This window comes from Phaethon aethereus, assembly GCF_964289735.1.
Source record: "Phaethon aethereus genome assembly, chromosome: 10".
NCBI lineage: Eukaryota > Metazoa > Chordata > Aves > Phaethontiformes > Phaethontidae > Phaethon > Phaethon aethereus.
In genome coordinates, this window is record NC_138586.1 from 1,156,266 (window position 1) to 1,286,761 (window position 130,496).

Genomic DNA, 130,496 nt, shown 5'->3' on the forward strand with positions numbered 1-130,496 from the left:
GAAGATTTCCATGTTAATCCTGCCTTTGCCACACTTGATGGGAAACGCACCATCCAGCCAGGGAAAGAATTTGCGTCGTGCAATGTATATTTAACAAGAACAGAGTAACAGCAACAGCAAAATATCTGGCAGACCTGCCTCCATGGGATGCGAATGCTTATCCGCTTTGAGGGATCTGGACTGCAGAGTCCATCTGTCCTGTTTATATCACCCACAATATCAGGGCAGTTGGGTTGGTTTTAGCCTGGTTTCCCAAAGAAACAAGGCTTATACAACCAGGACTGTGAGGACATGGGTCTGACAGCCCTTCCTTTCAGGATCTGTTTGCCCAGTTCTGCCATATTTCACAAGTTGCTGTTGTAGGAAGGTCCTATGTATCATAAAAAAGGGGTATGTGGGACCAGATGGAGGCTGTAGGAATGACCTCACTGAGGAAAGCTGGCAGATAAACCAGTCACAGGCTCAATGCCCAGCTCTGCGTCCTGGCCGGGCAACAACTGGGGTTGCACTGAGCTTTGTGCAGAGTTCACGGCTTAGACCAAAGACCTCATCTACAGGACACCTCCTGTAAACACAAGCCACTGGCTTGGAGACACACTTGGAGCTGCAACTAGCACAGCTTGCAGCCAACAGAGAGTCAAGATACTTCGTCCAGGACAACATCTTGCATTGGTGTTGCCTTCCTTGTAACAGGAAAACTGGGTCAAATCTCCAGGGCTGGGACTCCCTGCTCTGGCCACATCTACACTGGCATTTGCTGACTGATGTTCAGCATTTCCCTAGGCCACCTGAGCAACCCCTCTCCCTTCTGAACCTCTCCCTTCCAGCCACCTCCTGCAGGAGAAATTGTTGCTTATTTGGGAAGCCCAAACTGACTATGAGCAACCTGGTCTTACGAGTAGCCCAGTTCCGCCATGGTGTGTTCTCGGCAACACATGAGATGGGTGGACTCCCTGGGTTTGCAGACCAAAGGAAAGGGTAGGGTTGGTCAGTTGCCTTCACCCAAAAACACGATTTCCAGGAGAGCTTCTAGATTGATTTATCTTGCTGCTGAGGCCAAACTAAAGAACTTGCACAAGGGGCTGGTTCTGAGTAGGGGTAACCTTAGGATGGGCTCCAGATGTCACGGGAATATAAGGGTTTGAACCCAGGCTCACTCTCATCCTCATGAGTGAGTGGCCTGGATTTCTCCTGCCTTCAGGGCACCTTGTCCGCACCAATACCCTCTGCTTGCCCCAGCTGAGCTTGGGGCCACAGTATATGTGTTCTATAAGGAATGTAAGTGTGGTAGAGGGTCAGAGTATGGTAAAGGCTTAAGACTACAGGGCTTTCAAAGCCACCTGAAAGAAGCTGTCCTTGCTGGATTTTGGCTGTTTCAGAGAATGACACCCATTTTCCCTCTGAAAGTGACCCGAAGCCCATTGCGGTGTTTAGGATTCAGATCCGTTCAAAACCACCCAGGGTCTGGAGTCAGGACCTGGTGTCTGGACCATCCTTCCGTCTGTGTTTCAACTCGTCTCACAACGAGCCCTTGGGCAAACGAATGCTTCCCAGCACAACACAAAATACCGGGGAGCGCACACTGCGTGATCCCGGCGGAGGTAACCTCAGAGTGCTTTCAGCTGCTCTTTGTGGGCTTCTCACACCTTGTGGGTAACCACCTGCTATTAGGGGAAGCCAGACGCTCTTTCACAAAGCAGCCTGTTAACCCTGCGGTTCTTCCCCAGCTTTTGGCAAAGGACTGGCCCTTTGGTGTGCAGGTATGCAAGCTGGTCCCCTTCATCCAGAAGGCTTCGGTGGGTATCACGGTCCTCAGCCTTTGTGCTCTCAGCATCGACAGGTAAGGAAAAACTTCTACAGCTGCGCTGCCCAGCCTGAGCCATATTTGACCATAGCATGTCCCTTCATTGTCACCAAAAGGCAGACTGCAGGGTGGCTTTCAAATTCAGAGATGGGGACAGCACGCTGTCATGTAGAGTTGAAATCCAGCAGGAACTGACTCTGGTGACAGTGTAAATCCTGCTGGAAACAGCTGAGGGGAGGATCATGATGTGCTGGAACAACCGCTGGCGTGGTGGCGAAGGGTGGCACCTCCCCAGTGGCAGGTAGACATTAGCCAAGGATAGCTACCATCACGTTCATCCGTTGAGCCCCTGTTTCTGACCTTTCCCATTCCACTGAAGGGGAAGGTTCAGGGGTGGAGGAGGAAAGCCTACTGGAAAGGGCCTTTGGGGACAACTCCAATCTGCACCTTCTCAGCCCCTTCCTGACAGTTGCTCTTCTCACTCCAATCTGCTCCTGTTGCCTTCCTACGCGTTGGGCAGGTACCGAGCAGTGGCGTCCTGGAGCCGGATCCAGGGGATAGGAATCCCCATGTGGAAGGCCGTGGAGGTGATGCTGATCTGGGCAGTGGCCATCGTGCTTGCAGTCCCTGAAGCTATAGCCTTCGACATGGTGGAGCTCAGCTACTGGGAACGACACCTGTGGGTGTGCATGCTTGCCTCCGAACAGAAATCCAGCTTCATGATGGTATGTACTCTGCCCCACCCCAGCTGCAGTGCAAGGGAGACACAGGCAACCAGAGCGTCCTCCCTCCTTGATTAGAGGATTAGGTGCTTCTGTAGATGGCTGCTTCTAGCCATCGGGGTGAGCCCAGGGGAGAGCAGTATCAGACAAAGCACAGAATACCCAGCACTGTAGTGCCGTGGGGCAGAATTGCTTTGAATGTGGGGCCAGAAAACAGGCAGCTGGTCCTTAAGCCGTTGTCATGTCTTCACCGTCCACATCAGAAGGTTATGGCACATCTCGGGGAGCTTCAGAACCTGCTATGCTGTCCCAGCAGGCCAAAGAGCTTCTCCACAACCGGTCTGCGTGGGTAACCTTTATCACAGGGCCCGCTAAGGGTGAGCGAGGGAACGAAGACGCCTACGGAGCATCAGAACTTATCCCACTGTGTCTACCAAATAAGCTCCCTGCAACTGTTTCTTGCACAAAAGTGCTAGATTGGACGGACAGCCAGATGTAAACCAGGCTTTACTTCTTCAGGTTAAACATGTGCACCAGCCTCAGGTGGGGAGATAATCCCATGTGCATTAGCACAGGAGCTGTTACACCCTCACACATCAAAAGTGTCTGATAACAGGCCACCATCCGTGTCAGGGGCCGGGTCAGTTCATGCCCCAGTTACCCCCACCCCTCTCCCCATTTTCCAGTTGCTGTTTCTTTTGCATGCAGTTCTACCGTGATGTGAAGGACTGGTGGCTTTTTGGCTTCTATTTCTGCCTCCCCTTGGTATGCACTGGCATCTTCTACACCCTCATGTCGTGCGAGATGCTGAGCAAGAGAAATGGCATGAGAATTGCTCTGAACGACCACATGAAACGGGTAAGAAAACCAGGAGGGCAGAAACTCTGCTATTTCCCAAAACAGAAGGGAGTGCTGTTGAAGGGGAGAACAGGCACCTGTCCCGGTAAAGGACACGTATGAGCTGGCAAGTGGGCAACAGGTATTGGCACGTTGATGCAGATGCGTGGATTAAACCAGGGAGAGCGGCTTTCAGCTCTACGATCTCCAGTCTCAGGGACAACCCAAACCTCCAGCCTTATGGCCATGGACCAGCTTGATTTTCAGTTTCTTACAGCCGTTTATCTCTGGCTGTGCTGTGCCAGCCCAGATCACACCGAACTGGACCGAATGTTGAACGTACCATACCCCAGACGAGGCACGCAGGGAAAAGAATAGTTTACTGTCCCCTCCCACACTTTGCAGAACGATGCCTTGAGGCAGAGCGGCTGGTTGTCACCATAATACAGTGTGAAGGGTGGCTGGATGAGGCCCCCATGTCCCTGGACCTATCACCCCAGCAAATTCACCAGGAGCAACGGTGGGAAGGGGCGTGAAGGAGCCTCATCCGTATTGTGTTGCTGGTACCCTGCCCCTTTCTGCAGCCTGGATCTGAGAGTCCTCCTCATGATGCAGGAGTTGGGACCTGCAAGGTTGTGCTTTGGACTCCAAAGGGGTGCCCAGCCGCCATCAGATTACAGAAATTACTTGAAGGGCCCTTGCTCAGCATGGGGAGATGGTGCTTTGCTCTCCAACACTCAGCCAGATCATGCCTTCTCTCCTGCCCACCTTCTCTTCGCAGCGCCGGGAGGTGGCCAAGACTGTGTTCTGCTTGGTGGTGATCTTTGCACTCTGCTGGCTGCCGCTCCACCTCAGCCGCATCCTCAAAAAGACCATCTATGACCAGACAGACCCCAACAGATGTGAACTACTCAGGTAGGGGCATCAGCAGGAGGGCACCGTGCTGGGACCCCCGGTGGGCACTGGCAGAGGGTCTGCTGGGCTCCTTGCAGGCTGGTGGAGTTGCCTTCCAAACACCTGGTTTCAATAGCTCCTTTCTAGGTGGCATTGCTCTCCTGATAGGCACAGAGAAAGAGTGTGGGGGACCATAAGAAGAGAATAACTTAAATTTTGAAATGTCTCTATGAAGTTATGGGTTAGAGAGGTCTCCTGGGCAGAGAAACATTCTCTGCAGGGCTAAAGAGGCTGCATCATGTCTGAGGGGTGTGCACACTCTCTGCCACTTGGTAGGATCCTGTCTTCCCCTCTCCTCATTACCCATCATGCCAAAATCCAGCCAAAAATTAGACACTGTTACTGTGCTTGAGTTTGAGAACACCAGGGTGACCAGGGGAAATCAGATCTCATGCTCTTGGTTTCCTCAGGAAATGCTCCTCGCAAGAAAAAGCCTTGTGCAAATACCCAACTGCAGGAGGGACTGCTTTGTGCTCACCTCTGTGGTATCAGTCACTGGCCCTCCATAGAAGCAGGTTCCCAGGCCAGGCAGTTGACAGGCATTTTGGAAACCCTCCCTCAGTTCTCCGTGAGCTTCCAACACATCCACCCTCTTCTCTCCCCTCCCGCCTCAGTTTCCTCCTAGTGATGGATTACTTTGGGATCAACATGGCTTCCCTCAACTCCTGCATCAACCCTGTGGCTCTCTACTTTGTCAGCCGGAAATTCAAGAACTGCTTCCAGGTAGGCTTGACCCCTCCAGAGATCTTGGCTACGGTGACTGTTCCCAGACACCAGGCACGAGCTCCCAGGGACCAGGCACGGTGCAGCCAGAGGCACCCCACCGCAGTGGACTTCTGTGGACAAGATGAGGGCAAGGTGGAGAGTGGCTTGGCAAACCAACCCAGCAAGCAGCGGCAGGGCCCTTGCAGCTCCTGGCTCCCAGACAAATGCCCCATCAGGGACATGCTGGGGCTGCCAGCAGCCCACAGGATTCTCCTATTTGCTCGTATTCTGATCATATTTCTCCTCCCAAATTTTCCCCCCGCTAGGTGCCTCTCTTCCCAGCTTCAAGTACCCTAGAGCTCGCTGCCCTGCTATGGGGAGGCTTTTGCCAGTGCAGGACCTAGGACAAGCCAAAAAGTCCCTGTCATTCTGGATCAGAAGCATCCCCACAAACCATTAGACCAGGGACTGGGGCTGCTTTAAACTTCAAGCACAAGTTATTTGGAGATAATTTTCAGGAGCAGTGGAGCCCTGAGAAAAGAAGGGAAGGGGGTGGGATGGGATGGGAGTCACCTCCCACGGCTGTGGCAAAAAGAAGAGTTGAGCCTGGCTAAGCATTACCTGTATTTTCTGTCCCCCAAGGACAAGAAAATACAACTGCCAAAAGGTACCCAAGACTTTGGTTTCTTCATTTCTAATCCACGCCAGCCCTGTCTTGGAAAACCTGCTCCCAGCAGATCTGCAGGACAGCAAGGCTCAGAAGTGTGATTCCCAGCCTGGCACTGCGCAGGTTGACTTGCCAACATCAGTAAGGGACTATTTCCTCCTCTTTTACCCTGCAGCCCACGCCTGTAACCTCTCTCTCTCCACGCTCTTGTCTCCTCGCAGTCCTGCCTGTGCTGCTGGTGCCAGAGACCGGCTCTGAGCATCACGCCGACAGACGAGAAGGGCTCTGTTGGGAAGTGGAAAGCCAACGGGCAGGAGCTTGGGCTGGACCGGAGCAGCTCCCGCTTGAGTAACAAGTACAGCTCTTCCTAAGGCCGTGCCACCCATGGGGCCGAGAGGAGAAGGCACCGTGCCAAGACGGCGGGACCCCTCCACTTCTCTCGCACGAATGTTTCCTGGCTGGGCCTGAATCGATTTTGCCTTTGTGTCGTAACCCACCTGGAAGGAGCTGCAGCATTTCACGGACCCCTGGGAGTAGCTCTGAACACAGCCTCTGAACCACGCCGATCCGTCCTCTGGTCCGAGTCGCCTCTGGAGGAGGGGGAAGGGGATTCCCATCCTTATAGGATTTTTCATTTCCTCGCAGGAAAACAAAGTGACTTATGGCCATTTGTCTCGGGTGGAAACGTGGGGTGGGGAGACGTGTGTGAAAAGGGAAGGGAGGTTGAGATGCGGTCACTTTGAGATGGACGAGGGATGAGGAAGAGAGGGAGAAGACCATGAGTGATAACTTCCAGCTGAAAACGCCAAAGAAAAGCTTTGGTAGCATCCCTTATCATCTCCCTCTGTTGCTGGGACGTTTGTCCCTGGGCAGAGAGCCTGGATAAGATCCAGGCACCATGTATGTCTGGTAGGCCATCAATGGTGAGAAATCTCCTCCTGTTCACGGTAGGGAGAGATAGGCAGTAATTTGGTTCTCCGGGTGCTGGGGTTTTTTTAGCTTAGCTTTCACTGAAATGCAGATGTTTTACAAACAAATCACATTTCTGAAAGACAAATGGATTTCAACGAAAACAGAAAGACTGAGGAATATCTAGACCAGCACATTTTCTATAAACTTACCGACCCACTGGAGCAGATTTCTCTGTACCAACTCCGCAGCGCTGCTGCTGCGCTCTGCCCTAGAGCTGGCTGCACTTTGCTGGTGGACAAATGAAGTCAACGGAGAAAACTGATAAAGACTGAAATGTTCCAGTGCAGACATCTTAGTAGAAAGATATTTTTTAATGATCGTGGTTATAAAAAAATCTGAATTCTATGTATTTCTGTATTTGTCCATATTCACAGGTAAATGGATTCTGTGACTTCAACACCTCATCCCACTCCAAGGACATGGCAGTGGGTAAGCCTAAGGCAGTGTCTCACTCACATTCTGCCCTACCCCAAATTGTGGCAAATTCAGCTCCAGATGGCCCAGCTCCTTGGCCACCTCCTGCCAGGAGGCACTGATTTTGGTCAGTGCCCTTATAGCCTGGACAAGCTGGAGAGGGCTGAGAACTCTAGCGAGCAGAGGATGCTGTGGGTCAGACGTGGAGATCTGTCAGGTAAAGCCGGTAAGTCTGGGTCACAGTAGGTAATTCAAGGCCAACAGATGCACTGAGCAGGGCCAGCTTCAGCCGCAAATCGGCACTGGAGACAAGCTGAGGATGAGCACGCACACATGCAAGGAACGTGACTTCCTCTGTCCTGTCCACCTCTGCTCTCCTGGCACATATATTGTGCCTCTGCTAGCCCAGGTGCCAGTTTTCAGGTGGTTTCTTCCAACCTGACCCTGAAACAGCAGTCCCAGGGCTGCCCTTAATTAAAAAGAAATAGTGCCAAATGAACTGGAGTTGTTAGAAGACAGGATCCCTCAGGCAGAAAGTCAGGAGAAGCAGCTTGCTTTAGCCAAGATCGTTCCAGACCCAAGAGGGATGTGGTCACCAGCCCATTGTACCAGGACATGGCGAAGGGAAACTGAAATACTCTGGGCATGCAGGAGCCAGCTAAAGCGCACTCAGTGCCTCAGAGAAGCAGGACAGAGCATCAAGCTCTGCATGTCCGCCTGGTGCGAAGCCACACGTGCCAAAAAGGTGAAATAGCAAAGAAAGCAGCTTAAGAGTTTGAAGCTCTAGACCTGTCCCTGGCTGTTGCTGTCCCCCTTGTTGCAAGATAAAGTCAGTCCCAACTGGTAAAAGTCAGCCTTATCACGTAAAAGCAAGGGCAAAGCACGCAGTCATGCAGCTTAGTGCCTGCCAGCAGCTGAGCAAGGTGGTTCTGTCTTTTACTTGCACAGTGCATGGGAACTACCATATTTCAACGCACAGCTCCCACTCATTTCAGTGAAGATTGAAGCATCTGGGCAATTTCCCAGTACTGACCTTTGGTAATGCCGTACGGAGCAGCTTCCCAAACGCAGAAGAGCCATAGTCCTCTCCTAAGGACAGGCAGAACAGCCAGGACCTGCTAGTATTCACAAGACAGACACCAATTACAGGCACACAGGGGAATCCTTTTACCTCACTTAACCTCCTGGGCCCCAAGTGGCTAACGTCTCTTTTTATGCTCCAAGAGCAGATTTAATCACTCCTGCATTAGCAGCTACGCTCAGATCAACATTTTAGCCTTAAATAGTTCAAAACCAGTCTCAGATCTGCACATTATTAATATTGCAACAAACAGACTGACATGAATTCATCCCAGCTCTGGACATTGCTATCACTTGTTGCATGTGTGTCGAACAGTGACTTCATCCTCCTTTGGTATAGCTTTCCCCTTGTGCTTTCCTCCCAGACATCTTCTGTTAAAACCAACATCATGAAGTTTGACCAAGTGTGAGAGAGGAGGGAGAGGAGAAGAGAGCTGAGATATCAGCAGGAAAGAGCACACTTTTAAAGCTCTTCTATTGCACTGGCATCCAAATGGCACTTTCCCATCCCTAGAAGGTCTCCCCTAGGCTACAACCAAGACCAGGACCAGCATGTTTCAGCTCAAAGGGAAAATAATGCCTATCAGAAAAGGAGTATACATGCCGCCTGGTTTTAGGTGCTCATGGAGATGCAAAAGCAGACAGCTCCCTGCTGCCAGCTCCTATTGCCCTTCACAGGGGAGAGCTGTACAGTTATGGGCAGGCATATCCTTCCCTTGCTTCCCCAGGCAGAGGAGGTCCAGAAACAGTGGGCCCTGCAGCTCAGCTTGGCTCAGCTCACATGCAGCTGGCCCATAGCATCCCCTGGGTGGTGGAGGAAGTGAGCAGCAGGTCAGCGACCAGCTGGATTTCAAGACCTTTTTAAAAAACTGTTCTCCATGACACCTGGGCTGAGATTGAACCCAGGTGCACGAGTCAGCTCCTGGTTTATTTACCCCTTTACCCTCTCCCCCCCTGCCCTGGGGAAACTGCTTTCCTGCTTTTTTATGTCTCCCTCTTGCTTGGGCTGGGGAATTCACCAAAGTCCCCAGGCCTGTGCTTGCTCCTATGCAGTGGGGTGAAACACTCAGCAGCACTCTCCAGGCGCAGCCCCTCTTCCCCGTGCACCCCTGCTGCATCCCAAGTCCTGCGTGAAAGCGTGCTTTAAGCACCCTTAGGTTTCAGCATGAAGAAACCAGGCCAGGCAGGATTAGCCAAAAGCAAAGCCACAGCAGCCACCCACTATAGATGTGGGACCACGTTGGCACAGGCAGGATTAACCCACTGCAGCAAACCGAGAGGCAAAGGAGCCACATTGTGAAACGTAGGGTTCAGCTGCCTTCTTGGCCTAACGCCTGCAAACACAAACCTGCCGCCAGCCCGTCAGAGAGCCCAAGTCTGTCAATTCATATTTGAAAGACTGATTTTATAGAGAAAACCTGACATTTTACATCCCCCCTCTTATTCCTCTGTATGTTAATAAAACATGTTGGTGTTTGAAAGGAAAATCTCTGGGTGTTTCTTATTAAGCAGCAGGGGGTCTGCAAAGTCTGCTAAATACTTAATTGAGTGTCAGCAGGTTCCTTTGGTAACTGCAGACCTCCACTGAAGAGACAAGCGGTGTCCCCCCTGCGCAGAGCAAACCGGAAAGGTTCACAATCCACGGAGCAGAAAAACCCTGCAATTTCATGCCATGTTATACTCAATAAAAGGCTTTCACGTGGCTAGCTGCCAGCAGCTCTGAACAAGGCCAGGGTTTCAGCGCTGTACCCTTTAAACCTGCTCATGAGGAGTGGTCTGGGCTTGCCTTTGTCTGCATTCTTCAGGAGGTTAAAAAAGGCAAATGGTTTTTTTTTTTGCTCATCTCTCCCCCCCCAATGAACAGAGTATCATTCTACAGCGATCTGGTTAGAAAGGCTGGCCGTATCTGTTGAAGTCAATTGCACTGGTTCCCGTAACAGAAAGATTTAAACTGGGAGAGGGTGCTACCTCTCTAAAAGCTTGATTCTACACAGCACTGAGCCCCTTTGCTCCCTGTGGACTCTGGGGCAGACTAATTCTGTGCACCAGACTACCTGCAAACTCTGTGATCTGAAAATCCTGTGCAGAAAACAGCAACAACAGTTGGAGAGGGAAAGAAATAAGATAGAAGGCAGCTCTTTTGCTCTGCCAACTGCCATTTTCCATACCCGTGTTCAGCTGAATGCAGTGTGACCTTTGCATCATCAAACTTCATAAAATTTATTATTACAGAAAATACAGGTTTGCATCAAAGTGGTCACAAAAAAAACGCAACCTAACAAAAAACTCTTGACACGGGGAATTCAACACACAGACGTTACACACATCCATGGGGACTGCCATCCCCAAATGCTACTGCATCTCTTCCTCCCTCTGGGCCCTGTATTCCTTCATGCTCCTCTGCAAACAAGAGCAAAGGACAAATGTTAACAGCATACATCTGAGTGACTCGTATACCACAGTGCCACCACCCTGGTCTGTGCTGGGACTTCTCTGTCCACTGCCTGGAAATGTTGAGGGACCTGAGAAGTTCTGAGAGAACTCCAGATACTTTCAGAAGGGACTGAGCTTTACAGTCATTCCAAGGGACAGGAAGGCAGGCCATGCCACAGGTCAGGCACAGAACATCTGAAAAAACTATCAGGTTTTTCATGTCAAAAGTGCCTTCAACACAGGTCTCAGCCCATTCTTCTCCCTTCTGAGACCAAGAGACAGAAAAGGCCCCTGAGCTCTTCAGGAATAGTCTCACCTCAAAGGTGTTGAGCACGTGTTGGCAAACACCCATCAGATCATTCAGCCCTTTCCGGAATGGCTCGACAGCAGGAAGGGCCCCTTCAGGAAAGGAGATGCATTAGTGAAATGGGAGGTGGTTTCCAAAGGGGTTGGTAGCCCTCTCCCTCACCGCTCTGAGGCAGCGTGGCTATTACCACTGCAACCAAGGGCGATCCCCAGGATAGGGAGAGGCTCTTACACCAGGTACATGCCCACACGCTTCCCTCCTAGCAGCAGCCTGTGAGCTGAGCTCAGTGTGATGGTCCAGGCTACAGCACAGGAACAGCAGACACTTACCCTGCAATTAGTTCCATAGGGTAGGGGTTCCCTTGGCGAGGCAAACAGCCTGAGCACTAATTATTTTTAGGCAATTAAATGAGTCAGCAAGCACAACCTAAATACTCAATTCCAGGAAGTGGAAGGCTAGCAGAGAAGGAGAAAAGTGCTTTTCTTTATTTAAATGACTCATGGTGGAAACCTGACATGAGCAGGGGGAAATCCACTAAAGAAGGGCCCCAGACATGGAAGAAATATGCACACTCATACCTCTGGTCTGGATCCGGAAGTTGATCTTGCTTTCAGAGGGGTGTGTGATGCAGTAGCCACAGAACTCCACATCAGGACTGCAAGAGGGGAGAGAGAAGAGAGCAGTGAAACCCAGGCCAATCCACAGCAAGTCTGAGGAAACTCAGACCTGCTGGGACTCAGATGTTTCTAAAATGACCGAAGGTCTTATGGGAGGGATATACTGAAGGGAAACCACCTGTGTAGCCTTATTCACACGCTCCCATCTATCTCTGAGCTGCAGCTGGAGCTTTGTAGGGGAAGAACATGGCTGGCACAATTGTAGGCACCACCCTGGCACCAGCAGCGGTCCACTGGCAGGCCTGCAGAGTTCAAACAGGGGATCCTGGATGCTTGGAAAGCTCACTGTACACCAACTTGTCGCAGTTCTGCTGAGCAAAAGAGGCTGATGGGTCTAGGGCACTACAAGGATTTACCGAGATGGTTTGCAGGCTGCATGGCCTCTGCCTTCATAAGCTGAGGTAGTCGGTAGAATGTTTGTCCACCCAGTAAAAATAACAGTCCCTTGCAAGAAGCCTTCTGTTTTTCTTTTCATGGTGATTTATCAGAGGAATTCACATGACATTTGCAATGCCACTGTCATTTGAGATGAAGCATTGAGCTTCCTGCTGTAATTCTTCTGAGGCTTACCAGTAGGTCTTCGCAAACCCTCAGTTCTGCTCAGTTTGATAAAACTGGGCAACCAGGGTGAACCTATTTGTATATTTTGATGAGGGCAGCAGGATAATTAATTCCCAGCCTCAATTCCTGCATCTCCATGCAAGCATGAAAGATGGTAAATTTGCTTAATATTGGCTGTTCCTATGCTGTTTTCTGACAGCGCATATCCCAGAAGAAGACATAGATACCGCCTGACCATGTGTACTTACATGGAGTTGCACATCATTTTACGCAGGGCCAAATAAGACATTCAGAAGTCTTTCACATGTCAGACATTAAATTTCCTTCATAACTAAGCATCAAGGAGCAGCAAGCACTGGCTGTTCCCTACAGGATGGGGACCTGGGAGCCATGAATAGTAAGACAGCTGATAGGGCAGAGCCCTCACTAGCTAGTCCTGTCCCACAGCACCCAAGCAAGGGAGTAGGGTGGGTGCAAAGGTGGTAGCCAGAGTCAGCCAAGGGTCAAGATCATCAGGCAGGTTTGTGGGGATGAAGCAGGCCCGAGGTCAGGCCAAGAAGTGAATCTGCAGGTCAGTCTCAGGTCAGGTGAGGGTAATGAGGGTCAGACACTACCCAGTGATCACCAAGCAGGTGTGCAATGATGAGGAAGGGCTGACGTCAGGTCAGGAAGTCATTCTGTGAGTCAGCATCCTGGTGAATGGAGTCCACAGCCCCACACCAGCTGAGCTGGAGACCCATACTCCTATAAAATAGCTCAGGAGGGACTGAAAGATCTGAGCTGAGCTTAAATGGGGCTCCGGGGCCCATGGGCAGGGTGTGGGTGGGGGCTGCAGTTGTGGCTGGTCAGGTCCATTAAGGCCTATCAGTGCTCTCAGGGTTCTGACACTAACAGCACAAGGAAAACGTTAATCCTGTGGAGAGAGGTAGTAGTTAAGGAGTCTTTGGCACCATAGCTCATATAAAGACTTTAACAGGTGTGCACAGAGGTAGTTTCTGATCATTTGCCTTGTTCCAGCAACAACTGAGATGCAGATCAGTAAGGAGAGGGCCAGAATAGGAGACAGAGGTGCCCTCAGCAATACCAGGCCCCCCAGAGGCTTTGCTTACTTCTTCATGACCATGTATCTGAGGGAGTTGCCAAGTGTGTGGTCCTCATCATGCAACACAAACGTGATGCAGTTTCCATCTGTCCCATCTGCCTGGACCTGCCACAAATGGAGAAAGAAGAGATGCTGTAAGGCTCTGAGGTAATGAATGCTAGCCCTAGGGTGAAGGGTATACTATTGTGCTCAGCTTTCCCTGAATAACTGGGCGGGCTTGTAGTTCTGGCTGCGCCATCTCTGTGGCTTGTGTCTCGAGTACTGCAGTGTGACCAAGAGCACCTTCACAATGGAGGGGAAGTTGCAAAATTACAGACCTCAGAGAAACCTCTCTCTCGTTATCACAGTGCCTGTGCAAACTTCCTCTTCACAGGAGAGAAGAGGAGCCCAAAGAAATCTGAGGCTTCAGGACCCATGGGGGAAAGAAGCTGGGAGCGACTGTTCAGGTTGCTGTGATCCCTGGTCCCACCACCAGCCCCTGGCTAGACAGGAATGAGAGGGACAGTCAAAAAATCCCCAGGGAGGAATGCTGCCTGTCAGCAGGGAAATCTTACCCCAGTTAGAAAACAAAAAGAGCTGTAAGCCCAAATTCACATGCTTAGGATGAGCCAGGGGAGCCCACTGGCAAGCCCTGCTGAGCCCTACATGTAATGAACCCTGTGATGCCAGCAACCAGCCCCTAATCCTCCTGCTGCTTTTGGCTCAGGCGCCCAAAAAGAGCTTTACCAGCTAACGCTTCCTGAGAAGACTGGTTTGGGATCCCCTCCAAAATCAACAAGCCACCTAATTAATCACTTAGCTGTCAGAGGGCTGCTGAGCCTCTGACCTTTCCCCAGGCTCGGCATAGCCACCGTGGAGCCTGACATGCCCAGGCATCCCCCGACCGCTTCCTCTCTCGGCAGCAAAAAGAGGTTTCAAGGTTAAGTGTAGAGCTGAGCTAAGACAAGTGCTGATTTCTTTCCATCCTGCCAGCGGCCAAATCCTCAACCGCTCCAGGGGTTTTATGACCCCTCACGTTTCTCCTTGGGTAGTAATAACCGCCTAGAAGTCCCGTTCATCCTTCTGCAGGTACGGCTGCCACAGGGAATTGATTCAGCAGTTCAGAAAGGAAACGCAGACTGATTTCCGCAGAGGAAGAGATCACTCAGAGCTGCAGCACGATCCAGGGGCAGGCTCCCTGTGCACCAGCTATCACAGAAGGGTAGGTGCGATGCAGCAACATCACATCAAAAACGGGGATGTTGGACTGACAGGGTCTCGCTCGCCTCCCAGCATCTTGCAATCCACAACCAAAGCGGTGAGTCTTGCTGGTGATTAAAATAAGGCAGTGAGTGGCAAACACACCTTCCTTTGGTGTGGAATGAAAAACATGTAAGTTATTTGACACAGGTCACTTGGGCAGCTAGTGGCACAGATCAGACCCTACCTGCTCTCCTGCTTGCTAAACTCAACACCCTCCTCCAACTTCCCAGAAGCAGCTACTGGTTTCAGTCCCTCCTACTGTGAGGCCTTGCAAGGAAGTATTTATTAAAATTATTAGCAGCAGTCATACTCAAGAGCTTGTTTTTTCCAAAGACTACAGGCTCAAACAAGAGCCGACTAACTCAGGAGGTACCCACATGCCAGGACAGGTCACCTGGCCCCCAGTTTGCTCCCTGCATCCAGTCACAGGGTTAGAAGTGTGCCCAGGTGCCAAAATCTCAAAGGTCCCCAAGACAGGTACAGCTCTGTTCATTGGGACAGTGACACTCCTGCAATTTGGTCACACAACAGGAGTTACACCCGAGCTCAGGTGTAGCTCTGCACACACGGGGGCAAAGAGAAGCTTTTCCAGACAGAAAGCAAATATTTACAGCAGAGTTACAAATGTTGCATAAAAATGATTTGAAAAATAGGATAAGTGGGAGTTTAACACACAGTGCTGGGGGTTGCACTGACTTCAGGCCTCCTCACAGAGCTGAAGGAACATGTGGCTGTAGGAAGGAGGGGACAGGATGCACCTCTGGCATGGTGGCTGGGCCAGCTTGTGGGGCTGCAGCAGGTGCCTCAGAGCAGCAATGAATTTAAGCTGTACCCGCTCCTCAGCACAGCGTAAGTACCCAGTGCGTTGATGTGGCAGATGAAAGCCAGAGGATGGCTCTTTCACGCAGCTGCAAGGAACACATTGTACTGAACCTGTCTGCTTCACAGAGACTCAATTTCTCTCTCCTCTTTCCTGTGGAGAGTCCACAGATACAATTCTGGATCTCAGCAGGACCCTAAGCTTTGCTGCTTCTCATCAAGCCATTGGCCCGCCTAGTCAGGTATCTCGCCTCTGGCACAGACGCTGTCTGATGCTTCCGAGGAAAACTGACACATTCCCCTGAAGGACAGATACTTCCCTGGTCCCTGCAGCAATCGGATATGTGCCCTGAGGCAAAAGGCTGAGATTTCTCAGAGTGTTTCTGAGTCTCGTCTAAGAGGTGCTCAGGTATCAAACTATTCATCATGAGAAAACTTGTTCTCTTGTGAGCCAACTTGTAAAAAAAGCCCCAATGCCCTGGAGTAGGGAATTCTGCTTGTCTGCAGCGTTTCTCTGGTTACACACCAACTTGCTAGTCTCTTTACTAAATTGTCCTTGTTCTTGTATTATGGTAGAAGCAGAAGGAAAAGCTGATGAGATCTTGATGCAGCTTTAGGATTGATCAAATTCACCTGAGTCCCTCAGAGACAACAGAGTTGGAAAAGCCTGCACCTCCTCCAAGATGATCTGGGGTACACCCTCCCAGCAAGGTCAGGATACAGCCCCTGCAACCTGGCCGCGCAAGCGTCGGACACCACCTCCTCTACCAGCTACGCAAGCCTAAAGGCTGTAATCTTGCATCTTCCAGAAGCTCTCCTGCTTAGAGGGGCTGTGATTTATGGTGATGAATTATTTAATGTTGTATTTGGTGCCTAGGTTGTGCTGTGGCGGATACATTAGCACAGCGCCGAGATAGATGGGATCAACTAGACATGAAGTGGGTGGGGAATAATAACTCACTTGCTCCTACACTTGCTGCAGTTTATCCATAACTTGTCTTTTATGTCAGAATATATAGTCCTCTGCTGGTCTTCATGAGCCCGTATTGCCTTCTGCACATCCTCCTGTTTTCAGTATGGTACTGCATTCCTCATGGAGGAATCTGCTGTTTTGCTGCCAAGGGCCTCTCTAGTACCTGCAGCTCTTCAAAGGTCGATTTCATTCATCACATCAGACTTAGGATTGGGTTTCCTGCAGCAATTGTGACTTTCAGCCTGTGGCCTGCACAACTGGGGAGAAGGATATGGCTCTACAGAGCCTGAAAAAGGTAACTAGCAGAAGTCAGCCTATCCCTAAGAGACTCTAGGGTCTGCTGTACCATTAGGAAAAGTTTAGGGGCTGCAGACTTACAGATTATGGAAAACCATTGGGTTAAGCCTGCCCCAAAGGGAGCTTTTAAAACCAGGTAATTTACAGAGCCCAGTTGTTTCTCTTGGATGGCTGTCCTGGTGCTCAGGTCTTGCTCTTCAATACAAGAACAAGGACATTTCCCACTGGCAGACCGGCGCACGGAGCACCCAGTGGTCGTTGTGTCGGCTCTCCCTGTCATTGTGACTTGGTGCCACTGCCAGCAGGGAGCCTGCAACCCTGTTAGCGTGAAGTGCAGTGCCATCTAGTGCCTTCTGCTGCCTGCAACGGGTGCTGGAGATGGAAAGAGGGTCCAAAAACTCCTGCCACAGGGCTCAGCAACCTGGAACTGGTGAAAGAGAGGAGACGAGGCACACTGCTGGGGCCCACGGCTAACAGGCAAAGCCACCCAAGGCCTGATGTTACACAGTGCTGAGCAATTCATCTTCAAAAAGCAAGGCTTGCTTTAGAAAATGTTAGTCCCAACTAGTTTTAAAGTAGGTTAGTCCTGACCTCTATCTGATTCTGCTCCTCAGAGGACATCAAACACCTAAGCGTCAAGGAATTCACCTAAAAGGTGTGTTCCTCTCTGGCTCGCCTACTGCAGGAAACGCTGCTCGCTTTCCTCAGCTTCTCCCTCGCTCTGCTGTTGGCAGACGCTGTACAGCGCGGCCGCTCCGCGCCGGGGAAAGCCCGGCGGCCTGAGGGGCCGCGAGCAGCCGGGCAGGGATGCGCGGGTCCCCCGAGGCGGGGTTCGGCTTGGCTGCGGGAGGAGCAGCCGTAACGCAGGTGGACCGCGGGGCGGCTTTGCCAAAGGACCTTTGCTGTTTCCCAAAGCACCAGCCGGGGATGCGGCCGAGGGCGACCTGCAGAGGCGGCCTGCCCTTGGATCTTGCCTCACTGTCCCGATTTATCCCGACGCCAACGATGTAACACTCCTCGGCGGGCCCGGGCTAGGGGTGGCCCCGCCGCTGAGCCTGGCCCAGGAAGTACCAGGGAGGCCCCGGCTACCGCTGCCTGAGGGGAGCAGACCCCCTGCCCCGTACCCCTCAGCCGGGAGGCCGCACTCACCGTCTCCAGCGCGGCCTTCCTCTCGCCCGCCTCCTCCGCCATGGCCGCCGGACTACAGCTCCCGGAAAGTGCCGCGCGGCGGGGACTACAGCTCCCAGCGGCCCGCGCGGCACGCCCCCGCCGGAAGCGCGTCGCGGCGGCCCGGTACCGGGGCGGGGGGGGGGTTGTTAACGAGCGCGGCGGGCGGCGGCGCCCTGCGAGCGCTCCCTCCTTCCGCGGCGGCCGGTGAGCGGCGGCGGGGCCGCAATCTGCGGGGAGGCCAGGCCCCTCGGGGGAGCCGGCCGCTGCACTCAAGCGAGCCGCTCGGTCTCCGGTGTCTCCCCCGGCGGGCGGCAGGCCGCAGCGGGGCTGGCGGGCGGTGGGGCTGGGCCCGCAAGGTCGAGGGCCGTTCCGGTGGGGGCAGGCGGGCACCGGTAGTGCTTCCCTGCAGGCGGAGGAGGCTGGCTGGGCGTCCCCGCTGCCCCACCCGGGGGTGGGCCGCGTCTCGGGACGGGACGGTGCTGCGGCCGTCGGAGGCCTTGTCCGGTATCAGCGGGGGGGGGGGCTCGGTGTGGTGGCGTGGGATAGGGCTTGGGGAGTGGGTTGCCGGAGTACACGGAGGGCGGGGGGGGAAGGCTGCGCTGCCGTTAACCCCGGAGCGTCGTGTGGCTGGTGTAACTTGGAGCATTGCGTGGCTATTGCTTAATTATTTTAAAGTGATAAATAATTACGGCTGTGCTGGCAGTGAGGGTACTAGGGGGGTGCTGTAAGTAAGCATGCTTTAGGGTGTACATGTTACCTCTCTAGAGAGCGGCGTATTCAAGAGCTGTCGTGTTCTGGTTCTTTACCCTGCTTCTAAAACATGTTACGCTGCCTTCCAGAAAAGGTAATGGGCCTGGAAGAGAAAATGGATTAATTTTCCTCTAGTGATTTGTTTCTGTAACGATGAAACGGAGGAACCTGAAGTATGCTATGCAGGCAGAGAGGAAGCTGAACTTCCGTGAAGTTGGTGCATGAATGTCATGCTTCTCGGGCTTAAAATGAACAGATAAACTATGGGGCTTAATGTTGGAATGTCCGTTAAAGAACTAATAACTTGTGGGTGCCAAGGAAGGGTTAAAGGGAAGTCTAGGCTACTTTCTACTGAAGTCACTATGTTTAAATGATCTTATTGCAGTCAGGCAGTTTGCAACTTGCAGGGTTGCAACACCTACACTTGTTTTGTGTTTAAAGCTAGTAGTAATGAGATGCCTCTTGCTTTCTGTAAAGATTATTTCTGGAAATACAAGCAGGACCCTCCTCCATCACTTGTTGGCACTGAGGCTGTGAGTCTCCTGCTCAAGAAGAACTGATCACTCCCCCTTGGCTGGCAAGGGCAGCACTGCTGATAGAGGTTGGGTACAAGTTTTCTGGGTTCATTTCTTTCCCCAGCTGCCTTAACTGCCATCCGATAGTTTATTCTACATCTTCAGTGAAGTCAGAGCAATGAACAAGTTGTTTTCTGTCTCACTTGAAAGTAATATGTCATCCCTACTGAAGTTTTAAACACAGTGAAGACTAAACCTGCGTCTCTGTCATTCTTTAAGGTGCTGCAGGTTTTTCTGTGTCTTTCAAATACCATGGGGGACTTTGTAGACAGCAGCGCGCTGCATCTTCCGGTGTGACTTGCAATGACTAAACAGCCATCGCGATACAAATGCAATACTCGACTCACCTTTGTGCTTCATCTCCGTTAGCTGCCAAATGCTTCTGGCACTGCTTAAGGAGCTCTTTCGATCCGTGGTGTTTTCTGGGTGGATGAGGAATGCAGCCTTTTCCCCCTTTCCCTTCTAATTTTGGAGCCTTTCTACGCAAGGCCTACCTGATATTTCTAAGTGACGTTTTCTTTTAGGAAGGTTTGGTCCTGGCTACTTCCAGCCATTCAGTATTGCAAATTTAGATAGAAAACAGTTGTGATCTCTAGGTTATACAAAGCGGTTGATTTTAATAGATTTAATTCCTGCCTCTCTTGTAAATTCTGAGGAGACATGTTCTCTAGCAGTTTTATAGGTTTGTATTACTAACAAAAGTAATGCATGAGTTTTACAGGGCTGCATGAGGTGCTGCTTTTAGAGCGAAACATGCTTCTTGTTAATCTGTTTTACTTCACTTAATCCATTCTGCTCAAAGCTGGGGGCCAGTGTCATTGCAAAATACATGGCTGTTGTCTTTTAAGTAAGGCTGAGGACTGTGAATTCAGTGATTTTTGCTGTCGCAGGACTGTGGGATCCTGCAGAGCCACTGCCTTGCAGGCTGCTGATCTTTTGCAGTGTCTGTGGCGGCGGGAGGGTTTGTGGATGTTTTTTTCTTTTACAGCTGCTGCTTTGTATTGGTCCTGTTCGCTGAGTGACTGCAATGTGAAGAGATTGGTTTCTTGATACTTGACAGTCACCTGATTGCTCAAGAGGCTTAGTTGTGTTTGTTTATTCCTGCTCTTGTACCACGCACTGACACAGTTCTGGTTCAGTTGCTGGGCTGGCCAAAACATTGCAGCCGACTATATCTTGGTGGCTCTGAAGGGACATGATTGTATAATAAATTCCTCTTGGTTTAGTTAGTATTGTTGCAGATCAGTGTGCTGTTGTAACTGTTTGCAAATTCTTTGACTTGTGCTGCTCAGCAGTTGCTCGCTGTTAGGAAAACTAGTGTTGGTAGTAGCTGAAGAGATCAGGTGTTGAGTGAGTAGAAAACAGAATAAAATGCCCTTTGTGTAGTTTGCATCTTCTGGGTAGATTAGTCAAAGCTAAGGTGTAGGATAGGGGATGGGTCACAGATTGTAGAGAATCACTTGTGAAGGACTGGGCAGTTACATTTTTTTGGAGGGTTTTTTTTTGCCATAGGTATTTTTTGCTGGTAAATATATGTGCTCTCTCTGTACCCTTGTCAGGCAGGAGTGAGCTGCTGTCTGTAATCAGGAGAAATGAGGAACTGTTGCATGGCAGTTAATAATTTCTTTTTACAACATCAGAATCAGCTGTGTGGCTGCCCTTGTCTCTGGTGTGATAAGCATTTAACTTGAGTTATCCAAGGTTTAGTTTTGTTTCACCTTTCTCTATAAACATGTTGGGTCTGTGTTTTTGCTTGGCTTTTCTTCTGCTTTAGCTTCTTCAGGTGGAGGTAGTGGCTCCTGCAGGAAGGTTCTAAAGTTACTCATTCCTTTATGTTTTAGCTCTGAGTAATCCCCACTTCTGCTCAATGCTGTGTCCAAATACTCCTATTTTAAATGATGTTAATCATTTAAATGAGCCTCAGGCTAAAGCTTTTGGTCTCTTCAGGTCTGTGGAGGAGGGGACTTGTGACTACTAATTTACTCAGGTTGTGTTTAATTAGAAGTAGGAGAGTCTTGACTTAAAGCACTAGAGTCCCACTTTGTGACCCTCAGACTTGCATGTTGGTAGCGCTGTGCTCTGAAGAGCTGAGAGCAGCTTTTTAAGGCCAGAGACAGCAATATATCACTGGAATCTGTGACTGCTTTTTCTGCTCGAATGCAATCAATGTGGTGTTGATGTAGCAATTTAAGGCTGGCTTTAAAAAAAAAAGGGCAAGCTCTGCTAGGTTGGTCACATCTGTGGCAGGATGTCAGAGAGCTTAGTGCGGGCAGCACCCCCAAATGGTTTGTGTGTGTGCAGGTTGACGAGTCTGTGGGCTCTTCTGGATACAGCCTTCTGGAAGGAAGTTTGCATTTTCTGTGCTGGGGCAGCTGTAAAACACTCTTGGCAAGATGCGATCTGGCAGGCTGGTTCAGTGATGCTGGAAGGAAAAGGTTGTGGTCGGGCTTCTAAGAGACTTTGCAAATTACTTGGCTCTCTACTTGTCATGTGATGTTCTTGGTAGTTCAGGTGTTGCAAGAGGTGATAGGATGCGTGTGTTTTAAACTCCTTTAAGGCATTTTCTGTAACCTGAGAGTGCTGAGACTTTGCAGGCCTTTGTATAACTCTTAATTGTTCCTGTACGAGAAGAGCAGTGTGGTGAGCAAGAGCAGCCCTAAAGCTCAAGCACTGTGAGAGTTATAACCTCGACTGGGGCTGGACCATGGATCTGACTTGGTGGGCCACCTGCTTTGCTGCCTGAAGATGTTACTTGCTCTTCATAGTATTTCTCCCTGGAAACAAAAAAAAAAATCCTGAACTTCTGTGGAGTCAGTGATTCTCAGGGTTGTGAATGGCTGTATTGAGGCAGACTGAAGGTGGTCTGGCTCCGTGGTGACTGGTGGGACACCTGGGGAAGAGTGGAAGAATAGAAGAAACTCAGAATAAACTCTTTGGTGCCAGGGAGCAGCTGCTTGGGTGATACTTGTTTAATAGTGATTTTTTTTTTCCTCTGTAAATTTGTCAGTTACTTTCTGAACTCTTGTGAACAATTTTCCTCCATGATAACATGTGGGAACGAGCTTCAGGGTGCGCCTTGTGTGAAGAACTACTTTCCCCTGCTGGAACCTGTTCCTGAACTTTCTTTTCATTTTCTATTACAGATAGTGAGTAATCACAACTTTCTTCTCTGCTTTGTGTTCTTACTCCTTGGGTTGCATTGAGGCATTTCCTTCGAAAATGTGTAAGGGGAAGAACTGTTACCCATGCTTTCCTTTCTTCTGTAACTTCCATAATCTTCAGGTGGACATAGACACTACTTAATTGAGTGTAATAAGCATCACCTGTCCTTATGTTTAAAGATTGCCTCTTCTTAGATGTAAAAGAATTTGGGCTTTTTCTGCAGTGCTGACAGACTTGATGTTACAGGGCAGTTCTGAGCCTGTAAGCCAGCATACCTGTGACTGTGGGAGGAAACAAAAACAAACCTAGCTGTTTGTCACCTCTTTGTACTGACGTTAAATGAGCTGGAGCTTGTTTGCTTCAGTCTGGAAGGGAGAGGGGCAAGGCAGGGGAACAGCTGTTTGCAAACCCCAATCCCTTCACCAGTAGTGAAAGGTGGTCTGCTGGTCTGGGCACTCTTCACCTCCCTTCTTCCTACTAGGCTTTGTGCAAGTGTTGTCAGCTGGATGTAAATAATCCCTGAGCCATGTCCAGATGCGGTGGGCGCCTCGGTGGGAGCGGTGGATGGGAAACAAGTGGCGTGTGAGTACTTGGGTGCATAAGTGGGGAGAAGGGAAGCTGTCACATCGAAGAACAGCAGGTAAATGCAACAGGTTGCCTGTGTTCTGAAAACAGGTCTTGCTCTGAGACAGGGTGAACAAGAAGCAAGCCGTGCAAAGCAGCACAAGGGGCTTCCCTCCTGTCCCTGGTAGAAATGAAGGGGCACATATATGGGTCGGAGGAGTGCCAGCTTTAGGCCAGGAGGACGTGAAAGCAGCAAATCTGTTTGGGGGAGCTGCTGCTGAGTGCTCTCGTGCTTCCTCTCCCCTTCAGCTGTCGATGCCCTTTTGTTGTGTTATTGGTCAAGGAAGAGTGAAGGAGAACAGTTTATCTGGGAACTCATGTCTGCATGGCGTGAGGCTTTGTCTGGTGTGTTCTCCCCCTTTACTGGCACTATGAATTCTCTTGGGTTTTCTACAGTGCACTTGGCTGGGTGCTCTGCTCCGAAGCAGTGTGTTTTGAGAGCTCTTAGTGTTCTGCATCCTGCTCTGCTTGCTGCGGCCCCTTGTCAAACTCATTCTTTACCTTCTGTTCCCTTCTGCAGTGCAGGCTCTGGCTACCTTGGTGCTCCCGGGGGGTTGTGGCTTAGCTGTGGAGTGTATCCTCCGAATAAATCTATGAGTTTATTCCCTGCACACACCCCGCCGCCCCCCCCCCCCCCCCCCCAACCTGAATCTGTCAAGCTCAGACAGCCAAAGTGAGCCCTGATGTGCTGCGGCAGTGATTGTATCTCAACTTCACAGCCTTGTTAACTGCCCTGCATTCCTCTGCCACCTCTTCCGCTGCTGCCGTGATCATTTTGCATCGGTTCATGGGAAAAGCGTAAGGGCAGGTCTGTCTGCACGGTGCTCAGTAGGACCAGCTCCTGGTACAGAAGAGATCGATAGGTCACTTCAGTCAGTGCCAGAGGGGTGAAAAGTCTGGCTGAGCGTAGCCTATGTTCACTCTTTCTGCCCGTGGTCTTTGGATCCTGGAACTAAACCACTGCTTCTCTGCTGTTGTACCTGTTTCTAGAGAGGTCTTTAAGCTACTCTGTTGCTCTGAAGTAGGTGTGTGATCTTTCTGGACAGAATGCCATATTTCTAGACACAAAACGAGGCAGGCAATATTAGGGCAATCAAGTGCAAAGTGAAAAATAAGATTTTTGGGTTTTGCAGGGTCAAAAGTCCTCCTAAGTCTTTCCTAAGCAGAAAAGAGGCTTATGAATGTACTGGGTCAGCCGAGCAGATGTCACAGCTGTGGTCTGACATGTGGTTTCGCATGTTAAATCTTGGGTCTGTCAGTAGATTAATGTGATGATACTTGAGCTGATTAAGTGTGTCCATTTATATGACAGCAGGTGTGTTTTTCCAACTCTGGAGACTTCACAGAAGTGTGGCCCTGAAACACTTGCACGCTGTAACCTGTCCAGTTTGCTATGTATGCAGGAGTGTTGGCTTGTAGAAATGGTGTGTTGCTGAAGATAATCAGTTTGCAAATGTGCTGCCTCACTTCTCAAAGTGCAGAATATATGCTTTTACAGAAGTCTTGGGACAACGTACACTCAGTGTCTCTGGGACATTAAAAGGGGACATGTATGGTGTGACTCTAAGTGAGCGGCAGTTTTTCTACTTCAGTTTGATAGCAAAAAAGCCAAGGCCTCACCCCAAAACAAGTCATGTGTTAGGATTGGTGGGCTTGGTCTGTATAATGAGCTGCTGTTAACATAGCTGCAAGACCGTTACTTCCTTTTTGAGCTGGAGCTTGCTGATCACAGGCATTTTTTTTTAACAACAAGCAGGAAAAACTTTAAGGGTCAGTTGAAGAACAAAAAACATGTGCTAATAGAAATCTAGGTGGAAACAAGGTAGGCAAAATTCACTATGGGATCACTGACTGTATGACACCGTGCAGTTGCAATAAGAAAAACCTTCTTCTAGAGGTTATTGTAGTCCTGGTGTCGTTCTGAACAGAACCTAAAAGGGGAAATGAGAGAAGCTTTCTTACAACGGTATCCTGTTAAGTATTGAACAAGCTTATGCCTTCCTCCCATTATGTTGAGGGCTGAGAGAGTACTGTTAAGATTATGATGCTTTCCCTGACAAAGAACAGGAGTCTAATTCTTGCAGTTTTTATTTTCAGGTAGCGTGAAGTCATGGCTATCCTGTTCGCTGTTGTGGCAAGGGGCACAACCATCCTTGCCAAACATGCCTGGTGCGGCGGTAACTTCTTGGAGGTGACAGAGCAGATCCTGGCGAAAATACCATCTGAAAACAACAAACTGACCTATTCACATGGGAAGTGAGTAATGCTTCTCTTCTGGGTATGGGAGGAGAAACAAGTGAACATGCATGAGGATAGGAATAAATGGAGTGTAGCCAAATTCATACTTGGATGTGTTTGCTGATTGAATGTGCAGTCAGCTCAATAGCTGCTTTTTCCCCCCCTCAGAATTGTGCAGCATGACCAGGATTTGAATTTAGCTTAAGCACTAAGTACTGAGGCAGTTGATACGACATAAAGTTTTCTATTTTTGTACAACTCAAAGTGAGTTGGAGGGTGCTTGGCTGTGGATGTCAAACTGTTGGAGTCTTTGGTATTTGACTCATGGAGTCTTTTGCTGGCTTTTCTGAGTCTCGAGGTAAAAATGTCAACCTTCTCAAATCATTTGTGGATCGTGGTTGCTTTAAGATAAGTTGTGCTGGCAGATGTTGCAGAGTCATCCTGAGCTACCACAAATCCAGTCTGTGGGACAGAAGTATTTTTCCCAGGCTTGTACAGATCTCTGAACAGCCCTCGGTCATTGTTGATGGAGTGGAGGGATTAGATGTTACATTGCCTGAGACTATGCTGACTTACTGCACATGTAAATTAGGTAAGTCAATGTGCTTGTGTGCAAACTAAATAGAACTGTGGAGAAAGCAAATTTAGAAGTGTTGGACCCCACTTCAGCTTTGTCTGTGGAATTGGCAGTGTGGCTGGATTCTCAGTATTGCCCAAGCTGTTGTGTTAAAGGTGTTTTGGCTGCCTGAGGATCCAAGAGAAGAATTAGGGTAGTCTTCTCGCATGCTTCCCTGGCTTGGGAGCACTAAGAGTCCCTGGGGAAGAGCTTTCTGAGGAGGCTGCCTGCCCTGTGGTCTAAAGTACTTTGGATGCTGAATCTTTTTTTTTCTACTGTAATTTTAAGGGTACAGTTATTTTCTTTTGTTTTAACTTTTCCTTGAGTGCTCTTCAACCAACTACAAAGTTGAGTTTTAGGAGTGCCACAGTGCATTCTTGTAGGTGAAAACTTGAATTGTGGTAGAGATTGGTTTGCTCTTTGAGGAGCACTGGGAGGTAGGTAACTAACGCATCTACGCTTGCAAAGCATGCTGCGAAGTGTACAATCTTTTGCTCATTACTGACTGTTTCCTTAGTGACAATTTAACAAGTGTGATAGAAGATCACCACAGTTTGTGGTTGTTCTGCTTTGCATTGTGCTATTAAAACATACAGGTGCCATTCTGCAACTCTGGGCACTGAGCTTAGCATCAGTGTCTCCTCTGCTAAAGCTAGTCTCTTCTGACAAGTCTAATATTGGCTTTTTTCCTATGATTTGGACAACCTCTTTGTTCAGAACCTGCCAACCTTGCCCTCCCTCTAGGAGAGGAGAAGAAACTGCTCCTAGCCATCTGTTTAGGGGCATTGAATATTGTCATACACACATGCTTGGTGCTGGCAACCTCTGCTGTCAAAAAGCAAGGTTTTTGGTTTGTAGAAATACAGAATAGCCTCTTTTTTTTTTCTTTTTTCCTTGACCCCAATAACTGGGCAGAACATGAAAGCTGTGAAGCTGAGTGAGCCCAAGGAGCTGTGGTTCTTCCTGCTTGTAGGGTTTCTGGGATCCTTCTGCCTTGCTGGGGTCCCAGCCTGCAGGCTAGAAAATTGCACTGTGTTCTGTCTGACTAGGATTGTTCCTCCTCTGCTGAAACAGGAAAAATTTGAGTTTCTTTTAACTTTGTTTGAACTTCTTAAACTCATTATATGAGTTCTTTTTGTTTTTAAGAAGAACTTTTGTATCTTTTTATATAAATGCCAAGGCAAACCAGCCCTCTACCATCATGAGTTTTTGGGGTTATTCTGTCTCTGCTGTTAAGATTCTTCCAAAAGTCACTGGGGAGCCTACAATGTAGTACCAGACAAACTTTACTTCTCTCCTTCCAGGAAGGAGGGTGAATAGTTGTGGCTATGCAGGGATTTTAATTTTTTTTTATGTGAACAGATCTTCAGGGCAGTAAACTGCACTTCTAGCCCACCCTTAAAGCTTATTTCATATTATTTATATAATACAAAACCTGAGTTTGACAGCTACTGATCTGTACCCTTAGAGCTGTAGCTGTACAATGCAACTGCAGTGCAGCACATGCATTAACTTTTATTCTGGAGTCTGTAAGAGGGTCCCTGTGGTTACTGGGGAAATTTTTTGGAATACACTAATGTCAAAGTGAAAGGATACATAGTTTTTAATTACGGGGAAAAAAGAGTATTCACGTGGCCTTTTTGCAACTCTATTCCTATTTTGTCCTACTCATCAGAAGAATACATCACTTACTGGAGCATCAACTAGTGGTGAGGAGGCAATGTAATAAAAAAAGCAACAGCTAAAGCCAGCGAGTTGAACTAGAATGCTCTGATCAGTTCTGGTTTGGGTTTAGTTGTGTATGAACTAAGGGGTTTTTTTTTGCTGGTGGGCCTAAAATAACAGCTTTGTTTAATTTTGGTAGGAAAGTACTGCTTTGAACTGGTTTGCACTGTTTTTTGGGATACTGAGGGTTGTGTTTAACTAGCATTTGTGTTCGCTCAGCACCACCGAAGGCATCTTTACATGAGTAGTTAATCTAGCCGCATGATTCAAGCCTGTTTAGCTTGATTATTGTTCCAAGTCATTTTCTGCTGTGGTTGCTTTTGCCTGCTAGCCTTTGTGAGGAAAACTAAAGGCAGCGCAACCCAGTGGTCATACAAACAAAGCTAAAGAAGCAAGTCACTGTACCAGCGAGGTTCACTGCAGTGTTCTCTTTCTGGTCACTCCAATCAGCTGCAGCTCTTGTCACATGTCAACTAGTGCCTGGATGCTCGTATGCATGTCGCTTAGGGTTAAACATAGATATTACCCCTGGGTTACCCTCTCAAGGTTTTGTTTTTACAGGTAAGTAGCTGTAAGAACCTAGAATTGAAGTTGTTTGGCAAATAAATGTCCCACAGAGTTATTGCTAAGCATGGAGTGCTTTGAAGTATGTGTGGCCACTGATTCTTAGGTGGTCTCTAATTGAGTGTAGCTTATAGGAATGGAGACACTTACCTGAACAAAGATGGCTGGGATATATTGACATCTGTGTGATTTCCTGTAGAGTAACTGGAATTTGCTCTTCTACTTCTCCAGCCCTTGAAGGCCCCGTAGGCAGTAGTGTCTTCTAGAAGATTAGTCCTGGGGCAGCTCCAAATGACCTTTTTTTGTTTTTTTTTTTTCCTTCTCCGCAGTTATCTGTTCCATTACATATGCCAAGACAGGATTATATACCTCTGCATCACAGATGATGTAAGTATTTTGGTTACAGCTATTGCACAGACAGGCTCTTTGCAGGTTTTGGCTTTCTTAGTATCTGTATGTCAAAGAAAATCAATAGGGGATGCTAATCTGAGGTGCCTTTTTTTCCCACTGGAGCTACTGCTTGTGTTATCACTCACATCAGTTACGACTTTGGAATCTGAGCCTGGAACTCAAATGCATGTGAATAGTTTTGAGGTGAGGTTTTTGGTTTTGCCTAGCTTCTCTCTTGGCAGCCCCGGTGCAGTAGAATCTAGATGTAGAGGCTAGCCTTTAATTGTCAGGGAGATATGCGTAATACTCCTAATTCTGGAAGTGTTGAAGCAAAACCTTCTTCCTCACTGCAGAAAGGTACCAGGCATAGAATTAGAACGATGGATAGCCCAGTAAAGTCTGTTGCCATCCAATGTCCAGGAAGCTGAGTCTGAAATCTGGCTGCTATTCAAACCCCAGGATAACAAGTCAAATCCCATAGTGTTATGCGCAGCATGCCTGTTAAGAACTGATAATTACAGTTTCTCTACAATTGGCTTTGTGCCCTGTACACTTCATTATCCCTGACTTGCCACAGCTCTGAACATGGTCTGCTCTCTTCCTTCCAGGACTTTGAAAGATCCAGAGCCTTCAACTTCCTGAATGAAATCAAGAAGAGGTTTCAGACCACATACGGCTCAAGAGCACAGACGGCCCTTCCCTATGCAATGAACAGCGAGTTTTCAAGTGTCTTAGCTGCACAGCTGGTGAGATCTGTTGCTAAATGGGTTTTCCCGAACCAGCCAAACTTCTCCCCAGAAATTCTCCTTGTATTTGCTCACTCAGAACTGAAGCACCATGCTGAGTCTGGGTATAAAGCCAGGGGAGTCATCCATTCTCCCCACGCTTACCCTGCAGCTGGGTTGCTTCACTATTTTGGTGGTAAAGATGGGTTAGGATTAATAGTGATGTGACATTAACTGTTTGAACCAGGTAGCTGCGCTGGAGATTAGATCTTAATGGTAATGTTTGAAATGTCAAACCTAGTTCCAGTTGGCCATCCAGTGCAAGCTAATATCACTGTCACTAAGAGCAAGACAAACATGTGTTACTCCATTTCTGTTAAACTGTGCTTCAGAACTTGAGTATCTAGTAATCCCTAACGGCCTCTCGCTTCTCTCCTCCTTACTTCATGGTAATTTCAGTGGCACGCTGTGCAGTGTGACAGGGTATTTGCTTGTGGTACCGTGTCCTTTTCAGGAGGAAAGAAAGCTGGGCTTGGAGTACAGTCAAGTGCTGTATATAGAACCATGGTAGACTCTTCAGCTAGCTTACACAGAGGCTCCAGGGATTTCCATTCACAAGATAGGCAGGAGACTAAAGAGCAGGATAAATGACTTGTGAAAGATCCCACATTCTCTGAGCTGAGATTTGCCTTGGACTCTTCCAACCCTGAAATTAAAAGTGTGAGGGGAATATCTGTTTCACCCCCAACTTGCACTTTTCAGCTGAGGCTGTAGTGGTGCTTAGAATGATGCTGGATTCTGAGTCTAGGGACTGTAGGCACTGTAGTCTTTGCAAGGTGAGTTGCTCCACCAGGATGATTCCAATCTGGGAGGAAGATGAAGCCTGTGTCAGTGGGGTCTATGCAGGCACTGAACAACAGCATGTGACGGGCTGTGAGACCAAGAGCCGTGGTACAGTGCAGTGCTGCAAGCTCAGCTGCTGTGGAGAAAGCTGCTGTCAGGGAGCTGCCTGCAGCCTAAGGTATCTTCTTGCCCACTGCTCTTGTGGTTACCTGGTCCTGGCACAGCTTGGTGTCTGGCAAGACTGCAGCAGCAGCCCTCCTGCAGTGTGAGAAGCAAGCAGTCTGTCCTAGCTTTCCCACTGGCAACACAGCGTGGTGCTTTCAGTTGCTGGAACCGGATGGCACTGCTGTTCTGATGCATTTCGACTTGTGCTGTCTGATTTTATTGGCCCTGTTGACAGCTCAACTAAAGCTGAGTTCTGAATACTCTTGTTGGGGCACATACAAAACGGTGTCGATCTCCTTTTTAAGAGATTTCCAGGTTTCAGAAGACGCAATTCTAGCTACTCTGGGTCTGTTCTTGGACTCCTGAAGGGAGAGGTTGGGCTGTAATCTGCCTCCCTCTTGAAGTACAGAGGAGTTATGTGCTTATTTTGCTTACCACAGGAATCTGATACAACCTTCATGCTACAGCCCATTTTCACAAAGTGCTTTGCTTGCTGTGTATTGTATTTAAGGTGTGGCAAAGCCCACAGCTGCCAGACAGGAGAGATTTTAAATTGTTGTATTGCTTTATCCATTTTATTCACAGCAGTATATGGGTATAGCTTCTGAAGTATTTAAGTGCACAGCATAGTGTTTGCATTTCCATTTGGCCCTCCATAGAGACATGCATTTCATAGAGCGCTTTCTTAATGTGGTGTTGTAACCTGGCTCTGCAAACGCCACCCTGGCCTGCTTCAGTGGGGTCTTTTTTGTGGGAGAGAGGAGGAGAAAAAGCAGGGAGCAGTTGCTCTAGGTGTGGGATTGGGCTGCTCTTAAAATACGAGGTGTTAATGTAGTGGGGAATGTTGCAGCTTGCACTTTTCCTTGGTGTTTGGTCTGCAGTGGTATATCTCCAGCACCTGCAGAGAAAACAGGCCTGGGGAAAGCACAGGCCTGTTGCTAGATATAATGTCAAATTAAGTGAAGGAAGTCAGATGGAAAATAGAGAAGGAATAAATAACCACGCTGTGACTCATACGATCAATAGCCTTATTAGTGCATAAAACCTCAGGCTATATGGTCTACAAGAAAGGGTTTTGAATCTTCCATTGAAGACTCTTGAAGAGTAGTTAATTGACTACAAATAACTTCATAAGCTGAGCAATGTTGGTTTGGGGCTGTTTTTTTGGAGACCTCCTTTGAATTAAAGATAAGATGTCCTTGGAATATTGGCTTTCAGAGCTTGTACAGCACAGGTTGTAGTTGCCCCAGATACAGATTGTATACATGTGGTGTAGGATGTTCTTGGTTTGCTCTGCTGTGGCTGGCAAGGATGGTAGTGCTGCTGCTGTTCGCCGTGAAGGGTTTGGCTTTTTTCCTGCTGGTCTACTGAAAGTGCCAGGTTTGGTGATATTACAGATGCAGGAGAAGAGGACCCTTACTGAAGACCCTTGAGCATAGCTCTTTCCTGTAAGTGTAGAAACTGGGCAAGCTTTGTAACCCTCTCCAACAGTAATAGTTGCATGTTGAGGTGCAGGGTGAAGCCAGGACTCTGAGGTGGGCGAAGGTGAAGTGAGGATTTGCACTTGCACTGTTGCTGCCTGAAGTTTGCGTTGGAGTTTGTGAAAGGAGCCGTTGGTGTTGGTGCCCTCAGCAGCTAGCAGAGGTGACTTGGAGATGCAGAGTTGCACATAGTTCACTGCAGAAACTGTTCTTTGGCTTATGCAGCAGATAGAAAGCAATGAATAATAATGCCATTGTGGCTCCAGAAGGGCCCAATGCATTGTGCATAATAAATTAGATTAACTTCCTATGTGTGATAGGACTGAGTTTTTCTTCTCCACCAGGCTTTGATATGTGGAAACTGAAAGTATATGAAGTGCTGACTCATCAGATTGTAAGCTGTTCATGGCTGGAATAAGCTCAGTGAATTGCCTTATCAGAAGAGCCAGGCAGTCTTCAGAGCCATGGTGTTGATTTTCCTCTTAAAAATCCCAGTCGTTTTTCTCTAAAGCACGAGAGGAGCTGCCTGCCTGAGCTTTTGCACACTGATAGAAATCCAGGCATCAACTAATAGAAGTTCAGTGATGACAGAAAGCCCTTCCCTCAAATGGCTCTAAAACTTGCTGAGATGAGAGCCTTACTGAAACATTACGTGTAGTGCAAGAGCAGGACTGTTATATAGGGTAACAAGGAGTTTAACTAGTGTGAGGCTGAGGGTGGAGGAAGAGATCATATGGCAGTTAGGAGATTGTGCTACAACTCAAGTGTGGCACACAGATAATGCTGAAAAGAGAGGCGACGCTTCCAGTAAAACCAGTGACCGGCTTTGATAGCATGCCAGTTCTGCACCTTCTCCTAAAAAACTAACCTCTGAGGAGAGAAGGTTCAGAGGAGCTGTTGCATTCAGTGCTGTAACCATTAATTATGACCCCAGTATGTGAATGCTGTTAGTGGTACAGACTCTTGCTTCCTGCGTTGTCAGAGATGGATGCAAATTGAACGCTTACTCAGAAGAAAACTGGGGTTTAAGTAGCCACGTGGGTGGTCATGAAGTAGAGCAATCGTGATCTGGCCTCTGCTGTCAGTCTCCTTAGATGCTTTCTTATTAAAGTAGAGATGCTTCGTGGAGGTCTTCAGATGTGAGTGCAACGGCTAGAAGTTTAGAGGAAAACAACAATTTATCTATGAGTCTTGTGGCAGAGACCCATTTCCCTGAAGGTGACTTCAAGGGAGTGGGATGATAGGAGCTGTGGCTAGCAATGCTTGACTGCAAAGGACTTGTGATGAGAGCAGTGACTTAAAATCAATCCAGGAATAGCAGAACTTAGTTATCCAACGCTGACTTCACCTCAGTTTCCCTGCTTTGATCCTGCAACCACTGTGAGACTCCTTTTAACCTGGGGATGTTGGCTAGTGCTTCTCTCACCTACCAGCCTGAACCATGCGGTCACCAAAGGCTCACTTGTGATCCCACACCGAGGAAGAACAGCCTTTGAGTGAAATCCCTGTCACTTCTGAAGGGAAGGGAATTAAGGGGGAGGGATGACAGGAATGGTGCACAGGTTAGCAACGTGTTTTTGTCTTTCTTCTGTGAGGCCACAGAATGGAGTGTGCTTCTGTAGGTACCTGACAAGCTATCAGGCGAGCTTGCTCCATGCAGACACTGAGCACGCCCCTGGGGTATCCCGTGCACGCTTTTCCCACTTGCTGTAATACACCAGAGGGATTCAATATTGGCAAAGCTGTCGGCAAGTGCCAGACTGTAGCTGGGAGGTGGCATGTGAAATCCTTCTAGGTGGATCTAGTACACAGCAGACTGGCTCCTGGCTGCTTCTGTCCTCTCTACGTGAGGAGCAGCTGGGCAACTCAAACGGGCCATCTTCAACATCTCCTGGTGTGGTGTTTCCAGGTCGCAGGCCCTCCTCATCTTTGCTGGAACTCCCTCTGATGCTCACCTACAGAGATGGCTGCATGCTGCCTTGCTTGTGAAATGGCAGGGCTCTCTGGACATGTTCTAGAGAGAAATAGGGAAGGTCATGAAAGCGTGTTGCCTTCATAAATAGTTCAGAAATGATGTGTGGGAGTGGGACCACTGATGATAGCTCAGGTATTTAGTGAGCCATATCTCACAGATTCTTAACTTTCCTTCCTTGCTGCTTAGACTGTCAAAGGGGGCTGTTATTTCTGGGCACTCTGGAAGCTGCAGGTACCTGGCTGCCTTGCAGCTCCTTCAGTGCAGGAGCAGATGGGCATGTGTGATCTGTAAGTGGCTGAGAGAGTCACCCACTTACAAATGTTTCAGGTCATTTGAAAACTCGGATTTGTGTCTGTTCTGTAGTGACCAGGAGTTTCCTTTTTTGTCTTAAGGAACTGACGTGCAACGCTGAGAGTCCCCGCTTTCACTGACTATTCATTTGTTACAGAAATACCACTCGGAGAACAAGGGCACTGACCAGGTGGCAGAGACGCAAGCTCAAATCGAGGAACTTAAAGGAATCATGGTTCGAAACATAGGTATCTGGCTTCCCTCAGTGCCATGCCTGCAGAGTTCCTCTGGGCCGGAGCGGCAGTCCCGCAGGGGTAGTTAGCGAGAGTGAAGCAGATGGTGGGGTGGCCTCTCCTGACAGAATGATGAAGGGGCTGGGGGAGCTCTAAGTTCGCAAGCCGTTACTTGCATTGGAGTTGGTCGAGGGTGGCACGTGGGCGCAGGGAGCGCTGCTTGAGATGAACTGGCACAGCTTGTGGTGGGGTAAAGTGTGCTCTGGATTCGGTCTGTTTGTCGCTGTGGCTTTCCTGCAGCTGCTGTCAGGAAAATGCTCCTCGGGAGCTTATTTTGTGTGTGTGTGTCAGACTGGTTTGGGTTTTGACAAGTCTGACCACTTAAAATAGAGGGTTAGATCTGGAATTGACCAAGATTGAGGCAGGTCAGTCCCAAAACGTAGCCTGTGTGATGTGAGACTGTTCCTTAAGTGCTGTTGCCTGGCAGTCTATGAAAGGCTAAGAGCTACTTGATGTCTGATAAGCCACTGCCAAGAGCTCCAGGCTTGCAGTTCAGCTTGGGTATTGGAAGCAGCTTTTTGCACTGGGATTCTACCTACAGATTTGGATTTTTGTCTCTTTCTCCAGACCTTGTGGCACAAAGAGGTGAGAAGCTGGAGCTGCTGATCGATAAAACAGAGAATCTTGTGGATTCGGTAAGTCTGGGGAAGAACTCAGAAGTGGGGAAATAGTGTCACTGCATTAATTGTGCTCATCAGGGAGCAATGAGGGCAAAGACCAGCATCTAGAGCCACTTTTAAAGAGACACTGAAGCATCTAGATCTATAGGTAATCCTTCCCTGTATCAGACACAAGTCCTGTCTTATAGCTCCGCCCCCCTGCCCTGAGCTGTTTTGCAAGCTGCATCCCAGCCTTGCAGCTCCTTTTAGGAGAATGAAGGTATCCCATGCACCTCTGCTCTGTACCCTGCCAGCTCTGGTGGGATTTGTGGGTCACTCTTAAATGCTAGGCTGTGCTGCTGGCCAAATGCTCTGCTCCCAAGGACCGGCTGCCTGCTGCCCCATCCTGTGAAAGAACCACCCTCAGCTTGCTCCTGTTTGCCACAACCAATGGACAGGCTACCTTGCTGTCCCCACAAACAGGGATGTTTCTTGTCCTCCTCTCTTGTGCCCAAGGAGGGGGAAAAACCCACTCTTTATCTGGAGCGATAGGAAATCCAAATATCTCTAAGCTGGCAAAAAGTATTCATGCTTTAGAGAAGCAGTAGATATGCCTGGAGCTTACCCAGCAGGGAATACTGTCCTCCAGCTATGACTTGTTTGAACCTTACCACTTCCTCGGGTGGTGGCCAGAAGTAGTCCAACCTCAGGTAGTGCTTTAGACAAATAGACTGGAATTCCTTCAGCAGTTAGGCTGAATTTGTGTACGAGCACTCCCAGGGAGTGCTGGTTCTTGGAAACCATGCAGAAAATGAAGGAATGGGATAAGCCTGTAGTGTTACTGTCTTATGGTGCAGTGAGGAGTGTCCTAGGAGATCCAGGGCTGAAGTGCTCAAACTTCAGAGTAATGGGCTGTGCTTTATCCCTCCTGTATGAGCCTTGACACCCAGAATACTGTGCATAAACCAAACGTGCTAGAACCCTCCTAGCAACAGTGGCGGGAGCCCCCTTTTGGGAGAGAGGGCTGAGGAGGCTGGTGGTCAGAGTAGCCCCGTCCTCTGGAGAACTAGATTGGGCGGAGATGAGGTGTGTCGGCATCTAGCGGTCTGCTCCCACAGAAGCCGCACAGCTGAGCGAGAGGAGTGCTCCCAAAGTTCAGATGGTGGGAACCGGCTTTAAGTCAAAATTACGGTTCATAGGGATGCAGTTCTGCCTTGGTGTAGCCTTGTCTGAAAAAGTTGTGGGGTGGTTTGTGGAGAAAACCTGAAAATAACCAGCAGAGTGTGCCGCTGAGCTGGCTTGCTCTCGGTGCTGCCGCCTTTCTCTGGGCAGGCATAGCCTTGCATGAGCTGTGCGGGAAAGTGCGTGAAAACAGTTGCACTAATGGAGCCCAGTGGGGGCTTGGGGTTATTTGGTGACCAAAGCCTGTTTTGAATGGGTAGAATTACAGGGTAGAGAGAGGAGACTTGGAGCGGGGCAACCACAAGCTTTCCATAAAGCTTGACTTGATGATCTTAGTGGTCTTTTCCAAGCTTAATGATTCCATGATTCTATAAAATGCAGCAAGCCCAGATGCCGGAGGAAAGTTCTAGCATTAAAAGACTTGTCGAGCCCCAGTGGAACCGCTGTCAAGAGCAGCAGTATGGGTTGTCTCATTTTGGCGGGTGTATTTACAGTAATCAAGTTGCATGTAATATGTTGGTGATTAGATCAGGAGTTCCATAAATATTTTTGGAGCATTTCAATCCCCAAAAGGCTGAAAGTCAAACAAGAACCCAACCAGAAGTACTCTAAGGTAAACTAATCCTTGTGGGCAGCCTTAGGACCTAGTGATGTTCTGTGTTTAATTCTCCCAAGCTGAGCCTGGGAAGGCACAACCCCAACCAGGTTCTGGACTTACTCTTACACTTTATCTTGCCCCAAAGTAGTGTGGGAGAGTTTTCTCTGGGTGCCTTTTCAGTTTTGTATGAGTGTAACTGCAGGAGTTGAATGACTCTGGAGGAGATAACTGCAGTGGTTTGGGTTCTTAAGGAGGTAGTAGGTGGGAAAAGTGTGTGCCTCTTCATCTGGCTTCTTGGGATGCAGGTTTGGGAATTAATTAGTTGTTTTACTTTCTCTTGTAGTCAGTCACTTTCAAAACTACCAGCAGGAACCTTGCTAGAGCCATGTGTATGAAGAACCTCAAGCTTACCATCGTCATCATCATTGTATCAATTGTAAGTATGGAGCATAATAAACTTTCGCTCTTAAGTCAGGCTTAACAACTGGAAAATGCCAATAGCATATTACTGTCTTTAGACCTGCGTGTACTCAGCTCTGTGCCTGGAAAGGTCTTAGCTGTAACGCAAGTGTTTTGATGGTCTTGTGTGAGGTGAGGAGAGAGGAGCATCATGGCAGGCAGCTTTTCTTGTCAAGGCAATAGGAAGAGCTTTCCGGGGAATTCTGTCCAGGTTTTAAGTGCCTGTCGTAGACAGCTGCCTTGCTAGCTCCTTCAGAAACTGAGGTATCGAGTTTGTTTACTCCGTAATGGCTTTTTAGGCCTTAGTCCTGCTGGTATCTTGTTACCTAACTTTGAAGTAGCTTTTTTTCATCATGGCGGTGTAACTCCAGCCTGTAACAAATGCAGACAGCGCTAAGGTGAGGACGCTGAGGTGTAACGGCAGGTTAGAGGCCTGAAGTACTTTGTCACCACTGAACCCTCGTTCGTGTTTTGCTGGAGGACAGTTCTCATCCCCGTGTTGCCACAAGGATGTGGAGGAAGCGGCACTGGCCCAAAGTCCTGCAGAGCGTTTGCCGAGTTGCTTGGGATTTTGATAACCTGGGGTTTCCAAGCCTGTGTTCTGATTGCGTGGCCAAGTCAGCAGTGGACTGAGTGAGGGGAGTGTAATTCTCTGCTGAAGTGGCTGTTTCCTTTCTCCAGGTTATCCTCTATATCATTCTGTCGGCTGCCTGTGGTGGGCTTGCATGGCCGAGCTGTGTGCAGAAGTAACTGGAGGCAGCTGGTGCTGGTCACTTGGAGATGAGAATCACAGGAGTGTGAAGAAACAACCTACGGAGTAACTCTTAACCTTTCACTACTGACACCTTCTCATTCGTCCATCCCTCCAGGACTTCAGACTTTTTTGCCTTATCACCCCAAACAGGCCCAGCTGGTCACTGCTTCTGTGCAGCTGTAACCTCAAGAATGGGCTGTTTTAAATTACTTGAAGGGAGTTTTTTTGTTTGTTTCTTTTTCTGTCCCAGCTACAACCTTCTCAGCTGGGTGGGCGGTAGGTCCAGCTCGGGAGGGTTATGTGCATGCTCGCTCGTGTGTCCGTGTAGCTTTGCACTTTTCATGCGAGCGTGCAAGTGGAGAGCAGTGCTGCAACTGTCCTACCCGTGAGGGTGGTGGCGGAGGGTAGTTTGGGGTGGGCGTAGCCAAACTAACAGTAGATGGACAAGATGGGTGTACATGAATTCCCACTTTTCTACAAATATTGGAGATGCAGGTGCCTCTCGCTGCACATCTGGCCTCATGTGGTTCTGTAGCGCTTCAACACGTAGAGGTTGCAAGTGTCATATTGGTGGTAACAAAAAGAATGGCTTTCGGGCTAGGGCTTTACGTGCTGTAAGATGTAGGTGCTGCTTCTGTATGAAATCTCCCTTTTCCTGGAGGCCTTTCTGCAGGTCGTAGGAGAGGGTGTTGGGTCACCTCAGCATCTGGAGATGGCTGCCTCTTCATCCTCGCTTCTCCCTTGTCTCTGTCCCCCCCCGCCCTTAATTTGTGACTAAATCAATACAGTAAAGGAGATGGTTGCAAATAGTGAAGGTTGCAGTAATGTATCTGCTTTCTCACCTGTTATTTCTCCTGTTCTTCTTTTGAGGGTGGACTAAAATGAATACTAATGTTATCACTTGCTAAGGTGAAACCAGGGGCCAATCTATCGATCTGGCTTGGTAAGGTGCTTGTGCTCCTACTCTGAAGGTGTGCGCTAAAAACTGAGGACAGAGAAGGGGCAGAAGGTTGGAGTTGATGGACGGTTACTTTCTCTATGGTCTGAAGAAGAAAGGCTCTTTCAGAGGATGTGGTAACATGTTACTCCTCTGAAAAGAAAAAAAAAAAAACCACCCACCAAACCAGCCTGAACACAAGGCTAATAACCAAACGTAGGATCAGGTATGCTGCTGATGTGCTGCTGTCACGGGCCAGGGACCGCTTGACCCGCTGTTGGGAGCGGTGAATGCTGCATTTCTGTCCCCGCTGGACATGGGAGTCATCAGGCCAGTCCTGGCTGACTGGAGCCGAGGCTGCTGTTGCTTGGGGTAAGGGGTGTAGGGACTTCTGTCTTACAGGCTCATTTCCAAGAGAAGAAATAAACAACTGAAATCTGGTAAAAGCATTCGTCTACAAAGGAAGCTGCATCTTTTTGACCCAGGGAAGCGGCTTCTAGTGGTGGGTGGAAGCTATTGAGGTTTGGCGAGGGGGAGGCTTAATCTGGTGGCTGAACTGGAGCCATGGGGTCCCTGTGGCACAGGCTTGCCACAGGCCAGTGCTGCTCCACCATGTGCTTGTCCTGGTGTATGTTACACTGACCTTGGTAAAGAGTTCTATAAACTCATGTGTGCGCCTGGATTTGTCCTCTACTAGGCTGAAAGGGTAGTCGGATCTTGATATCTGGAAAGTGTCAATGGTTCTGATCGGCACTGTGGTCGCTGGCATCTGTTCCTATTTCTGTTAATGGAATGTAAAGCTTAGAGAAAGATTTCTTTCTGCTTACCTCCTACTCTTACAGCCACCCACAGCTCAGTGTACATTTGTGCATGTTTTAGGGATTGTCAATGTTACCATGTTCATTTCTATGATTTGTTGTCTTATGTACAAATACTTTTTAAAGAAAATACTTCCTTTCCTTTTAAAGGATGCACTGAGGCATTAGTGTAAAAACAAAGTTAACTTGATTTAAATAAAATTACTGTACAGACAGCAGAGTTCTTTCATTTTGTGAAAGGCAGGTCCGGTGCTAGATGTAGACCGTTGGTAGAAACCACTCCATGAAACCAGCATGTACCTGGGCTGTGGGTCAGCCTTTGGTTTCCATGGTGGCTGTGTAAAACCTCTTGGCTTTGGAAGGATTTTGACTCTGTTTTGATGCAGGTGCTAGAGCCTGTTGTGATTTGACAGGGGCTTATTTCTGGTGGTGGAAAGAATCTGCTTCTCCCTGTTGTGAACACAGAGAGACAAAGGGATGCTGAGGGACATGGGGGACAAGGTGCCCACTTGCTCGGAGCACTGGGGTGGAGGGAACACCGAAGGAAGAGTGAGGGCGCAGGCAGGGGAGTGGTGATATTACTTGGAAGCTAAATGGAAGTCTGTGTGCAACATTTTTTAAGGCAATTTTCAGTGATACCTGAGAAGAACCCCCTTTGTCTAGAGACTTTATCAGACTGATTTGCTGCTCGCTGTTTTGCACTAGAGCATCCCTGTAAAAATGTCGTAAATTCTCATCTAGCTCAGGAATGTTAAATGCTGATGAAGTATTAGGTTTTGGAAGCAGGCTCATGCATTGGTATGAGGGAGTTGCATTTCCTCTTAAACTTGAAGAAACTGTTTGAGTTCTGTTGATGGTTATCAGTAGTTGCATTCTAATGGTACCTGCTGGGGCTCAGGATGACACAGAATATAAAAATCTGATGGAAGATTATGTTGTGTGAGAACAGCTTAGAAAAATGAAAGGATAAAAGCTTAAACTAACATCTCATCAGCGTAGTAGTTCTGGCAGAGCTGGGTTTTGTGCTCCAAGTTCCTGATCTATGGCCCTCCTGCAGCAGGATAGCTGTCTGCAAGTGTTGTCGTATCAGATTCATATTTATAACACCCATGAATTCAAGCAGAAGTTAACCTTGGAATAAGGCCCTGGTTAACTTTTTTGCTTACTTTTTTTTTTAGCCTCTGGGCTGTCTAGAAATGTGTATCCAAATCTGTGTTGCTTGTAGACAGCCATCCTGAAACAGTATCACCTGCCTGATAAGCTTTAACTAGAATATAACCTTAAACTATTTGAACATTTTACTTCTCCAGAAAGTTTTTGTTCTTTATCTAGCGTTAAATATCTGCTAAGTATCCTGCTGTCTCAGCTGAGGCAGAGAAATGCAGGCATGCTTTCCCCTTTGGAACACAGACTGCAGCAAAGGCAAAAGGAGAGCTCTGGATGGAACTGAAGTGTTGCTGGTCTTTCTGTACACTGGGAAGGTAAATAAGTTCAATGTGACCAGATTCCCAGGTGATATGGGAACACATACATGAGCTGGTCTGAAACAGCAATTTGATACCAACTGTCTCTTACTCTTTTTTTTTTTTTCCTAAAGCAAATGATGCCAAAAGCCATCTCTGCTGTAATGCAGAGCTGCTTATTTGCCAGTGTTTCCTGGGTTTTGTTCTGCCTAGGCCACTTGTGGATGTTCTAGACAAGACATGAACCGAGTGTGCTGTGAATTAGGTTTTCTCCTGCTAACACCCACCTCATTCTTAGGAAATCCAAGGAGATTAAAGGTAAATGTCAATACTTGCATTGTAAGAGACTTCCTCTATTCAGAGCTTTAAGAGCTGTAGTGTAGAAGACTGCTTTGGTATGGCTGGGCCTGCCATGAAAAGCCTCATTCCTGGCACAAAAACACACTCGAAAGTCAGGCTTGCTGCTTGAATAAAGCAGATCTATTTCAGCACCATTAACATTTTATTAAACTACACTATCAAAATCACATTGATGGCAGGGAGAACATTGCTATCAGTGCGTATTTTCTGTACTAAGAGTGGTAGTTGTAGCATCCAGCACTTGCTGAGGAAAGAGACACTGACACAGAATCCTTCATAGCCAAAGAGACAGTAAAAAACTCTTCTACAAAAATCAGGGCAGTTAGGGGCTAGTTGAAAGAGACCAAAGGGAAACACTTCAAGTCAGTCAGGGAGGGTTATTTTTAAAAAGTTTACTTTTAACTGCTGTTTGTTAACTTCCTCAGCTGAGAGCTGAAGCTGCTGAACCAATAGCAGTTTTTAAATAGCATCCTCTGTCCCTGTACCTGCCTGTTCACAAACCCACACAAATATTGTGTACTGCTCCTTCACTTGTGAACTGTGATGCACACACTCGAATACAACAGCTTGAAGTGTACTACAGTTATAAAAACCTGCTCCATCTTCTAGAACCAACAATAAAAAGTAGCAGAAATACATTCTATACAGAAGTAAAAAAAAAAAAACAACACTCCCAAACAGTTGAGTTTCAGACAAATATTAGAGTACATCAGGTTGAATTTAAAAAGTCTGTCTGTCTTCTAACATCTATATAACTATTCCTAGTCTCCCCAAGCCACTGCTACGTGATGCACCTTAGCAACAGCTCAAAGCTGCTTTCTGGCACAAATGGACAACCAGCAGCCTTTTTAAGCAAGCGTCCTCAGGAGCAAGTCACAGCAGAAGTTGTGTTTTTTTGTGACAAACCTTCCAAAGGGCTGCAAGTAGAGGCTTGTATGAAATAAGGCTATTTTCAGTCTTCATGTGAAGACTTGTATTTCAGTAATGTGTTGAACAGTGGAAACGGAGGAAAGCAGTTGTTCCACCACAAAGAGGTCGGGCTCTTGGCAGAAGAGCGGAAGGTGAGGACAGGTAGCATTCGGGAGGAGAGGAACTATGTACATCAGTGTGGTGGGTCTCTCTAGTTTCCTTTTCAAACAACGTTCTTATGCCCAGCCAGCTGGGGGTTTGCTTCACCGAGGTGCTGGGGTTGTCAGTAACACCCCTCCTTCCAGGAGTCATCCTCGGGGGCCTGAGTGGTCTGTGCCGACTGAAGAAATCTGGTTTGGGAGACAAAAAAGAAAAAGTCACTAGGAGCTACAAGAAGCAAAGCCCCCAGGTAACCCTTTGATGCACACAGGAATCCCTGCTCGAGGCTTTCCTTGACGCTGGGCTTCTGTGGCATCGGTCTTCTGACAACATCTGCATCTGCCTGCTGCAGGCAAGCTGCTGCAGTCACGCAGCCCATGCACGGGGAGGCCAGCAGAACAGACACAGCAGCAGCTTCAGCCAGGTTAGAGAAATTCAGTGGTTATTACTGACATACTTATTCTGCTCTGCTAAGGTATTAACACTGTTGTGGGTTTTTCCGTGACTGAGTCCAAGAGAAATATTTTTCCCTGCAAATGTGACTAAAGACATGAAAAATAATGAGGTTGTATGTAGAGTACTACTACAAACTAAGAGTTTAAAAATTCCCTTTTTAGTATTTTTTTTTTAAAAGTAAGTAGATACAGTTCAATTCAAGGCTACAGCAGGTCAATAAAAACTGACAAGTACTTGTTGCTTATTAGTCCAATACTGAAACAACTTAATTTCCCTCAGGCATAAAGGTTTATACTGCAAATAGCTGTAAAAAATAGCTTTTGGCAATGCGGTAGTGGCTTTACCACACACAAAAGCAAAGCAGATGCCATAGAGGGTAAGAACACCCTTCTGTGCACATGGTTGTTAGAAACCTCATGGAGGCTGCCTTCTTTAAAGAGAGGGAATGTGTCCTGACTGACCAGCTGTTGCTTTAGACTATCTACAAACTTCAGATACCCACTGTCTAAATATTTAGGAAGCTGATCATAAAAGCTAAGAGCTAGAAATAAATGTAAAAAAAAAAAGTCCAAAACCCCACTGCATCCTTCTGCATTACAATGTGGCCCTTAAACCAGTTCAGATGTGTGCAACAAGAACAGAACTTGTATGTTTTGGAAGCCGTTATGTATGCTCCGCTTTCACCCTGTTACTATAATGATATAGAATCATGCTTAAGATGAGCCTTGTTAATTTGTCCTACTTTTCAAACCCTTCTAAAAACTCATTAGGCCTTGGACAATGCCCACCTTGAGTCCTAACTAAAGACTAAGGAAGAAAAAAAAACCCACACCACCAAACTAATTTTACCAGTCGCAAAGTTACAGAAGGCACCAAAGTAGGTCATCTGGGAATATTATTATATTAACAGTAAAGAGAGTTTTTTAGTCCTTTAGAATAGTTTTTCCCCTTCCCAAAACCAGATGTACACCCAAATAAGTATGTGCCATAATGTTCATTTCTTAGAGGAATAATTTCCTCTAAGATTAGAGGAATTCATTTTCCTGGATAATTAGCTTTGTTTTTTTAAAAAAAGCACTTTTTTTTTAAACAGATGGAATGAAATACTGAATGGTTTGGTCGCAGGTTACATGGTAAAAAGGGGTATCTCACCCAGCAACTGATGAGTCCCAGCTTATCATACGTTGATATGATATAATTTAATTTAATTTTAGTGGACTTTAAAGGAACTGCAACCCTTTGCTGCTTGACTGGGGGCAAAGTACTTAAAGAAAGGGTAGTACTTAAGGGCTCCCCAAGCACAACCCTACATCTAAAGTCCAGCTGGAGCTCTGACCCAACTCTATACGCAGGCCACGCTTTAAAATCAGAGATGAACATAACTTGATAAAAAAGCGTTTCTGATCGGTGAAATAAAGGCAGATGTGGAAGCCTGTGAGGCTCCAAGTCTCACACTTACCTCTTGGATGGTGGTGGCGGCTTGCTCTTGGGCCCCGAGACTCCTCCAACAGACGTGCGTGCTTTAAGGGGCGAATTTTTTGCCACAGCGGCCACGTTACTGCCTCTGGTAGTGCAGCTGCTACTGGAAGAGCCTGTACTAAGCGAAGGCGCCTGTGGTTTTCGAACTCCGCTCACAGAGCTTGTGTAACTGCAGGCTTTTACTGGCTGCCTGGGAGTTAACAGAGAGTTTGTGCAGGACCCTGCCTTCATCGGTTGTCGCACCGTTAAGGGAGATTGCCCAGCACTGGAGGAATACCTGAGCTTACTGGGAGCCAGACCTAGAAATGGAACAACAAAAGAACGAACAACCCGGTTGGCAACAGTATTTTAAGAACGCTTCAGGATACCGGGCCTTCTAAGGGCCTCGGGTTCAGTCAGGTCGGCTAAACGGCCAAAAGAAACCAACTGCAGCGGTGTGCCTGGAAGACATGACGCTGACCTGCTGACCGCTGCTGAGTTCTTGGAATTCGACTGCTTGGCACCTGCAGATCCGACTCTAAGCTCCGACTGCTCCTTACAGACTCCAAAGCTCGAAGGCTCGTCCTGGCCAGGTTGGGCATGCTGTGGCGCATCTCCTCTGAAATCAAGAGCAAATTCTCTGTTTGCCGCTTCTGGTAGTGACAGAGGTGTATGATGGGTTAGACTATCTCCTGAAAAACTATGTACTTGAACAGTTGGACTTGATGATCTTAGAGGTCTTTTCCAACGTTAATGATTCTAAGAGTCTATGATTAAAAGCAGACAAGTGTGTAACTAAGCCTTAGCTTCCATTAAATAACAGCACTTTTGAAATGCATATGTCAAAACTATTTCCACCGACTATGTATCAAAAGCTCGTGAGCAGCTTACCCTCGCTGTTTGCGTACTTGAGCCGGTCTTGCATCGGACTTTGTACCGATCTCCTTGGGGGACGGATATGGGAAGTAGATGACCTGCCATAATCTGCACTCGAGGAAGGGGACTGACAGCGGGGTGAGCTGAGCGGGGATGGTGAGTATCTGTGAGCGCTACGGTATGACAGGGAACAATCGTAATCATCCTCATCCTCAAGGCTGTATGTGTCGAACTCCTGGTCACTGTAAGTACCTCTTCGCAGAGAGTGAAGGGAGGCACTGGAACTGCGACGCGATACAGAAGCCGAGCTGGAGGCACAATCCTGACGGAGGCCTGGAGAGAGAGGACAACGTGGCTCAAAGTCATCGTGCTCTAAAATAGAAATTCCTTACCCAGTTGCAACACAAACTCCAGAGCAATGATTTTATCAGTGATTCATTTCACCTTGGAAGGAAAATTGAGTTAATAACTCTCTTTACTGAAGATGCTCGCAGCTTATGGAATCTCTAAACGGGAACAGTGTCACCCATATCAGAACTGTTTAATTAGAGCAAAGAGTTAATATTCAAATTGACCTGAATTACTCCTTACATCACATACACAAGCATCTGGGATTGTGGACTATATATTGCCGTGCAAGCTCCGTTAGGTTAACTAGGTATAGGAGTCAAATTTACAGTATGATTTTTTTAGTTCAATTAATTATGCACCTACCAGCATTTCAACAGGTTGAAAACAAAGATTTGAATTTCTGCCTCCAAGTGAAAACACACTTACTTTTTATTGACACCTACAGTGCATCTGCCTGGTTTATTTATAGGTTCTCCTCCAACTTATGCCTTTAAGTCTTCCTGCCTAACAAAACACAAGCAACTTCTTACCAAGAACTGATTTAGCAAACTGGTTGAAGGGACTTTTAAGAAAGGCCTCAGTTCTGAAAAACCCTCTTCTCAGTGCAGGGTATAAAAAAAACCCCAAAAAAGCCCCAAAAACCACATTCCCCACTTTTCTCCCTTCACAATGCAAATACTAAAAGCTTCCATCATTCTAAGGATGAAGTGCTTCTTATATTTCCCTGGAAATTCTTTTTTACGTGATCACAAAGCTTAAGAAAATATTAAAGTTTAGAAAGAAAAAGGCCATTATTTGCTTTATTACACCTGAACGCAGCTGAGGAAAAGTTGTATTAAAGTGAATAAAGTGGTAACAAGATCTTGTGTCTTTTGCTCTTTTTGTCTCGGATTCCAATTCCTAGATCATAGTATTTTTTAAATTTATAAAGGCACCGTGCTAAAAGTAAGTAAATGATCTCCAAAAGAAAAACAGAACTTCATTCTGTATTTCCTGTAAATCAAATTAATGATTAATTTGCACAGAAAACCAGATCCAATCACTTTGTTCCACCTTGCTCTTCAATTAGGACCTCATCCAAACCACACCAAAGTCAATAGAAAGTTTACCAATGATTTAATGGGAACTGGACTAGGGCCCCGAAATCCCCAGACGCTGGGACACAGACAGGTTTTCTGCTGAAGTTAAATTGGCAGAGCTGGCTCTCAGCACTTCACCAGAGGAAAATAGAAGTTTTAATTTCAGCTCTTTCAGTTTTAGTACTCTTGAACTCCTGGTTTTACTTGCCACCGCAGTGAAATACTACTTGCATTTTCTGTGAAATAAACAACTTATGGCTCTAGACAGCTTCTATCAGGATTTCAGGCTGCAGTTCAGCAGCCTGCTCAGAAAAACAAAAATTTACAAGCGTTTCCCCAAACCTTTGCCCAGCCCAGCCATGCAGCTGCTTGTGTTTGCTCGAGTGAGGGGACAGCAGCCGGAGAGGAACCACCGCTCTCCTGGAACAGTTACTGGTGAAATTGTCAGACAGAATTTGGGATTTTTTTTTTTTTTTTTTATAGTTTTGAGTATTAAAGGGTGCTTACATATTTAACAAAGCAGAGGTCTGGATAATACTTTCAAGTATTATCTCTGCTTTAAGAGGTGTAGTCTTGAGAACATGATAAAACTGCTATGTTTAGGTGGCAGTTTGGGTCTGTAGACTTTTAAAGCCCCTGCAAATCACAAACATTTCAAGTGATCTATTAAATTACTTTTTGTTGGGGGAAGGGGGAAGAGAAGAACAGTTGGAATCCATCTACATTTCTCTACAAGTCTGTAAGAGAAGGCTCTGGCGAGACCTTACTGCAGCCTTCCCGTACTTAAAGGGGGCCTTTAGGAAAGATGGGGACAGGCTTTTTAGCAGGGCCTGTTGCAATAGGACAAGGGGGGATGGTTTTAAACTAAAAGAGGGCAGATTTAGACTGGATATAAGGAAGAAACTTTTGACGATGAGGGTGGTGAAACCTGGCCCAGGTTGCCCAGAGAGGTGGGAGATGCCCCATCCCTGGGAACATCCCAGGTCAGGTTGGACGGGGCTCTGAGCAACCTGATCGGGTTGAAGATGTCCCAGCTCATGGCAGGGGGTTGGACTAGATGTCCCTGAAAGGTCCCTTCCAACACAAACCCTTCTGTGGTTCTAAACTGTAACACAAAGGAGATCGCCGTCACGTACTTACTTTCTTCCTGAAGGCGTGCCATAACCTGGACATCGGTCAAGTCCTGCAGCTTGTATCCCATAGAGATGGAGTCATCGGATGTACTCAGCTCGCTGTCCACAGACGACTGAGAGCTCAGTGCAGAATGCATGCTCAAATAACCTTCAGGAGGGGAGAGGAGGGAGGAACATAAAAAGCAGTCAGACACCCACATAGAAAACAAGAACAAGCAGCAGAGTATTTATTCCAGCAATAAAATCAGTGCAGTTGTGAAACTGAGGTATGGCTACTAGAAATAATTAAGAAGTTAGAAGTTACTTGAGAACACAACGCTCAGGATTTTGACCCTCAATTTTCAGGAGGCAGAGTGTCTTTGTGCAGGGGAATAAGTTGTGGACTTAGTTCAGGAGGTGGCAAAGGGATGCTTGGTAATTTCGAGCTTAGTGACGTACTTTAAGAGATCAGTATTACTTCTGCCTATTTTGAGAAAGGGGCAACTATTGATCTAGATATTAAGCAGCAAAGTTATACAAAGTGCTTGCTAGCGCGTTGGTGAGCAGCCACAGGAATAAAAGGATCCAAACATCTTTCAGAGCACAGTACCTTAAAAATCAGTCATGCAATCTGCTTATGCAAAGTATAGTTTACACTAGATTGCCTCCTCCCCATCCCTGAGGTTCATCCATTTTTTCCCCCCTCTTATCCTCTCTCTTGCAGGGAAGGACATAGCTTGTTTATACAGCAGGTCATAAAAAACAAGCTGGAAGGATCTTGCCACCAGGGAAGGTTTTCCCAAAGCCAGGCATTAGGAAGCGGAACAAATAATTTTCCCTTTGGAGAATAATAATAAAAATATCGTCATCATCATCAAGTACAAACTTTTACCCATTATTACTTTTTCTTAAGTCAAGCAAGTCAGTATTTTCCATGGCATAAGAGTACTACTGCCTGCTGCTGAAACAGGGAGGCGAGAACAAGCCATGCAACTTTGGGGTTATTCTGGTACTTGTCCTTCAAATGTGGGAGGCTTCTAAGTAGCCCCATGCACAGAAATGTGGTATCACAGCCCATGGTCTTCCTCAGGCACTCCTCTCCCTGGCAGCTGGGCTGACCGTGGCCGCAGGAAGGCGCAGCATCACCCAGCAGTTCGCTCGTGTCCCTCTGCAGATGGCAGGCAGATGTGGCAGTGACAGGACAATCTTGCTACTGTTCCATCAACGCTAGTTTTGGCTCGGGGTAGTATCTTTGAGAGAGAGCACGCAATGCTGAGCATACTTCCATCCTCTCTTCCCATTCTATAGCTACTGTAACTGCTTCACGTTACGAAAAACGACAAAAAAAACATTGCTAGAAAAAATTCTGGAAGCGCAGAAGGGCTAGCGAACGTAAAACCTCTACGTGGCAAACGTGCTTATCTGTGCTACATGTTACAAAATACATGTTAGCATAACTAACCCTTGAACACGGGCACGTAAGACCATATAACTTACAGAGCTATTTTAGGAGAGAGTACATCACTACCTTAAAGTAATTCCAAGACAAGGTTGCAATTAGTACTATACAGATTTAAAAAAAAAAATATTAAAAAGCCATGATCTGACAGAAGATTGTAGATATGCAAGGGCCTAAGAGCACTTAACATCGCTTTCAGCTAAAGTAGGCTTAAGAAATACAAATCCTGCCCAAGCAGGGATTCAAGATCATCACTTAAATAAAAAGCAACAAGCAGGCTGTAGCACACCAGCCGACAAATCAAGAACATAAGTCAGCCTCCCAAAGCAGCGATATGATGTCATTCCCCACTGACTTCTACTTCAGCTCACGCAGTTTTGCCTGCTGAGTTCCAAGAAGTCTTGAAGGCACTGTACCTACTGAATAATTCTCAGCAAGGACGCTAGAAATACATTTTGTATGTTCTCGGCAAAACATCTAAAGATCATTGCTGAGCAACCCTTTCAAGCAATGGTTAATTCCAGTCAGGCAGAAAAAACCAGCAGGTTCCCAACGTTATTTCTTCAACCAGTTTTGAAAAGTAGTAACTGATGACACAGAAAACACACGTTTGACATCCAGGCGTAAAACAAATCTCTTAACACGGACATTAAGCAAACTGCTTTGTAGCAGAAAGCCTCAAATTCCTCATTTCAAAAGGCAGAAGGTTTTTCCAGTTTCAAGATGTTTAGCTAACATAGTGACAGAAGCCTGACGGTAGTAAGGGGTGTGTCTGTGCGCGTGTGTTACAGAAATAGCGTGTATTTGTGTCAAGTCAAGACGCTCCAGTGTTGAGACTGCACGGCTGCGTAACATCATCCCGTTTCTTTCCTCCTGCTGCCAGGAAAAGGCACCGTAAGCCGCTGAAGTAAAGCCAATGTGAGAGCAGGGACTGCACCCGTAGGATGTAGTAGAACAACTAAGCATAGGCTTCCCGCTGTAACTAACACCTTCTTTAATACTGAAAGCTGTCTTTTTAATGCAGCTGTATCTTGAATACGGCTTTTTAAAAAGCAAAGTTCCCAACTCAGTTGTGTGTGTTTAGTTTGGTCGTTACATTTCAAATTGCAGGTCTATTTAAAAAAAGTCAAGGAGGGGAAGAAAAACATTCACATCAGTAAAAACGGCTGTGGCTCAACATTGCAAGATGAACTGATGATGGTTTTCATTACAGAAACTTCAAAACGTACCACATCTGGGTTTTGTAAAAGGTTTTTTTGTTTAGCTTTTAAAGGAAGTTACTGTTAAACATTTTTCATTTGAACGGTAGGGAATCTCCGCTTTCCTTGGAAACAAAATTAGATTCGAGGCAATCAAGTTGACAGTGAACTTTTAAACTCATGTTAGCACCTAACGCACGTCACAAGGGAAGAACCACCAATGAACTGAACTCTCACGTATAATCCTACATGGACAAAGCCTGTTCTATACTTGGCTTTTTATTTCGTACCCTTGACAACTTCAGCAGGTCTGCAGAGTGCATGAAGAAGTCTCGAAGTCGCCGAGACAGTTTGGTTTTACACATCAGTAACTGTTTCTGTGTGATCTAGATTGCCAACCAACCTCATATTAAAACCAAGAAAATGATTTACAGATTTTTCCCTGCAGAATTCAGCTTGCAAAATAATCAGTCCTACATGCATCCTTCTGTTTGCAAAACAGAGATAAGTGCTAGTTTCTATTTACAGCAGAAAACCAGCAGGTCTCAAAAGCATACCTGCAGCTGTGAAAATACCCATATGCAACCCTTTTTTTTTTTTTTCCTTAAAAAAAAAGGCTCATTTAAGACCAAGTATCAAGCCAGAAAATGTTAAACATGCTTTATGTTTTTAAACATGCAAATTAGGCTATAGCAATTTCCACAAAACCCAAACAAATCAAGGAAGACTCCTTTGGTAATAAAGCCAAGAGGCAAAGCGTTCGTACTAGGAAACTGAGCACGAACTGCACTAAGGATAAACGAAGCTCCTGGAAGAGCCTACAGGGACTCCTTCGGCAGCAGCTTAAATGCAAAGGCAGACCTGAGGCCAAGCCATGTAGGAGAAGCTTCAATATCACACCTACAAACACAGGCTTCTAACAAGAATTTTGTAAAGTTGCCTCTAAGGTAGGAAGTCTCTCTCCAACCGCAACGAAGTCTGAGTTTCCCTCGCTTTCGTTGCTTTGTGCTTCGCTGCCCAGTCGGCCAATTTAAAGGCTCATCCCGGAGACTACGCCTTTTGTCTTAAAGCACAAGGCTTCTTTCTGTTGCCTACATTAATCAGTATTTTCAAAAGAAACCTCACAAACTTTCAAGCCAGAAAACGAATTCAAGTTAACTTTATCAAGTTAACACCTACATATGATAACACTATTCAAGAGCAGTATTTTCTTTGCCCCAACAGCTGTTTTCTCTTTTAAGTCACTTAAAATTAGTACAATTTGTAAATATATAGAGAGAAAGTTACAAAAACAAAAACATGAAATAACTAGGAGACATTCAGAATGCAAGGAGGTTTTCTCCCATATAGTAGATGAAACCTGGGTCAGTAAGTGAGCAAATTAAAAGGAGAAAACCCCGCGGGTGGACTTGCATCTCTTGACAACTTTTCCCTGTGTCAATTATTAATACTCCTTGCATTTTAAACACTACAGGTTTGCACTGCTCTACTGTCATGCCATACCTGAGCTGCCACAGGTTAGTAGTGCTTTGTTAGTCGATTTGAGTTGCCCAGGAGAGTTTAGTGCATTGCTACAGGAGCCTGTCTCTGTATTCAAATTATGTGCGCTTGGTGATGCCAATGGACTGCAATACAGGTTTTTCCATCTACTGGCTAGAAGGAAAAAATACAAAAAAGCCATAAAGGTTATCAAATTATTTTTAAAAACAAAGAGCATAAGATAAAGAGAGGCATCAGATCAAACAAGCTTAAATATTGTAACAGGTGTACTTCAAATAAGGCATCTTGATGGTGACAGTTACAAGACGTAGGAAGCAAAGCGGCGCCTGTTCCCTTGCTCGCTCTCCCCTTTAACTGGTTTTGCTAAAAAAGGTGTTGTTGAAAAAATTCATTACTTCTGACGAATTCAAAGAATAGCTACTGGCAAACTTGGCTTTAAAGCAGCCACGCGTTTCTGAAAGTTTCAGTGCTGGTCTTCAAAGATGACCGCTCATAGTCATTCATGAATAACGGTCACTTCCTCACCCCATCTTCATTTTAAAGGACTCCGTTGAACTTTATGCTTACACATGTGTTATTCTGAATTTTTTATGATGGAATCAAAACAGCATTAAACCACAAAAGCTATGCCTTTTGATTAAAAAGAGGTGCAAATTAAGGTGAAAAACAACATTCCGAAATCTTTTTTCGGCATACAGACTCGCATACGAGTTAGTGAGACAGTCAAAAAGAAGCCAGGTGGCAAACTGTCGTGCATCCACGTTTACTGAAGTTGGAAATAAGCAGCTACAACGCTAAGGAAATGACTCAGTCTATGATCTGTATATATTCAGGGGGCTGCTGAATCGATCCCTTACCATTGAGAGAATAGTGGCTGAGAAAATAACAAAGACTCACCATATAAATAGTTTTCTTTTTTATTTCCCCCACCAATACAAGGTTAGACTATTTTAGTTAAAAAGGAGTGATAGAGTACAAATAAAACCCGATACATTTCGGACGGAAAGCAAAGAGTTAATCAAATGATTCTTCATTCAAATTTTCAAGCGCAGATGGTTTAGAAAAGTAAATGAAGTTTGTTCTCAGACTAGGTTCAGTTATCTCAAATCAGGAATTTCAAGGCTAAACTCAAAATAAGCCTGATTACAAGCAGTGCCAAAACACTGGTAGTATGTAAACTTAAAAAAAACCCAACCCAATCCAAACCAAAACAGTGGCCTCTCAGACTTCAAAACACTGCGGTCAAATTACTGGTCAAACTGAAACCAAAATTATCGCACTCACATAGAAGACAAAGCCAGCCAATTCAAAACCCAGGCAGATAAGAACTTTTGTACCGAGCTGGGGGTTGTATTTTCAGCAGTTAAGAGCATCACTGAACTTCAGAACGTTAATTCTCTCAGAAACGTCAGTTTTTCAAACACTGCTAACCACAGCCTTTTTGTTTAGATGTTCACGAGTCAAACGAGACAGACGAGGTTGCAATGCTTTTCAATGGTGAGTTGTTAGAAGAAAATAATAAAACTAGTTATCCCTCTCTAGCTGCTGGGCAAATCACAGCTGCCAATATAGGAAAATTATGTGATATAGAAAACCACGCAGTATAGAAAAGGGTTTCTTATTCACTTCAAGCCCCTCAGTGTCCTGGCTAGTGGCAATTCAGCCAGGACTCGCACATTTTACACACAAGCCGGAGCACGTCTGAAAAGACAACGGTAGGATATCCACCAGATGGAGTCCAGGTGATGTCCTACAGATAGACAGGAACAGAATAACCACCTCAGTTTTGTCACGAAGTAAGCTATGCATCTCCTCTAACAGCTCCTACATCGGCAAAGGCTCATGTGGGATTGATCCTTCTGTGCGCCGAAGGAGGAAAGGAAAAACCACAAGCCTACCGCCCCAGAACACTGACCGTGGCGGTGGCACGCGACTACTGAACAGAGCGCGCCGTAGCGGTTTCGTTTCGGGCAGATTAAGGAAAGGATTTTTCCCTCGGTGGTTAAGTAAACACAGCTGAAAGCCACCATGAAGAGCTTTTAGGGGATGATAAAAGTGGAAGAAAAACGAGGTTTCCAAGTGACGCCGTTTCTTCAAGTTACGGATTTTAAGGCTTCGTTATTGTAAGCTTTGAGCCTCAGACACTATTTTACCCAGATAATACTACTAATGCTAAGATACGGTAAGAATAATCACCATTAGAAACATCCAACAACAGTAGGACTTTTTATATAGAAAAAAGCTGCAATAATAGTTTCATATGATTCTCTCCCCCACTCCCCAGAAGTGCATTTTTTTTGCTACATATTTTTACAATAAAGTTGTTTAAATATTATAAAACAAAAAAAAAAGAGCCTGAAAACACTAAAATATATTTTAGTGTTTAAGCTCTAAACGTATTACAAACCCAGAAAGCAAGGTGGTCGATTTGGCAATGAATTTGAAATGTCTGTATGTGCCTTTTCAAAAATACATAGAGGCAAAACGTCACGACTCAGCGTGTTTTGTCCATTGCTTGTCATCAGCACAGCTTCCTTGACGCTTACAGAATGATCTCTTACCTTCATCAGTTGAGGCACTACCGGTGGAGAGCAAAAGCAGGGAGGTTTTTATACAATGGCGATGTATAAAATATATTATTTTATACAATACGGACAGGCACCAAGAGCACGGCATCTGACGTGCCATCGCTGCGGATCCTCGCCACTGCGGCAACGCCAAACCTCACGTCGCCCTTGCTTTGCTGTTTCTCAAAAGCGCAAAGTGCACAAGTGGAATAAAAGACACGAAGAAGCGACGCTTATATCTTACGTACCTTGATCAAGCCTGTTGATAAGAGTTCGGCAGGCTGCTTCTGTCTCGGGACTGGGGTTATCCAACACCTGCCGGCACCATTTTAAAGGCGAGTCCGTTTTCTGATCTGTAGTAGATTTTCTCGGGGACACATAAAGCCTTTGCAAGGATTGAAAGGAGACAGTAAAAAATGCTCATTAAGGCAAAGCATATAGCCACTGGAGTAGCGTTTACTAAAGTACACCTAACGGTAAGCAACAGAGAAGTTATCCGAATTAAAAATACGGGAAAAAATTAAAGTTTAAATTGTATACTATGACTCAGGAACAAAATTTACACAGAATCACAATAGTAAAATTCACTTAAAGACAGCTTCATAGAGAAGGTACACAGCCTCTGCGAGGCAAGGTTCAAGCCTGAGCTGTTGGAATACAAGTTCAGTTGTTGGTATACTCACCATTAGCTGTGACCCCTGCGTCTCCCTCCACGCCTCCTCCCCAAAAAACATCTCATGACAAAGACAGCAAGGGTGAGGAGGTGGTTCGAACTTGCGATTCAAGGTGATCTACTTTGAGAAGTCTAACTGTTGTATTTTTCGTTACAAACCCCACGGCTCTAGAGATCCCACCCGAATTGCACCGCAGGCAACAGTTGTCTCCTATCTTCCAGCAGCAGCTCCCCGAGACGCTGAACGAACAGGAAGAAGTCTGCTCACAGATTTCAGGGATAAGCAATTTAATTGGAAGATTCAGAAATTTTCAGACAGCTACAGGCTGTATACTACCTTTCCTTTTTTTTTGCACTGTAATGTTAGATAAATTCTCCTAAAGCCTAAGTTTTTGCCAGTTCTAATACACCTAGCATTGTTTTGCATATACGTACAGGATTAGCCTTACGCACAGATTTAATCGTCTTATAGTCTTGGATTATTTACAACTGATCTTGTGTAAAGTAGCATCTTAACCATATTTCATAAGCAGAAAATTTCTCTCAAGAAAAGTCAAAGGGTATAGGAGCCAGATTGAAAAGCACCTCCAGAATTTTACTTACGGATCCCACATTCGGATTTTTAAAGTCAAAAAATCCCGACAGAAAAAAAAGCACCCTACATTTTAATATATAAATATCAACACACTGAAAACTTTTTTTTTTTGGGGGGGGGGGGGGATCAGTATTGTGCACCTATAGAAATTAAACAGTTTTTAATTCTTGCATGTCACTTAGAGAAGAACACCCTCAGGCAGAGGGCACCGAGATCTCGGTCCATCGACAGCATGAGGGAGGCGCGAGTAGAAACAAGAAGTGCCGTGATTAACAGAATCCGCCTAGAGACACAATAAATTACCTTACTGTAACATTAGAGTTCCAGCTAAGTAATCTTAATATGCACGTGTTAATGTATTTACTGTGCTATGAATGCATTGCTACAAGAAGCTATTTTAATATAGCATCATGAAGCATCATCTAGCATCATGAAGTCATCCCAAGGGTCATAAAAAGGATGCACAGGTAGGAAAGTAAGCTCTGTGATGACAAACTTAAGGACCTGCATCTGTGCAATTTCTGGAAGAGTCTGTAAGGTGGTCACCTCTGAGCTCAATAAAAAAGGCAGAGAGGAGATTTCTGACAGCAGAAACTTTTTTGATCTTGTTAACAAGGCCGTAAGATTCTTCAACTTAAGTTTCGAACTACGGAATTTGTCCACAATGTAATTTCTTAAAATTAAGTGTACCAGAAGAAGAAGAAAACTTCCAAGTCTTCCAAATTGTGTGGATATTAACTACCTTTCTACAAGGGATATGCTTTGAGACTGAATTTGGGGGGATGAATCTACAGGAACCTGGCTGAGAAGTTTAGCTGTCATTTCTGGACACGAAGTCTAGCTCTTGGGTCCGTCTTTCTCGATAGGCTCCGAAGAGCTCTTCGCACGTCCCTCAGCACGCGCGGCTGCTACCCCTCCGCACCACGAAAGCTCAGGCGAACAGGCTTCATGGTGCATAATCTCCCGTGAGAGCAAGAGAGTTTTTCCACGCACACGATCACACAACTGCTGTTTTTTCCACCACCACCCTCCTCTCAAGCACCGACCTGGTACTCCTTCGCCCAGCGAACTCCTCGCCTAGCAAACTAGCTACAGCCACCGTCCTCACTCCGATGTACACATAGAATTTCACCTTCATCGGTGCAAATTCCAGCATTTGGGCATAAAACGATCACGAGGACGGTTTTAAGATTTCCGGGAATGTCTGCAGGCGCTTCAAGTGCCTCTCCCTTCTGGCAGTAACTTTTGACACCTCTGCAGCAACACACATTAAGCCTTTCTGCTCCAGCTACTCATTCTCCCACAGACATCTCCTATTCAATTCATAAAATACTCCTTTCCACACCACCACTAACATAAATCATCAATATTTTAGTAGTTATCCCATTAATTTCTGAAAACCCCTCACGTTTAAAAGCTACAGAAACATACCGCGGGACTCTCAGTTGTCAGGTGCCCGATCCACAAAAGCAATGTTTGGCCAAAATAAAACATACAACCAGCTGGGATTTTTAAACTATTGTACTGGCATCAAAATGTCCGTCTAACCTATGACCCTGTCTCCTATCCTGTATCCAGGTGAGTACAGAAACAACCCGAAAGCTGCACCGCTGCGGAAAGCTGTCCCAGAATCCTACAATTTTGCGGTTTGGGGCTTCAGACCTGAGCGTCTCTCAGCTCTCAAAATAATATTTCTCCGTGAAGCCATCTAACCCCTTTTCTGAAGTCGTATCTGCTTTTGACACCCGCAGGACCCTACTGCAACGCATCCCATGGCGTCCGACGCGCAGGGTGAGGAACCACCTCCGCTCGCTTGCTCTGAAAGCGTCACCTGCTATTTACTCTTGATACAGAATCGCTAAGGTTGGAAAGGACCTTCAAGATCATCAAGTCCAACCATTAATCCAGCGCCACCGTGTCCCCTAAACCATGTCCTGAAGCGCCACATCCACACGTTTTTTGAACACTTCCAGAGATGGCGACTCCACCACCTCCCTGGGCAGCCTGTGCCAATGCCTGACCACCCTCTCCGTGAAGAAATTTTTCCTAATATCCAATCTAAACCTCCCCTGGCGCAACTTGAGGCCATAACCATACGTCTGGTTCTTGGGGACAGGATACGGGCAGAAGGCAGTTATTCCCTGTTGCCTCTTGACATGCCACTCATGACCTTACCCATCCTAATAATGTCCCTGCCCCTGGCCAGACCCCTCTTTTTCAGGGAGCAGAGATTCAGCCTCTTTAGTCACGTCTCATACAGCAGCTTTTTTCATGCCAAGCTTTACCCAAAACCACACGCAAATGAAAAAAATCCAAAAGCCAATTTGCCATTGACAGAAGTAAATGCTGAGGAACGTGAGCACAAATCTTCCCGAATGTGCAACGCTGTCTTTTATGAAAGACCCCACGAGCGTACCTCGCTGCGGTTCTGCACGGGCAAAACGGAGCTTTACAACCACTCGGATGCAATAAAACGGAGAAAGCAAAGCGTGCTCTCTCTGGCTTTATTTTACAGTTCTGACCAAAAAAGCAGCAATAAAACCATCACGCAAAAAAGAGGCCAACAGCCTCCTTAGGGCAGGTCACGCTGTTCTTCACACAGTTTAGGCGAAGGGAAGAAACCCTGCTCTACTTCAGGACGAAGTTGTTCTCCCCAGCTCCTGCCACGCTTCTAACTGTGTTCCTACCCGGGCGTGCGTCAGCCCAAAACGGTAACGCTGGTCAGACTGCCGGGGCCGTTCCCGCAGGGAGCAGAGCTACCTGCCTCCCCGGGGGCCGGAGGACTCTGGAGTCCACCGGAGGACTCTCATTGTTCAGCCGACACGTCTATCGGCGAGAGATGGTCTCGCTAATAATTTCACTAAGCTCAGTTAAGCAAGCACAACTCGCTTTTTCAGAGCACTGACAGGCAATTTATAAAAAAAGAGGAATTCTGGTTTGATTTCACAGCATCAGGATTACTGTTTTCTTTTTAAGTAGCTTTGGGGAGGGTTTGGCATAGTTAGCGAGCCGACATCTCAAAACACGCTGGCTTAGCTGCTTCTCCGGAGCACTGCACACCATCCGCTGATCAACTAAAACCACCAGCCCCACAAATAGCAGGGAGCGTTTTTCCGGACACAGCATTGAGAACCAAAAGTCTCCTTTTACTAAAGGCTCAGGTTCATCCTCCGTCAGCCACCGTGGCAGAGGCCGGGTTAACGCAGTGCCACGCGTCCAGCTGAACTAAACCAGGCTTTCTTCTGAAAGAGGTTTTTGTGAAAAGCTGAACTCGCTCTCCTCTGTCTAAAAATACGCAGAATTATGCTTCTGGTAGTTTTAGCCTCTAAGGCTGTCTGATTTGTCAGGTTAACTTAATCCAATAAGCGTTGTGAAAAATGTACTCCGGCATGCCATTAAGTATGCATTCCACTGCCAGTTTTATGAGTCAGCCAAAGTCTTCTGGGTTTAACAAATACCTGATTACTGAATAAGATCTACCTTGCATTTTGTTCCTACAACTCAGCAGTTTGGGTGCAAAGCACGTTCCGTTTAAATGGCTAAAGGTTATGCTTTGAATATTTTCTGTTGCCAAATCACAAATGACAATTAAGAAGTTATTTAGATCGTTACCAAGCCTAGTACAAAACTCAGAAAGTAAGCATTTGGGCATACATTCTCAATTTGATATATTGAGGTAACTGCATAACTTACTAAACATGAATGAGATTTTCTTCAGCCTAGTGAGGAATTAAATAAAGGATCTTTAATTTCTGCTTACTAGTGTACGTGTTTCCCTTTCCCGTATAAAATATTTTACGAAAAGTACCTCTGGTAAGAGCCAAGTAGCCTTAGTTGTGCAGCAACCACAATATGAGCTTCTTCTTCCATTAAGAATGTAGGCACTCAAAAATAAATTTGTGGGATTCTTTACACTCATTCTGACATATTCCAATGTACTAAAAGCAGAGCATCTTCTAGAGATACTATTTTTCTTTTGGGGTCAACGTCACAGGAGGATTTATGGGCTTTAACGGCCACTATTGTTTGATTTTGAAAATATTGCTTTAAATAAAAACCCCAAGAATCTAGAAAATACCATGACAACTCCTCAGCTTGCACGCTGCACTGAAAAAAAGCATCTTCACATGTTAGTAATACATCAGATCAATTGTAATAGAGCAAGCAGCATTGCCTGAGAATTTAAGAGCCTCATCATGCAGAATATCTGCACATGATCAATAGTAAATCTATAGATCATAAGAGAATTCAGGCTGCAGAAAGATCTATAATGAGTACACGAGTAAATTAAACTGAAAGGAAAATGAGCCTCAGTTTTAAGACACATGCTGGTTTATCATACATCTCCCACAGCACTTAGCACCTGTAGCTACAGCGGTACCTAAGTTGTCAGACATTACACTGATTTTCAAACCTTTGAGTTCTATACATCAATGCAAGGAGAGAGAGAGACCCGAGGTAACTAAATGCGTCTAGAACAATTTAGGTTTGTAAGATACGCCTCCATAAAGGGCTCAGAAGACAACTAAATTCTTCTATAAAGCACATATTTCAAACAGATAACGCACTCATTTTCCTTCCCTTTATACATCAGCCTTCAGAGAGCTGATTTTCAGATTTATTACTGTGCTCATGCTGTTCTAATCTCAAATCTAAACACTACCGTTGAACAGAAATACCGATACCGACAATACGGTGTTGCGGAAAGCAACAGTGAAACGATACTGTCCAGGTCTTGAAATGATAGGAATATAAAGGAAAGAATGAGAAAAATCCTGTGGAAAACATTCCACACGGAAGCATTACAGAAGTTTGAGCCTTTGTTCCCAAGAAACTGAAATTGGAGAGAGAAAAAAAACCCACTACACGGCAAAACCCTGAAGAGGCACCACTTCTTCATGCCCGTCTAGCGACTAATCCCGCCGAACGCAACACCGAAAATCTCGTCGCCACCTCACAGAAGCTCCAAACGCCGCATTAACTTAATCTGACGACACCGCCAGCGGCCTGTACGATGATCAAAAGGCACTTTGCGGGACAACTCCAGAGTCCCAGAGTCGCGTTGTACGCGCCTTGCGGAAGGGTGCCGCGCGGCGGCCGCGGCCATCTTGCTGCGGCACCGTGGAAAGGCCTCCCGCCTCCGCGCCGGCGGTGCCGCTGAGCGGACGACCGTGCCCACACCTCAAGCACTTCAACAAGAAGGCGACCGTTGTAAGCCTGCGCCATCGAAAGCGATTTAACCTGAAAGGTCGCATTTCGCACGCAAGAGTCAGAAAAGCAGGTGGGTTTTTCCCTTCAGCTTATTCTCCTCCGGCGCCGGACGCGACGGGCAGCGGAGGCCGCGGATGGCAGCGCTGTCTTGGAGCCGCACAGGAGGGTTTTGAAGGAGCCCATCCAGCCAGAGACCGCGCGCGGCGAGACGGACATGGCACCGAACACCGCAACGGCCAACCATGGCCAGCACAACCGGGCGACACGCGGCTCAGGCCAGCTCGGCAATCGGGGAGTGTTTTCGAGAAGTCAGCTGTACGTTATTTAATGCAACAGAGCTAACCGCTCCCTCGGCAAAAACACCTCCGGAAGGTTTTCGTAAGATGACCAGTCTGAGAATCTAAGTCCTTGCAAATTACTGTTTCTAAGCCAGGCAGAGTGTTGCTGGCAAGGAAAGATCGCAGGCAAACCGTGGAAATGTCTGAACGGATTACATACAGAGTCGGGAGTTAAAGTTCTCCCCCAAATTAGAAGCACAAGATGCCGTATTTTTCATGATGGTGTATTTGCATAATACCCGAATTTTGTGCAGAACCACAGCCTCGCTTGGTGGAGCTTCTCCAGAACGTTTGTTCCTATCTCTGATGGTACAAGAAGCTAACAACGGTGCTGTCCCGCGGTATGTTGAATGAAATGCCTTAAGACATTAGTATAGAAGGCCCCTGGGCATGGGGCTGAACACACACGCTCCCAGGAAAATCCTGAACAGTGATTTATTTGAGCCCCTTCATCTCACAAAGACTTTTTCAAGGGCACCCTACTTGCTGTGTATTGCTCTTGAATTCAAGCGGGAGACAACACAACAGTAAGGTGAAGGCAGCACAACCTGTTTTCAGTTGAAAGACAGGCTTTTGGGAATGAAAGCTGCGCAAGGCGTGGATGTACCAGCGACACAGGGATTCACCTGAGTGACGTGGATTCCTTCTCCTCCTCACCCCACAAAAAACACAGGACCGTGTCCAGGTATACCTGTACATTCATGTACGCACCCATCGTATTTTATATACTCTTCTAAGAGGAACTCAACAATTTTAAAGAAAAGGTTCTGTTACACAGATTTGCTTGTTATGGTGTGTTTTGGGTTTTGTTGTTTGGTTTTTTTAAAAGCACAAGAACATACATAAAGGCTTATCTGAAGCCCTGTGTTAAAGTGCTGGCAGTTTTGCCACTGGGATTAAGCTCTTAAACAACAGCAGTAGCGATCCTGGTGAGACACACTCCTTCCATCAAGGAGAAAACCTAAAGTTGTTCAAGGCGAGGCATGGACAGAGAGTTTGCTACTCGTTCCATCACAGGAGATGGGAGGCAAAAATAGAATCACAGAATCATTAAGAACGGAAAAGACCTCTAAGATCATCAAGTCCAACCGTCAACCCAGCACCACCATGCCCACTAAACCGTGTCCCAAAAATAGTGTAAGTAAAAAGGAGAAAGAATATTGAAAAAGTTTAAGGCTTTTCACTTCTGCCATTTCTTCCTCTCTTTCCTCCAATGACACGTTAATAAGAGCACTTTGTAGTTCACAGGAGGTTGGAATTTGAATCATTTAATCATAATTCCAAGTCAAAATCCTCTCTCCCAAGTCTCACCAGGAGAAACAGCTGACAGCTGGCAAAACACCAAACAAGTAGCGCGGGAATGCGCAACAAAATGCCGAACACAAATCACTGCACGAAGAACAATAAACTAAACGCACAAAACAACTTAATTCTTCTATATGGGGAGTACCCACGAACGACAAAGAAGGTAACGCTACTGCGGGCGTATCTTGTTCGTTCCCTGGGCCCTCAGGGCAATGCTTTTTGCTGTTTCCACTTCAGCTCGAGTGGCAAAAATCCACCTGGTAGTCCTAACTGGAGATTTCCAACCTACTAAGAAGTCGTGGGGCATAACCACAACAGAAATTACCCTAAAGTTTGGACCTGTTCTTCAAACTAGAATGGCATGAAGATGTAAGAACTAAAAGCCTCTCTTTTTGAAATCTTCCCGCTCCCCACTCCTTATTTTAAAAGCTTTCATACTTTCAAAGAATACAAAATGAGTTCTTCGTATCCTTCAAGGTATAAAGCATCACACCCTCTACTAGATGATATTAAAGAAAAGGTCAGCAAACTGAAAAGACTGGACTGTTAAAATTTATAAATTCAGCAGTGACAGGAAAAAAAAACAACACCCTGCGAATTTCTCAGAAATGACCAAAAATCCTAAGTGTCAAGCACACATGATATGTCCCAATAATAGCTATAGGTCTTCTCCTAATGTACAATATTTAAAAAAAAAAAAAAAAAGGACTGCAAATGTCACAATATCGTAAGCTATTCGCTTTGAGTAATACGCTGCTCGACACATTTAGATATTACTTCCATCCAGGCAGTACAAAACTCTCCCCAAACAGCAAAGCCACCTTATTAAAGTTGATCCTAAATCCATATAGCATTAAGATTTTCGGTTTGGTTTTTTAAGTCCCCTCTCCATCCGCCCCCAACGACAGTTTTCTGGGTATTGCTGGTAGCAACGCGTGAATATCTGCACAGATAGCATCGGAGACATGTGCTTACGAGGAGAATTTAGGGTATTTGGCAATAAGCACAGCCATGCACTACTGACCGTACATACATTATTCGTTCCCCGCTTTCAGTTTAGCCCAAGAGCTCTAGGACAAGAAGCCATCGTTAAAACGGCTTCTTGTTTGGCCAGGTTTGTTTGACGAGAGGAAAACAAAACAGACGGAAGCAATGCGACCTGATCAAAGGTAAGTTGTGATAACAGAACTTGCACAAGAGCTCCATAATACCACCTTTATTTAAGCTCCTCACGGCGCCTCTTTTTAATCTGTTAGCCCATGTTAACCAAACCTGACAAGAAAACAGAGGTGTCAAAAATGTGAAGATCCTACAAGGTCCAGAGAGAAGGGTACCCGGTGAAGAAGGGTAACCTTATTAGCCACCAATTCAAGGAAAGGTTAATAAACTGAGTCTCTGGGTGCAGAATCTCTCCTGACTGTATTCGCAGCCTGTGTAAACCTCAGACTCCACCTGATTTCTTTACCAAGCCAACATAGTTGGAAGAATCTCTCATGTCACAGGCTATATAGACATGAATATAAAACTAGCTGTTTTCATTAACGTGGAAATAATGAAGCCTGCCTTCCAAATTCAACTTGTTAAATATATTTCTTAATCTTTTTTTTTTTTTTTTAAGAAATCTGCTCAAAATGCTGTTTAGGTATGCTACAGAGTTTTAGTGATCAAGTTAGAGCCTGTATTTGGGTTTTAAAAGAAAGCTTGCAAAGAAAAAAAAAAATCATGACTGGCAGTAGAAATTAAAAACGAATGAGAAGTCACTCATAGCATCTGCAGCCAGGAGAGGTGTGTGAACGAACTTGCTGAATGCCCAGGAAAAGAACACAGGAGGAGAAACTCAATTTTGAGGAACACTTCTAACTTTATACATTCCTTTCCACAACTAACATGCTGAAAATCAGTCTTCCCTCATTTGTCACCTCAACAATGCCTTCCCGTTTCTAATATAACCTTGAATTTAGACTTGAGCTGATGTCATTACGTTATTGAGCTCCATTCCATTACCAAACAGAAGTTTACCTTCACCTACAACGGCTAATGAATTTTTAGAGTTTAAGATTTCTATTGTATTCAATAACCACTCTGCAATGCTGTCTCAGCTTCCAGATTAATCTCTGGCTACATAATTTTGAAACACAATTTGCAGATCCCTGAGGCTATCCTACGAAGTCTTAAAATTAAGAGCTCTGGGTAAAATCTCAAGTCACAGCTATTGCATGAGCTGGAATTAGCCTCAAACTTTAACTAGCTTTGGAAAGGGAAGGGAAATTAATCTGCTGATTTATAAAACAAGTTCTAAACAAGGCTGCTGGTGAAGTGGAGAGTCCTACAAAGTAAGGTCAGTTAAGGATTACATCATTCATCTGTTTCAGTTCATGCCTCTAAACAAAAGAAACAGGTTAACTGCAGAGAAACAGGATTCAGGAAATGGAAATGATTTGTCATCTTAGATACTAGCAAAAGCCACAAATACCAGACTGTCTAATTTTGTGTTTTACAGAATTCTTATTTAAATACAGTATTTGACAGTTATGCACAAAGTTTAAAAACTCCATTATGCATTCACCTGCGTGCTTTATACATAAATAAGCCCACAGGGAAAGGAAGGTTTTCTGTGCTTACTACAGCAGTGTCAGAAAGAAAGGCAGAAAGAGAAGCCTTAGGGTTTAAACTGATTTTAAAAAAAAAAACAACCAACCCTCTGGCAGAATGGTCTACAAAATAAGAATAGCCGATAATGAGAACTGCATTCTTGCTGCTAAAAATCAAAGCACTGTACAGAAATCACTTTATACCCTTAAAAATTATTGCAGACCTACACACAGAAACTCCCAACCGCAGCAGTAAGTTCCACGTATTACTAAACTTTTGAAATACATACCAGCTATCTTCCTCTTCATCGCAATTTTCAAGTTCTAACACTCTTGCTTCATCCAGATCTGTGTTATTCGAAAGGCTTTCTAGGCCTCCACATTTTCCATTGGGATTTTGTTCACTTATTTTAACCGAGGAATCAATACCTGCAATGACCAAGTTTCCCATAAGCTCTGTGCTATTACTTGTATCTGTACGTGAAGAACATCTGATGTTATCACCGGCCTTCATCTCCACCTTACCCATCTTGGAAGACAATTCCTCAGCGGCACTGTTGCAACTATATTGCATTTGGGCATCTACGTCTCTTTTTAAGCAGTTGTTCTCTCCTTCCTCCTTTCTAATTTTGCTTAATTGGCTGTGCAGATCTGCCATTATTTGCAATTCTTGCTTCTCAGTGATCGCGTTGATGCTGTTATTAATTTCCGTCCCATTAAGACCAGAGTCATGGTTATCCACGCCAGTACGGATCTCACTTTGCGTGTTAGCCCCCAGCACACTCCTGCCAGTCCTCGTTCTCGGGTGCTGATTCTCGATCTCCAGTCTCCTCACGAGCTCCCGCAGCTTCCGCACCTCCTCCAGCTCTGGGCCAACCCCCTCGGACACCGGCTCCGTGTCAGGGCCCATGGCAGAGCTCTCCGTTGAGTCTCGTCCTAAGTCAGGCTCCAGAGCATGGTCCTGCTGTATGACCGGGGCGTTTCCAGGAACGACCATCACCCCAACCGCACAGTTTCGCTGCAAGACATGAAAAACATATAAAAGCTCCACAAAGATGCACGGTATTTTAAGCAAAGCGGAATTAAGCACCAAAGAATTCTGACTTTTGTAAGCGTAAGCTAATTACGTTGGGGTACAAGGTGACCGAATTTAATCAAAATCTACTGAAAAAGAACAACAGAAATGAGTAGGAAACATTTCAACAAACACAAAATGCTCATTTTAACGAGCTAGGCCACGCAACTATTATGCTACAAATTAAACTGTATAAAAGGAAGCTGATTTAATCATGCACAATAGTTTAGCTTCCATCTGTTTACAAACAAAATACATGAGAAAAGCACTGATTGAGCAAAGTCAGGAAACACAATTAGCAAGGTGCTGACGTCAGACGACGCCAGCATTAAGAAAACGGCAAAAACATCCTTTGTGCATTATGAGGCTTATCCTGGAAAAGCAGAAAAAACTTGAAAACATTTCTGGATCAACTTACACCAAAGACTAACAACACTGACTAATGACAGGAACTGCAGCTACTGTGGTACACGAAAATAAGCATAACTAATGTCTTTACTGGCATATTTTCCTGTTACAGCTGAAGAGAGTGCATCAGAGAGCTTGCCTCTGCCTCTAACACAGCGAAGAACAGAAAAAAAAAAAGAAAAATAAATATATCGCACCATATTCCAGTAAGTTTCATAAAACGCAGCCATCCTGCGGTTGTGTTGAGCAAGGAAGAGTGTGCAGAGCACCATCACCTGCACAGGTATCCAGGCTTCCCAAAAGCCCTAAAATAATGCTGAAAAGCCCTAAATATAGGTGCACTTAATGTACGGTTTTACGGCACTTACAGAATAATAAGCAAAGATGGATTTTTCCTGGCGCTAGTGATTTACATGGGTTTTCCGTTTCAATGCGTGCATTCATTTCTGAATTGACTCTTCACTGAAAAGCCCCTAATACGAGCTTAATGTTCCATAGAGCAAATAAAATAGACTCCCCTAAAAAAATTATAAGTCCCTTCTATTTTGCAGAAGGAGGGGCAAACAGACAGACTGACAGGTAGGAGAGGGAGTTAGACGACACGGCCAATTCAGAGTTTAAAGATTTGATGCAGGCTCTACAACTGCAACTGAACCCTGATTTTTTTGTGGCTGTAGATGTTTTCTCCCCCCTCCCTTTGCTGTCCAAAAATTTCTCCTGTTTTTGAGGCCTAACTGCCAGGAGGTAGAGGAAACCACGAAAATTAAATGTCACACAAAGCACACAAAGCAAAAATACAGGCACACCCCCCCCCCCTTAGCATCTCCCTATTACTTAGTTACTTGTAACAGCAGCAGCTGAGCACGTTTTCTAAAAAATATAGTTTTGGGGTGGTTTTTTTTTTTACTTGACAGGTTTGATTATTTTTTTGTTTTGGTCCCCTACACTCAGGATGATAATTTTAGGCTTACGTTTGAATTAATAACGCACACAAACAGCACTTTCGGAGACCTATAAGCGAACAGAGCCGACTGCAGCGCACTCCGAAGACGGCTTTCAAAATCACGCCTGTAAGTAGCGTTGCTGAAGTCATTCTGACTCGGGGAAAAAGACAGTAAATTTGTAGTTACCAAACGATCCGACTCCTCCTCCTACACCCGCTTCGAAAATCTCCCTGGGTGCATTCTCGCTCCTACAAAATCGTCCCATCTCCCGACGAGTAACACAACCAGGATGATTTTCCAAAGACTTTTCAAAGCTATTATCGCCCAGGGACTCGCCGAGGATGCGCCAGCGGGGAGTTTTAGGAGTTCTACTGCCAAAGCAAAACACAATGACCCAAAGCGGGGGCGGGGGGGGGGGGGAAGGCAATGAGATCTGCCGCCCAAAAAATCTGCTCCCCTCCGAGGCTGAGGAGCAGCAAAAACCGCATTTTCATTCACGGGGCTGGGGGAACACACAGATTAAAACCGCTCAGCGTTTCTCCCACGGCCAGTAAGTCTAAAAACCACCCAAATGAAGCCGCAAGGATACAGGAGGGAAAAAAAAAAAATATAAATCTGCAAAACTTAATTTCACTGTATAATGGGCTGGGGGAAGGGGGGAAATGAAAAGAAAAAAGGAGGGAGCCACATTTCAAGCCGTTACCGTGTCGGAGACAATAATTTGGACTTTTTCGGAAAGACATCCGGGTTTTTAACGGCGGGTTAACGGCTTTTTTAACGGACGAGGCGCAGCCGGGGGGCGAACAGCCGCCTCCTGCGCGGCCCCCACCCGCGGCCGGGGCTCCCGCGGCCCTTCCACCCGCGGGCAGGCTGCAGACCGGCGCGGCCCCGCGCCGGCCCCCGCCGCCCGGCCCGGAGTCCCGGGGCGCGGACAGCTCCCGGGGCGCGGAGGGGGCGGCCGCGCTGGGGAAGGAACCGGGAGGAGGAGGAGGGCGGGGAGAGGGTCGCAGCCGGCACCGGCTGCTGTGGGGAGCCCGAGGCCGGGAGGAGGAGGCTAGGGCCCGGGAGGGAACCCCACGGCTGGAGGGACGTGGGGGCTGGCCCCGCGTGAGGCGCGGGGCGGGGGGCGCCCGGGGTGTGAGGGACCGGAGGGGCGCGACCCTGACCCGGCGCTCGGGCGCGACCGGTTCCCGCCGAGCCGAGGGCTCCCGCCACCCTCGACCCCTCCCTTCCCCGCACGCGGTACCTGCCACGGACGGACGGAGGAACGGACCCACGGACGGCGGCCACCCGCCCCGGCGACGCCCGCAGCGCGGCTGGCCACACGGCGGGAGGGCGCCGCCGCGCGCGCATTCGGGCTCCGCCCCCACCCTCCCAACGCCTGGCGCGCGCGCCCGTGGGCAGGGGGAGCCGCCGCGCCTGCGCGGGAGGGGCCGAGGCGGCGGCGGGTCGCGGCGGAGCGAGCGCGGCTGCGGCCTTGCCAGCGCCTCGTCCTTGGCTGGGGCTTGCCAGGGCCTTACTGAGGCTTTACTAAGGCTCGGCTCGTCGGGGAGGAGCCCCGACGGGCGGGGAGGAGGGGGCCTCTCCTTGCGTGGTCAGTCCTGGAACTAAACGTGCAAATGAACGATTAGCCGGCGCCTTCCGAAGCTGCGGGAGAGATGGTAGCCACCCCCAAAAGCTCAGCGCCACCACGCAGGGGCTTCAGTGCGGGGATGGGCTTGCCGCCGCTGCTGCTCAGCCGCACAGGTCACAGCTGGTAGCCTTTATATACATTTATGTGATTTCACCTGAAACAACCTGGTCCAGATTTGTCCCCACAAGCAGCAGGAGCCCTAGTGAAAAAAGATCTCCTTGGTGTCTGTGGAAAATACCGGGCTCTCATCCATCAGGTGGGAGAAATCAGGGTGCAGATGACCCTTTCTCCACAAACAGGTGGGGACAGCAGGAAACAGGAATATTTACACCTTTAAATAATCAATTTCTTTTCTGTTCAGGAGGGTGGAGCAGGGAGGGGTAGGTCAGCAATTCTTCAAAGTTCAGACCAAAACACATGAAAGCATACTATTTTTAGAATAGCTGCGGGTTCTTTTTGGGTGATAACGTGTCTTTGGAGAGGGGAAATGCCATCGAACCCTTTGTGGTGACCAAGGGACAGGCAGGACCTCCAAGAACAGCAGTCCAGACCTCGGTCCGGACATGGGATTTTTCCAATTGGGGTCCGCTGGCACCTGTAGGAGGGCGCGCTGCGGGTCAAGGCTCCCTTTTCCCCAGGTAACAGAAGGTTTTTAGAGCAAAAAACCTATGGAGAATAATATCAGATCGCATATTTGCTGAACCCACCCCCTCCTTGGCAAATACTCTTTCTTGTTGGTACCGTTTCTTCTCTCTCTGCCACATCCTCCAACAAAGTGTTCAGTGACTTTACCGACCGGTCATGCCCGGAGGCCACTGAGAAGCAAAAAAATGACACAGACCATCAGATCAAAGAGCACATAACAGGAGCGTGTTACACGGTGACGCAGGTGAGGAAGCTGCGCATGAGCTAAGACTGTTTATTAGAGCTGTATACTGAGGTGAGACAATCACTACAGCGAAAGGCAGTGCTGAGGAGAGACAGTGCAAAACATATGACGGACAAATCCTGTTCCCTGTAAGACCACATCAGGAACGCTGGACTCGGTGAATACGTTATTTCTGCAGATCAGTTTCTCAAAGCACATCTGTCGTTACAGGCCACTCTGCTTCGGTATTTTAAACAATCCCCCTTGGACCACACGGCACAATGAGACATGTAAGAGCTGCTGTACCAGTCACTCCCCACCACTGGAACAGGTACCAGTAAGGAACTGCTGGCCGCGGTTTTCAGAAATGAGCCATGTGGGGAGATGAGATGCTTTGTGAGCCTCTTCTGTTCAGAAAGTAATGTCTCTTTAACATCTTGATAACTTAGAAAGGTAGGCAGCCAAAATAAGTAGTCATTTTTGAAAATGACGCCTTCGTGACTACTGGATCTCCAGGGTCCCCTCGGTTGTACCACGCACCCTCAAAACAGAGCTGCCTAATCCCCTGTCGCAGACACGGCTTTAAGGTCTCAACCTTGCCAGTAGCAGAGTTGTTACTGCTTTCAACTGGAGTTCCCCTCATGGAGTTGCTTCTAAGGTCATACCTATAGTTCAGTTAAATAACTGGTACAGTGGCCTAAAAAAAGCTAAGTAGCACTTGTGCTGTAAAACACTAACTTGCTAAGCTTTTGCATGCATGCCAGCTTCCATCACTAAGCGCATAAAGAATTATCTGGCTAACAATAGTCTGCATTAGAGCTTTTGCCATCACCTGTTTCCATGTAAGAGCTACTACAGAACTGACTTGGATGGTTTGCAGACATTCCTGATGCTTTCAAAGAGGAAACTATAACTCTCTGGAGACATTCAGAGCTGTACTTTTAAGACATAGAGGCTGACTTTCAGGTTTTGGTATTCAGCTTTCTCAACATCTGAATTAAGGGCTAAAATTACGTGATTCTGACTTTTAGTAAGTATGGCATCTGCTAGAAGTTCAATTTTGTGAGTGAGCATTTCTGATGTAAATAATTTACAGCAGTAAGAGAGGCATTATGGCAAGCCTCGGCGGGGTGGGGGGAAATTCAGATCTCAGTCAAGCACTGCTCCTTGTCAGGAGAGGCAATTGAGATACCCATTCTCTGGCACATTTTCTATGGCCACTGGACACCTGCCATCAGAAGCCAAGTTAAACTACCAGGTGAAAGAGCGTGTTATCTTCCCAAACAGACAGCAGACACACATGCTGCTGCAGCAATCCACTAGGGAGTAGGCAGGAAAGGGAAATTAAAACTGACACACAATTAGAGTAGAGGGAGTCTGCAAGTGCTCCTGAAAGCCCATGGAAAGCAAATGGAAATCGGGCAGAAGCTATTTCTAGGTAGAATTTGGAGGGGAGAGAAGCAGAAATAGGCTTTTGCTAAGAACCAAATTCAAACCAAGAATCTAAATTTAGTCTAACACTTCTTGTATCTGCTTGCTCTGTGCCAGCTCACACACACTAAGCTGCAGCCTGATTGCAGAAATGAAAGGAAAAAAAAAATCAGAAAAGGTTTCTTGCAATTAGCTTAGACAGACCTAAGGAGCTCTGCCTGACTTCCAACACAGGGAGCACTGTGGAATCTTAATGAAGTTAAAAACAGGTGGAGGGCCTCAGCACCTTTGGAAGATCAGCCCACTTATCTCTGTAGATGACACTGCCTTATCTTGTTAACACTGGCACTTGCCTTGTATGCAGCTGACAGCATAAACTAGCGGATGTTAAACTCATTCATTGTGATGAGGCAGTGAGAGGAAAAATAACTTGAGGAAAGGGGGTTGCAGGAATTCCGCTATCTTAGCCAGTCAGGAACTGCTAGACATATTCTGATACATGCTGCTGAGGACTTTCCGCTGGCTGCCTTCTCCAGCTTTGCAAAACCCTGCAAGCAAATAAAGAGAAGGTGAACACAGGAGCTGGGTACCGCACAAAGCACCGCATTACAGAGGTCAGCGGAGCAGATGAACGTGCAGGAAAGGGATGAAGAAGGCTAGCCAGTCACATTGCATTAAGAGGCAAACAAAGCAGCCATGTTCACAGTGAGGCAGGTGCTCCTTTCCCTCCTTCTCTCTATCATGAGGCAGAGGGAGGAAAAGAGGTCCCTTTTTATCATCTCAGTGCAGTGACAGGGTTTCTTGTTGCTACTGTGGTGGCTCCTGCCCCATCCAGATAATCACACAAAACTATATCCAACCTACTTCCTTGTTGATCTGTTGACAAAGCGTACAACTCCTTAGTTTTCCCAGTGGTTTTCATCTCAAAGGATCTTTATGTAAAGCAGTAACTGCACCTGCCACTGACATGCTGCCTCCTTGCTGGAGGAACATTCTGGCTGCAAACAGCACTCAGCCTCCTGCAGCAGGTTAGCCCAGGATGCAAGGAGGAACTCTTTAATTACCTTTAGAGAGGACTCTCAACCTCTGAGGGACATTTCTCTCATCACTCAAGCCAGCCCTCTGCTTGTCTCCACCAGGTGAAGCTAACACAGCCTGTTTATCACATTATGGTCAGAGATTCTGGCTCTAACTGAGACCCCTGGGACCAGCTCTAGCTTGTATCTAGCTAATTCTGCAACAAGGGTCACTGCTTCCCACTAAAAAGCCACAGCAAAATCCCTGTATAGGTCACTCAGTAAATGTGAGGGTTAAATGCCCTTCATTCAGTGAACTCCATGAGCTCTCTCATCCAGCACCACTGTAAAGGGGCACTCACCTAGAAGAGTTTCTCGTAGCACTTGTCACAGTGGACAATGTCCCGGTGGATGAATATTTTATCCAGAAGATCTCCCATTGCCTTGTGACAAATTCCACACTGCCAAAGGGAAAACAAGGTGGTTGGACAGTAACCAAAGCACCACACGGTAATAACAGCATGGAGGGGGCAGAGAAATGAACAGTCTCTGTATCATTTTAAAAAGGTGTGAGGATGCCAAAGCAGTGACCTTTGAGGCTGAACTTTTCTACAACAGACAAATGCCACTGCAGGCTTTCTCCTCCCACACTCACCATTTCCACAGGCTTTACTTGTAAACTTTGCAAAGTTGGAGAGATTTGGCAAGATCTACACTGGGTACTTTTTTCCAGGTGCCCCTTTTTAGAGATCTACACTGGGGCACAAAGGCCACAAAGCAGCAAGTCTACCACAAGGCCAGGGACATGAGGAAAGAGGGTGCTGCTATTCTACCAGAGGACAATAAAGAATTCTCCTTGTTCTAATACACATTTAGTTGAGGAGCTGAAAAACTGCTGGGGACACAACCAACACCTGTGACCGCAAGACATTTTGTCCTGATGTGGATGCAAGCATTTAGCATACATTATATATATTACTCAAAGTCTGAGGACAGGATTTGCACCAAGATTCCTCCTCCCACCACTTCATTTCACAGTAGCAGTCAGTAGTTAAGGTGTTTTTTTTTTACCCTGAAACAGTATTCATGGCAGCAGATGTTAAGATGCTCTATTATGATCTTAGGGCAATCTCGGATCTCACGGCTGCAGTAACTGCAAACAGGTTCAATGGACCTGTGAAAGAACAAGAGTAAATTCTTCTGTAACACAAGCTGGTACCAGAGGTTTCTTACCTAACACCAGCACCGCTCTCCATTAGCTACCTGCTTCTACATCTGTTTGCTGTGTCCAGTGACAGCACAGTGGGACATGTGTCCAGGGACACAGAGACCACAACAGCAGGGCAGTATAGACCTTTAAGTCAATGTTGCTGTATTTTCCAAAGACCATTTATGCTTCGTGCTGTTATTTCACCAAATACACACCAATATTCTAAAAAAGCAAAACTTTAACATCATTTCTGTTTAACAGTTTGCTGAAACCTCCAAGGCAGCCCCAAACTGTCCTACCTCTGCAGGGGAGCACTGGACAGGTAGCTGTGCTGGTTGTAGGTTGCTCTCTCCAAATCGGTCAAATCCACAAGGCTGCCACTGGAGACAGAAGGAAATATCAGCATTTGACAGTGATATATGGGGAGAGCATCTCAGATGGAATCATTAATCATTAACCTAAAGTCCTAACTGCAACATCCCAGCTGCCTGTTCCTTCGAGAGAAGGTTGGTCCTTCCTGACCAGCTCTGAAAAGGCATTTGCCTAATAGAGAGGGCTGCACTGACTGACGGAGCGGGGCTGTCAGCAGCATCTCCATCTTTGCTGCATTCACGCTACAGATTCTCCATAGGGGTGGCGGTATCCTGCTCCCTGCCCCATACCACAATCACTGTGCCTCAGGTCAAACTCAGAGCCGACTCTGGGCTCAGCCTGGCAGGTACAGTTTGCAAGGAATAGGTACCTCCAAGGGCAAGCAGAGACAGCGAAGAGCTGGAGGTCCCAGCACCTAACTTCAGAGCACTGAAAAACATGTCTGGCTGCTGCCGTCCCCACAGGCAGAGGCAGGATGTGGGCAGCGTGGCTGGGAAACCAGGGCATGCACCCTGAAATGGGGCCCCTTTGAGCCCCAGGGAGGTGGCACAGGCACACAGCAGCCCTGCCCCACACGGTCACCCTCTGTGCCCGGCGGAGCAGGGGGTGTCAGGAAGCCGGTGCTGTTAGTCCTATGCGAGGGTCTGTCAAATGCAGCTCAGGAGGGGGCCGAGAAGACCTAACAACCTTGCCAAAGCAAAGGGAAAGATACTGCTCTCTCCCTCCTCCAGTATGTTCCCACCCACATTCTCCCACCTCCTTACCCCTTGCCAGCCATCAGACCCCGCTGTGAGCCAGGTTGTCTCATTAAAACGGCAGAAAATGCAAGACTGGGTGGGCTGGTAGCAGGGATAAAAAGAGGGGGAGCAGAAGAAGAGGAGGAGGGGGAGCAAGGGCTCCACTGTCAATGACAGCCACGGCTGCCTTAGCTCTGCTGCCTGGGGCCCCCATCATGCCGTCCAGCAAGTCTGGAGTTGGGACGGGCCCAGGCTGTGACCCAGACTATGGGGACCAACATATTTTCCACTGGCTGCTCAACAACATTGGCAAAACCCTGCGCTGGCTGCTGGACAGGCAACCCGTGAAATCCTGTCTCCAGTCACTCATCAGTAAAACTTCTCTGGCCTCACAGGGGTCCTGATGTTTACATATGGACACTATAAATAGCAGCTATTTTCACTGCTTGCTAAACTCCCAAACCCTGCACTATTATGCAGGAAAAGGCATGGAACACATCCCTAGTCTCACCTAGCTGAGTGTTGCCTCTCTGCCTTCTGTTTTTCTGAGTTTTTTTAGACGCTGCAGCAATATGCTTATCCTTGGTTGCTGACATCTGCTTTGCCGACCTATAGCAAAGGCTGGAGATTTATGGAGTCTGTAATCAGCTACCACAGTAATGCCCACACAGCACTGAGGGAGGATAAATGCCAGCAGAGAGGCATCAACCTGGGGGTTAACTGGCTGCCACATCAATGTAAGCATGAGGTACTTAGGGCCAAGTTCTGCTCTCAGTCACGTTGGTGTCAATCTGGAGGAGCTTTACTTAGTTGCCTTTGAGAAGAATACAAAAGACTGAAGACTGAAGCCTGAAAATTACATCTTTTAACTTTTTCTAACTCATAAATAACTTTGAGCAAGAACCCTCAACCTCCACGTTTTTCTCACCGATTCCAATCATTTATGCGTGCAAATACCCAGTGAAGCCTGACGGTGCCAAATATGCAGCCTAAAACACTGCAGTGGGGAGTTTTCATCCCGTCACCCACCTTAGAGGCAAACCCACTCAGACGGGGAGTTTACCCCTCCTCTAGTCATGGGACAGAGGTCCTCCTGTTGCTGCAACGGGACTAGACAGCCCAGCGGATGCAGAGAGATCTGTCTGGGTCCCCAAAGCCACACTGCTGTCTTAGCAAAACTCTCTGCCGACCCAATGTAATAATCCCTCCAGGGCTCATTAGCTCAGGCACAATGGCATGCTGGCCCAGTGCTAACTGCTCCAGCTCGGGAGCTTGCTCAGTGTGTGTTAGCTGGCAAAGCCATAACACTGTTGCTTTGCACACGTATGTAGATGCATGACTGTCTCTGGACGCGCTCCTCATACCTGCCATAGCGTGGGGAGGCTGATAACTCGCTGCTGTTCACGTACTCCTTCACAAAGAGGACCCCTTTTCTGGGAACGGGTGGAAACAAAACGAGAAGCATTTGCATCAGAAAAGACTGGAGCTAATGAGAGACAGCGCAAGGGACCACTGTGTGCATTCAGACATGTAACACGTGCATTAAAAGGCACAGAGTGAGATGCTGTTGTTCTTGAATAAAAACTGAATATCAAGCATTGTTGCTATATAACACCTAATATACCCCTCTAATTAACCCACCAAAACAAATCAAGTTAATTAAAAAGAATGGGATGGATAATATAACTCTTTCATCCAGTTATCCTCTGTTTTGCAAGGATAAGTCTTTTTCACATCATGTCAGGATTATGCACACAATAAGTATTTAGAGAGCTCGTGGTTCTGCCCATTAACGTTAAAACCCTACTGGCACAGTACTACTTACAGTGACTGTTTTGTCACTGGAATATCTCCAGCATTTTTATCCATTATAAATTGCTACTGGGTTGTTTTGGGGATGTTTTTGCTTACAGAGCTGACCTGTCTTACATATTCCTCCCTCTTTAAAATTCTTATTTCAAAATGACATGCCCCCATCTGTCTGTCTATCTGTCTGTCTGTAGCTCTGTCACAGATCGAGAGGAGACACTGTGCCCACCGGCTCTTCCCAGAGCCATGAAATGAACTAATCAGGCTCTTTCTCCATGGTGCATTTTCATTGCTGCCTATAAGCTACGATTAATCCTCTCTTCTTATATGAGCAAACTAAGCCATGTCACAGCTAAGGAAAGAAAAGAAAAGCTTTTTTTTTTACCTTAGCATAGACAATTCCCACATCAAGTGTTTCAGATGAGTCTCCTACTTTGACAGGTGTTGTGTAGCAAGGCCAGAAGGACCCAAATATTGCCCAGCAAAGCCTATGCTGACCTCTCACCACTTTGAAACCCCTCTCTAAATTGTGAAAACCTGTGCAGCAGTTTTCACCTCTGAGGTGGAGGCTGCAGAAACCACCAATCGCAGAATACAGCTCTGAGTTGACAGCTGCACCGTGATGGGATGCTACCTTCTGTAATACATGACAGATCAGGGTCCTGTGCCAGCCCCACCAAAATCTGATACGCTTGCTGTAGACTGCTCGTGGTTGACAAGGCAAAGAGTCCTCCAAGAGCCCCACAGCTGTGAGGAGTGTGTATGGCATGAGGAGCTCCATCGTGCCCCTCCAGCTACAATGTGTTATGGAGGATTTTTGATTTTGCCATACTGAAGAGAGAAGACACAACTCAGACAGTGAGCTACATCCTGGTCTCTAAAAAGGGGCACCTGGAAAAAAGTACCCAGCCCATGACTCCCTTGTGGGGGGCTCTGGCCACCGTGGCAATGTCCATGCTCGTAGCCAGAAGTGGCTGAGAGATGTCCCATGGCCCAGATGCCAAGCAGCAAAGCCTGGCTTGTCTTTACCACACAGAAGGGCTGCATGCAAAGCCTGTCTTGCAGCAGGAGGATCACGACCACCCATTGCTCTTTACCCGGCAGTGCTGGAATCGGGCTGGTACCCGCAGGCTGCTGGGCTGTTGTGTGGTAAGGTGGCGATCGGACTGCAGATCCTCTCACTCGAACTTGAGAGAAGCCTGGCGAGAGAGAGAAAAGTCTGTGGGCACTGGAAACACAAGCCGTGATGTGATCCAAGCTGGCAGCCAAGAAAAGACCTACCACTACTGCTAGGAGGGTAGTCTGGGAGGGTGCAATATTAAGGCCCTTAACCATCCAGATTAATTTATCTTTATCACAGACCAAAAAGGCTCCTTTCTTTTTTTACATCTGCCACATAACAGTACTACCTCTCCAGAGAAGTGTTTTATAAGGGCCATGGGAGAAAAGACCAAACAAGCTCTTCAAATAAGTACAGACCTTAAGTGAATCATGTAGCCTGAACAGGAGCAGCTATGGAGAGAAACGGCACACAACATATTGCAGGAGAGGCGGAGATAGGGACATATGGGCCAAAGTCCAACATAACTATCCCCAGCATAACTATCCCCAACCTAATAATTTCAAAAGCTGCAGAAAGGAGGAGGTAGCAAAACTATGGCTACTCTAAAATACCTTTGGAAAACAGCTCTGCCTACCCACTCAGCAGTGAGACCCTGTTAAGTTTGCCTTGCAGGGGTGAAGCTGGTCTTGCCTGGAACCAGTCCTAGGCTATCCAAGGATCTTTTGCCACCTGTTCACACCCACAGTGTCCTCCCCTTTACAGGTCCAACACTCGGACCTATGGTCGTGCCTCCATACGGTGTCAGACTGCATGCGGATGGACTGACACTGCCATGAAGGACTGCAGAAAGCCCAGGGTAATGATATTCCATACTGGATACCTCCTACCCCTTCCAATTTGTTCTGCGACCAGTTCAGTCATTTAATCATTGACATTCTGGAGATAATGATCCTCTCTCTTTACATCTCTCTCTGCTTTTATTTCTTCTTTTTTTTGTGTAGTCTCTGCAAAGGTCAATTTCTGGTCAAGGGAGGGTAGGCAGGAACCAGCCCTTCATTCTCCTGTCACTCTGTTCTGGCACCCTCAATGATGAAAAATCTCCAGAGACCAGAGATGGATGTATCACAGACCCTGTGCTGCGTAGCTTTTGCTAGGAATGGTTTAAGAGTAGGTCTGTGCCTCTAGATCACACGTCCACTCCCCGGAAACCATTCATCTCTCTTTCAGCTCTTGGCTTATGCTTCCTAGCTTCTCTTCCACAACAGTTTCCTGGAGGTTTCCCTCACAACCATCAAGACTGCCCATTTACCTGGTGCTGTTATAGTTTAAGCTGTCCATGTAGAACGGCACCCTGTGGCTTCTCTGGGAAATGGACATGGTGGTACCTCTGGGAAGGGAGTCGTGGCTATGAAAGGAAGTGATATAATCTCAAGCGCTGAACTTGAGCACGTGAGGGATTGTCACAAGTGGCGAGAATCTTGGCTAAATGTCTCCCTGCTTAGCATCAAAATCACCCACGCACCACAGCCATCCACGCAAACAGCACCTTGCTGCACATGTGTAGATCCAGGGAATTCGTAAGAAGTGGGTCAGGACACTCCAGGTACTGAATAAATATAGCAGTGGGGTATTCTTTGGGTTAACAAGTCTGGATTCCCTTTGACTTCTTACCGTCCGGCCGTGGGGTTAAATTCACAGTGGCCCCTGGCACTAGCGCTGTCGTATCTGCTGCTCCTAGGGCTGCTTCTCCCATCATAAACTCTCCCTTCGTAATCTGGAGTAGGTCTGGCAAGAAAGGACAAAGCCCTGATTACATTGTACCAGAAGTCACTGGACTCCCCACACTGGCTAAAAACTATTTTGTCTCAGCAGACACTGCCATGATGCATTCCCCCTTTGCTCTGCCCCTTCCACCCGTGCTGGTGGAAGCTGGTGGTGCTGCAGCGTGCATACAAAGCTCTGAGGCCAGGAAAGCAGACTCAAAATCTAACACTTGAGAGTAAAGCCGAAGCGGTTCATAAATGGATATATGTTCAATATTGTTTCCTTCCCCCGTGCTCACCAAAACCACCGTCTGCATGTGTGAACTGCTGACCAGCTGGACCATCCGGGTGTCACACCTGCACATTTCCACTTTTCCAAGACAGAACTGATTATTGGAATGGCTTTAACCTGTGGGCAGAGCTCAGGCTCTTTCAATAGAGAAAATGAGCTTATAGCTTATGGTCATTCTTTTCTTGCAAGTGCCCTGGGGCACAGATTATGTTCATATTGTATATCAGTGCTTTGATCCTGATTAAAGCTTCAGGCAACTGTATAACTTAATGTTAAACAATGCTGAAAAACACTGCAAATCAATGCTGCATTAAAGAGAGAAAAAGGGACAGGCTAAGCTCATCATAAGATGAGAAAAACCCTGCTCTGGGCAAGACATGCATTTGGTCTATGATATAAACCCAAGGGCAGGGCTGAAGCGCAGGTTTCTTGCGCTGCAGGGAGACATGTCAGCATCTCACAGTGCCGGGGGGGTGATAACACGCTATGAAATACAATAAAGGTCTGTCCCATTTTTTCCTAGTCCTAGTCTGCAGATATCTCCAAAAACAAATGAGAGCTTTATGACACCAACTTACTGAAAAATACTAAAAGAGCTGAAGGTTACATTCAGATCACATGAACATAGATATATATAGATGTATATATATATTTAAAAAATAGTTGTAAGTGTACAACTTGTCTCATGTCATTGAGGGTCATGAGAAATAAAAAACAGACTGCTCCTGAATCATCACCTCTGCAGTTACAGAGAAAAAGCAGATGTGGTCTCCACACATCTGTCGGGTTTCCAGGCACTGTGCAGGTGGTCTGATTACAACCTGCCAAGAACTCTCCAGTGCTACAGAGCAATTATCTCCTGAATCCCTTTTTCAGCCCTTCAGGTCCAAAAATGATCTTGTTCCATGTGTTGTGAGACCTGGCAATACTGTTGCTCCCTCTGGGAACAAAATCCCATTCTTGCTTCTTGATGTGGTCATCGTACAACCCAGACCAGAGTTTCTGCCAAGTATTTCTGTGCCAGCAGCTTTCCCTGTCTCTGCATCTCATCCCCACACCCTTACCTTCTGGTGCTGAATACTTGGCTGTCTGCATAGGATGGTATCCTGTGACTGGGTGCTGCCACGCTGGTGTTAAAAGGCTGGCGGTCCATGTACAGTGGCATGGGATGCTGGGTCTCATACGCGCTGAGCGCGCTCTCTTTTGAGCTGAAGTTAGGCCTGCTAAAGAATTAAAGCCAATTTGAGCATAAAGCCACTGACTGTATTTGCTATGACCAGCTCACACAAGTGTTCAGAATTTGCCAAGGCTGGATCATGCCTATTTCTACTGGCAATCAGGAAAACCTGGGACATCATGTTCAACAGGTTCTTAAGGTCAGGGGAATGGCAGAGGTCTATACTACTCCCCCTCGCCTACATGAGCTGAATTCCCAGTACAATTAAATGCTGCAAGATTCAGCAGTCGTCTAAGTTAATTTGTTAACTGAAATGAAATATGAACAACCATACGTGGGAGGAATCCTAAACCTGATAGTCCTTTTCTCAGTATCATTTGAATAGCATACACTGGGCAAATTTACATTGGTCCAGGACTTCAGCCAGGTTTGTATCAAGAAGCAGGAATGGCAAAGGATGAGGATTTGAGAGCCATTGAGAAAGAAAGGGATAGTCCCACTGTACCTGGCTGCCACCGGATTAGGATCCTTGTGTCTCCAGTCTCCTGGGCTCTCATGGTGACTATCTGTAGTGGGGCAGGTTTGCTCTTCATAAGCTGGAGTGATCCTGGTCAGGGAGGAAAAAAGCCTGTTAGCAGCTTTAGTACTTGTGTCTAAACCTGTCCACTGTGGTGAGTAAATGCAGTAACATCACGATTATGTTGGTTTCAGAATTCACTAGCCAAAAAATGAGCATTTGTAATGCCTTTGAACAGGGCAACAGGGAGAACGCAAGATGTGTGAGGGAGCAGGAAAGCATGCCTGGTCTCCTGGCTCCATACCTTTCCCGGCACGGGTGAGATTCATTTGCACACTGGGTCTCTGGAGCAGTGATGCTGCTTTCTGTCGGTAGAGAGCTGGACCTGCCAAGACAGAAGACCATTATAGTCTACAGAAGTGCCACTGCATGTAGAATCGCTGTAGGATGTAGATGTAACCCTTGGTGAACGTCCTGCCTCAAGAAAAGTACAATATCCCTGCATGGAATATCCCCGGATATTCCAAAGAGATGTGAAAAAACCCAGAGGGAAAAATACAGATCTCTTAAAAAATAAGGCTGAAGGGAAAGAAAAATAAAGCTCCTGATGAGCATCAGTTGGCTGCTTACTCTTTCCAAACTTGACATTTTAACCCCAGTCATTTATTTATGACCAGTATGGGTTATCCAGTACCTCTATGTCACATTTCAGGCTGCTAAGAGCATGAGCTGGCCTCATTTGGGTACCATCTCAGAAGTGTACCCACTAGATAAACCCACTGCAGAGCCGTCCTGGGTTTACACCTGTCTACATTAATCTAGGGAAAAGTTTGTTCACTTTTTCTGTCTGGTTTTGTACATTTGTGGACACCAACCCCCCTGGGAATATTGATACCCTGTAGAAAATCTGAAACTGGCTTGGATTCCTGCATCAAAACTGCATTTAATTAGCTTTTAAGGAGTTAATTCTCGAAATACTTTCAAAGATCCTACCCTGAAATGTTAAGGTTGATGAAAGAGGAGGCAGCCCTCACACTTGCTACTAGTTGAGGGCTTCCCTTCACCAGCATTAAATCGATCCCTGTGAGTCTGGCAAGGGGGTAAGCCAGAAAACAATTGGTACAGTCACCCAAGTGAAAGCAAGATCAATTTATTTTGATTCCTTTGCAATAAAGGTAGATACCTTAAATTCTTACTTATAGCAAAACATTAATGTTCACTGAGCTACACATTCCCATTCAAGTTGAGATGTTCCATGTGCCTAAAGAAGACGTGTTTGTCCAGGAGTTCAGACTCAAAACTGATTTACTGAAAAGAGCAGGAGAGAACTTCCAAGTCGTTCAGAGTGATGCTGCAGAAGCACTCCTGACTGCTCCCTTGGCAAGTCTGAGCCAAAGTCACTGCACCTGGAAGCACTGGGATTCTCTGAGCAGGACTCTGCATTTCTCTCAGTAACGTGGTAAGCTGGAGGGCTTATCCAAAGGAAGTCTGTGGACTGGGGGAGGCATGGAGTGAGCAACAGATGGAGATGTATCCATCTTGGTTACTTTGCTGGGGGGTACTGGAGAGAAAGGGAAATTTTTCTCTCAGTCTAACTTCCACTCATGTCCCTGGGGACTGGGAACAGCTCCTTCTGCCTCCCTGCATGATGAAGAACTACAAGTTGGAGTATTTGTGTTACATCCAGGGTAGCTCCATTTGTCAGAAGAACCCAGGAGAACAGACACTGACACCATTGCTCGCTCTCTGCTGCTCCTCCCAGCACCCCCTCCTGAGTTCCCTCCTCCACAGTCCTTACTAACCACACACTCTGCTGTTCCCACCACTCACTATGTATCTCCATGCACTGATGAAGAAAGCCCAGCTTGGTGAGTCCTAACCCCAAACATTCTCAGTCTCTTCTCCAGAACCACCTGCAGTAAGTTGCCCATGTTCTCTCATCAGAAAAAGCAAGCCTATTATTTGTCTTGCCTTCTTGAAGTGACTTCTTCATTCTGCACACAGGGTGATATCCCCTTGTTAATGTCCATGCTCCCACTAGTGCTGTCCTTGGGCCATGGCATCAACCTGGAGGAGAAGAGCAGTCTGGTTTACAAGCTGATTTGAAGATGGGTTGCTCACTGAAACACATGCGTGAGGAAGCCAAATTTGACCAAGAGCCTCAGCTCTTCAAAATTAGGGGGAAAATACAGACAAAAGCAAAGAAATCAGTCCACAAAGTCCTTCCATTTGGACACTCAGCCCTGCACTGTTTCACATGAGGCAGGCTGAGGGCACCGAGACAGCCACTGCAAACCCAGTGGAGTCACAGGTCAGCGGGAAGGAAAATGGTACAGTGCTAGGGTGACCAGAGTGCAGCCCGAGACCTGACACTGACTGGGTAAGTTTGGAAATGAGACCCAGTGTTACCATGGAAGTGTTACCCATGCCAGATTGGGTTGCTTATATGTCTCTAGAGGCAGTCTGCTTCTGAATTTAAGGTCTAGGTAGCAACTCCTGGCAGTCCAGCTGGACTGTGTTCAATGCCTCCAGCTAATAAGGATGCTTTCGTATAAAACCATGGTAAAAGGTTCACTCAGTAGAAGCAGCACTAGAATCAGGCACAAAGGAGGCACTTGGGAGAAGATTTTATCAGCATATGTGTGTGGAGGAAGACATACAAAGAATTGACCCTCATCCTACAGGAAAAGGCAGGGGGGTAATTATCCGATTCCTTACCTAGTCATGCTGGGTTCGTGTTCAGTATGTTCCTTTGGCCTGGGAGGCTCTGGGTGTCCATCGTGGTCAGGAGGTTCTTGTCCCTTCTCCGTATAGCTGTTTGAGTCTGAAAATCTAAAATAAAGATCTGCACTTAGGGCAGTGAAGAAAAAACATGCCGGGGTGAGTAGACATGCATTCCCTAGACAGGAGCCATCAGGCAGGGAGCAGGAGACACTGTTTGGCCAGAGCTATTCCAAACTGCCCTGGTACCTGATCCAATGGGAACCATGCATACAAATCCCATTCTAGCTTGCAGGATCGCAGCTAAAGGCCTTTAATCCGAGATTGTCACAGGAGGAAAACGTTAGGCACAGGAGAAAGCACTCATGCCAGAATTCCTCGGACTTACAGATGCTTCTAACACCTCAGGACACTCTCATGCATGGTTTTGCAGCATTCATAAACGCTTGGATAGTACTTGCCGAGATATCTGGGCAGCAGAAGCTACTGCCTGTCACCGTAGCACCTTCAGCTGATGCTGAAGGACCTATGACACATGCTGTCAGGGCAGAAACTGTCTCTTGGACTTCACACACTGTTTATCTCTTCCAGCTGGCTCTTCCCATCAGTACAGGTGGGATTGCCTGCTGCAATGTGCCATTACAAAGTCCCCACTCCTGGGTGCAAAGCAGAGGAGCTGTTCTGTGGTCTCCATTACATTGGGAACAGAATAGGACACGGAGAATTATGAAGTGAATAGATACTGTGGGTGAGTCCTACTGACCACTTACCCTTCTTGGATCAGCTCTGCTTTATAGTCATCTGAGGCCTGTGTGCTCTCATGCCCCCTTCCTCTAGGGGTGTTCCCCTCTTTGAAATCTTGGGAAGACCTGGCAAAGGAAAAGAAAACCCCCTCGTGGCTGCCAGGCACAAACACCTGAAAGCTGAGTTCAGCGCACACTGAGGAGAAAGTAAGTCACAAGGCTTTGGTGGAGGATATTCCAAGGGCTAAGCTGTAACCAGCACCATGAAGCGCTGACTTCAGCACAGCGCAAAGCACTGCTTAACTGCTTGGAATTCAATGGATGGGTCAAGCGGCAACATTTTTACATGCTGAAATTAGCTCTTTAAAATACCAGTCCAAGCTATGTTTTCTGTAGACAAACATGCTGCTTTCTAAGATGAAAATAGGCCTGCAGGGTATCGGATTATTTATTGTGGCTATATCATAAATCAGGATGTGTATGCCAGGACAGGCATCACATCTCATACAGTATCTGATAATACCTGAGGCTGAATTTGAAATGTTCCTCCCTGTCCAATATTCTGAAGGTTTTTTTGTGGCCAGACTCATTCATTCAGTGTATCCAATGATACCACTCAACACAGCTTCATCTCCCCTTGCCTTCCTAGCTCTGGGTGCATGTTGACTTTGCACTGGACCTTTGGAGTAACGATGCTGCTGTCTCTCCGGGAAGAGTTGGAGCTACTGGAGAAAGGGTCATTCCAACATGCGAAGTACAGAGGTGGACCCTGAGGGAATCGCTTGGGATACGGCTGTGTTGGAGCTGCTCTTTATGAGACTCAACAGCTCCATTTAGCTCTACCTTTTCCCCTGGAACAGGAAGGGCCATGGGAGCTTTCAGCCTGACAGCACTGTTCCAGACAAGGAAACCTGACCTAAATCACGCCAGCAAGGAGGGATGGTAAAGACAGGGATGTCCAAACAACATTGGACTGAGGAGAAATGTGGCCTATTCCTAGTCCTGCTGTTAATTCAGGATGCAATTCAGCCATCCGTGTACAGTTGGCATCTGCAATAGGCATTCAATGGAGCTGTCTAAAAGGGGTGGGATGAAGTACTCAGCATTTCCAGAAAGACCTTTTTATTCTCAACTGTGGCAATAAAGGGAGTCTGAACAACTACTGCAGAGCAAGACCTCTCTTTCCTCAGCAGAATCCTGATGGGGGAGTCAAGTGACTCCTCCCTCACTGCAAGTCTTTTGGCAAAACACTTTTTTTAGCTCATTGTGTTTCTGTTTGCTTATCTAGTGGGATAGCAACCCCTCCGGGGGAGCACTGTGGCTGCCTCCACTAAGGTTTTAGGGCATCCAGTGCTGTAGAAGTGACGATGATGATGATAGTTGTTTGCTGGTTTTTGTTTACCAGGTTTTTAGGACTGGTACAAGATGCAGACAACATCTCAGTCCAGGCTCATAAGCACAAGACAGGTGGAACCAAAGGGAGATCAGAGCTGAACTGTGCCGCATGCAGCAAGAGATGAAGTTGGGAAATGTGAAATGCATTTGTTGTATGGTTAGTCTTCAGTGAACATGGCAGGAAATTTACTATTTCAATGGATGCCAGAGAGAAGAGCAGTTTAGAGCTGCTTAGACAAATGGCCCTTATTATGCTGTTGTTCTTGTGGTCAATATTTCCTGAGCAATCAGTATTTACAAGGCTTTCAATGATGAGAAAGAACATAGAGCAACATGGGGTTAGCACCCCAGGTCCTTACGTCGCTTCATTCCAGTAAGGCTTGCTGTATGCTGGGACCTTGGGACTCGTGTATCTGGTCTCTTGGGTGCTGCTTCTCTCCTCGTAGCCCAGGACAGATCTGGCAATCAAAAAAAGGCCCATTACATCTTTAACAACTGGCACATGAATCGTTGCACTAGTGAATACTATCTACTCACCAGGCAAGGCTTGAGTCAATCTCTACCATTCACTGTCCCACACCAGGATTTTTCTCTAGGAACCATGTTTAGACTAGAGTTGCATTTCAACGTATTTCAGCTGCCTTTCAGCTCCCTTGCTGCCACTCCAGCATCACTGTAGCATTTCACCGGATTACCAGCGAATGACTGAACCCCACCAAGCACACAGGCACCAAGAGGAGAAAGAAAGCTGGGGTGCTTGGCTCATATCAAAGAAGGTGGAGGAGGGATACAATGCAAACCTCTTGGTTTATTTTGCAAGCTGCGCTTTAAACCTCAGCACAGGGACAAAAGCTGTGAAAAGCCACCTCTTTCTGTGCCTGCCCATTCAGATTTCCCTTAATCCTCAGTATTACTCACACACCCGCCAAATTTACCCCACTTTTACCCTTTAAAGGAATATTCTGTGTCCTCTACGTGAACAGGGTCGCTCTCAGTAGGAGGAGAAGGGACATCAGACTGCAAGCTAGACCTGTCAAAACAAAAGGAAGGAATCTACAGCTTGGTAGCTTGCCAGAGGCTTCAAGGAGAACTTGTGTGAAATAATAACACTGCACTTTCTGTTTTCTGGTCTCATATAAAGTAATTTGCTCAGAGAACTGATTTTCCTTCAGAAAAAAACATTTTCATTATCTCTAATCAGGAAGGATAGAGTCTGTTAGTGGAACTAATGCAGTTACTTGGCCTCAATTCACACACGTCTCAGCTGGATGCATGACTTTTCTGGCCTGTCACAGGATCATGCACCTGGGACAAAGAACAATACGAATAACTTTGGGGAAGACATTCTTACGTTACTGCTGCTAGCAGCTCTAGGTCTTGGGTTTTACACCATCCTACTGGGAACTTTGTGATCCTCCTCACCTCAGCTGGGAGGTTTTAAGACATCATTTTCTCACCTCAGGTCCTTTGGTAAGCCAATACAGAGTCAAGTCCCAAAACAATGGACTAAAGTAAGTGAAGAAAGCAGCTTCAGGGAGAGTAGTGTGTTTGGTATCAACAGCAGCAATTCTTTCCTGACTTTGTGCCTCTGACATTGTCAGGGGAGCAAGCACACTCTAAAAAGCATGTGGAATGGAGACACTTTTGAGATCAATGCTAAAAGCAATGATAAAGCTGCTGTACCTGCTCCCAGGCTGCTTCTGTAGAAAGAAGTTGATGCTTAACAGTGAACAGAAAGAATGCTGTTCCCATTGTTTAGCCACTTGGGATTTTCTGGCCTCCCTTACTTTGTTGTCCAATTTGGATTCTACTTCCAACTCTACCCTGGATGAGCTGCTTATTCTCACCCCGCACCTCCCCTCTGCGGGCAGCACTGTGAGTAGCAGCACCAGGCCCTGACCTTGCAGGTTCAGACTTTGCATTGTCCAGGTAGCGAGAGGACTCGACTGTAGCTTCTGCAGGCCTGTCCCTGCAACCAGAGTTGGACTTGGTAAGAGAGGGAGTTTCGTGGGTCACAGAAGGAAGCTTAGTAAGTTGGAGAACAGAGCGAGAAGCAGAAATATCAAACATGAGATTCTCCTGTCTCAAACCTAACATCTTTACCTCCTTCCTGCTTAGCTCAGTAAATTTCCTGAGCAGACCTGAAGGGCAGAGACATAAATCAAACCAACTCACGCTAGCGCAAGGGAAGAAGCTGAAAGATCTCAGTCCATTCTGAGCTGGTGGATCAGATCCACCCCTCCCCTTTGCAAGCGCATGCAAGTGCTGTTCCCAGAACACATTTTTTAGAGCCATACTAGGTCAGGAAAAGACCCCTCACACTCTAAAATCAAGGAGAAAAAAGTTAATTTTGCATTGTTAATAGGTTTACACTTACTTTGGTGGGCAAAATCCATTGTTGGCTTCTGTGTGTTCAGGATAACTGAAAAGGAGAGACACCAACTTTAGAAAGCATCTTTGGTTTGGTTTGGGTAATGTTCTACAATTATTTTCATATGCATTTAATGAAAGAGAGAGGAGGAAATCTCTAAAACTTCGCAGAGGTGTTCCTCAGTATATTTCTACAGGTAAAATGGCAAGAAACTTCAGTGAAATTCAGTGCATATGAAGTACAAAGGAGCATTTAGTAACTCCAAACATCATCAACATATGGCAGATGCCAGTGGTATGGAGTCATCTGAAAATTCAAGCCAGGACTCTTACAAAAACAGTGGGGTGTCCTACAGCCCACAGCTGCAACACAGGCACCTCCATCTGCACGCGCAGAAGGGAAGGCACGGCCCTGACATCCTCTGGCTCCTCTCAGGGGAGCTGACAAAATGGGGGACTTCAGGTGTCTAATCCAAGATCATATGTTTCTGTTTTCTTGTTTCCAGGCTGTGAGCAGTGAACAGCACGTGGCTGAATGTCTCTCACTGAACTCCCTTCTGTATACTGTATGGGCAATGCCTTTCCTCCCTCACCTCCACTTTCTCAGGCAGGACAGAAGCACAGCCACTGCTCTTTGCAGTTTGCAACCTTTCTTGATTTGTGAATCTAATTTTTTTTCCAGTGAGGATGCAGACTCCCTAGGAAACCTGTGAAATGGACTGCCATAGAGACTGCCACACGCTGCCGTAGAACAGGCAGAAACTGAGTTGTTTCAGTCGCCTTCAGTGGATCGCTGAGAAGTACGCCCAGACTCAGAGAGGTTTCTAGATCAAATTAAACCAGTGTTTGCTAGAGAGGCAGGTTTGCCTGCAGCAAGGCCCACTGACACAGGGGAAGAGCAGCACAGTGTGGAGCTCAGGCTAAGGAGACCCACTGGCTATCAGCCTGGTTGCATGCCAGAAACGTTGGTGCCCACAGGAGGAGCAGGGTCCTGCCAAGGGCGAGCAGAGTCGTGGCGGTGGATTGCATTTGGAGACAACTACCAGCTCAGCTACAGTGTCCTGCCTGTGATTATGGAATCTTTAACTACTTTCCACAATACCTTAGAGCCAGGACACAACTCTTCCTCATCACTGAACCTTGTGGTTTGCCAGAGAGTTTATAGGACATGCAATTTCCTTTTGTGTCTGGGGTTTGGGTTGGGGTTTGGGTTTTTTTAGGGGTGTCTTGTTGCAAAAGTAAAGAGGCAGGTGGAGGTTAGAGGCCTAGAGAGACATGGAGTGTGAACCTCTCTATACTGTAAAAAAATAAATAAATTACATTCCAGAATTGGTTTACATTTGGGAATAAATCCAGAAAACGCAGAAATGACCCACAAAAGTGATTTTTTTTTTTTTGTATCATAGAAACTAAAGAAAAAATGTAATTAAAAAAAATCAAACAATTTTATTGAAGAGAGTAGTGTTTTCTTTTTTCCCCCTTTTCTTAAATAAATTTTAGAGAAACTGCTGCAGTTCTGCAAAGCACAGATTGAACTGTGTTTTTCCATCAGTAAATATCCATTCAGAGTTTCCAGAGAGCTCAAGAGCAGCAGTTTATGAGTTTATGATTTGCACAATACTCAAGTCAATAAAGGAATTTCACATTAAGTCTACCTTCCATTTGTGGAAACCACAGCTGCTCTGGGGGCCAGTTCATCCCATGGGAATGGCTCAGACTTTTTCTTCAGCGGTTTGTCACTGGGAAAAGGAAAATGCTAGTGAGATATGACATGACAGGTTTTATATTCTATCATCCTAGAACAGTCTCCTAACATTCAGTTAGGAGGAGCACAAAATGGTGCTAACTCAATATACCAGGATAGGAAGGGCCAACCTTCTAAGTACAGTGGGCCTGACCGCGGTTCATGGGCTACTTAGAGAGACATGTTGCTCCCTGCAGTGAGGTACTGTCAACCCCTTCGCTCCGGTGAGCGCAAGTACACTACAACAGTTGTTCTCTCTCTGCTCATGGGCCAGAAAGGTCTTCCGACAGGTCCACCAGCCGGACCCTACGCTCATCTGTCACCGCACTAGACCTGTCAAACGGCGTGTCTGTCTCCTTCCTTCCCTGCCAATTACCCTCTCTCCAGTTTTAGGTGGCTTAAGTAATGAGGCATCCCCTAATTTCTCTGGGAGCAGACTCACAATTAGGAGCAGCTATGTGACCCAAATGACCCCAAGCACAATGAGTGCGTTGTAATCAGCCTGTCCCTGCAATGACATAAAGGATATATTTACTGGCCTCGGTTGAATGACCATGACAATAGTCCAGCCCCTACCTTTTCTCAAGCACTCTAGACTTTGCTTCCGCCTAAGATATTGGTTTGGGAACATTTCTAGCTTTATCTTCCCTGATGGAGGTGGAGAGTGAGTTGCAATTAACTGTATATGCTACAGAAACTCTGGTGAATCCAAGCCTTCTACAGCTGTTTAAGCACAACAGAGTGAAAGGTGAGGCCACATGTACAACTCTGCCTACTTCAGTCTAGACAGAGACAAAAATTCAGCATGGTAACACTGAGAACAAAAAGAATCCTGCTAATATGGGGTATATTTAAAAAAATCTGATATGCTCCTGTGTACAGTCCAGAGGATAAAGACTGCTGGAGATAGGCGTACAAGGAGGGAGCAACCTCTCTCTCAGGAGGGCCAGAAGCTTCCCTGCCCTCAACTGCAAGTTCCCTGTCTCACCTGTGCAGCTACAGTGTCAGGGCTCTGCCCCTTAATGTGTCCAGCACCTGTACCCATGCCTTTGGGTTTCAAATCAGGCCCTTCTTTCTTAGGTTTTCCTCCATACAACAGAGCTTTTTACACTTTCCCATTGTTCAGTCACCCCTTCAGACTTTCTACAGGGTGCAGAGGACCAGAACCAATGTTAGCGGGAGCCACCAGCAACTGAAGCTCAACACATCCCTCGTAGGTGGGAGAAGCTCCCCAGGAAACAGCAGTGGGAAGGCAATTGGAGCAGTAAAAAAAAAAAAAAAAAAAAAAAAAGCATGAAATAGACTCTTTAGGGACTGAGCCAGAGAGGAGAATCCTTGAGGGAGGTGAAGGAAGAGTAGATAAAACTGACAAGTTGCAGCTTAGCCAGAAGATGATACTCTTGGAGCGCAGCCCAGGACCATGACTGGAGAGATCCCATCTGTTTGAGACCACTAGCAGGTATATACTGTTTCTGAGAAAAAAGCAGGGTCATGCCTTATGTTCAGAAGCATAGATCAGCCTTTCTGAACTTCTTACCCGTCCCCATGCTGTGACACAGTTTCAGATGAGGACTTCCCATTAAGGGCCTGTCTGTTTTCACCATTTCTGCAAGCAAAACAGCAAGAACGATTAGGTAGGGAGATGAGGGGACACAATGTGAGGCATAGGAACTGTACAGCAAGGTGCTTGTTGGAAGTGTGTGACAGTCCAGGGAATGGATTAAAATGAAAGCCTGGGCAGTTTAGGAGTTAGGAAGGTCTGCAGTTTTTGGGCTCTCATTCTCATCATAAAGAACTGGGTAATGTTCAAGCTGTGGGAGGCCCACAGCTTCCATCTGGGTATATTTCCTCCCAGATTGCTAATGCTTTTGTAAAGTGCTCCCTTCTTAGATTCCCTATGCTATAGCATTTATTGTTCCATGAGTGCACTGTGTCCAGAACAATCACACGTATCTGGGAAAATGCCACCAAGCAGAGCCAAACTCTCCAGGGCAGCATGCCCCTTGCTATCCTTAGCAGAGCTTTAGGATCATGCAGAGCCAACAGACCTACCTGATTTCAGCAGAAGTGGAGATTATCTCTGAAGTTTCACTCAAAGATGTGGGTGGTTGGCTCTTACTGCCTGTTTCAGGGCTGCAAGAGAAGGCAAAGAAAAAAGCTGTCATTCCTGAACAAACCAGCTCCCCACTGCAGCTGGCCAAAATTTTCCCACACTGAAGTGTTCCTTTATGTCAATAAATAAGACTGAAAACAAACATAACTGTTTTCAATACACTCACTTAGAAAGTCATCTTATCAAAAGCAGTTTTTAAATTAAAAACACCGATATTACCAGGAATATCTGCCTTCTGCCAATGATACACAAAGAATAAAAATAACAGAACAAGGTCAGTAACTAAAGCGCTGTCTGCACTGCTATGGAAAACCATTTCAACATTTTTTATACTACAGTCATGAATTCAATCAGACAGACAAAGTTGAAAGCAAATGAAGATTATTCCCCTACACATATTTGGAGAGAAAGAGTTAAGCATGTTTGGTTTTTTTCCCTTTCAGGTTTTAAGCACTTCTACCAGGATGTTGTCAGATCCTTGCATAATATGGACATAATATGGATTTCAGACATAAAACCTTTTTTGAAACAGCTGCCTGCATCTGAGAAAAGTCTCCCATATACTACTGGACTCCCACGTACAAGGCTGACAAATCTGCTTCATTTCACCTCCCAGAGGGGTGTCCACAGAAGTCTGTGACCTACAGCTACACATGGGCTGATACAGCTGCAGATGATGTCCAAGACATCCTGGCTGTGCTGTAACACTTACCTGCAGGGAGACATTGCTGTTGTCTTCGGCTCATTCCAGGAAGACCCAGTGGTGGTTCTTCTTAGCCCGTTAGTACTGACAAAAAAAACAGCAAGTAACAAAGCATTAAAACAGAAGATTTTTTTTCTTTTTTAGGTGCCTCCTCCTGTGGGGACACACATCCTGCTTTCTGGCCCACAGCTCTGGCGTCTGCTTTTTGGACAGCGAGGCCAAACCCTGCTGTGCAAGGAAGGACTTACCCACGCAGGATTCCCTATGTGCTGTTGCACTGATGTGACTAGTATCTGCCTTTCTGCTGAAATATTCAGCCTATAGAAACTGCCTTTTTCTATTTAACACAGCTGGAGCTGTTTCTAGCCCCAATGTTTGAGTTTGCACTAAAAACCAACTTCCTCAGTACATTCACAAAATTGATTTCATTATGTGCACGTGTGTAATATGTAGGAAAGGAGGGTAACTGCTTCCCAGCCCTGCCTTAAACCTGCACCACAATGGCACAAAATTGCTACCCAAATTCATGAGGCAGTTCCTTCATCCTGAAAATAAAACATTTCAGGCTGAAAGGCCCCATTTGTTGTACTCCCCGCTGGGTCCACTAAGGACCAGAGTGGCAGAGAGGCTAATAATGCTGCTGCCTGGCATCAAGCCACCGCTCAAGAGCAGAAAGAGAGAGCTGAATCCCAAGTTAAATGAATCTGCTTGAAAACAGAGGAGGATTCTCCCTCCTAAGGCAAACATTTCCATTTCAGCCAAACATTTCTGCATACGGACCTCACTCAGCCCCACACCACGAGCCAGCTGTTCCTGACCAGTGTGGACTGAGTGAGGGTGTCACTGCTGTCCCTTTACACCAGGGACAGGCTGTCCCCAGGCCTCACCTACCATGGCAAGAACGTTCCGGCCTGTCTGCCACAGCTCCGTATGGCTCTGCATATACCTGAGCTTCACAGTAGCCTGCAACTGGGGCTGGGGGCTTGAAATAAGGCTAACATTTCCCATCAGAGCAAAGATCAATTTAAAGATAATGAACCTCTCAAACCTCTCCAGTCACACCTATCTGTTGCTATCATGGTAGAATAATTAAATCTAAAGTCTAACAAAAGCAGAGAGCTGGCTCAGGGGACTGGAAATAATGAGATATTGAGTATTTCTCGTCTAGGTGATGGGGTCAGTTCACGCAGCCAAGTTTGCTAGTAAAAGAAAATCATTGCTATCTGATGGCTGCTCTGACTCCTCCTGCGAGTTGTCTTTCCAGAAGTGCCGCCAGGCTCATTCCTGTGGCATATGAGCAACCTGTGAATACACTGGGCTGTGGCGTGTCATCAGGAGAGGGGCTCAGTGGCAGGTTTACACCATACAACTCACATTAGAGTTGGCCTGTAGTTAAATGCAGTTTGTCACCCTCCAGGGCTGTAAGTTGGGTACTTTATGACACTCTGGCCCTGTCCCCATGCCTGACCATTTGTTTCACCAAGTTAGCTGACCTCACTTTTCATTTATGAATCTCTCCCTTTTTGCAAGAAAGGGGCAATCAGGATTTTCTGAGAAGTGTCTTTCAGATAGCTGCTACTCTGCAGATAAATGCAGTTATCTGCAGAGATGGCAAATCAGTGTGCCCTAAAATTAAAGACAGTCACCACATGACTCCAGGATGGGGTAAATACCTGTTGTCATCTTGTGCAAACCCGCATGAACCAGACACAGCTGGACTCCTCCTCTGCTGGCCGCCTTCTTCTTCTATCTCAATTCTTTCAAAAGGCAAAGAGAAAGAGAAATATCACATCGTTTCCTATTCCCCACTGCTAGCTAATGCAGTTTATTCTTGTTTTACCGTAAGCTATGTTTTCCCTCTGTTTCCCCTAGAGGCAGATCTTTCCTGCTCCTCATGCTCCCTGTGCTGTGCTACTGGTGAGCATCTCAACTGGCTGAATGAAGCGAGATCTTCAGCCCAAATCAGCGGCATTTTGCTGTCACAGTCACTTTACAAATAGCATCAGCTGAATGCTTAAATTCCAGAGAGCACCCTAGGTATCATTTCCCTATCTGTACCAACTGATTTAAGAGTCAAATGTCTGAAGAACATCCACCCTGCTGGTTGGAGCCAGCCTTCCCTGGAAGAAGAAAGGCAGTGAACAAGTCTCTCCTTGTTTCAGGTTGCCCATAACCCAAAGCATCAGTACTGTATTCTCGGTGTTTACAACACCGTGGGCTCTCAAAAGCCAGCATGATTCAACCCAGAGCATCCTTTTTAAGGGAAATGTCCCTCCTCTGCTTTGAAACACCTGGGGAGCTCCTGTCCCAGCATTTAACAGCAGCCCTGGTGCAGTACACAGACACACAACCCCAGCCGTACTTCCAGAGGGTCAGTGACCTACCTCTTGGCGAACAAAGGTGGAAATTCTTGTGTTGGGCTGCTGTAAAGGAAGCATAAGGGCAACAATTAAGAGTTTGGAGGTAAAGACACACCTTGGGCAGGGGCAACTCCCACAGAGTTTCTGACCCATAATTGACCCATATGGTGCAAGGCATTAAGGGGTCAGGTAACACCATTTGGGCAGAGCTGACAGTGACCAGGTGTGTTAAACCTGTGCAAATTATAGACAAGAGGAAATAAAAATAGGAAGAGCAGCTAGTTATGACATGTGAGGTAAAGAAGTTTCCCCAAAGTGCCCTTTTAATTTTAAACCTTCCTGACGGCTGTTTTTCTTCCTGCATACAAACCTGCCTCACTCCATACCACACGATACTCAGCGCACCGGAGGAACTAGCAGACAGTGCAAACACCCTTAGCGTCCTTACAGACCCCATCCAAGCACTTCTCTCATTCTGGACACAGTTGAGTGCTGCTAGCGCGTCCCCTCCCTGCTTCCTCCCACACTAGCAACCTCCTGGTGCCTCATTGTGTCATCCCAAGTTATGTCAAGAGCAAAACGATTTATAGTGAAAGCAAGCTGCAAAAAAGTCGCTACCACGGGTCCTGGGAGATCAGAGACCTTGGAAATCTGCTCTTTTCCCCCTCCCAGGAAAGAGATGGACAACAGAGCCTTGAACACCAGTAGCTCCCACATATCCTTCACATTCCTGCTACATATCCACACATTCCTGTTAGTTCTGTGGGGAAAAAGAACCTATTTTGAAGCTGCAACTAAGATCAGGATCTTTTAAATCTAGCTACTGTTCAAACACAATGTAAAGGCAAACTCTGTTGCAAGAAGCTGATCAGCAGGATGGACACAGTATATTTGTTCTGATTTTCCCCTTGCATGCAAAAAAACCTGGAGAGCGCAGTATCAAGAACTGACTCTGAAAATTGATGTCTTGATTACATGCCTCAGAGATTTGGGGACTAGCATGGTTTTCCTCTTCCTGAATTTTTATCCCTCTCAGTAAGGAATACTTCCCAAGACTCTTGGAGGATTTCCCCAGTTCTGCAGAAACCTGCAGATATCCTTGGCACTTCTAGAGAGACAGCAGCTATGTCTTCTCCACTTATTGGAAATGTACCCATCACCTTCCGAGAGCCTTGGGTCAGGCCACCATCCCTGTGAGACTGCCTTCAACAGCCCCTTCCCTGTCTCCTGCCCCACATCCGCACACTGAAGACTCACCCATTGCTTTTCTTGGCTGCTGAGAGGACGTAAGCACGTTCCCTGCTGGCAGTGCGTCTCAGGACACTGTTGGCCGCCTCTGTCCTGGAAGGGAGGGAAGGGATCACATTCTGCTCATGCTCTTGGTGGCTGCTGGCTGTAGCCTTGAAGAGGCAATAGGTGAATAACTCAGCAGAGGCTTGTGCTAACCCTGACAGAGCTCCCACACTCTGGGGAACAGAAATCCAGCCAGAGCTAAGAGGAATAACAATGTCTTATCTTTTTCTGTAGTTTCATTCATGCTGGACCACAGCACTTTCACATGGATGTGAAGCATCAGGACAAAAGAAAAAAAAAAACCCAAAACTTCCTCTTGCAGGAGAGCAGAGGGAGTTCCCCTTTTCAAGACCTGGACTGTTGCAATATTGCATACTGTGGGACAAAAAAATGGGACACAGGCTTTGTGGCTGACATGCTACATGGACTGCACATGCCTATACGACATCAGTACCACCAGATGTACCAAGGGAGAAGTGCAGATCTCTGAAAGGACTTTTATTGGTTCATCCCCAGCGGGCAAATTACCAAGTTTGCATTTGTAAAAGTCTTGTATCTGAGGAAAAGTATCTTCAGAGACTCAGCTGAAAGCAACAAGAATACTGGCTGCATCAGATGCAGATCTACCATACAGACAAAACACATTCTACTCCTGGTACGAGAATGAGAGTCCTGTCTGGATCTGGACTTAGATGCAAGTCCCCAAGTGGTCCAGACTCAAAGGTGCACGTGTAGGCTGTGGGAGGTGGGCTCCTCCCTTTACTGCCAGGCTATTTGTACATCTCTATCTTTTCACATAGACAGTATGCAGCGGATGGATTCCACAACCCATTTCCAGCTGCCAAATTAATTGGGATATGCTGTCGGGTTGAATCATGTCAGGTTTTTAATTATATTTTGTTAGGAGCGCAGCTGCCTGTGGGCAGAAATGCGCTCTGTGTAGAAATATCTGCTTATTATTATTTTATTGCAATCAGTCCTAATGGCTCAGCTGTAATAATCATTGAACTGACCCTCCCAGTAATGAACAGTTAAACTGAAGTCCACTTGTCCATGCCCCTGCAAGAAAAAGGTGGTTACCTGGAGGACATACCTCTTTTTATGTTCATCTGGAGTAAAAGGCACATCCTCCTCACCCAAGTCCACTGATTTTTGCTTGACATTATATGGAGCTCTGAAATAGAAAGGGAAGGGGAGAGCCAGGGTAAGGGAACTGCCTCTGAAGACTGTTGCAGAGGCAGCACAAGCAAAACCCAAGGTAAATCCAAGGGCAGGGAACGTGGAAATGGTTCAGACCCTAGAAGTGTTGCACACAAGTGTGGAAGACACTGGTAATTTTCATGAGCATTGGGGTGCGCATGTCCCCATAGGATTTTGTTTTCTTAGCATAGGGGTTAAGACCAGAGGCTGGTTCAGCATAAATACTCAGCTGCATTTCAGATTACAGCCACAGCCTGTGACATGAAAAGCTGTGGAGGAAATGTCAGCAGTGCTGTTCTGCCACAAGGCCCCTCCTTTCTCCTGGTTTCAGAAAGGTCAGCAATGCTGCAAACCAAGTCCCCAGGCTGCATCCTCCAGTTTCTGCCTTAATTACTACCAAGTGATAAAATTCACTCCACCAGTTCAAGGAACACCCTATGGCCCACACAGGCCTGGGGGTAGCACCGCAAACTGCTTCAGCTTCTAGTGAAAACTCTGCATTGCTCAGCTGATGAAGGTGTGCCTGGCTGCCTTGCGCATGGGTATCCATGTGCAGGTGGCTTCATCATCGAAGCTCAGGTGCTGCTGAGCCTGTGCATGGACAGAAAGTGCTGCTCCCCTTTGCACACTCACAGTTTCTTGTAATCCTCAGTAGTCATCCTGTAGCCAGAGGAAGAACGGCACAGGCTGCGCCCCTTCGCGGCAGTGCTGCAGATGGTACAAATTACATCTGTTACCATGACCCTCCTGTGCTCTCACTCTTCGCCATCCTCTTCCCCAGGTGAGCTCATGCTCCACATGATGGGGGAAAACAGGGTGATCCCAAATATCCACTCTCTGAATTCAGAGAATGCTATTTAATTGACAGGCAGCATTTGCCACCTTTTCACAGCTTTGGACTAGGTTTTGAGGTCTACTTTGCTTCTCCAGGGCCACAGTGAGTTGTCAGGGCCAGTATGGGCATACTCTTCTGTTGGATGATGCTACTCCATCCCAAGATCAGCCAGCGAGAAGGAAGAAGACATCTTGTGGCATCATCCTTCTCCCCAGATGAATCAAACAGGGGGAAATATTTGGTTTCAAAAGGTTTCACTTGAGGTCCAACAAAGCGTCTGCTTAGATCAGAGCCATGCTTAGATCTTACTTACTAGAATTAAACATAAGTGTCTTTCATAAGACAGGTTTCAAAAAAAAAAACCCCAAACCCAAGCCAAACCACATTAAAAACATCAAAATAAAGTGTTAAAGCTTTGCAATGATTCCTTGTGATTTGTCCCCCACTCAAAACTATTTGCCAAATTAAACCCAAACCTGTCAGTACGTTCACAGCCAACTGCCATCCCATGCTCTTGTGAGGAAAATACAGAGTTTGATGCCTCAACTTTTTCTCATGTCTGCTGAGCAGAGCTGTTAAATGAACAGCCACGTCTTCCAGCATTAAGCAGGGATTTAGTGGAGCTCACTGGAAGCCCACAAACACTGGCCAAAGTAAGAGGATGACTAGCAATACATACAATATTTAAAAGCTCGTTTCCATGAGGAAGAGGAAGACACACACATACCTTTTTTGTGCTTCATTAGAAGATGAAGAATCTGGCACAGAAGAGGTCTTATCAATGGTTCTTGTGAACACCCCTCTGGGGAGAAAAGGGATATGTTAAATTTTTTGCTGGACAGAGTTTGGAACTAAAATTAAGAGACTTGCAGCCACTCTGGCCTAACAGTGTCCATGTGTCCTGTCAGGAGGAAGGTGCTGGTTCAGGACACTGAGAATTAGAAGGTGCTTCCTTGAGAGAGTCATCCTGAGAAAAGTCCCATCTTCCCTACTTCCTGGCCTGAGACAACGCAGTGAAATCAGCTTGCACACAGGCTTAGGTATGGTATCACAGGGCTTGCCAACCTGTTTAGGATTGCGGTGGCATCAGAGCCTCCGTGGGCAACAGCCCATGTGTCAGGGGAAGCAGAAACACACAAGCCCCATCACCGGTGCTGTGCTGATCACAAGGTCGGTGGAACATTTTCATAGCACAATAACCCTGCCACGTATGATCACTGTATCATACAGAGGAGAGCTGAATTTCTGTTAACATCACCATTGAGCTACCTGTTAAACAAAATACTCAGGACTATCTCTTCACCAAGGTACTCCCTGAGCACTGTAATGTTCCTAACTAATAGAACCCAAGAGATAGTAACATTTTTTATGCCTGTTGCTCCTGATCTAGTTCTCTGGCCCCTACAGCCCAAATATATGCCACTCTATACCAACCTGATGAGGTATCCGGATTGAGGCTTGGAGGCAGAAGACCTGTGCAAAGAACAGACATTAGTGAATTAAGAAATACAGGGAAAACCAACAGCAGCAGCAGCACCAATATTAAAGGGAAATGTCCATGTGGCTGTCAAGCCAAAAACCTAGCTAAATGGGCCTCGAGTGATACCTCAGCTGCTGCATCTTAGAAAGATTCTTTAAAAATTAATAATCATCAGAACAAGCTCTATAAAAGATTTTTATAAGAAAAGTGAGTGTTAGAGTTAGGCAATTAAAATTAGCCTTGCTGACAGTGTTTTCTGGATCAAAATGAAGTCTCCAGATTGATGGAGGAAATTAAATATAGTAGAGATCCTGGTTGTTTTATCACAGGAAAACATCATCTTCACACTAACTCTGAGGCTCCATTCTCAGGAAGCAAGTGTGGCATAGCTCCCCTGGAGGGAAAGGAAAGGGATACCAGCAGGTGAGCATCTGGCCCCTTGCACCAGGGCAGGAGGAAGCATCTCTGGAACCTGCTTCAAGCTGTCTTGGAGGCATTTTCCTTAGAGAAAGATGGGGACCAGGATGGGTCTCAAGGACCTGGTTCCCATCAAATGAGCTCAGACAGGCTCCCTTCACCCCTGCCCAGGTACCACCTCCTCTTTTCCTGTCTGTTCAGGTGCCCTCAGGATCACAAGATAATTCAGTAAGAAGGCTTAGCAGGTGTCTGGTCTAACCTCCTGTTCCAAGCAGGGTCAGCCACCAGGTCAGAGCTTAGCAGGAATGCAGGTTTACACTGCCCATCACCATGTGCTTGAGCAGCTGACAAGCTCAAATTTATCCAGTTGCCTTCAGACACATAAATGAAAACTCATTGCAGGCTTAGCCTAGCTCTGGAGCTCTCCAGATGGGATGAGCTGGAGGACAACGAGTACTGAGCCCAGCCCCAAGCTCTTGTTTCTGCAGTGTCTTCAGAGCAGGCACCGGCAGGGTATAGCTCATCTCAGCCCCATTGCCTAGCTGTTCCCTGAGCACGGAGATTTGAACGAGAGCTGCAGGGAGGCTGAGAAGCTGTCCAGCTTGGCATATGAATGCTTGTTCTCACTTCAAAGTATAAAGAGATCCTGAGTGTCCTGCACTCCCTATCAGGCACGTTCTGTCAACTTTAGGCCCTCACACATTTGTGTGAAGGTGCCCCTTCAGATGCCACATTTCCAATGTCACAAATGTCCCTGTTTTTACTTATGCTGTGTCTGATAAAAGCACTTTGCTGTAGAAGGAGGCAGAAAGAGGTAGGTCATGGCAGGAAAACCATCTTGTCTAACTGCAACAAGAAGTGACAAGAGCTGGCACAGAAAAAGGGAGAGGAAGCAGGAAACGGCCCATGGGAGAGGACAATGCTCTCCCAGCAATGGCACTGCAGCTAGCAAAGAGCTCTCACATACGACTAAGCCCTTTCCAGCAGTTTTATATTTTAGGACACTAGTCCTACAAACTCCTGGGTTGCTGAAGAGCCCTCGTGCTCTGGCCCTGAAGCAAATGTGGCTCCCACACAGGGCTTCAATTGTTCTGAGGAGCCCCCAGACTCAGAGCACACAGTTGTTGCACCAGCACAGGAGCTGATGTGCACCAGTAATCTTGTGGGATCATGGGCTTGAAGGCATCCACTCATCTGCTTTAAAGACATCAATCCATCCATTCACCCATCTGGACTTTGCAGGAGATAAGCCATGCTCTCTACAAGGGGACAGCTTGTAAGATATTATACTGAACAATGCAGGCTCTCCTCAAGGACTGTGTTTTTTAACACAATCACAGCAGTGAGCAGGTATGAGGAGGCAAAGAAAGAGCACACATCTGTGAAGAACCAGTGAAAACATTGCACTGACCCCATGAGATTAACACAGAAGGGAAGCAACAGGACGAATCCCCAAAATTACCTGTCACTCTGGGGAGCAATAGGTGTTGAGGCTGGGGATCCCTCACTGGCCCGTCCAGACCTGAGTAAAGAGAAAACACAATGACGTCGTTAACTTCTGATCTTGCCAAGCTGCCTTGCTGAACGTGGCAGTGATGTTTTCAGAGAGACTTGCTAAGAGAAGACTGATTTGGGCTTGGTTTGTTGATAATTATAGAGGAGCAGGTGCAGACTGTGGTGTTCCCTGGTACAAGCGTGGCTGTGTGACACAGCCCTGCAAGCTGGGGCGGGGAGATGCAGACCTGGCTGTTTTATCACTTAAACTCCCTCCCATCAAGGTCTTCCCCTTCCTTTCTCACTCCAGAGATGATGAAACACAATATGGCTTCAAAAACTTCGGAGTTCTCATGAGATTTCAAATCTGCCTGTGCTGCTGGATTCCCAGCTCCCAGGAAAGGCCATTTCTTAGAGCTTCTCCCCAGCCTGTATTTATCCGCTTCCTTTTGGCAGTGTCATTTCCTGGCATCATGGGGACCCCAAAACATGCTAGCACCACATTTGCTTCTTCTGCAGGCTGGAAAGCCTCCCTCATGGGAGGTTGCTGAGGGAGAGGGAAGGGAGGAGTGTTCCTCAGTGGCCACACTTACAGCAGGCTGCTCTTCTTCTCATCCTCAGAGTCCGAGTTATGGTGGTGGATCCAGCTCTTATCTCCTTTCAGGGTGGTGCGAACCTTCATCTGCTTAATGATCCTCCTGCGGTCTTCGTCCGTGGGTGGAATGACACGTCCTAGGAGAGGCAGAGGGAAAGGAAGGAGAGAGGAGAAGGGTTGCTGAGAAAGGGCAAGAATTCACAGTATCAGCAGGTGAGCTGGGGCAAACTGCAGACAGCAGGGAGCACAAGTCTCCTTTCAGTCAGAGATTCAAACACTGAATGAGTCTTTTGCCACTTCTGGTGAAAAATGGAAACAAGCCGATATCCAAATTTCAGGATCAATTTACCCTGATGCATCACCTCACCTACAGAGATTCATATAGTTTTTTCTCTCCTTTCAGAGGACTCTTTAACATCAAGGAATCATTTTCTCTCAGGAAAACCAAAGACATTCAGTGGATGGTCTAATCATGTGTTTACAAAGCAGTGTTTCCTCTGGCATTTCCCATTGCATCAGCTCTAGCATAAGGCTTTTTTGGTTTGTGGGAGAGGATGAAAAGTCTGCAGCATGAAGCAGAGCCAAGAGTTGGGGGTTAGAGGTAAGCCATAAAATGCAAACTACCCAGCTGTCAGCTTTCTCTGGTGGCTTGTCAGAGCTGGAGGAGACACATCCTTTGGTTCCTCATTTCCACATTTCCATTACAAAGTTCAGTTTCAAAAACATAGTCTCAAGCCATGTTTCAAAAACATATTCTCAAGCCATCTCAAGCCTAAGGGTGTGGATCTGGCCCAAATCTGGAAACATCCTGTCCTGTATGGTCCCTCTCTTGCTGTCCAACAGCAGCTCTGCCACCATCCTCATTCTGCTCCTTATCTCTGTTCAGGCAATGAACCACAACTACATTCTCTGGTTGAGAAAGTCAGCAATGGCAATTACAACATAAAATTATAATGTAGGAAATTGCAGAAGGCCATGGATTAGGAGTTGCTAAGTCCTCCCAGTGGGAACAAGACTGTGTGAAAAAAGCACAGGTTAATGGAGAGAACTATTAAAGCCAAAAATGTTGGAAGCAGGCAGGGAAGGAGATGGGAGGCTGGGGAAGGGGGAACAGTCTCTCACGAGGAAAGGAAATGCACAGGTGACTGATGCGAAGGGCTTCAGTCATCCCCAAGTGACAAAGTCCTGCTGGACCAAACTGATTGCAGCCAGATATTATAAAAAAGGTATTTCAACTGGAAAATTCCCCATCCAGCATTTTCTTCTGACAGAAATAGCTGTTTGCCCATGGGGAAATTGTTAGATGAAGACCAGATAAGGAAATCTCCTTTTCTATGTATTTCTGACTATCTTCAATCTTTTGCCATTTTGGAAATGACTTGGTAAAGGCTGAAAACATCAAGCCTGCTCTCCTCGTCACACTTGGACTAATACAGCTCAGGGGTTTAGAGACACCACCAAGCTATTGCAGCTTTACAACTTCTTATCACCCAAGCCAAGGAAACTGCCTGCCTATGGCAAACATGAAATAATTTAATTTAGCTACCAGGAAAGGAGGGTCAACCAAGTATGTATATCTTGTGCTTGTGATGGACTAGAAGGCTGCCCAGAAATAGTTATCACTGAGCAGCTGACATGCAGTAAATTGATTCTCTGTGACACACGGTCATGTGCTTCAAGTATACATTAAGTTGTAGGGGTAGGATTATTTTTTTTTTAAACAACTGGTCACATTGGATTGTCTCTAAGGAAAACACAGCTACAGCAATGAAGAGAATGTCCTTCCTCATGTGGAATTAGCAGTAGCAGTTAAAAGGCACAGTTATGCACGGCCACATCTACGTCAGGGTGCAGTTTAGGGACCAGCAGTAACACTCTTCATGCAGAGCACCTGGAAAGGGAAGGGCTGCTTTTCTTAGCACTCAAATTGAAAACTAAATCTATTACCTAATGGAAATAAATAACGCATCTCCACTCCTCTCCATATTACTGTTTCAGATCACCTATGGATTTGGAAGCATCATCCCATCTATTCACATCTAAAGGTCCTGTGAGCATCTGTTGCTTAAAAATTACATCTCAGAGTCTGCCACAGAATTCTACAGCTTGGGCATGTTCCTGGGACAACCCAGAGCAACTTGTAGCCCCAGTATGATTTTTTCACACTCCTTTAATATGACATTACTAGGAGCTTATTAACAATAAAGGCAGACTTCTCATTACTGTATGGATATTGCATGCTGCACAAGGGTGGTCTCCAAGCCCACAGACTGTTGGTTTTTATCTCTAGAAGAGACAACAGAAGGGTGTGGGTAGACAGACATAGAGGGAAGCCATCCTGGTCAGCTGCTGCACTGGCTGCTAATTGCTGCTGTATTTTCAGTAGACATTTCAAAGACAGAATTTTAAGGAGGGTCTTGAAAAGAGAATAACGTGGGTGTTTATTAAGTCTTTTGCTCATCTTAAAACCTCAGCCAGGCTATAAGCTCTCCAGCTCTCTGCACCTTCATGGATACTGAAATTATAGCCAAATGCACGTAACTTTGGAGCTGCAGGTTGGAGCAGGTCCCAGACAAGAAGAGGTGTCCTCTACCCTTGGACATACCACACTGGGGGAGTTGAGCAGAGACATTACAGCAGATATAACTGAGCAAAGAAGGGAAAGGAAAACCATGACAGTGGACAGATCCCCAACAGCTTGGGATGGGGAAAGGAATTACCTTTACTGACACCCAGGGACATCATGGTTCTCAGAAGCGCCTTCCCCTTCAGTTACTGTTAGAAGACAGCAAGAACCTGGAAGAAATGAAAAAGGGGAAAAGCAGATTAGTAGTTCTGATATAAAAAACTTGGAAGTTACGTGGAAGCGAGAGCATCACAACAGTGTCACAGTCACAGAGCCTGGAGGATAAAGAGACTGTGGCACATACACTAGAGTTGTGATTTCTCCCCATGCCATGTGCCTTCAGCATCAAGGACAGGAAAAATCAAATGGGTGTGTTCTCCACACCTGTAAGCCTTCAGATTGGCCATGACAGATGCATCCTTCTAGGTCTGGGAGGAAAGTGGTCGAGGAGACCTTAGCAAAAGTGCCTAGAGCCACTCAGGTGGTACAGACCTTCTGGAGTCTATGGAACTCGGAGCAGCTGAGGCTGCTTGGGGGAACCTCGATATTTTTGTCAAGTGGGAGTATAACATAATGGCTCTTGACAAATTTCAGTTGGCAGAGATATCAGTTATTATCCCAAGTCTTATTGCCTGTCTCAGAAGCAAGAGTTAGTTCTTACTTCTGATGGCAGCTGGGACCCTCCTTCAAACGACCACAGTAAAGCAGCAAGGAGAAACTTCTGGATGTACAACCTTGGAGATACTCTCAGATCAGAAATTTGCAGAGCACTGATTTTTAGTGCTGTAGCTAAAACAAAAGTAACCGCAAACTAAAAGTCAGAAGAAAAAAATAGGTTGTTTCAGATTCTGCCAAGACAAGGTGGTTTGTGTTTTTGTAAACAAACAAACAAAAGCAAGCAAAACCCCTCAAAAGGGACACACTGTTTTGAGATTAGTAGAACCTAGGTTAATTCAGCACCTGATTATGTGTTTATGAAAAAATGCTTCTTTTCTTTTTTGACCCTCTGAAGTTTTTCTTGTAAGCTGTGGGATGAGCCCTTGTTTCAGAGGAGAAAATCAAGGGCAACTTCCAGCTTTTACAACCCTCCATTCTTTCCTTGCCAAAACTATTTGCTGAACCTGGATTCTTAAGTGACTATGCTATTCGTGAATAAGAATGCCCAACCCTATTCGGGAGCCTGTGAATCTAAAATTAGGTTATTATCTGCTGGTGGGCTTGTCCCTGCAATATTGCTGTGAAGCCACACGCCCATAAGGAACGCCAAGCACTGATCTCACAGCATTACTTCTTGGCAAAATCTCCTCCTTTGGCTTGTCTCAGCCAAAGATCTAACTACTGCATATCCACTCCTCATCCAGTTTGCACCGAGCTCATGAACAAGCCCTCTGCTATTACCCCAAGGCTCCCTCTCCCTTTCGCAAACACTCCCAAACATTAATTCAGCTTTCACCATAAGCAGACAGCCCACCTCTTTTCTTATCCTTCCCAGATCCCCCTTCCCACGCAGATTTCATTGACCCTGCTATTTAGAGAGAAATGAAAACTGTAGCATTGTCCCAGATGTCCACGAAGAGCCTCTAAATACTTGGATATCTTTACAATAAAGGTGGGAGACATGGCTGCAGTCTGCAGGAGCACAGCTGGCAGACCTGTAATCTGGCAACTTTCGGTTAAAAGGAAGTCACAGCATCTTGGACCTGCACATTGAGAAGCCATGAGGCTTCATTACCTACAGTATCTGAGCGAGGCGGATTCAGACCACAGCTACCTTGCTAACTGCGACTCAGAGGCGCATTTGGTGGTGCTCTCTTCTACACAGTAAATTCTTTCCTATTCCAGGACAAAATAAAACTGAAGTAAGCGGAGGATGAGAAGCGGTGGAAAAGAACTATCCCAGGAGTGTGATATGGACCTGATCCAGGGCAAATCAGGGGTGGAAGCAGGTATAGGCTACAGCTGGAGAGCTGTTACCTATCTAGCAGCGTAACAGAGAGGTGATTAGCCCCCAGCATCGATCTTTTAGAGGAATAAGCAGAGGTTTAGCAGCATGGAGGAAAGATTCTCAGGAAGGGCTGGAGCGAGGGCTGGAGCTCATGGAGGTGCAGGGCCGAATTCTGCTCCCAGTCACGTGCTGCGGGCAGCCCTGCGTGAAACGACGTCTCCATTTATTGCTTAAACAGAAACTTCACTTCTTACTCACACAATCCCCCTAACAAATACACCCAAAAGGAAGGGAAGCCGCGAAGGGTGGCACTCAGCACTCACATAAAAACGTGCCAGAAACTACACGCGGGCCAAGCCTTTTCCTCTGGCACTGCCTTCCCTCTTCCCAGCTCGCATCATGCTGGGAGGGACCGCAGCAAACACTGTCCTACTCCACCGATATTTCGGGCTTGACAAACAGCCGTTGGAACACGTCGGTGGTGCTCGCTGGGCTTGGCTTTGGGGGACTGGCAGACGTTTTCTGCCAGCCTGCTTTTTCCAGCTATGAATCATGCGCCGGCAGCAGCAGCCCGGCCGGCGTACCCGCGCAGCATGACAGATCGGGATGTCGCTACTGCTCGACGGGCAGAAAGCGCTGGGGGTTAGAGACGGCTGTCCTCCTGTCCCACGCCGTAACAAAGGGGTCCAGAACGAAGCTTTCAGCAAATCTCCTGTCACAGATGCAGAGGGGTGCACAGGTCCCTCAGCGAGAGGTGGAGAGGAGCCAGCTCTTTGCTTCCTTATAACACAGTTTTCTCTTTCATTAACGAAGGCTACTTTTACCTTTCACCCGAGGATCAAGGCGATACAGCCTAAGCAAGATCACCAGAAGCTGAGTGGGTTCAGCAAGACAAGAGCAATTCAAGTACCCTATTTCTTGCCCATATTTTTTAATCACTTGCTGTAGGCTCCCGTTGGACTTAGGACACTGGGCTTGGTATAGTTTTGGGCTGACCTTATGTGTGCTTAGTGCCTGCTCAGTGACTAGAACATTAAAAGACAAATCAACCCAGGCTATACTGTGAAACCTGCAGTTAGCATAACTCTGCATTTCTTGCATGAGAAACGAAAAACTCATTTTCTTGTTTTAAAGCTATCTGGCAGTGATACCTGGCAGATAAACTGACATCTATGAATGCCAAGATAGTAGCTGTGATGAAGAAACAAGAACAAAAGAGATCTATTGGACCCACTAACCCAAACCAAAACCAGACAGATCGGCAAACTACTGCTGGGAAAAATGCTTGCATCTCCCTCATAACTGTATTTGTCCGTATCTTGATATTCCAGCAGTTGGTGGTTAGAGTAAGAAACAGCAGACATAGCTTCTTGGGCTGCAACAGGACCAGTCCATCTGCTCAAACTGTACTGCTGTGCAGAAAGCAGCACAGGATTTATGGGGCCAGAGAGGATTAGCAAGAGGGTGTCTGGCTCTAGAACACTGATACAACACTCCTGGGAAAGAAGGTGCTTCTCACCGCTCCAAGGACGGCTTAGAAATTGAAACAGCTTCCCCTTGTCAGCAAAATTTGGGTTCAGGCTTCAACACGTGCTATAGGACCTCAGAACATGTTTCAAAGCATTTTTGCCTTTATATTCAAAACTTTCTGAGTCTGCAGTACAGTAAATCTCAAAGACTAGATTTAGAGGGGGTGTCTTCAGCTGTTAACGCTTGTCTACCATTATTCCCATGAAAGGTTGTGACAAGCCAACATGGAGCACTTCCAAAATCTTCCTTACCAAAATGTTGCTAGGGAATGTGTTTCTTCAAAAACATGCTTTTATGCTACTGCAACCTCCATGTTTGATGTTAAGTTACAAGGGCAAAAAGTGTTTTTGTTGGTATAGCTTACTTGGGAATTATTAGCTACAGCCATAGGATATAGCAATTTCCTCTATGGGTACAGAAACACATGCACTCACCTAGTGCTGATCCCAACAGCTCTGCTTCCCACCTGGGGAACAAGAACATTATCTGCCACTTGAATGAAGCCTGGCAATCTGAACTCAGCAGGTGAGGGGTGATATCTGAGCATGGATACTCAGAAAACTTCCTGTGGTCTGCAATTCCTCAGCTCTGAGCATCTCCAGACTTTAAATAAGACAAATGCTTTTTCTCCCAGTGGATTAAGTCCCAGGCTTCACTGCAGTGGATAGCATCGCTGGAGGTTTTACAATCCAAAAGCAGTGTTCCACCTTGTGAGAGCCATTTAGAAGCTAGGAGCATGGCCCATGAGTTTGAGAGCAAAGAAGAACCTCTCTTCTGGCAGTGCTGAGGGTTATCTGTGAATCTCTGGAGCTGGCTGTGAGCAGAGTCTCCAGCTATAAACCACTGCAGCTATTTGTTCAGGACAGATTATAAAAAAAAAAACCCAAAAAAACCCAGAAGAAACCCTTTTCTCTATGCAAGATGGCAAAGACATGCTTTCCTTTGCTTTCTCTTGCCAACACAACTCAATCATTAGCCCAGCACCTGACACTTGTGGCAAAATGGGACATAAAAGGGAAGAACACAGTTCAGATGACTTGACATGGCCCAAAAATGATGCTTCATGACAGGAAACATGCCAATGGGTCCCTCTGTATTTCAGGCACTCCATGTCCCCATGTCTACAGCATCCTATTGCTGACAGCATGCACAGGAACTTCCAGACCTGTAGCCCCCCAGAAATGCACGTAGCACTGGAGAGAACTAGGACAGCAAACAACTCGCTTCCTCTTTTACCGGTACGCAAAGGTGGCTGTTTTCTGAAAACCTCTGGGATCCTTATCTCCAGTCACCAACAAGCAGGTCTCAGATTTTGAGGCACTGGATGAAAGACAACAGGTACAGCTGAAGAGTTTGTAACCTTTCTCACTCCTGCCCCCACACAGCCCTCAACCATTTCTGTCCTTCGTTGTCCCACAGTCCTCTCTCCATCTCTCCACCGCTACAGAATTCCACTTTTTTTTTTTTTAAACCCTATCCACAGTGACTTCCCCATCTCTGTAATCACCTGTTTCCAAACACACAGCAGCAAGCTCTCGTCACCATGCTGACCGAACGTGGAGATCCCCACCTCTCATCTAGACCAAAACCTCTTCTGCCTCAAACTAGATCCATCCCTTCCCTCTTGCCTTATAGTTAGAAAATAAGCTCTGCTGGTCTGGACACACCTTCGTGTCTTCTGTTTATTCATTACCCAACACAAAATGCTTCTGCTGTGTGATTAGGAACATCTCTATTACAACAGGACATACACTAAGTAACCAAGTCACTCTGGTTTAGCCACCAGAGCTGTTCAGGAATATACATTTTTCTCCCAAACATGCACTACAGATATAAAATCTGAGACAAAAAAAACCCTCATTTGAATAAAAATCCCTATTCCCTTCCTATTTATACAGCAGGTTTTCCTTCAGAAGTCCAGTGGGGGCCCTTTGGAGCCAACTGCCTCCTATTAAGTGTCTGCACACCACCAGTGCAATAGGCCCTTGATCTTAATTGGCACCCCTGGGTGCCATCGTTATGTAAATGAGCAATAATCCTTCTTCACTTCCTGATCCAAACAGTTATTGCAGGCTCTGCTGCACCGTTAAGCACTGCCCAGTTCTGCGCTTTGAAGGATGATTCCCTTAACACACTTTCCCTGGACAACCTTACAGAGCCGCCTTGGGCTTAATGTTTGCAAAGTGCCCTGGGATCCTGAAATAAATACGAGACGGGTTTGCATAACACCAGCTCCGAGAGGCGATCGCCTCTGAAAACGGTCGCAGAAGGTGAGGGGTTGCACCTGGCTGCAGAGAGATGTCCATTTATTCCCTTTGCTGCTGAGCAGCTTGAGGCTGCATCTGTACCTTGGGACTTCCCAGGTACCCTGTTCAGGTCTGTGCTCCTGCCATGCCCCGACTCCTTCCTGAAGCAAAGCCAGTGCAGGCGCTATATTTCTTCCAAATTATATACTATAGTATATATAATTATATATATGATTTCCGTGTGGACGGAGTCCTGGCACTTGGGCTTACAGGGAACTGTGGTGTATGACAGTAAGTCTTTTACCTGGGCAGCGAGAGAGACAGGACCAACATGAACTTGTGAGCATGACCTACTAGAGAGGCATCAAACAAGCAATAAAAAAAAAACCCAGACTGATCATGGTGCCTAAACCTGCCTGTTGGAGAGATTCCTTCCTCGGCAGGGACAGCTGGGCATTGCTACATCCATCCATGACCTATCATGTCAAATACAAAGTCCACGGAAAATTTCTAGGTAATATGAGGGACAGAATTCAGTTCCTCCTGCACCTTCTGACAGACTTCTCCTGAGCTAAAATGAAATTATTTTTTAGATTTCATCTATTTTAAAACATCTATGACTCTCAGATCCATGTGTACCGTTCATGCAGAGCACAACTGGGTGAAAATTCAAATACCACCTACTTTCATACCCGTTCACAGTAATGTTTGTTGGGTTACAAGCACATGCAGTGCACAGACCCTTACACCAAGAATATATATGCTGAATCCCTTCTGTGCCTTAATCTGTAGTTAGGCATAAAGACATTATACTTTCTCCTGTTCTACATACTTCCTTTTTCTTTGGACTCAGTAGAGTCACTGCACACCTGTATTTCTGCACATGCAGCTCTGAATGGATGTTTCAAATGGTACACAACACTGGGACTTGTGTTCTTCCAGCAAGCATTAAGAATAATATTTGGAGAGTGTTTTGGTTTTGTTGGGTTTTTTTCCTTTTAAAAAAAAAAATCTTTTCAGAAAAAAAACAGACTGATAAAAATGTGCCAATTTCACCACACTTTTTACCTTAAAATAAAATGAAGGTGTAAGTGCTTTACTTGCAGAAGCACGGGGCTCTGAGAGAAACCCCTTAGCTGGGAACAGTAAGGGAAACCAGGGGAACCTCTAAGAGCTGTCACGGTAAGCCCCAGTCCCAGTGATGCTGGACACAGGGGTTATTAACACCTGTGGCCATGAGAAACAAATCCCAAACCTGGTGAACAAACACACCTAACCGCAGAAGACCCCTCACAGGCTCAATCAAACCAGCTACTGAGTTTCTGAAGAAATGGCTTCACAAAAGCCCGTCTGTTTAACAAGGTTTAATGGGAGGTAACAGACTCAAAGTGATTCTCTTTGCCAGGATAAATGCCTACAGGAGTTTTCATCTTCTGATCCTCAAAACGCCCAGGGTCCTGGGGACAGCTTACAAGAGCAAGCCCTTACTGAAAATAAGTCTGGAAAGGCTGCAGCCACGTTTAGTCCCTAAGCAGTGGAGGCGTGTCCATAGGAAAGGCAGTCTGCAGACTGGAAAAAGCTGGGGAAAAAAAACCCAACCCAGTCTACAGGTTCGCTCTCTAACGAAGGGAAGAGCCCTGAGCCATACGACGAGTGACTGGGAGCCTGTCACATAGAGGCAGCACCACTGTTATAAGAGGGGTTAACTCCTGACTGCCTTAGCTCAAGGAAAGGAAAACCAAGCCCCCAGGTGCCACCAGAGTCTATTTAATAAAGAGGATAAAAGAAGAGGCCAAACACGCTACTCGCTGCCGCACACAGCCCGAAGAAAACACCTGCCTCTTTGTTGAGAGGCGCTGACGTGGCCGGCGTCAGCAAGCGGAGCCGGTGGCATCGCCGTCGCGGCTCCCAGAGCGCGTTCGTGCCCTGCACAAAGGCGTCCTTCGGGGGTCTTCAGTCACGCCCCGCTGCTGGCAGGTGGGGAGGGGGCACTCATCTTCCCTCTCTGTTACCTGCTTTTTCAATGTAGCAGTGCAGCGTTAAGAGGAGTGGGAAGTTAGTGGGTTATAGGCTTACTCATTTCTCAGGCATCATCAAGGAACAGGCAAAAGATGGAGGATGTTTTTATTTGCTGATCGGTTCCAGCAGAGAAAAAGTTGTTCTGGTTTGACATCAGAACACAGCTTTCAGCAAGCGGAAAAATTCAGATGAGATCATGACAAATCAGCCAAAGGATTTAGTTACATATCATGCTGCTATATATGTTTTAAAGAAAATTAAATGAAAATTGAGGAAAACACCCATATTATTTCAAAACATAAAATGAAAATCATTACAAAAGGCTTAAGTTAGCCTTTTGTTTCAGTTTTTAACTTCTTTTTTCTTGGGAAGAAAACTTAGTAAAACTTGCATGTTTTTGAAAGGGTTCAGTGTTGCTAATTCTGCAAAAAAAAAAAAAAAAACCAACAAACTCTGCAAGTCTAACCACAGAGCTGTATCAGGTTAATCACTGACAGTCCAAGTTCACAAGGCAAAGCAGCTGGCAGCTACAGCCTCCCCAAAGTACTCCAAATGTCTCCTTTACCATGATCCTCGCCAAAAAAACCACCTGAAAGCCCCTGAGAAGACCCTTCTCCTATTAAAATTCACCAAATGCTCTACCTACAGCACAAGTTTTGAATTCAAGGTATACCTTCACATGATCCTAAGGACATACCTGCTGCAACGCAGCTGGTCTCCGCTCCACTCCGAATAATGCGTCTCCCTGCCGCGCTCTGCTCTTAGGCGAGAGGTGAAGCTTTATCCTTGCTACAGGAGTGTTTTTCTCCCAGATGCTGGCCAGGAGCAGCACACACATCATGGGAGTGTTTTGCAGGAATACCCAGTGGTGGCCTGCTTGTGCCCTCATTAATGCCTGTGGTGAAAGTCCACCTCAGAAGCAGAGTTGGAACAGTCTGTTGAAACTTGGATCTTCAGTACCTGCTTCACACCCAGCACTGGATGCCAGGTGAGCAAGCATGGACCATTCAGCCTTTTATCTCAGTGTACCACTCCAAAATGGGATCCTGCTACAACAGGATAAATAGACGAGTCTGCTCTTCCAAATCTTCCACCTTGCCCTCTTGGCTTGCTGCAGGCTTCTCTGCTCCATGTTCATCGCTGGTGTGCTGCTTAGCCCCGATACCACTGTCATCTCTTTCATCTGTTATCTCCTTGTTTCCCAGACCCATCCTTCCCTCCTGCTGGATCTGCCCACGGCCAAGATTCAGATAGGCTGGCACCTTACTGAGGCTCTGACTTCACGTGGGGTTTCCAGCACGGATCATAACAGCAGAGAAACAGGGTCAACTGAAACTGCCACCAATGCCTTGGTCCTACATGGGGGAAAAGCTACAAGCTGGCCTCTGAGAGAGAGCAATTTTTAAATTCATCTCCTCTCCCCAAGTTCTCATGAGCCCTTTATGAGTCAGGATCTGACCAGGTTCCAGGCAATTAAACCCAAATGGCCTCTCCCCTCCCCGCGATAGCAGGTCTCAGGTGTGTAGCACAGGTGGAGCTATGTGCTGGGTATGCCGCAGAAGGTGAGCTTGATCCTCTCAGTGATATTACTGGGAGAACCTCTGTTGATAAGCTGGGTTTCCTCCTCTGTCAGCTGTGCAGTGCTGATTTCGGGGAGTAGCAGGGAGGAATTTGGCCCAGTTATGACAGTTTACAGTCTCCTTAATTCCGCAGAGCACTTCGCAAGCCAGAAGGATCTCCAGACCTGCCCCTCTCACCCTCATCTCACTTCTCGCTCCAGCCCTTCCCTGTAAGTGGCATCAAGATACAGGGAGCTGGATGCCCGTCCCTGGGCAACATGAATACATGGCAGCTAGATACTCTTTCTGATATTTGAAATCATCTGTGATTTACAGCCCAGCTCAGACTCATGCTTCTAGTATAATATGGCCAAAACACTCTCACTCAAGTCCCTCAAGCCTATATGCTGGCTAGTTGCAACTAGTGCTCAATTCTCAAACACCAGCCCCTGCGATATAACACTGGGATGTCTCAGGCAACAGGAGACCCATAAAAACGGGTGTTACAATGGCTAAATTCCTCTTGACAAAGCATCCAATGTGAGCAGCCCAGCACAAGAAATAAATGTTCTGCCTGCACAGGACCAAAATACTATCGGACTGTGTCCTGAGACTGCTTGCTTCAAATGGAGCTGCTAGCTAAATCCATGATAACTATTTATACAAAAGCCCTGATTTTCAAAGGCACGGAGCACCACCCTTGACAAGCATGGCCCTCAAAATCACACGCAGGTTATGGGGTGCACAGGCAGCTTTGCTACAGAGCTAGACAGGCAGACAGCCCTCACTTTGGAGTCAATCTGCTGACTGCACGCAGGCAGGGCACGGTGCCTGCCAATACGCTGCCTCCCACTGAAGACACTAACTCTGAAGATGCTCATCATGTGAATGAAAGCAATTACAAGCTATTTAATAAGGAAAGGGGAGCTGAAACCTTGTTTAGATTTTAATCTTCAGGGCGCATCCGTCTGCAGGCAGCCAGCCAGCTCAGCTCTCCCTCTGCACGCTCCCGGGTGCTGCAGTGGTCCCTGCCCTGCCTCGGGTGTCTCAACACGCTTTGAGTTTTTAAAGCGGCTTCAAGGTATGCCACTGCTGCTAATGGGATAGAGAGTCTCTGTCTCTCAGCAGCGCTTCAGAGAGCGGCTCCTGGTGAAGACCCTCTCTCTGCCAGGCGAGCAGGCGGCTGTGCTATGCGAAACAAGCTGAAGAGCTCAGTTTGGCTGCGCGGGGGCAGGCGATATACACACACGACCGCGACAGTGGGCACCATCGTCAGCAGTACCAGCAGAGGAGCCAAGAGATGGCTCGGGCACCACAGACTCCTCTCTTACTCTTAGCAGGGAGCAATCCCTACGGATCACAGCCTGCGGGCTGAACAATGGAGTAACTACAGCTGTGCTCTTGTCTGTTCCCATGGCCACTGCTCTTCCCAAGGCTACGGAAGCTGCTGCTGGTGGAGGGAGAGGGTGATAGATCCTTGCCCACTCATACAGTCCTCTGCAAAGGAGCTGATGTACAGCCAGACCAGCACTCTTTGCTAATAAATTCTCCAAGTGCCTGAAATCAGCAGCCCATCACTTAATTGGGAATGATTCTGCTTTCCATGTAAGCCACTTAAAAAGATATAATTACACCTCAGGAGACAAAACACTTACTATTCTTTAAAAGCTGACTGCAGCTCCTATTACCTGCAAACGCACAGAAGAAAAACCTGCCAGCCATCCTCCTTTTTGATGGCTCAACTGCAACTTTAAAATGTTAATAACAATTTTTTAGCCTGCTGTTGTCAGGAGTTTGTAGGGCACTTGCAGTAATAGCCCCTTTGCGCCTAATAGCCACCTTGCCCTCCGTTCATCTCGGTGATGAGCTGGATCCGACGTTGGACCTAGTTCTGAGGACTAAATGAATGCCCTGGGAAAGGAAGCAGAGCTGCTTTGATCCTGTAAATACAGCTTCCCTGGAGAGTGCCACAGGGTTCCTTTCGACTCTTGAACTGTCCGCACAGCCCAGGCCAGCCACCAAGCTCATGTTACAGCGCTGCTGCTCCCAGTCCATCACTCACCGGTTTTAGGATGGATCTCCCTTTGATGTCCGGGGCACCAGGCTCACTTTACTGTGCTGGTCCCTGTGAGAGCTGCACGATGAGATGCTCTGCGCCAGAAAACGCTGTATCAGTCAGATGCTTTCTGGACAGGTACCCCACAGCTGACTCACGCACTGCTGCCTTCCCTAGTCCAGGCAACAGGGAGTTAAAATCTTGGTGCCTCCACAGAAGGGTCATTAATAGACAGCAAACCGTGTCCTAAACCAGTGTTACCTTCCTTCTCCCCAAAGCCCACGTGGCATCACTTATGCCATCAACTGCAAAGCAATCCTGTTCCACCTCCAGTGAGCCAGGACCTGCAGCCAGCAGCTCTGGGCTCTGCTGCCTGCTAGCAGAGACCACCCGTGCTGTCACGCTGCTTTCCAAGGAGTTCTCACGTGCTCCTCCTGTCCCTGGGTAGAAGCACAAAACTCATTTCACCAGCCAGGAACTCGTGAACTAATGGAGGACTTGGCCAGTGACCTGAATGCTGGTCCTTGGCCACCAACAGACTGAGGTCAGTCATGAGGAAGAATATCCTGGTTTAATGATAATTGATGCCTATTCTGACCTTCATGGTCCTCAAATTAAAATGTATTTAAAGCTTGCAAAAGGTTTGAACCTTCTTCATTTGAACCTCCTAAACTCTGCTGTGAATTTTGTCACCTTGACCTAAATCAGGGTCCAAGTCCCTACTCTCCAACCCATATGGTGAAAGGTAGGGCCTTGGTTTAACAGTCAGCAGATGAAGTCCAACTTTTACAAACCCACAGGAAGGACAGCAAGGGAGAGAAAGCTTCTCCACATTGATTACATGCAGCCACGAGATATGCTGCCTCAGAAAGGCAGTATCCAGGTTGCAGGACAGCTAATCCAGACCTGTGCACTGTCAGGCTGCCCTCCAGTGATCTGGATTAGGCGTGGGCACATACTTGCATTTCTCTTGCATTAGCCAGAGCACACAATGCAAACTTTGTGCCAATGTTATGCTTTTATGTCAGCTGTTACCTGATCTGCTGTGCAGTGAGAGCAGCGTGGATAGACTGTACCTGGTCTAGCATAAACCCTGCCAGAACAAAGTTAACCCTTTAAATTCATTTCAGCAAATTTGAACCAGTAAAGGAAATTTATGCTGGATTAGCACTTTATGCCCAGTGGCCATGACATTTTTGAGCCAGCACTCTTAAGACTAGGGTTTTTTCACCTTTGAACTCTGACCTGAATGACATTCCACACCTGGGAAGGACGGACACTTCCATCCCACTGTCTGCACTTGGGGAAATGAGCAGCAGCAGGAATTACACTTCAGGCTTCACACTGTGAACTCACAACCTGCAATTTAGGATCTCATCCCACCTCATGCATGCAGGTGGCTGAATGTGTTTGAAGTGGGAGGTTGTCAGTCGGTCTCTGAAAGTCCAGACCCCCAGCCTAAGGCACACTCCAGGACTTGGACTGAGCCTCAATGGCAAATCACTCATAGTCCTGATATTGGCTTAGTATTAGGAGCAACTGGATGGCCGTGGGCTTTCAAATGGAGATAAACTCACACATAACCACCTCTGAACAGCAGAAAGGTTTAAAGTGCCAAACCCCAGCTGAACGGCCATCCATACAGGCGGGGCGGTAAGTCCTCACATTTTAGATGATGCTTAGCTTCTCTGAAGGACCAGCTTTTTACTCTTGCCTTCCGCTTTTTCCATGCAGTGACTATTTAACAGTGACACTGTAACATACACACTTGGTGATATTTAAGAAGCAGTAGGAGATTTCCGAAGTCAAGCTTGCGAACGATCAGGAATGCCATAGTGGAAGCAGTCCAGGCAACCTTAAATCAACCCTTCTAGGCTTGTGCAATACAATAGCTCATCACTACTTTGTTCAGCCCGTGCAGAGGCACTCTAAGGAGAGGCCAGGCTACAAGAGGAGGCTCTTTTCCCCAGAAACCACTGCTCGAGGTGTTTGAGGAGTCAGGTGTCAGCTGGAGAGGATGGATGGTTACTCTGCTGCAGGTGATATGCCCCTGCCACAGTTCTTCCATGACGCTAGTCAAATAATTTAAACTGCATCACGGTCATCAAACTGTGCGCCCATCTTTTTCAGGGCGGCCAACATGACCCTGAATATGAATCGCAAAAGCATCAAGCACTTGCAGCTGCAGTGGAGCCTGGCTGGCTCTGCAGGATCTCTGTGAAGAGCCTCAGCCCGGCACCACAGCTCCTCAGGATCTTGGTCACCACTACCTGGGGACAGCAAACACCTCTTCTTCCCCGAGGATGGGGAAAAAGAGAGATGAAAACCTACAATTGCAATGGGAAGCCTGCAGAGAACTCATTAACGCGAGCAACAGACACATTTCAGCCGTGTCCGAGACAACAGCTGTAAAGCTATAAATGCACAATTATAATTTCTTTTAATTCACTTGCAACCACATACCCCACAAAAAAAAAAAAAAATTCAGTCCAACCAGATGAAGTTGGCAAGGACTTGAGCTATTGAAGTCAGGAAAGTGTGGCATAAGCTTAATTAGAGCAGCACACAAACCTGCTTATCCCAAGAAATCATCTTGGGGCCCTGTTGTGCTAGGAGCTGTACAAACCTACACAGCATGACCACCCCCAAACACAAAAACTCACTGCTGTTACTGCCAAAAATTACTAGATCATTTTTCACTATACTGGGTATACAGTTTCATTACTCTAATTACAAGGCATTAATTCCTAATTGCTCAACTAATTTCTGTATTTGAAAAGGAAGAAGGATGTAAAGGGTGTTTACCGCACCCACATGCCATTGACCTTAAGCCTTGATGTCTAAAGATGAAAGCAAGAAGGAAGGAAAAATTCGTTTTGCTTTCAAAGGCAGAGCTTTGCATTTGTATCACAGACCCACAAACAGAGCAGGACAGAAAATCCCATTGAAGCTTCATGACATCACAGAAACAAGCACAAAGCTTTGCCAAGAAAAAACAATGTTTTTGTAAAAGAAAACTAAAATCTGTCATTTGTGGAATTAAATTAAATTCCACAATTAAATTGGAATTGCAATTAAAACATCATAAATGTTTGGGAAGAAATGTAATGCTTTTTCTTTGGCTGGATGAATAAAATAAACTAGCCTAAGTACAACACCCTGATCAATCTGATGAGAGAGGACATCTCTGCTCCCCAGCTTGCGGTGGAGCAACCTGAATCCAGCTCATCCTCCTGTTAGGGGTTTGTCCTGGAACAGCCAAGGGCTGAGCAGAGGGGTGGGGATGGGGAAATGGAGAAGACATTCCCCAGGCTTGGAGGTAGGATGAAGCGAGGAGTGAAGGAGGAGCTCGTCTCCTCAGTACCAGCTTTACCACTGCCATCCCTTCCTTTCCAGGGTGCTGATTTCATACTAATTCAGAAACAAAACAGAGCAGGAGAGAAAGAAAGATCTCTTTCTGGACCCCCCTCTGTCCCCCACGGGTCCTGGGGAGGTGGCGTTGGAGAGGCAGTACATGGTGAAGCTTACCCCAAGCCTCTCAAGAGGCCGTCAGGGGTCACAGGCTCAAATTTACCCGTGGTGTCCAGACTCTGCTCGCTCCTGCCCACACACAGACTTTTCCCCAGTAAGCTCACTGCCATGTCCTCTGCTCTACCTAGGAAATTAAGAGGGGGATGGATTTCAGAGAGATGTGGGGAGATGGGCAGAGAGGGAACTCAGTGATCAGACAGAGGAAAGCAACAAAGACCCTTACCCAAACCTCCCCTCTTCTGCCTCATTTGTGTACTTGCACTAACACCATCCCTGCAGTACTCAACTACCATTTTAGATCCACACTTTGGTCCAACACACTACGGAAGACAGCTTCATTTTCCCATGCAGGAGGAGGATTTAAGGTATCTGTTCAGGTCTCCCTCATCCCCACCACGTCCGTGCATCAACAGGTTAGGAAAGGACAGACTTCCTCTGCCGCCTCCTCCTCACGCAGAGCGAGCAGGTGAAGCACCGAGAGAAGCAGCACCCCAGCTGCCCCACTGCAAGGCTCAGAGGACCAGCCTCCCTGCCCAGCCCTACCTGCAGGGGCTCCTCAGCTGTGGCTTCCCCCCAAAAGACCGATGCGGAGCAGTCTGCAAGCAATCTCCCGGCACTTTTGCTCGCCAAGGGCTCGCAGCGGGTGTCTCGGATCCTCCCTGGCAGCACAGGCGGCTGTGGGCGAGGCTGAGCGCTTACCTGCCAGGCGGAGTGAGGGCTGGCTCCTGGAAGCCAAGCCTTGTTTTGAGGAGGAGACTTGGGTGTGTTTTGCCCTTCAGGGGAATCAAACAGGTTTCTCCATTCAGAGGCATGGTCTCCCCTCCCTGCAAGCTCTCCTCTACATTCCTCGCATTCTCCAGAAAATGCCATGTTCCCCAGCCCTGTCCCAGCAATGGGACAGCAGAGAGCAGCCCCCCAGCTCTCACCCCACTGAATTTCTTCTCAGCAAGCCAGGCACTGCCAGACAGGCTTGCCCTGCAGGAAGGGAGGGCGGGCACCCCACTGCTACGCAGGCACCAGCAAGCCCTTGAGCCCCACTTACAGCAGCTGGTACCCCGGTAGCACCAAGGACTGGCACTGCAATTAGCACTTAACAGGGATTGTCTAGTTCCAACTAATTATATGAGGTACACAGGTGTGATTATCGCTATTCACTGCAGAGGAAATTGCGAGGTACTCTCATCTTCCTCAGTTTATTTCCCCTTCTAATTGCTGTGGTCACCGCAAGATCCCCGAGGCCCAGCTTTGGTGAGTCTCTGAATGGACACGGCAAGACCCCTGGATACACTTTTTGCCAATTCCTAAAGACCGGTGGTTGGGGACGTGAGTTTAGAGCACTTCTGAGAAGTCAGGGCTTCAGCCCAGGACTGCAACAGGTTGGCAAGAAGAAGGTGATGATGCTCTGACCAAGCATCTATCAGGACCTCTCCCCACCTCTGTACCCACCAGCACACACCTTCCCCTACCCCTATGAACCGATCAGAAGTTACGCCAGGCCCGTAGCAGGTGAGCTGCTGGAGAGCCGCACTTGGGCACTCTCCTCGCAGCTCTGCCGTAGGACGGTGGGCAAACCACCAGCGGGCTGGGATGTGCTGTAACAGGGCTAATAACCCAGCCCTGGCTCCCAGCGGCACAGCGAAGATAATGCCTGAAAAGCCCTCATGTCAACGTTGTTATGCCGATCCCAGATCTTTCTCTCTGATCTCCTCACACTGCAACACCAGCAGCGGCGCAGGCTCAGCTGAGCTTTCTTCCCCAGGGGCTGCTTGTGATCCCAGCGGAGATAAGCACAGGACAGAAGATGTAACGTTCACAAAACCACACCCTGAGCTCGGAGTGGGCACAGAGGGGTGTCCAACTCAGGAAAATTTAAAATGTTTAAAGTGGGCTGTTTAAAATACAGACCCTACCTCAGTAAAGCATCCTCTGCTTCAGGGCTCCAGCTGACAGTGCAGCTTTATTTTCAGTAACCCCTGAGTCATCCCATCATTTGCTGAAGGTTCGTTCAGGTTCTTTCCTGAAATAATAGTGACTAACAGCCTGGCCAGCCTTTCGGGTACAATAGGTCCTCTGCCAAGCAAGCAGAAGGGACACCCCAGGGTCTAAGGACTATGCTTTTTTTTCCAGTGTGAACACACTGTTCCACAACGAATGCTCAAAAAAAACACCCAAAAAACCCACAAAAACCCCCACCTATTATGAGCACCTTAATATTAAACACCATAAGAAATGAATAAGGAGATCCTAAAACAATACTCACAGAAGCTGAGTGCTGTTTTACTAGATGCAGACAAATATTTTGTTGAACTGGCACATATTCAGGCTAAAACATTAGTTGCCTATCAGCATTGCTCTCTTCCTCAGAGGAAAGGAACACAGCAAAGAATTGCTTTGCTAATTAACTAAGAGGAGATAGGTGCAGTATTAAGTAATATTTTGTTATTAGCTTGAAAATACAGGTCCAAGCATATGTACAAAACATCCAAAGACAGGTCTTAAAGTCAGGGGTGTGGTGGCAAGGTAGAACACCAGAGAATGTATTTCCGAGCTGGCAGCTCCACCACAACAACTTGGATGTGCAAGCTCTTAGTGAAAGACACGCTGCACAGCACGTAGCCTAGTGAGATACAGAGAAATGCCATTCAAGCCCTGTCAAAATCGACTCTCTAAAGTCTCCTCAATCTTCAGCCTCTGTCTTCAACCTCCTGGTGCCATCCAGAGCCCTGCTGATTCAGCACTGACCTTGCACAGCTTTCCTCTACTTCAAGAGTCAACTCCCTTGCTACTCCAGTCTGAAATCCGTATCAGTCCCACAGTGGGTTATCCACGTGGTGCTAATCCTGTGGCAATGCTCCCGAGAGAAGGGTCAAAAGGAGACATTTTATTTCACTTAATTTAACCATGGTTTTCTGGTGCAAACACTACCTGTGTAATTTCAGCTGCTGGATAACACCATTGTGAGGTGTTAAGGCTGTTGCTCAGGAGCACTTGTTGAGTGAAGGAGAGCATTTGCCTACTCACCGCTGTGTATCACGCTGGCCACAGGCAGCTTTTTGGGAGTAAAGCAAGAGGAGAGTTAAGGCTTGACTGGGAAAGCCAAGGGAGAACTATGATACTGCAACTACCACATATGGACAGCCTACATCAGAATAAAAGGGACTTTATCTGCTATATCTACTCCCCCTTTCAGCTAATTTCCCATTTAAATGGGGTACAGTTTCATTTAAGAAGCCATGACACATTCGTGAGCTGCAGTCCCAGGGAGGGGCAGCAACACACAGCTGCTTCCCCTTACGTCCACGGTCCCTCCAGCGCTGAGGTACCCACGCCTCCTGCAAGAGCATCGCGCCCGCAATGCCTGCGCTTCTGCTGGTACCTTACATGAAAGGTGCTAACTTATCATGGCGATTAAACCTCAGACCTACCCAGCAGCTCCAGTTGTCTCTCTCCCATCTGTTTTGAAGCAGTGTAGCCCTTTATTTCAGGGGAGTTACTTTCATTTGCAGTACTGTAATTGCAAGGAGAATGAAGCTCATGCATTTCAGAGACTCAAGGTCTGCACAGGAGGATCACCAAGGGCAACATCCTGTCCCTAAAACACTGCACCCTCATCACCATTTAGCACATGGCTGCCAAACACCACTTTCTGCAGAAAGAGTAAAGCAGGGAAACTCTTCCAGCCATGGCTGTTGCTAAAAAGGAGAGAGAAGTGGATGCTCCAAGGGCAGCATGAACATCACGGACCTCTCAGGGAGTGGGCTTCTCGATGAACAGCAAGACAGAACGCACTTTAAAGAGCCTGGAAAGAAGAAAGTCTCAAGAACAGTTGTCTCCCAGGACTGGAAAGGGACCTTCTCTCTCACATGGATGAGGACAACACCAGAGGGTCAGAAACAAATACCATGGGAAATGTAGTATATATGTATATACATGTTAGTATACAAGTATATTAATGTAAAACACAGCTTTGTATTTTATTTCCCAGTAAGGAAAGTAGAACAGGAACACACTTCCCCCCCACCTCCATTTTCTTCCCCCTGTAGAAAAGGCTTTTCATACTCCTTGTTCAGTTGAAAATAACTGTGGCCAGCCATGCAGACAGCTCACCTTGAACTGGAGATTTCCAGGGCTGTTGTGTCGCCACAGTTCACAGTACTCCCATACTCCAAACAAAGCTCAGCAAGTACATCTATAGTGCTCAGAAGCCAAAGAGTTAGGGACAATCAGTCCCAAACAAGTCTTTGTGGTTTTATCCCAATTAAGGTCTTAGATAAACCACTCTTTCCAAAGTATAGCTGGATGTCATTCACACCAGCAGGCACAGAAACCCTGATGAGTGTTTTTTTTCCTCATAATTAGAGGAGCATATTCAGTTTTTAATGACATGACATTTCAAAATCACAGCAGTGGCCAGAGGCAGTTGTTTTCTTGCCAGCAAGTGGCAGGCCTGTGTGCCACACCAGAGGACACACCACAGGGCCACTGAAATGCAGCACCACCAGGTCACTCCAGACCAGAGGCCAGTAAGTCTGTAGGGAAGTCAATTTACTCCATTTTAGGCACTTAACTGAGACAATCAGATCAGGAACATCACATCTCTGGCTTCTAGAAGAGGTGTAGGGATAAAGACTCTAGATTTCTGTTAGGAATCCATTCAATATGCAGTGTGTGTGTGCACATGTGTGTGAAACAGGGTCTTTTTGCTCATATATATATAGGGACAACTACACTCCGATACTACTTTGAAGCTAGCGAAAGCGTAACTCTTACCACTGCAAGAAGTAACAGCTTTTCCAAGCTAGCAGCTACAGGTTAAATACTGACAAATTCATGATGCTTCAGGAGAAAGCCACAAAACTCAGTCTCACCAGCAAGACCAGCCTCACCTGGAAACAGTACAGTTAACCTCTGGAGCAAACCCTGCACGTACTGAAGTCAACAAAACCAAAATATCCCTTATCTTCATCAGTCCGGAAGCAGAATCCAAGAGGGGTGGTTTTTGCCTCTGTACCAGGTTAAAACCAAGAGAGTCTGGCTTGAAGCCCCCACCCACCCTGCTGCAGATCTGGACTCCCTCCTCAGGCCACGGGCCAAAGGTGCCGTTAAGGCTGCCATCCAGGTGTGCCAGAGCAGCCAGCCCAGCCCAACACAGGAGGAATGTCCCATCACTGTTTCAACAACCCAACCTTCTCCAGGGACAGACACACACTCCTGCAGCAGGCGAGAGAGAGGAGCAGGTCGCAAGAGCCTTTTTTCCCCATCTCCACTTAGGAAATACTATTTTTCTATAAAAGCTGTAGGTAAATTTCAGCCTGGAGTACCCAACTTTACCAGGCGATGGATTGTCCCCAAATCTCCTTTACGAGAAAAGCACAAGCACCTCTCATACCAATGTTTCACAGTTAGCACTGGTTGATGCTTTTTCACGGGTGTTTATCTGCCTCCTTTATATTCTTAGTGCACTGCAAAGCAGATCATTAGGAATCAGCGAGACATGAGAATTACATCACACAAGGAAGCTGCAGCCACAGAAACCATTTGCAGGCCAGAGAGAATGCCTGACAGCAAAAGATTTAAAGGACTCAGACCGTTGAGGTAAAAAAAATTAAAAATAATAAAAAAAAAGAAACAGAAGTGACTTGAACATAGTGTAAGAGAACTGTCTAGTAGAGAATGTGGCAAGTATGAAGGGCACTTGCATCAGAGAAATAAAAACAGAAAAATTGAGGACTGAGCTGCAAACTAGACACTTTCCAATGAGAGTTTTGTGTTTGGGGATGGGCTGGTTCAGGGATTTTTTGAAAAAGCAATGAGCATTAAACACTGCCAGTGCCCTGAAACATCAACAGATGAGCGCTCTGTTTCTTGAAGCCCAGAAGCTGTCCCAGAGGGGATCCATTAGCCAAGCCCCAGGACAGAGGTAGGTGCAGGAAAGCTCACACCTAGCACGGCAGAAGGTCAGGCTGGCAGGTTTGTCTGGCTGGGAACTGCAGGTATGCCTACGCTGTAGTCTCTTCTTGCTAGCGTAAATCAGCCTGCACGAAGCTCTCTGCTGCCATGGGCACACTGCTACCACTTCCAGAAACAGGCAGTTTAAAACCAGTTTGCATAACTCTACAGTACATTCCTTTCCAGAGGCACGGTACACATACCTTTAGAAACAGTGATGTCTACGAGGTAGGAACCTGCTAAACTCTCGAAATCCAGGCAGCAATTTTATGGGAAGGTGGTTGTACCGAGCGGAATAGCAATTCTTGTCGTTCTTATGACAGCCATGGACTTCTGCCCAGAGGCATGCAGCCTCCCTCACTAGTCCAGCTTGTATTTGAACAGTTACTACAATATATTTTGTAGTAACAAAAAAGATTTTGAGTCACTACTCCAGAGCACCGAACACCATTGGAGTATTTCCTGGTTTTTTGATAACACTCTCTCCTGTGTAACTATCTAGTCCCCATCCTTGCACTGATGGTGGAAGGAAGGTAGCTAACCCATCAATCCTTTGGGCCTTTGCCAAGGTGACAGAAAACCAAAGCCTCAGTAGAGACTGAGCAGAGCTGTGATGAGTAGAAGGGTGTAAAACCACTACACCCATTTGTTACAAGGGAATCAAACTGGTTTTTCATGAGGTGTCATTACAAAGCACTGCCAAAATGCCAGACCTCACCTTCCTAATAGCAGGTAGCAGAATAGAATTGTATATCCTTGACTGCTTAGTGCTAGAATACAATAATCTCACCCATGGTCACGAAGACACACCTGCATAGGAAGTCAGGAGCTCTCAGGGCTGAGACAGAAGTGATCTTGTCAGCAAACACGGGGCAAAAGAGAGGCTGTGGCTAAGTGCCAGCCTGATGGCATTGCTAAGACAGTAAAACGTGCAATCTGGTAACAGAAACACCTCAAACATGCTCTGTTGCAAGTAGGGAGATGCCTATTTCTCATCACCAGCTCAGCAAGCTTCCTCTGGGCTCTGAGGCAAACAAGTTGCTTTCCTTCTCCCATAATAAGGACCAAGTTGCACCATCACTTACATCTGTGGACCTGGCACTTTCCAAAGGCTTGCACAAGCATTAGCGAAACTTGGTAAACAATTCTCTCATGGAGCAGAGTCCAGCCCACTGATGCCACGTTTGGCCCTAGTGCTCAAAGGTGTGGCAACTCATACTAGCGCTTGGTGATCACCAGCATCGGCGGATCTGAATAAGATATGCAAGGATCTACTGAGTCATAAGGTGCCCCTTTCACAGTTTCGCAAAAGGCTGCATCTGAGCGCTGCAATGCATTGCAGGTCCCTGTATTCGTAAGTCACTGAAGGTACTGAGCTTCCACAGTGGTAGCAAACTTGATGCAAACATTATCCTCCATCTGAAACCTCCTACACATCCACCTCCGGCTTGACTTAAGTTTGCCTCCACGGCTTTTTGCTCGCTGGACATGCAAGATAATTTCTGACCTGCTTTTTCATCAATTGCACCTTTTACCTGTTTCAAGAAATTACAACCAAGCCAGCCTTTTTCATTTTTGGCATTTTTTCAGAAGAGCTTCCCCCACGCTCTAAGGGCAAGACTGAAAGGTATTTCATAGACTGTAAGACTCCCCCTGTGCATACGTCCCCTTTCCAATCTGTAAGGGGGGAAATGAGGTTCTTGGTCACCTTAACTCCACCCAGAAAAGCACTTTTATTCCTCTCTTTCTTTCCCACACTCTCCTTTCTCTAGGCTAAGCAACACAAGATATCTCCTCCATCTCTGCCACTGCTTGTCAAACCAAACACAGTCTCAGGTCAGCAAAATTAGGAGCTGCAGCAAGAAAAAGCCAGGAAAGCAAAGTGAGAGATAAGAAGCTTGACAAGAATTTTCTAGGAAAGTCTTTGAAGTCTCTAGCAGTTCTTGTTGAGCATTACCAAGAACAACAGATTGCAACTGCATTTGACCCTAGATATTTGGAAGGAAATTTTGATAATGGCAATTTTGTTTTGTAGCCTCCTGCTTGCTTACTGACATACACAAGATACAGGTTGTGAAGAGGTGGCATGACAAATCACAGGCAGGAAAGTGTAGGATCTCATTGGCTTGCCCAGAAAACAAAAGATGGGACTTATGCAGGTGCTTATTAGGATGAGAAAATGAGTTGAGAGGAGGAGGCTTGATCAGGGATAGAAGAGGCTACAGATAAAGCAAGGTTCCTCCTCTGTTGTGGCCAGGGGTACAGGCACAGCAACGTCAGGCTCCACCACAGCAGCAATGCCTGTTTTTTTCTGTTTTGGAAAACAGAAGCTAGTCAGCCTGCCAGAAGAAATGCTGGGAGCTGACCTAATTATATAGGGAGTACCAAGTCAAACCAACTTCAGCATGATGCAATGCTTCTGTCCATGCCCATCTCTGGGAAACTGCTCGCCTCCATACAACCAAACCTCTGGTTTACCCTTCTTGTATTAACCAGACACGTGAGGGAAACCATATTGCCTGCTGCTTTTTATCCAGCAGACTTGAACTTCCAGTGCCTCTTGTTTCTGTAGCACGTTCTGGTTGTTACCTTCACCTCCTACCTTGTCAGTCCTCTAAAGACACAGGGAGATGAGTAAACCTCCACTGGAGCTGTGTCCAAGGACTGAGAGGGCACATTTTTGTGACTGACTGAAGCTGCAAGGCAGATCTAGCTGGGAAATGCCATCTAGAGGCCAAAAATGTGCTTTTACCTATTTTTTATTTTTGACTTGAAATAATCGTAGTGCTTGCTCCTTTCACTTTGGTACAACCCGAATCCCTCACCACCTCTCTATGTGAGGGCAGTGTTAGCCCTACTTCACAGATGAGGAGCTGAAGTTCTCTGCTGTGCTGCACCACGAGTCCCAAAAGCAGTACCATCTTTTCTGTGCAGCACTGCATCTCAGCTAGCACACGCCGTCCCTTGGGGCTTTCTGTACTTACCAGCTTGGGTTTAGCAGCTACCTCTATGGCACATGGCAGAGGTGTGTCTGAATTGTCCATTTTCAGCTATGAAAAGTGGCAGCCGACTACATTACAAAAACTAGAAGTGTAGTTTGTGGTTTGTGGAAAGGAGCAAGGAACAAACATATTCTAGTCCTTCTTCACCCATTGAAGCAGGTGAGATGCCTGGCCTTTTACAGAACCTTGGGAATAAAGTCATGTCTCTCAGCCAGGCATGGTTTCACTATATGAGTGTTCTTTTTAGACATCACAATTGTTTTTTTTTTTTTTTTTTAATATATATAAATGGCTCACTGGTACACACTTACAGGAACAGTGAGGGAAGAAGGGGTCTTTCCATTAACACTGAATTCGTGCCGGCACATTGATGCATCACATGGAGGCTAACACAGCTTAGGTCTTTGAAAGCAGTATCTGTCTCTCACTGAAATGGGATGTGGGATGACACAAGCAGATTCCAGAAAACCTAGGAACCACAGGGTTCTTTTTTTGAACACCACACTGCTGAAGAATTGCAGTCTAGAAATCAAGCTTTAAATATTTAACCCTACAAGATGGGGGTTTGTGAATTCACAAAAAACAATAAAACCACAAAAAAAGGCCGAGGTGGCTGACTGGTGCAAACCAGAACTGTGTGAACTGGCCCAAGCAACTAGCTAGTATTTACTTCAAGATCAGGCAAGGCAAAGGTTGGTAAAACAAGGTAGCTGTTAAAGCAGAAAATACAAATTTCCAGGAAAAAAAAAACAAACCAACATAAAGTTCTCCAGAAAATAACCAGAAGTTAAAATAAAACTAATTTCGAAGCAGCATATGGAGCTCCCAGATGAGGTTAAGGCTCATTAAGTGAGGCACTTCCCATACTTCTGAAATTTGAAACACCAAAACTCCTGGGGAGCCAGGAACCAGTACAGAGGGAAGTTCTAACTCTAATCTAAACTCTTAATTTAAAAACAAAACAGAACTGAAGTACTCTAGAAAGATTATAGGGTAAAGTACACTTAATATAAATGTCAGACTAAGCCATCTGGTGAACATAGTATTACGATAACCATTTTCTTGTAGAAAAGAGGGTTTTTTCATGTATTAAG

At 46.7% G+C, this 130,496-nt stretch overlaps 5 protein-coding genes across 5 annotated transcripts in view; 2 read left to right on the forward strand and 3 right to left on the reverse strand.

Annotated features, from left to right (window-relative positions):
- The window catches only part of LOC309408407 (endothelin receptor type B-like), a gene marked incomplete at its 3' end in the record, with an annotated part of 7,960 nt that extends 1,900 nt beyond the window's left edge, over window positions 1–6,060 (forward strand). The window contains exons 2-7 of the mRNA XM_082004222.1: window positions 1,728–1,840; window positions 2,325–2,529; window positions 3,235–3,384; window positions 4,145–4,278; window positions 4,932–5,040; window positions 5,911–6,060. Of these exons, the coding sequence (XP_081860348.1) occupies window positions 1,728–1,840; window positions 2,325–2,529; window positions 3,235–3,384; window positions 4,145–4,278; window positions 4,932–5,040; window positions 5,911–6,060 (861 nt within the window). The remainder of the gene's footprint in view (window positions 1–1,727; window positions 1,841–2,324; window positions 2,530–3,234; window positions 3,385–4,144; window positions 4,279–4,931; window positions 5,041–5,910) is intronic.
- A 4,306-nt stretch (window positions 6,061–10,366) lies between these two features.
- LOC309408188 (DNA-directed RNA polymerases I and III subunit RPAC2-like) lies at window positions 10,367–17,757 on the reverse strand (the record flags this gene model as incomplete). Its single annotated transcript, XM_082003965.1, has 5 exons — window positions 10,367–10,555; window positions 10,905–10,987; window positions 11,474–11,550; window positions 13,243–13,340; window positions 17,716–17,757. 5 exons carry the CDS (start codon window positions 17,755–17,757, stop codon window positions 10,508–10,510), a joined length of 348 nt encoding a protein of 115 aa, XP_081860091.1. The 3' UTR covers window positions 10,367–10,507.
- Window positions 17,758–24,957: 7,200 nt separating this feature from the next.
- Window positions 24,958–38,306, forward strand: VAMP7 (vesicle associated membrane protein 7; the record flags this gene model as incomplete). The annotated part of the gene is made up of 7 exons (XM_082004130.1): window positions 24,958–25,103; window positions 28,320–28,377; window positions 28,989–29,126; window positions 34,018–34,108; window positions 34,721–34,788; window positions 36,876–36,968; window positions 37,673–38,306. The coding sequence occupies 7 exons, from the start codon at window positions 24,958–24,960 to the stop codon at window positions 37,739–37,741; spliced, it is 663 nt and encodes a 220-aa protein (XP_081860256.1). The 3' UTR covers window positions 37,742–38,306.
- A 4,209-nt stretch (window positions 38,307–42,515) lies between these two features.
- LOC309408224 (SLAIN motif-containing protein-like) lies at window positions 42,516–67,176 on the reverse strand (the record flags this gene model as incomplete). Its single annotated transcript, XM_082004013.1, has 8 exons — window positions 65,452–67,176; window positions 54,697–54,833; window positions 51,885–52,034; window positions 47,752–47,892; window positions 45,197–45,514; window positions 44,787–44,924; window positions 44,307–44,625; window positions 42,516–42,582 (listed from the first exon to the last, which is right to left on the reverse strand). The coding sequence occupies exons 1-8, from the start codon at window positions 66,156–66,158 to the stop codon at window positions 42,516–42,518; spliced, it is 1,977 nt and encodes a 658-aa protein (XP_081860139.1). The 5' UTR covers window positions 66,159–67,176.
- A 5,722-nt stretch (window positions 67,177–72,898) lies between these two features.
- ZNF185 (zinc finger protein 185 with LIM domain) lies at window positions 72,899–105,684 on the reverse strand (the record flags this gene model as incomplete). The annotated part of the gene is made up of 31 exons (XM_082004131.1): window positions 72,899–72,997; window positions 73,608–73,710; window positions 74,046–74,126; window positions 76,220–76,288; window positions 77,762–77,863; window positions 79,037–79,132; window positions 79,399–79,512; window positions 80,847–81,005; window positions 81,465–81,566; window positions 81,781–81,861; window positions 83,448–83,543; window positions 84,195–84,308; window positions 84,968–85,066; window positions 86,695–86,793; window positions 87,282–87,365; window positions 88,236–88,304; window positions 88,713–88,757; window positions 90,361–90,444; window positions 91,987–92,055; window positions 92,502–92,582; window positions 93,275–93,349; window positions 94,939–95,022; window positions 95,650–95,688; window positions 96,883–96,966; window positions 98,012–98,092; window positions 98,752–98,826; window positions 99,681–99,755; window positions 100,388–100,426; window positions 102,313–102,372; window positions 102,938–103,076; window positions 105,660–105,684. The coding sequence occupies 31 exons, from the start codon at window positions 105,682–105,684 to the stop codon at window positions 72,899–72,901; spliced, it is 2,622 nt and encodes an 873-aa protein (XP_081860257.1).
- Window positions 105,685–130,496: the final 24,812 nt, after the last annotated feature.